Genomic DNA, 124,740 nt, shown 5'->3' with positions numbered 1-124,740 from the left:
CACTCTGGTAAGTTCCCACAAGCACCTCAAACCAAAACACTTAGTGCAAATTTTCAATCTGGCCTGGTTGAGACCATGACACAGATTGCCACATGGGCATCGACTGAACACATTCTCACTTACAGACTCACCCAGACCCTATCCAGACCTTAACCACTCCCACCTGTGACGTCACTCGGGACCCCTTGCAGACCACTCGGGACACTCCAAAACACACCCTGGTCAAGTTCCCCTAGAGACCGCCCACCACAACACTTGGAGCAATTTTTGGTGTTTTGGTCAACTCAATGGACCATGGCAAATGAGGTGTCTGCGGACTCAGGGGGACGCGCTGAGCACGGGGAACCAACTCCCATCTCGATACGACACTCCTACACTTAGGCCAAAAATGAATGGGAGTCTATGGCAGCTATAGGAAGGGGAGGGGCTAGGACCACCAAACTTGCAGGGAAGGTGGGGGGGCCCGGGGGGAGTGTACACACCAAGTTTGGTCCACTTGCCACCTATGCTTCGGAAGTTATAGAGGATGGGAAATTTTAAAAATGAATGGGAGTCAATGGCAGCTATGTCAACGGAATGAGCCACACCCACCAAACTTACAGGGTATGTGGGCACCCTCCATGGCTCTCTCTGTGCCAAGTATCGACCCCCTACCACTTTTACTTTTTCAGTTATTGACGATGGGAACGCTCATTTTCTGGCTTTCATCCCTATATCCTGACCCAGACCCTATCCAGACCTTAACCACTCCCACCTGTGACGTCATCCAGGACCTATTCCAAACGACTCAGGACACTCCAAAACGCACTCTAGTAAAGTTCCTCAAACCACCTCCAACCACCCACACTTTGTCAAAAAAATGACCCAAGTCTCACCATGTTAAATTCTTTTTGTCATGAAAGTGGGGCATGTTGGGTATCTGGCAATCCGGCTTGAGGAGAGGATTACAAAGAACCAAGTTTGAGCTGGCTGACACCTTCCCACAAGGACTTATGACCTTTTTGTCTCGTCAAATTTTGACAATTTTTGCATATCTCCAGAACCGTAAATCCTAGAAACATGGGGACACTTCCAGCGTGTCCAGAGACCCCAAAAATGGGGAGGCGGAGCTTACTTCCATCCCTCTATCTCCTTTCGTTTTTTAAGAAAATTCATTTTGTCTCGTCAGGACATGGTTGTTATCCTATAACCTAACCCTAACCCTAACCCTAACCCTAACCCTAACCCTAACCCTAACCCTAACCCTAACCCTAACCCTAACCCTGAAACGCACTCTGGTAAGGTTCCCACAAGCACCTCAAACCAAAACACTTAGTGCAAATTTTCAATCTGGCCTGGTTGAGACCATGACACAGATTGCCACATGGGCATCGACTGAACACATTCTCACTTACAGACTCACCCAGACCCTATCCAGACCTTAACCACTCCCACCTGTGACGTCACTCGGGACCCCTTGCAGACCACTCGGGACACTCCAAAACACACCCTGGTCAAGTTCCCCTAGAGACCGCCCACCACAACACTTGGAGCAATTTTTGGTGTTTTGGTCAACTCAATGGACCATGGCAAATGAGGTGTCTGCGGACTCAGGGGGACGCGCTGAGCACGGGGAACCAACTCCCATCTCGATACGACACTCCTACACTTAGGCCAAAAATGAATGGGAGTCTATGGCAGCTATAGGAAGGGGAGGGGCTAGGACCACCAAACTTGCAGGGAAGGTGGGGGGGCCCGGGGGGAGTGTACACACCAAGTTTGGTCCACTTGCCACCTATGCTTCGGAAGTTATAGAGGATGGGAAATTTTAAAAATGAATGGGAGTCAATGGCAGCTATGTCAACGGAATGAGCCACACCCACCAAACTTACAGGGTATGTGGGCACCCTCCATGGCTCTCTCTGTGCCAAGTATCGACCCCCTACCACTTTTACTTTTTCAGTTATTGACGATGGGAACGCTCATTTTCTGGCTTTCATCCCTATATCCTGACCCAGACCCTATCCAGACCTTAACCACTCCCACCTGTGACGTCATCCAGGACCTATTCCAAACGACTCAGGACACTCCAAAACGCACTCTAGTAAAGTTCCTCAAACCACCTCCAACCACCCACACTTTGTCAAAAAAATGACCCAAGTCTCACCATGTTAAATTCTTTTTGTCATGAAAGTGGGGCATGTTGGGTATCTGGCAATCCGGCTTGAGGAGAGGATTACAAAGAACCAAGTTTGAGCTGGCTGACACCTTCCCACAAGGACTTATGACCTTTTTGTCTCGTCAAATTTTGACAATTTTTGCATATCTCCAGAACCGTAAATCCTAGAAACATGGGGACACTTCCAGCGTGTCCAGAGACCCCAAAAATGGGGAGGCGGAGCTTACTTCCATCCCTCTATCTCCTTTCGTTTTTTAAGAAAATTCATTTTGTCTCGTCAGGACATGGTTGTTATCCTATAACCTAACCCTAACCCTAACCCTAACCCTAACCCTAACCCTAACCCTAACCCTAACCCTAACCCTAACCCTAACCCTGAAACGCACTCTGGTAAGGTTCCCACAAGCACCTCAAACCAAAACACTTAGTGCAAATTTTCAATCTGGCCTGGTTGAGACCATGACACAGATTGCCACATGGGCATCGACTGAACACATTCTCACTTACAGACTCACCCAGACCCTATCCAGACCTTAACCACTCCCACCTGTGACGTCACTCGGGACCCCTTGCAGACCACTCGGGACACTCCAAAACACACCCTGGTCAAGTTCCCCTAGAGACCGCCCACCACAACACTTGGAGCAATTTTTGGTGTTTTGGTCAACTCAATGGACCATGGCAAATGAGGTGTCTGCGGACTCAGGGGGACGCGCTGAGCACGGGGAACCAACTCCCATCTCGATACGACACTCCTACACTTAGGCCAAAAATGAATGGGAGTCTATGGCAGCTATAGGAAGGGGAGGGGCTAGGACCACCAAACTTGCAGGGAAGGTGGGGGGGCCCGGGGGGAGTGTACACACCAAGTTTGGTCCACTTGCCACCTATGCTTCGGAAGTTATAGAGGATGGGAAATTTTAAAAATGAATGGGAGTCAATGGCAGCTATGTCAACGGAATGAGCCACACCCACCAAACTTACAGGGTATGTGGGCACCCTCCATGGCTCTCTCTGTGCCAAGTATCGACCCCCTACCACTTTTACTTTTTCAGTTATTGACGATGGGAACGCTCATTTTCTGGCTTTCATCCCTATATCCTGACCCAGACCCTATCCAGACCTTAACCACTCCCACCTGTGACGTCATCCAGGACCTATTCCAAACGACTCAGGACACTCCAAAACGCACTCTAGTAAAGTTCCTCAAACCACCTCCAACCACCCACACTTTGTCAAAAAAATGACCCAAGTCTCACCATGTTAAATTCTTTTTGTCATGAAAGTGGGGCATGTTGGGTATCTGGCAATCCGGCTTGAGGAGAGGATTACAAAGAACCAAGTTTGAGCTGGCTGACACCTTCCCACAAGGACTTATGACCTTTTTGTCTCGTCAAATTTTGACAATTTTTGCATATCTCCAGAACCGTAAATCCTAGAAACATGGGGACACTTCCAGCGTGTCCAGAGACCCCAAAAATGGGGAGGCGGAGCTTACTTCCATCCCTCTATCTCCTTTCGTTTTTTAAGAAAATTCATTTTGTCTCGTCAGGACATGGTTGTTATCCTATAACCTAACCCTAACCCTAACCCTAACCCTAACCCTAACCCTAACCCTAACCCTAACCCTAACCCTAACCCTAACCCTGAAACGCACTCTGGTAAGGTTCCCACAAGCACCTCAAACCAAAACACTTAGTGCAAATTTTCAATCTGGCCTGGTTGAGACCATGACACAGATTGCCACATGGGCATCGACTGAACACATTCTCACTTACAGACTCACCCAGACCCTATCCAGACCTTAACCACTCCCACCTGTGACGTCACTCGGGACCCCTTGCAGACCACTCGGGACACTCCAAAACACACCCTGGTCAAGTTCCCCTAGAGACCGCCCACCACAACACTTGGAGCAATTTTTGGTGTTTTGGTCAACTCAATGGACCATGGCAAATGAGGTGTCTGCGGACTCAGGGGGACGCGCTGAGCACGGGGAACCAACTCCCATCTCGATACGACACTCCTACACTTAGGCCAAAAATGAATGGGAGTCTATGGCAGCTATAGGAAGGGGAGGGGCTAGGACCACCAAACTTGCAGGGAAGGTGGGGGGGCCCGGGGGGAGTGTACACACCAAGTTTGGTCCACTTGCCACCTATGCTTCGGAAGTTATAGAGGATGGGAAATTTTAAAAATGAATGGGAGTCAATGGCAGCTATGTCAACGGAATGAGCCACACCCACCAAACTTACAGGGTATGTGGGCACCCTCCATGGCTCTCTCTGTGCCAAGTATCGACCCCCTACCACTTTTACTTTTTCAGTTATTGACGATGGGAACGCTCATTTTCTGGCTTTCATCCCTATATCCTGACCCAGACCCTATCCAGACCTTAACCACTCCCACCTGTGACGTCATCCAGGACCTATTCCAAACGACTCAGGACACTCCAAAACGCACTCTAGTAAAGTTCCTCAAACCACCTCCAACCACCCACACTTTGTCAAAAAAATGACCCAAGTCTCACCATGTTAAATTCTTTTTGTCATGAAAGTGGGGCATGTTGGGTATCTGGCAATCCGGCTTGAGGAGAGGATTACAAAGAACCAAGTTTGAGCTGGCTGACACCTTCCCACAAGGACTTATGACCTTTTTGTCTCGTCAAATTTTGACAATTTTTGCATATCTCCAGAACCGTAAATCCTAGAAACATGGGGACACTTCCAGCGTGTCCAGAGACCCCAAAAATGGGGAGGCGGAGCTTACTTCCATCCCTCTATCTCCTTTCGTTTTTTAAGAAAATTCATTTTGTCTCGTCAGGACATGGTTGTTATCCTATAACCTAACCCTAACCCTAACCCTAACCCTAACCCTAACCCTAACCCTAACCCTAACCCTAACCCTAACCCTAACCCTGAAACGCACTCTGGTAAGGTTCCCACAAGCACCTCAAACCAAAACACTTAGTGCAAATTTTCAATCTGGCCTGGTTGAGACCATGACACAGATTGCCACATGGGCATCGACTGAACACATTCTCACTTACAGACTCACCCAGACCCTATCCAGACCTTAACCACTCCCACCTGTGACGTCACTCGGGACCCCTTGCAGACCACTCGGGACACTCCAAAACACACCCTGGTCAAGTTCCCCTAGAGACCGCCCACCACAACACTTGGAGCAATTTTTGGTGTTTTGGTCAACTCAATGGACCATGGCAAATGAGGTGTCTGCGGACTCAGGGGGACGCGCTGAGCACGGGGAACCAACTCCCATCTCGATACGACACTCCTACACTTAGGCCAAAAATGAATGGGAGTCTATGGCAGCTATAGGAAGGGGAGGGGCTAGGACCACCAAACTTGCAGGGAAGGTGGGGGGGCCCGGGGGGAGTGTACACACCAAGTTTGGTCCACTTGCCACCTATGCTTCGGAAGTTATAGAGGATGGGAAATTTTAAAAATGAATGGGAGTCAATGGCAGCTATGTCAACGGAATGAGCCACACCCACCAAACTTACAGGGTATGTGGGCACCCTCCATGGCTCTCTCTGTGCCAAGTATCGACCCCCTACCACTTTTACTTTTTCAGTTATTGACGATGGGAACGCTCATTTTCTGGCTTTCATCCCTATATCCTGACCCAGACCCTATCCAGACCTTAACCACTCCCACCTGTGACGTCATCCAGGACCTATTCCAAACGACTCAGGACACTCCAAAACGCACTCTAGTAAAGTTCCTCAAACCACCTCCAACCACCCACACTTTGTCAAAAAAATGACCCAAGTCTCACCATGTTAAATTCTTTTTGTCATGAAAGTGGGGCATGTTGGGTATCTGGCAATCCGGCTTGAGGAGAGGATTACAAAGAACCAAGTTTGAGCTGGCTGACACCTTCCCACAAGGACTTATGACCTTTTTGTCTCGTCAAATTTTGACAATTTTTGCATATCTCCAGAACCGTAAATCCTAGAAACATGGGGACACTTCCAGCGTGTCCAGAGACCCCAAAAATGGGGAGGCGGAGCTTACTTCCATCCCTCTATCTCCTTTCGTTTTTTAAGAAAATTCATTTTGTCTCGTCAGGACATGGTTGTTATCCTATAACCTAACCCTAACCCTAACCCTAACCCTAACCCTAACCCTAACCCTAACCCTAACCCTAACCCTAACCCTAACCCTAACCCTAACCCTAACCCAAGTGTCACAGATGCTCCCAAATGTCACAAATGCTCCCAAGTGTCACAAATGCTCCCAAATGTCACAGATGATCCCAAATGTCACAAATGCTCCCAAATGTCACAGATGCTCCCAAATGTCACAGATGCTCCCAAATGTCACAAATGCTCCCAAGTGTCACAGATGCTCCCAAATGTCACAAATGCTCCCAAGTGTCACAAATGCTCCCAAATGTCACAGATGATCCCAAGTGTCACACAGGCAAATGACATGTCTATGGACTCAGGAGGACACCCTGAGCATGGGGAAGCAACTCCCAGCTTGATCTGACACTTCTAGTGAGACTACAGTCTCACATTTCATGTCATCCAGGACCTAGTCCAAATGACTCAGGACACTCCAAAATACACCCTGGTAAGGTTTCCCTAGGGACCGCCCACCACAACACTTAGAGCAATTTTTGGTGTTTTGGCAAGGTCAATGAACCATGGCAAATGAGGTGTCTGTGGACTCAGGGGGACGCCCTGAGCACGGGGAACCAACTCCCATCTCGATACGACACTCCTACACTTAGGCCAAAAATGAATGGGAGTCTATGGCAGCTATAGGAAGGGGAGGGGCTAGGACCACCAAACTTGGTGAGAAGGTGGGTCATCCACAGAGGCCCCTCTGGGCCGAGTGTGGTCATCTTGCCACTTATACTTTTTGAGTTATTGAGCTTGTCCGAACTTGTCCGATGAATGGGAGTCAATGGCAGCTATGTCTTAGGAAGGAGCCACACCCACCAAACTTGGAGGGTTTGTGGGTCCCCCCAGACGGACTCTCTGGGCAAAGTATGGACCCTGTACCTCTTTTACTTTTTGAGTTATTGAGCTTGTCCGAACGACTTTTCTGGTTTTCATCCCTTATCCTAACCCAAAACCCCAACCCGAACCCGAACCCTAACCCTAACCCTAACCCTAACCCTAACCCTAACCCTAACCCTAACCTAACCCTATGCGTGCACGTGTGCTCGTGCACGTGTGCGCTCGTGCACGTGTGTGCGTGCACGTGTGTGCGTGCACGTGTGCGCTCGTGCACGTGTGCTCGTGCACGTGTGGGCGTGCACGTGTGTGCGTGCACGTGTGCACATGAATGTATAAATACACCAAAGCGACTCCATGAACCCAAATGTCCCACATGTTCCCAAATGTCACAAATGCTCCCAAATGTCACAGATGATCCCAAGTGTCACAGATGCTCCCAAATGTCACAGATGATCCCAAGTGTCACAAATGCTCCCAAATGTCACAGATGCTCCCAAGTGTCACAGATGCTCCCAAATGTCACAGATGCTCCCAAATGTCACAGATGATCCCAAGTGTCACAAATGCTCCCAAATGTCACAGATGCTCCCAAGTGTCACAGATGCTCCCAAATGTCACAAATGCTCCCAAGTGTCACAAATGCTCCCAAATGTCACAGATGATCCCAAGTGTCACAAATGCTCCCAAATGTCACAGATGCTCCCAAGTGTCACAGATGCTCCCAAATGTCACAAATGCTCCCAAATGTCACAGATGCTCCCAAATGTCACAAATGCTCCCAAGTGTCACAAATGCTCCCAAATGTCACAGATGATCCCAAGTGTCACACAGGCAAATGACATGTCTATGGACTCAGGAGGACACCCTGAGCATGGGGAAGCAACTCCCAGCTTGATCTGACACTTCTAGTGAGACTACAGTCTCACATTTCATGTCATCCAGGACCTAGTCCAAATGACTCAGGACACTCCAAAATACACCCTGGTAAGGTTTCCCTAGGGACCGCCCACCACAACACTTAGAGCAATTTTTGGTGTTTTGGCAAGGTCAATGAACCATGGCAAATGAGGTGTCTGTGGACTCAGGGGGACGCCCTGAGCACGGGGAACCAACTCCCATCTCGATACGACACTCCTACACTTAGGCCAAAAATGAATGGGAGTCTATGGCAGCTATAGGAAGGGGAGGGGCTAGGACCACCAAACTTGGTGAGAAGGTGGGTCATCCACAGAGGCCCCTCTGGGCCGAGTGTGGTCATCTTGCCACTTATACTTTTTGAGTTATTGAGCTTGTCCGAACTTGTCCGATGAATGGGAGTCAATGGCAGCTATGTCTTAGGAAGGAGCCACACCCACCAAACTTGGAGGGTTTGTGGGTCCCCCCAGACGGACTCTCTGGGCAAAGTATGGACCCTGTACCTCTTTTACTTTTTGAGTTATTGAGCTTGTCCGAACGACTTTTCTGGTTTTCATCCCTTATCCTAACCCTAACCCTAACCCTAACCCTAACCCTAACCCTAACCCTAACCCTAACCCTAACCCTAACCCTAACCCTAACCCTAACCCTAAAACACACCCTGGTCAAGTTCCCCTAGAGACCGCCCACCACAACACTTGGAGCAATTTTTGGTGTTTTGGTCAACTCAATGGACCATGGCAAATGAGGTGTCTGCGGACTCAGGGGGACGCGCTGAGCACGGGGAAACAACTCCCAGCTCCATCCGACCATCCTAGCCAAACTTCAAAAATGAATGGGAGTCTATGGCAGCTATAGGAAGGGGAGGGGCCAGGACCACCAAACTTGACGGGAAGGTGGGGGGCCCCGGGGGGAGTGTACACACCAAGTTTGGTGAGATTGGCACTTATACTTTTTGACTTATTGAGAGTGCCCGATATTGTCCAATGAATGGGAGTCAATGGCAGCTATGTCAAGGAAAGGGGCCACACCCACCAAACTTTAATAGAATGTGGGTCTCCCCCATGGGTCCCTCTGAGCCCAATATAGGTCCCATACCTCTTTTACTTTTTGACTTATTGAGAGTGCCCGATCGACTTTTCTGGTTTTCATCCCTTATCCTAACCCTAACCCTAACCCTAACCCTAACCCTAACCCTAACCCTAACCCTAACCCTAACCCTAACCCTAACCCTAACCCTAACCCTAACCCAAGACTTCCAACTGCGTTTACATAATTTTTTGTACTAAATGCAAACTACAATATATTGGAGAAACCAAAAATTCACTAGCAACTAGGATGGCACAACATAAATATAATATTAGGCATAATAAGGATGGCCATACTCCTCTAGTCAAACATTTTATTTCCCATGATTTGCAATCGTTTAAGGTTTCTGTTGTGGAGAGCAATTTTTACTGGACAGATGGAGACAGAAAAAGATGCGAGAGGAAGTGGATCAGACAACTAAACACTATAGATCCAAGGGGTTTAAACGTTAGGACGTGAGCCCTATTTTTTGCCCTTCTGACCTAATCTGGGTTTAATTTAACCCCAACACCGCTCCCTAACCCTTACCCCAACCTGATTTTAGACCTATCCCTTACCCCTATCCTAACCTTAACCTTCTCTGCCCTCAACTCATCCCTCAACCCTGACCCTTACCCTACCCCCACCCCTAAACCTAACCCCACCCCTTAATCCTGACCTAACCCCAACCCCCCACCCCCTAATCCTTACCTAACCCTGACCCCTTAATCCTGACCTAACCTTAACCCCACCCCTATTCCTGACCTAACCCCAACCCCACCCCTATTCCTGACCTAACCTTACCCAACCCATTTCCCAATCATATTTGTTTATAAAAATATAAAATTCGATTAAAATCCTTAAAACACCATCAAAATTAAAAACCTAAAAAAACACCATTAAAATCTATGAAAATTCTTAAAAACACCATTAAAATTCGTTAAAAGATTAAAAAACTACATTAAAATTTGTTTAAAACACTAAAAAACTACATTAAGATACATTAAAAGAGTAAAAAACTACATTAAAAACATTACATCACTAAAGGACATCTTAAAAATGGAATATGACATCAAAAAACTGTTTCTAAAAAAATCAACCAAAAATTAGTGGGCGGGTATAAAAGGGAGCCAGCTTGCAATGTATTTCATTCTTGCTTGGTCAGTCATACGAGACACATCTCCAGTAAGAGCTCTCATTAAAACCACAGTTTGTTTTGTTTGTGCTCCAATTGCCTGAAGAAGGTCCGGCTTGGACCGAAACGTCGCGGCGGAGCACTTTTTCTTGTTTTCTTTATTAAAATAATTAAAAAATTAAAAAAATATTAAAAAATTTAAAAACATTAAAAAATTTGAATTTACAAAAAAAACACAAAAAAAGTTATTTTGAGGAGTTTTATTTTTATTTTTTTCATTTGTTTCATTGTTATATAATAGCCAAGCCTACCCGGATAAATCAGCCACAATATGGCTTTTCGCGGTGGATCCGGCTGGACCACCGTCCATTATGGGAGGAATTCCTCCCGACAAAAATTTGGGGGACGGGAGCGTCAGCCCTATGGGAGGATGGACAGTGCCCCTCCTGTCTCCAACTGGAGACAGGCTCAGTCTCCACACCCTAACCAGCGAGTGCCTCCTTCTCATTTGAATGCTGCTCGCTCCCGTCGCCAATTCGACACTTACGCCTCCGTGGTCCGTCAGGGAAGAAATAGGGTTATTTATAATCCTCCCAGAACGGACATGCGGGACCCGGGACCCCCGAAGAGCGGCAGATCCGACATTGAGACAGTTAGTTCACAAGCTGTACTCTGTCATCAAACTGGTTCACCATTTGCGCAACGTTGCGGATAAGCAGGATCAAGATCAGCCGCGAACCATAACCCGTATGGTTGCGCAATTGACCTCACTGATTAAACCTGCTTTCCCTAATCAGACTACTGAGGATCTGCTTTACGGGAATGCTAAAAACTGGGGCTACAGCACCCTCCTGATATTGGAGGATCACTACACTGACATGCTACAGAACATTCTTGCTGATCTGACAGGCAAGCTGTCACGGGATTGGCGAACAGCCTATCAGGTCGCTACACGGTGGGCATTCAGAAACTTCACTAGAATGACACAGGATGTCATTGAACATACAGAGGCATTGATTGCGTCCTGTGAGGAAGGGGTTGATAAACATCAGCAGGGAAGGGGTATTGAGGTTGGTCAGGAAGTTGAGCAGGCACCACCACCACCACCACCACCTCCTCCTCCCCCTCCTCCACCACCTTCTTCTGTACTTCCTCCACGTGTTTTATCACGCATCCGACCCTCTACCGCAGCTCAGGCTACACCTCTCCCACAATGCCCACAATGCACTCAGCCTTCTCTGTCTTCAACGTCAGTGCCAGCCACACACCCCAACACCAATGCTGCTCCTGTGGCTACTATGACAGAGTCCAATCAGGACGGTGGTCTGTGCTACTGTGGGGGAGGGAGATCAGATACCTGCAGAATCAGATCAGGAGATCTGTAGACCTGGGAGAAGGATACGCGAAAGTAGGAACAATTGTGTTCTTGATGACAGCGCCCTGGACATTGAGGAGGAAATTGAACATTCCACCCCAGTGCCGACACGCCAGGGGATTCGGGAACAATCTTTTCCGGATCAAGTGCAACATAGTAGGTTGGACAGTCTTCCACCTACTACCCCAGATCAACGGTAGCTCCTCAATCAGGGGTTCAACCAACAACCGCGGTTACAGCTCAGGTTCACAGAGAACGTGAATCAACCAGTAGTCCCCTGGTTGAAGAAGATGGGGAGTCCATGGGGGAATCAGAATCATCCCTTTCATCCACTCCAGGATTGACCTTTAGAGCAACCAGACATATCAACACCCAACGCAAAATGCAGGACTGGGAGCTCTCGGTCACCAAAAAATGGCTGATATTGGGGGATTCAAACGTGGCCAGAATTCCTCCACATTCTGTGCCGGATCTCCAAATGGATAGTTATCCAGGCGGTAATTTCCGCCATGCCGGTGCAATAATCTCCAAAGCGGTCATTCATGCTCAGGTTGAGAAAGTGGTGTTGGCCTTTGGAATAAATTGTAGGACGCAGAGGGCCAGAGAAACGTCCATAAAACAACTCCAGTCAGCAGTTAGGGAGGCGAAAAAAACATTCCCCACTGCTGAAATCTGGATCCCTCTGATCAACTATTCCAGTTCTTTGCCACCTGAGGAGAGGAGTACGCTGCAGGTTTTGAATGCACACATCCAGCGTAATATGCCTTTCATTCCGGCACTACCTAGGGATCAGTTTCACACAGAAGCGGACATGATCCACTGGAGTCGCGATACCGCCAAGGCAATGTTGCTACATTGGAGCTCGTTTTTATTCTGGGGCTCCCAGTAGGCCAACCTTGGGCGGGGAATGAAGGCCCGAGGCCTTTAATCTTCAGAAATGTTGTGATCCTAGCAAAAAACTTCCATCTTTCACAGGCCCAAGAGAGTTTGCTGGAAAAGGGAATCACATTTGTACCTACCTTAGACATATATAAAAATCAGAAACAACAATTAAAATTGGACATTCAAAAATATCATCAAAAAATTCAATTAATTTCATATTTTAAAAATACAACAAGATGGCAACCCAAACCTTTTACAGCACCATCAGGGTGGCTTCCACCTTCCACCTCCTTACCTCCACAAGTTCATAGTTTAATGGAACAAGACATGGAGGATCTTAAAAACTCATTCCGCCCTTATAAGGAGAGACAAAATTTAACGAAGGAGGAAGTCAAAGCACTCAGGGAGTTAAAATTTAATAAAAACATTGTCATCAAGCCTGCAGACAAGGGAAGTGCTATAGTTATATTAAGCAGGGATCAATATATCACAGAAGTAAATCGACAACTGAGTGATAACGTATATTACAGAAAATTAGATGCACCAATATTTAAAAAAACAATTCCAATTGTGAAACAAATTGTGGACAAACTACACAAAGACAAGTATATTACGGCCAAACAAAAGACTTACATTATAGGACAATTCGAACCGAGACCCCGTCGATTCTATATCCTCCCGAAAATTCATAAGCCACCGGAGACTTGGACGGTTCCAAGGGAAATTCCTCCTGGAAGACCTATAGTATCAGACTGTGGGAGTGAAACATATGGTACGGCTGAATTCATTGACTTCCATTTGTACCCCTTATCAGTCAAACACCCGGCCTACATTAAGGATACTTATCATTTCATTGAAATTGTTAAAAATTTGTGCCTCCCATCCCACTTCTTTTTCTTCACTTTGGACGTAGAAAGTCTGTACACAAACATAGACATCGCAGCAGGATTAGATACGATCAGGAGAGTCTTTCAAAAGTACCCAGACCATGGTAGACCAGATGAGGAAATCCTAGAATTGCTGGAAATCAATCTAAAATGCAATGATTTTGAATTTAATGGGGAATTTTATTTACAAATCAAAGGTACTGCAATGGGGAAGCGATTCGCTCCATCGTATGCTAATTTATTTATGGCAGATTGGGAGGAGCAAGCCTTAACCAAATGTCCTATTCAACCCTTGTATTATTTTCGTTACCTGGACGACATTTGGGGGATATGGGTGGGCACAACAGAAGAATTTGACACATTTATACAAATTTTAAACTCCCATGATCCATCCATAAAACTCAAACACACAATCACAGATACTAGTATTGATTTTTTAGACACAACTATTTACAAAAGCACTAATTTCATTCACACAAAGGAACTAAACATTAAAGTTTTTTTCAAACAGACAGACACACACGCACTACTTTACAAAAACAGTTTTCATCCAAAACATACTTACACCGGCCTAATTAAATCCCAATTAATTCGTTTTAAAAGAATTTGCACCACAGAACATGATTTTATGGAGAGCAGAAAAGTTCTTTTTAAAGCCCTCAGGGAAAGGGGATACTCCCGTACTTTTTTGAGGAAATGCGAGAAAACTGTTGCAGGAACCCAAACCCCAGGACCAAAGGGAGATGATCCCTTTGATATCGACCTTTTCCACCACTAATTTGCGTCTACATAAAAAAATTAAAACCAATTATGAATTATTAATAGAGAGAGAAGGAACGATTACCAACCACAAGGTCATTTCGGCCTTTAGGCGGAACAAAAATCTTAGAGAGTACCTAATTACGGCACGATTAGAACCTCTTCAAGCCCCAAAACCTACCAGATCAAAAATTCCATTTTGTAAATTAGCCTACGTTCAAAACAGAACAACGAAAAGGATTTTTAAGATCTCGGATAATTTCAGCCCCAAGACTTCCAACTGCGTTTACATAATTTTTTGTACTAAATGCAAACTACAATATATTGGAGAAACCAAAAATTCACTAGCAACTAGGATGGCACAACATAAATATAATATTAGGCATAATAAGGATGGCCATACTCCTCTAGTCAAACATTTTATTTCCCATGATTTGCAATCGTTTAAGGTTTCTGTTGTGGAGAGCAATTTTTACTGGACAGATGGAGACAGAAAAAGATGCGAGAGGAAGTGGATCAGACAACTAAACACTATAGATCCAAGGGGTTTAAACGTTAGGACGTGAGCCCTATTTTTTGCCCTTCTGACCTAATCTGGGTTTAATTTAACCCCAACACCGCTCCCTAACCCTTACCCCAACCTGATTTTAGACCTATCCCTTACCCCTATCCTAACCTTAACCTTCTCTGCCCTCAACTCATCCCTCAACCCTGACCCTTACCCTACCCCCACCCCTAAACCTAACCCCACCCCTTAATCCTGACCTAACCCCAACCCCCCACCCCCTAATCCTTACCTAACCCTGACCCCTTAATCCTGACCTAACCTTAACCCCACCCCTATTCCTGACCTAACCCCAACCCCACCCCTATTCCTGACCTAACCTTACCCAACCCATTTCCCAATCATATTTGTTTATAAAAATATAAAAATTCGATTAAAATCCTTAAAACACCATCAAAATTAAAAACCTAAAAAAACACCATTAAAATCTATGAAAATTCTTAAAAACACCATTAAAATTCGTTAAAAGATTAAAAAACTACATTAAAATTTGTTAAAACACTAAAAAACTACATTAAGATACATTAAAAGAGTAAAAAACTACATTAAAAACATTACATCACTAAAGGACATCTTAAAAATGGAATATGACATCAAAAAACTGTTTCTAAAAAAATCAACCAAAAATTAGTGGGCGGGTATAAAAGGGAGCCAGCTTGCAATGTATTTCATTCTTGCTTGGTCAGTCATACGAGACACATCTCCAGTAAGAGCTCTCATTAAAACCACAGTTTGTTTTGTTTGTGCTCCAATTGCCTGAAGAAGGTCCGGCTTGGACCGAAACGTCGCGGCGGAGCACTTTTTCTTGTTTTCTTTATTAAAATAATTAAAAAATTAAAAAAATATTAAAAAATTTAAAAACATTAAAAAATTTGAATTTACAAAAAAAACACAAAAAAAGTTATTTTGAGGAGTTTTATTTTTATTTTTTTCATTTGTTTCATTGTTATATAATAGCCAAGCCTACCCGGATAAATCAGCCACAATATGGCTTTTCGCGGTGGATCCGGCTGGACCACCGTCCATTATGGGAGGAATTCCTCCCGACAAAAATTTGGGGGACGGGAGCGTCAGCCCTATGGGAGGATGGACAGTGCCCCTCCTGTCTCCAACTGGAGACAGGCTCAGTCTCCACACCCTAACCAGCGAGTGCCTCCTTCTCATTTGAATGCTGCTCGCTCCCGTCGCCAATTCGACACTTACGCCTCCGTGGTCCGTCAGGGAAGAAATAGGGTTATTTATAATCCTCCCAGAACGGACATGCGGGACCCGGGACCCCGAAGAGCGGCAGATCCGACATTGAGACAGTTAGTTCACAAGCTGTACTCTGTCATCAAACTGGTTCACCATTTGCGCAACGTTGCGGATAAGCAGGATCAAGATCAGCCGCGAACCATAACCCGTATGGTTGCGCAATTGACCTCACTGATTAAACCTGCTTTCCCTAATCAGACTACTGAGGATCTGCTTTACGGGAATGCTAAAAACTGGGGCTACAGCACCCTCCTGATATTGGAGGATCACTACACTGACATGCTACAGAACATTCTTGCTGATCTGACAGGCAAGCTGTCACGGGATTGGCGAACAGCCTATCAGGTCGCTACACGGTGGGCATTCAGAAACTTCACTAGAATGACACAGGATGTCATTGAACATACAGAGGCATTGATTGCGTCCTGTGAGGAAGGGGTTGATAAACATCAGCAGGGAAGGGGTATTGAGGTTGGTCAGGAAGTTGAGCAGGCACCACCACCACCACCACCACCTCCTCCTCCCCCTCCTCCACCACCTTCTTCTGTACTTCCTCCACGTGTTTTATCACGCATCCGACCCTCTACCGCAGCTCAGGCTACACCTCTCCCACAATGCCCACAATGCACTCAGCCTTCTCTGTCTTCAACGTCAGTGCCAGCCACACACCCCAACACCAATGCTGCTCCTGTGGCTACTATGACAGAGTCCAATCAGGACGGTGTCTGTGCTACTGTGGGGGAGGGAGATCAGATACCTGCAGAATCAGATCAGGAGATCTGTAGACCTGGGAGAAGGATACGCGAAAGTAGGAACAATTGTGTTCTTGATGACAGCGCCCTGGACATTGAGGAGGAAATTGAACATTCCACCCCAGTGCCGACACGCCAGGGGATTCGGGAACAATCTTTTCCGGATCAAGTGCAACATAGTAGGTTGGACAGTCTTCCACCTACTACCCCCAGATCAACGGTAGCTCCTCAATCAGGGGTTCAACCAACAACCGCGGTTACAGCTCAGGTTCACAGAGAACGTGAATCAACCAGTAGTCCCCTGGTTGAAGAAGATGGGGAGTCCATGGGGGAATCAGAATCATCCCTTTCATCCACTCCAGGATTGACCTTTAGAGCAACCAGACATATCAACACCCAACGCAAAATGCAGGACTGGGAGCTCTCGGTCACCAAAAAATGGCTGATATTGGGGGATTCAAACGTGGCCAGAATTCCTCCACATTCTGTGCCGGATCTCCAAATGGATAGTTATCCAGGCGGTAATTTCCGCCATGCCGGTGCAATAATCTCCAAAGCGGTCATTCATGCTCAGGTTGAGAAAGTGGTGTTGGCCTTTGGAATAAATTGTAGGACGCAGAGGGCCAGAGAAACGTCCATAAAACAACTCCAGTCAGCAGTTAGGGAGGCGAAAAAAACATTCCCCACTGCTGAAATCTGGATCCCTCTGATCAACTATTCCAGTTCTTTGCCACCTGAGGAGAGGAGTACGCTGCAGGTTTTGAATGCACACATCCAGCGTAATATGCCTTTCATTCCGGCACTACCTAGGGATCAGTTTCACACAGAAGCGGACATGATCCACTGGAGTCGCGATACCGCCAAGGCAATGTTGCTACATTGGAGCTCGTTTTTATTCTGGGGCTCCCAGTAGGCCAACCTTGGGCGGGGAATGAAGGCCCGAGGCCTTTAATCTTCAGAAATGTTGTGATCCTAGCAAAAAACTTCCATCTTTCACAGGCCCAAGAGAGTTTGCTGGAAAAGGGAATCACATTTGTACCTACCTTAGACATATATAAAAATCAGAAACAACAATTAAAATTGGACATTCAAAAATATCATCAAAAAATTCAATTAATTTCATATTTTAAAAATACAACAAGATGGCAACCCAAACCTTTTACAGCACCATCAGGGTGGCTTCCACCTTCCACCTCCTTACCTCCACAAGTTCATAGTTTAATGGAACAAGACATGGAGGATCTTAAAAACTCATTCCGCCCTTATAAGGAGAGACAAAATTTAACGAAGGAGGAAGTCAAAGCACTCAGGGAGTTAAAATTTAATAAAAACATTGTCATCAAGCCTGCAGACAAGGGAAGTGCTATAGTTATATTAAGCAGGGATCAATATATCACAGAAGTAAATCGACAACTGAGTGATAACGTATATTACAGAAAATTAGATGCACCAATATTTAAAAAAACAATTCCAATTGTGAAACAAATTGTGGACAAACTACACAAAGACAAGTATATTACGGCCAAACAAAAGACTTACATTATAGGACAATTCGAACCGAGACCCCGTCGATTCTATATCCTCCCGAAAATTCATAAGCCACCGGAGACTTGGACGGTTCCAAGGGAAATTCCTCCTGGAAGACCTATAGTATCAGACTGTGGGAGTGAAACATATGGTACGGCTGAATTCATTGACTTCCATTTGTACCCCTTATCAGTCAAACACCCGGCCTACATTAAGGATACTTATCATTTCATTGAAATTGTTAAAAATTTGTGCCTCCCATCCCACTTCTTTTTCTTCACTTTGGACGTAGAAAGTCTGTACACAAACATAGACATCGCAGCAGGATTAGATACGATCAGGAGAGTCTTTCAAAAGTACCCAGACCATGGTAGACCAGATGAGGAAATCCTAGAATTGCTGGAAATCAATCTAAAATGCAATGATTTTGAATTTAATGGGGAATTTTATTTACAAATCAAAGGTACTGCAATGGGGAAGCGATTCGCTCCATCGTATGCTAATTTATTTATGGCAGATTGGGAGGAGCAAGCCTTAACCAAATGTCCTATTCAACCCTTGTATTATTTTCGTTACCTGGACGACATTTGGGGGATATGGGTGGGCACAACAGAAGAATTTGACACATTTATACAAATTTTAAACTCCCATGATCCATCCATAAAACTCAAACACACAATCACAGATACTAGTATTGATTTTTTAGACACAACTATTTACAAAAGCACTAATTTCATTCACACAAAGGAACTAAACATTAAAGTTTTTTTCAAACAGACAGACACACACGCACTACTTTACAAAAACAGTTTTCATCCAAAACATACTTACACCGGCCTAATTAAATCCCAATTAATTCGTTTTAAAAGAATTTGCACCACAGAACATGATTTTATGGAGAGCAGAAAAGTTCTTTTTAAAGCCCTCAGGGAAAGGGGATACTCCCGTACTTTTTTGAGGAAATGCGAGAAACTGTTGCAGGAACCCAAACCCCAGGACCAAAGGGAGATGATCCCTTTGATATCGACCTTTTCCACCACTAATTTGCGTCTACATAAAAAAATTAAAACCAATTATGAATTATTAATAGAGAGAGAAGGAACGATTACCAACCACAAGGTCATTTCGGCCTTTAGGCGGAACAAAAATCTTAGAGAGTACCTAATTACGGCACGATTAGAACCTCTTCAAGCCCCAAAACCTACCAGATCAAAAATTCCATTTTGTAAATTAGCCTACGTTCAAAACAGAACAACGAAAAGGATTTTTAAGATCTCGGATAATTTCAGCCCCAAGACTTCCAACTGCGTTTACATAATTTTTTGTACTAAATGCAAACTACAATATATTGGAGAAACCAAAAATTCACTAGCAACTAGGATGGCACAACATAAATATAATATTAGGCATAATAAGGATGGCCATACTCCTCTAGTCAAACATTTTATTTCCCATGATTTGCAATCGTTTAAGGTTTCTGTTGTGGAGAGCAATTTTTACTGGACAGATGGAGACAGAAAAAGATGCGAGAGGAAGTGGATCAGACAACTAAACACTATAGATCCAAGGGGTTTAAACGTTAGGACGTGAGCCCTATTTTTTGCCCTTCTGACCTAATCTGGGTTTAATTTAACCCCAACACCGCTCCCTAACCCTTACCCCAACCTGATTTTAGACCTATCCCTTACCCCTATCCTAACCTTAACCTTCTCTGCCCTCAACTCATCCCTCAACCCTGACCCTTACCCTACCCCCACCCCTAAACCTAACCCCACCCCTTAATCCTGACCTAACCCCAACCCCCCACCCCCTAATCCTTACCTAACCCTGACCCCTTAATCCTGACCTAACCTTAACCCCACCCCTATTCCTGACCTAACCCCAACCCCACCCCTATTCCTGACCTAACCTTACCCAACCCATTTCCCAATCATATTTGTTTATAAAAATATAAAAATTCGATTAAAATCCTTAAAACACCATCAAAATTAAAAACCTAAAAAAACACCATTAAAATCTATGAAAATTCTTAAAAACACCATTAAAATTCGTTAAAAGATTAAAAAACTACATTAAAATTTGTTAAAACACTAAAAAACTACATTAAGATACATTAAAAGAGTAAAAAACTACATTAAAAACATTACATCACTAAAGGACATCTTAAAAATGGAATATGACATCAAAAAACTGTTTCTAAAAAAATCAACCAAAAATTAGTGGGCGGGTATAAAAGGGAGCCAGCTTGCAATGTATTTCATTCTTGCTTGGTCAGTCATACGAGACACATCTCCAGTAAGAGCTCTCATTAAAACCACAGTTTGTTTTGTTTGTGCTCCAATTGCCTGAAGAAGGTCCGGCTTGGACCGAAACGTCGCGGCGGAGCACTTTTTCTTGTTTTCTTTATTAAAATAATTAAAAAATTAAAAAAATATTAAAAAATTTAAAAACATTAAAAAATTTGAATTTACAAAAAAAACACAAAAAAAGTTATTTTGAGGAGTTTTATTTTTATTTTTTTCATTTGTTTCATTGTTATATAATAGCCAAGCCTACCCGGATAAATCAGCCACAATATGGCTTTTCGCGGTGGATCCGGCTGGACCACCGTCCATTATGGGAGGAATTCCTCCCGACAAAAATTTGGGGGACGGGAGCGTCAGCCCTATGGGAGGATGGACAGTGCCCCTCCTGTCTCCAACTGGAGACAGGCTCAGTCTCCACACCCTAACCCTAACCCTAACCCTAATCCTAATCCTAACCCCTCCCCTTGACGATGCCTAATCCTAACCCCAGCCCCCCACCCTCCTCCCCCCTCCCATCCCTAACCCTAAGATGGAGTATAAAAATAAAAGAAAAACTATAAACCTAAAATAAGGAAAGATAAACCTAAAATAAGGAAAGACGGACGGAGGGAAACATATAAAAGGGAGCTAACCTAAAAGAAGGACAGTCAGAAACCTAAGAGAAGGACAGAGGGAAACACATACAAGGAAGAACAGAAAAGAATAGGGGGTGCCTAAACTAAATTAAGACGCCAAAAAGGGAAGGACCTGAAGAAGGCTAAAAAACGCCGAAACGTCGTCAAAGAAAAAGAAAAAAACCAGAGGGAAACAAAAGAAACGAACTCTGATGCCTAGATGGAAACGAAACGAAACGAATCTAGAGGTACGGGCGCAACAAAAACAAAAACAAAGAGGGGAAACGGAAACCTAAGAAAAGGAAAAAACAATACTAATTAAAAGGAAAGTAAGGGACGCAGAAAGTAAATGAAAAACATTTTATTACTTATATAACAAAGGCGAACCCGACTATATAAGAGCCTAGGCCCTCTGATGAACGGCAGGATGGACCGTGCACTCAGTCTCCCCTAGTGGGAGGCTGCTCATATACATACCCTAACCCTAACCCTTTCACTACCATCTCCACATAACCAAGCTAAGGAACTGACTGGCCTGCAGCACCTTCGATGTCTAATAGATATGTAGAGGGTTAATTTGTTGATCTTGTAAATGTTCATTGTAAAAATAGACATACAGTGGTCACCTGCGAACCGATATCAAGCAAGCACTGACAAGTGTGACCAGCGACAGCAACTTCAGCGGTGCATCTTCACCCCATCAGGCCCTTTGGGAGATGGACTGTAGCCTCCCTTTGGGACTGCTGGAGGTTTTCACACTCAACACGATTCAACTTTGAGGGACAGGATGAGTCCAGCGCAGTTCCTGTTTGTCCCTCAACACGAACTGAGTCTAGTTTAACTGTCCGGGTGCTGGTTGATTTCGCTTCTGCCACTTTTGTTTCCTTTCACTGAATTGTTTTTTTGTTGGCTCTGACAAGTTCTGGATTCGGGCGATTGTCACATTGTGGCTTGATGTGTCCATCTTCTCCACAGAGGAAACAGAAACCTGGCTTTGGACTTGCAGAGGGGTTACTCACAGCAGCTGCCATGGTCTGTTTTCCACGCGACTTGGGAACTGGATTGGGTCTCGGAATGTAAGTCTGTCGTCCCTGAGACTGGTTTACAGTTAAGATAGCTAATTGACGCTGTATTGCAGCCATCTGTTCAGTGAGTTGTTTGGTTATAGTGGTCAGTGTCTCACATATTCTTTTTTTCGTCTTCTCCATATGCAATTTGGCCTTGTGATGTTACTTTCGGTCTGGCTCCGCCTCCTCCCAGATGAAGTTTCATTCTTTGTGTCTTTGCAGCCTCTCGGTCCTCTTCAGTTCTTAACAGCAGTAGTAGTTCAGCAAAAGAAGGTGGTTTTTCTTTTTTCTGTTTGAGCTGGAGTTCTGATATCAGGACATTGTCCCAGCATCCTCTGCAGAACTGATTTAGAAGATGTCTATTAACTTCAGCTTTTGATGCACCTCCCCTCTTTACTGCAAGATTTAAAACAACTTGTAATCTCTGCAGGTAAGCTGAAGGTTTTTCACCAGCATCTTGAAGTGTATCCATAAATTTTGCATACAGCTCCTCACCATCCTGCACCGTCCCATAGGCGGAGTCAAGCTGTTGGATATAGACGTTAGCAGACATATCAGGACTTAGATGTTTCACTGTCAGCGGCTGGTGGCAGGAGACTGTCGAGGATCTGTCACAATCGTTGGATTTCAGATATGGCAGGATCATTAAGAACCAGATCCACACTGGACCTCCATGTATCATAGTCCACTTCACGTTGTGGTCGTGGCACCTTTCCAGAAAACACACGTAGTCTGTAGGAAGAGCGCAGATGCACAGCAGTGTCCTCCGACTTGACAATGTGTTCTACCACATACCATTTGTTGTGATATTACCGCCAGGGTCATCAAAATGGTTGACTGAATCAGATTGAATTCTGATGACACAGCCACAGAGGAGAGAGAGGCAGCGGGGACAGCCCCTCCTTCTCTCACCAGGGGGTCCCCTGCTGGTGATAAAACTTTCCTCCCACAGACAAAGACCACTTCTGCAGACCTTTTCAGCAGCTGCACAGATCACCTCTCCAGGACAAGGGAGGAGGCCTGAACCATGGGGCCATATGGCCTCATCTGCTGGAACATCTAAAAGATTGCCTGGACCAGCCACGCTTGATCCAAGGTCTGCTAGATTCGACTGCCTGCTTCAGCAGAGGACCTGACTCAATCCGGACAAACAACATGTCTGCGCAAACACAGAGCTAAGTTTGCTGTCTTAACATCATCACCGGTAGCAGGAGCAAAGATCCTGCATGCGAAACAGCTCTGTGTATTTCTTCTCAGCCTGTACAGGGGAGCGAGCCCAGATGGAGCGGAAAGCTGTGGAATTCTGAGGAAATCTGCTCAAATCGGACTGCAACCGGTTCAGAGAACGTGCTCAGACCAGGCCTCCATTCCCTCCCCACGCTGTGATTAGCCACATCATGCTGCAGGGCTAAACGCTAGCCTGCCAAGAAGAAACCAACAACTTCCTCCTTCAACGCTCCTTCCGTGAATGGCCAGACTGAACAGAACTGACACGAGAAAAGGACAGGTTTGGGCAGCGAGATGAGGGTGAAGTTAAAAGGTTTATTGGGAAACGATTTGTAAACCTTTGTGACCCATGGTGTTTAGAACAAAGGGCTAACCGGTAGCTCGCGCTAGCTGAGCTGCTATTAGCTTTGCTAATATCCGGTTTGGGACATTTCAAAAGGAGTTCGCTTTAAAGCATAAAGCGTAACTGTTCTGCTCCGCCATCCTCCGATGGTGTTATCTGCCTTACTCCCGCATCAATATGGTATATTAATGCTGGTTTTCAAGACAAATTTGATAACTATAGACCAGGTTATTTAACCAGGTTAGCGACGATCGTTATAGCGCCCCCTAGCGGGCTGAGGTAGAATCGCATAAACAAAGGCAAGCGATTCTGAATTAAATTATTTTACAGGACAAACCGGTCCTCAGAATATTATTTTAACAAATAATGTTTTGTTCAACTTGGGCTTTGCATTGTGAATGGATTGAATTACATGGCAAATGTTTTAACTCCATTCCATGTTTTTGTTAATCAGATCTGCAGTGAACCAGGATTCACTGAATTATTCTGATTATGATCAACCACTTTTGTTTTGTCTTTTGTTTGTTTTTGCTTGTAAATAGTTCCTTAGCTTAGCTTCTTTTTTATCTTCATTTTGCTTGGTAGTTTAGTTAAGTTTCACTAGCCTAGTAGAGAGGATTTATTAATCGAAATATTGTGCTTATTCAGGTAAACAACATTACATAGTGATGTTCTCTGGATGCTCATTTTATTTCTGTTATTAAATTCTTGAACTTGAAAAAAAGTTGTCACTCCTTTTATTCTATGTGTGTGCAGGTTTTGCTGTTAAAAGATCGCTAGTGCTCGAATTTATCCCTTTCAACCGTTGTCCTGATATCAGCGTAAGAGCTGATTATCACCAGGCAATACTTAACAGAGAGTTATTTATGAAACATAAAATAACTTTAAACAGTGTATAATTGCACAACACTTTGTAACTCAGGAGGGTTGAGGTCTGAAGCAGTGAGATTGATGGTAACACGTCGCTCCTCTAGTTGAGCTATGGAAGCAGTGGCAAACAGTGAAGATGGGACAGCCTTTTTATGTAATGGCTGATTGGTTGTATTCACTGAAGGCTGTTCTACCTTAACATCAGCTTCAACATCAGGATGCAGCTCTGAGATTGATTTGCTGATCTGGGCCATCATCTCATTCAGCACTACAGCATAGTTTTGTCCAGGCAGTTTAGCAACCTTTTTTAAGTCAGCTAAATATGTCTAAGTCTTAGAACTCCCTACATTTGTTGCATATATTTGAGATAAATTCTTAATATGATAAACGATACTGCTCTCGGAAGTTTGTGCATATGGTAAAAGTGGGTTGAATAGAGTTAAAGGTAAGCCAGACTTGAACTCAACAACGAGCATATTGTGAAACTCGGATTCAGGTGAATCAACTTTTCGCTTCATCAGCTACCTCGGACTCTGTCACCAATACGGCATTTGGTATTTTAACATCGAGTGTTTAAAAAATATTCATCTTCAAGGTATTGGTGAGACTGAATGTTCAAACAAAACAATATGTGCATTAATTACCTTTTTCAAGACCTTCTCTCTAGCTTGCCACTTTTATGAGTAAATAATGACACAAAGGCAGATGCTTATATTTGGTGTTGGTACCATATATTATGTGAAACAAGAAACAAAAAACAACAAACAATACCCAAAATATTTACAATCTGCAGACAAGTTGGTTTTGACAGTGCACTTAAGGGGATTCAGTTCCATAGACTCAGTAGTTCACAGAATTTAACAACAAAAATAAAGCAACTAATTCAGGCGCCCGTTCTTCGTACGTTGCTTAAAACATCCGAGATCAAATGAAACATCCAAGATGATTTCATCCGGCTAATCATGATCCGGCTAATTGGGTTCTTCGAACACACCTGTTGTTTATGATTAGTATGGCTGGATTGAGTTATCTGAGATAACTGCGCGTTCATGCGTTTGTTTAAAAGGGGAAATGTATCGATAGTAGAAACATTGATCAGCAGCGCTGCTATTGGCTGTTCAGCATGGCCAAAGAACGCCCACAGTTTTTCTCCCAAGCAGAACAAGAGCTTTTAATGGAAGGTTATGATGAATTTGAGTCATTAATTAAAACACCTCAAAATCTGTTAAAGCCAGGAGAGAGGGCTGGCAAAAAGCAGCAGACACATTAATGCGTAAATACTGTCCATGGTAGATGTTTCTATCACTTTCTGAATTTTTGCATTTTAATAATTTCATATTAACTTTGTTCTTTTATGTCAGAGCCTCCACGGGACGCACTAGAACATGGGGACAAGTAAAAGTGAAATACAAGAATATTCTACAAAATGGTAGCCTTTAATTATACTTTATTTATAAAGGCACTTGTTATGTCAAGAGACCCAAATTTCGGTGTCATTCCTTAGAGACGGGAAGTAAAGGACGCGTGCAAACTGGGAATTTTAACAAAAAAATTCTTTATCTAGAAAAAAATGAAGTTTTTCCTTTTCCAAGTCATCCACAGTTTACACGGTAAAACTGTATTGCTCCGTCTCTAGATAATCCATCCATAGTTTTTTCTAATACAATATACGGCTCGACAGGAAGCAAGCCTTTCACAGTAAAACTAAACTTCACAATAAAATGGCCTGAACAAATCTTCTTACTGAATATGATGAAAATAAATCATCATACAAATAACTTAAATATTTTCTATTTATGGCTCTAACACCACTTTTTCCTCTTTAAAAGCCACTGTTAAATGATGTTTGTCTGTTTATAACAGCCACCAAGAAAAAACTCTACAATTACACTGTCGCGCTGCGCTAAAGGAGCCTGTCTATTGCGCAATACATGATTAATTTGAAAAGCTCTGAAATAATTCTTGCACCTTCCGCAACAGGTTGCTGTCGTAAAAAATGGACATGGCTACGGCAGACTTCCCTATTTCCTCCGCTTATAAAGCTGCGATCTAATCCTGTTTACATGAAATAAGCCTGTTAGCGAGCAGGTTTAAGCTGGCGCACATGTTGCTATGACAACAAGTCCAGGATGAGTTTCGAAGAACCAAATGATCCAAGATCATGCCAAATCGTCAACAATCAAATCCAGCTAACTGAGTTAGCGACGTACGAAGAACGGTCCCCAGGAGTGCTCTAAAATAAAAGATGAACATTGCATCCACATAAAGAGAATGACTTGTGGGATGCAAATAGTCCACTATCCAAGTCTTAGTAAGTGGACAGGTGTGTAAAGGAGAGTGTAGGGGTTGAGCAAAGCTGCAGCAGCCTCCTACCAGACCCACAGGATGAGGATGTATAGAGGCAGGTTCTGTTCCAGGTAGTAGCTCATCAATTGACCCACAGCTGGGCTCACCTGGCCTGTATTAAATAACCAGGACCCATGGGTGGAGAGGAAAAACTGTGTAAAATTGACTAAACCAAAGACGAACAGGAGTCGATTGTATAATTCAGATGAACTTTAGTGAACTAAGCATAGAGTTGAAGCCGAGGAAAAAAAAAAGAAACTCTTCCCCCAAAGCAACACTTAGAGCCGCACCTTTTTTCTCAGAACTTCTTCTGCTTCTTAAGCATTATGAGATATATAGTCCCTTCTACTTAAAGCGTCCTCATAGTCCACTTCGAACCAGACATCAACAACATCTATATGAAATTACAACTCAAAATAGCAGCCCATATTAAATTAATATCCCATATAATCATAAACCCAAAACAAATCTTTAACATGTCTGCCTCATGGACTAAAACTGGGAGCTGGTTCCACAGGAAAGGAGCTTGGTAATAAAACTTCTGCCTCCCATTCTACTTTTAAATACTTTAGGAACCAGCAGGACACCTGCAGTCTAAGAACGAATTTCATTTCAGCTCTATAAGTTAAAGAATTTAGTTTTTATGTCGCACATCAGGGTCCATGAAAAAGTAGTTAATCATCACAGATTCACTGACCTACTTGTAACATTGGGTTAAACTTCTCAAATGACAATTTGGGCTGAAGCAGTGTTATGTAACATAATTTGAAATATTTAATTATATCCAGCATGCTCTGAAATGCTTCAATGCTTGAACTCAAAACGCTATTAAATAATTTAAGTTGATGTTCCACATAAACCAGGGAATCTGTTTGATTAGTTGATTTTTAAAGCACCCAGATACATTACACAGGAATAGAAATGAAATAGAACTGAAATTACATTAGTAAAACATAGTATTCAAAGCAATGAAATTCAGTTTCAAAACCTAAAATACAGTTTTGTTAAATAACTTATCAAACCATAGAATTTCATTTCAAATTATGTAAATCCAGAAACCGTTTTAGCAAGTCAAATTCAATTTCTGATGTCTCTGCCCACAAACGGTATAAAATATAGATTTAATGTGATGAACTACATCTTATAGAAACTTCTTTGGAGTCATAAACTTGAAGCTCCATTAAAAATTAGACTAGATACTAGTGATGGGTCCAATGCGTCGGCACATGTGTCAAGCTCATAGAGAAAAACCCGTTTCGATGCGCGTATCGATACGGGACCGATACAGGAACTGTTTCGAACTGACGCGGCAAACTGTTTCTGTTCCCTCTAAACTGCACGCGTGTGCATTCGCGCACAGCAGCGCGCACAGCAAAACTATGCTGCGCAGTAAATATAATCTAAGCTGAACTGTAAACAAAATGACGGTTAATAATGGTTAATTTTTAACCATTTTGCAACTCTGGTGTGATGATGTACCACAGTCTCGCTCTGTGAGCAGCAGGTGCTGATCGGAGTGCACCACTGATGGATAGGTTGGGCGACGCCTTTACGGTTGGGCGGGTTGCGCTGTGCGTCTTTGTTCTGAGTGTCGTTTCAGAAAAAACGGCTGATCTACCCTTAGTAGAAAGCTGCTACTCTGAGTAGTTCTTCCTCCCTTTGTCATACTCAGCATGTCCGATTTCAGAACAGATGATATCAGTCAGGTAACTAAACACAGCGCCCGATCAACCATTGAACGTGAGTATGAAAAAAATCCCGATCACTGGAACGCAAATAATGTGATTCACCATGGCAATGACAGGAAATAAGCTTGGAAGTACGCATGTCCTACGAGTAGAATTAGAAATCTTTTACGAAGGCATATGGACAATATTAAACGGTAAGAAATAACACCGTTGCTGCTAAAAACCGCAAGAGAATTGTTGAAAAAGTCAATGCATGTGCGATATAATAGTGATGTGATGGAGAATTAAAGGTATACTATGGTTGATTTTCCAGCGAGGCTCCCCCCAGAGGGCGAAAGTAAAAGTGCACTGTCGTAAAGATGCTCAGCTGTTCTGGTTTCTCCATCAAGCCAGGCGCGGTTGTTTTGAGCTTAGCAGACAGGCAAACGCAACGAAAAGTGGAAAAAACGGCAGTACAAGCAATGACTAACAGTGAAAGTATGAATATCAGGGTTTCCCGCAGCGCTATCTTGGCGAGGCAGCCGCCTCGCCAAACTCACGCTACCGCCTCGCCAACATTAAAAAAAAATATATATATATATATATATATAATAATAATAATAAAAAAAAAACTTGATATGCTTGCATGTTTATTTGACGTTAACACGCGTTTCTTTGTTGTTGCTTTTGCGCGTGATTACCAGATCCACACAGCAAAAGCCTGAAGGGACGGAGCGAGTCTGTGAAATGCTGGCCAAGGGTTCCGTACCGCGACATACAGCTGCCTTATAAACACGCAGGCCAGTACAGAGAGAGAGCACGAAAGCCATGAAACCACTGGACGGCTACAATTATTTTATATCGGGAAAAAGGCTCCAGCAAACGCCCGCGACGCCATGAGGGATTAAGCGGTCAGAAAATGGATGGATGGATGTTCAGACATGTTTGTGTAACAGCACAAAGCGGCGTCAGACACAGACCGCGTCTCAACAGAGAGGAAGACCCGCCCGGTAGGTTAAAAAAAAAACTTCACTACGGATTATTTTGGTGTTTTTGTCTTGTTAAAATGGGTGGGGGTGTCGGCGACATTGCAGCGTAAACACAGAAGTACTAGCGCCCGTGAACGGGGGCGTAATGGAGCAGCCTGCTGCTGCTGCTGCTGCTACTTCTCCGGCCCGTGTATCGATCGCCACCTCCCCTCCGCCGCTATTTAAGTAGGACAATGACTAGAGCAGAATTAAGTTGTATTTACCGGAGATGAAGTGTAGACTGCAAATTCTGTCGTAGTATGATGGCTCCCCCAGTATATTGGGATTGTCTGCCTGCGCTCTTTTCATTGAAATTATCCATTTCTTTCTTCGTCCTTCCTCCTTCGGTAAACGACAGAAACGTACATCCAACGATTTGGAATGCCTCTCTGTGCAACCGGGAGCACAACAAGTCATAGGCATTGATTAGATTCCAAAAATAAACGAAGTAAAAGTACGCTCTAAATCACCCATTTTGTAATGATAGTAGACGGGAACAGTTCTGCTTTTGCCTACCCGCGGGACCCGGATGTAGCGCTGGCGTCACGCGTGAACTACCCTATAGTGAATGGCAGGGCAAAAACACATGGAGTTCTCGCCGTAAAGCAAGACCGACTCTCGCGGTCTTGCACGAGACTTCTGTGAGTGCGGGCCGAGGGCTCCTGCAATTGCAAGTGCGGTATTTCCCCCACAGACCACCAGGGCGGCCGAGAAAACCTTTGTTCAACCTGAAATGACTCATTTAATCATCCAAAACGGTATGGAACACATTAATTAACTGAAAAATGTTGCATAGAACGCCTTTAAAGCTGTTTTCACCACACTTCACTGTTCAACACAAAAGGGGGAGTGTGTGGGGGGGGGGGGCATTGAAAGGACATGGCAGCAAAGAATTTGTTAAAAAAATAATAAAAATAAAAAAGCCAGTCCACAAGCATCCTCGTTCACATTATTTATTGACTGTATCTAAAAAAAAATAATATATGTTTAATTCAAATGAAAATATAAAATAATACAATGCAACATACAATGATTTAAATTGTATTGTGTATACTTGGTCATCAAATCAGTGTCAGTTAACTCTGTCAACCAGGTTGCCTGTAGGGACTTTTAAGGTCCAGCAGGTGTCAGTATTGAGTGACACAGTATCAACACAGTTTGGCAAAGTGTAGAAACGCTTCGTCCCATCACTACTAGATACCCTTTGAAAAACTTAGAATTTTTGCATTTTGAGTTATTTTTGGGTCTATCTCACCACTTTTTGTGACTAAATTTAAGACCTGCAACTGTAACTATTAAGAAATACTTTATGAAAGCTTATTTTAACATACTGTTTTTGTGTCTTTGTTCTATTTTCTTTCTTCTGCAGGGCAGATCCTCGCAGTCCAAAGTGAAAACCCAATGGACAGCAATTTGACTTCTCCAGCAGAACTTGTCTCTTTGATGCCATGTACATTTAGAACCTGATTTGTCTGAGGGTTATCTTCAACCAAGTCCAGACTCAGTGACTTATTACTCCTGTCCAGTGAGGGGCAAGTGACTACTTTTCATGTTTTTGTTCAACCATTACCAGTGATATGCTACATTGTCAAGGTTTATAGTGATTTGTGATCGTGCAGACAATATAATCTGTACTGTCTTCTTTACCAGATGCTATTTACAATTGTCTCACTGGTTTTAAGTGATAATCAGCACCTTGATTAAATTTGTGCATCTTTAAGTTGCCAATGTAAAATTTACACCAAAAAAACGTATCTTCCACATGTATTGTACTATATTTTTAGCGGTAAAATACCGGCAGCTGTGGTTGCCAGGAATTTACCATGAAATTTAACTGGTCGAAATAAAATATTTTACAATTTACCGTGTTTTTTATTGACACAGCCTGTAAAAAGGTTTACCACATTTCAGTTGTTTTAAAAGTTTTTTACCATAATAATGTTTATCCCACATTGTAAAATAAACAAGAAAATACTGTAAAAAGAACTGTAATGTACCTGTTGTGTTACAGCAGATACATGTAAAAATCTGTGGAAAGGGCTATTTTTTTCACAGGACATTACAGTTCGATGGTTTAAAGTATTTTTTCTACAATGATTCGCAATGAAAAAACATTTTTTCAACTGTAAGATTTAACATTACCAATACAATGGACTGTTTTGTCTTATACAGATGCCTCTTTTTTTAACGGTACATTCCTGGCAACCACAGCTGCCGGTATTTTACCATAATTTTTACTGTTTTGTATTAAAAAGAAAATACAGAATAAATCTACAGACAACAGACATATTTTGACTATATTTAGTTAAATGGGCAAATCAAACCTTTTCAAAGTAGAAAAAAAAAACAATTCAACATTCAGAGCCGGTGATGCTTTAATAAACATTGGAAAAAAATATATATAAATGCGTCTTTTCTCTTTACACCAGACAAATCGTGCCCTGATGCTCAAGTCAAGCATCAAAAAATAGGAGCATGGGTGCGCTGGTAACGCAGCAGGTAGCGCGACCCATGTATGGAGGCTTTAGTCCTCGACGCGGTCGACCCGGGTTTGAGTCCGACCCGCGGTCCTTTGCCGCATGTCTCTCCCCCTCTTCCACCCCCTTCCTGTCAGCCTACTGTAATAAAAAGCGAGCCACTAGAGCCGTGAAAAATCACCAAAAAAAATAAAAAAAAAATAGGAGCATGTGTATTGCATAGGACCAATGGCATCAGATCAATAGTGTCCCTACCAAAGTTGAAATCAAACCTTCGCCTTTGATTCAATAAACTGATTCCACAGTAGAGGATGTTTCATTCTGGGTTCAGCCATGAGGAGACTTTAGTCATGGCACAGCAAGGTCTGCAGGCTGCTTTAGTTAAAAACTTTCCTGGACAGACTGTCTCACACATTGCGGATAGTCATGGGCGCTGGAGAGTCTGATCATTATTGTTGATAATGTGAAATCTATTTTATTAAACATTTCTGGCTGTAAAAGCAGGTATGAAAATAAAAGGCTTCTGGATGAGATCACATTAACTGCTGTGAGCTTCATACCTGCAGATCCATGATCAGCAGCTGGTGCCATATAAGGATGGAGCCTCCGCCTGCATGCCGTCACATTGTTGTTTGACCCCAGTGGTAACACTTTCAGGCCACTTTTCTAGTTTGACCAAGTCAAGTTCAACATTGCTATCCTGCTTGTTTTCTCCCTTGTCGAGTTCCTCTGCCTGCCTGAACCTGCTTCCTCGCCTATTTCCTTGGATTCCCCAGCTTCAACCTCCTGCTTGTCTGACACCTGATTTGAAGGTTTGCCCTTACCTCTGACTGGCTACACGGATCTGACCCCCGCCTGCCTGACCAAGAGAACTACTAAATAAACTCCACCTAACCTTGCCAACTGCTCAGTCTCTGCGTCTATCCTGCCTGAAGAGTGACATTTAGATTTCTTAAAAACTGCACATTCAGCTTAAAATATAATGGGGGTCCAAGATGATTTTTTTTTTATAAACATCCCTCAAGATATTTGTCAAGCCATCCTAATACTACTATTTTTTGATAAGTTTTGCAACAAACTCAATTTAACTGATGCTTGGAGACATCTCAACCCAGAAGTAACTAAGTTTTCCTGGTTTGGTCCAAACTATTGTTTAAAATCTAGAAGAAAAGAGGGTTCCATTATAGTAGATCTTTATCGGATAATGCTGTATCAAAACTTAAAGAGTCTGTCCCCTTTTTAATATCCTCCATATTGCAGAAATGCCCTGTAGATGGCAGCAATGTTGTTTCTTCCAATTCACAAATAGATGTCTTTGTAAACGGTATGACTTTGTCATTGCGTTCTGCATTAGACAATGTAGCTCCCTTGAAAAAGAAGGTGATTATTCACAGGAAGCTGGCTCCTTGGTTTAATTCAGAGCTGCGTTCCTTGAAGCACAATGTTAGGAAATTGGAGAGAAAATGGCGCTCTACACACCAAGAGGAATCCTACCTAATCTGGAAGAACAGTCTATTGTTGTATAACAAGACCCTTCGCAGAGTTAGAGCAGCATATTCTTCATCATTAATTCAGGAGAATAAAAATAATCCTAGATTTCTCTTTAGTACAGTTGCCAAACTTACCCAGAGCCACAGCTCGGTTGATCCATCCATTCCCTTAGCTCTTAGCAGTAATGATTTTATGGGATTCTTCATAAATAAAATTGATGCCATTAAAAATAAAATAATTGGCATCCTCCCAAACATGATTACCTCGCCCTCAGTAAGTGAGGCAGCATTGGAGGAATCTTTAGAACCTGCGCAGTGTTTGAACTGTTTAGAAGCAGTAGAGCTTTCTGAGCTATCTAAAATTTTAGCTTCATCTAAACCTTCTACCTGTATGTTAGACCCAATCCCAACCAAGTTGTTTAAGGACATATTCCCTTTGATCAGTGGCACTATTTTAGACATGATTAATCTATCCTTGGTAAATGGATATGTACCACAGGCTTTTAAAGTAGCTGTTATTAAACCTTTACTTAAGAAACCATCTCTTGATCAAGATGAGTTAGTAAACTACAGACCTATATCTAATCTTCTTTTCTTATCTGAAATTCTTGAGAAAGTAGTTGCTAATCAACTTTGTGAACATTTACAAAGTAATGACCTACTTGAGGAGTTTCAGTCAGGCTTCAGAGCTCATCATAGCACTGAAACAGCTCTGGTGAAGGTCACTAATGATATTCTCATGGCCTCAGATAATGGACTTGTGTCTATACTTGTCCTGTTAGATCTCAGTGGTGCGTTTGATACAGTTGATCACAATATTCTCCTACAAAGACTTGAACATACTGTAGGGATTAAGGGAAAAGCATTAGGCTGGTTTAAATCTTATCTGTCAGACAGATTCCAGTTTGTTCATGTTAATAATAAATCTTCCTCAAACTCTAGGGTCACCTGTGGAGTACCACAGGGTTCAGTCCTTGGACCAATTCTATTTACTATATATATGCTTCCGATTGGCAAAATTATCAGACAGCATGGGATTAATTTCCACTGTTATGCTGATGACACTCAGCTATATTTATCCATAAATCCTGATGAATCCAATCAGTTACTTCGACTGCAGTCATGTCTTGATGACATCAAAAGCTGGATGACTTTAAATTTCCTGCATTTAAATTCTGACAAGACAGAAGTTGTAATCTTTGGGCCAGAGTCTTCAAAAAATAAAGTTCTTAATCAATCACTTAATCTGGATGGCATTAACTTGGCCTCTGGTAATAAAGTTAAAAATCTTGGTGTTGTTTTTGACCAAGACATGTCATTTAAATCCCATATTAAACAGGTTTCCAGAGTTTCCTTTTTTCACCTCAGGAATATCGCCAAAATTAGAAACATTCTGTCCAGGAGTGATGCTGAAAAACTAGTCCATGCATTTGTTACTTCAAGGCTGGACTATTGTAATTCTTTACTATCAGGAAGTCCACAAAATGCAGTTCAAAGCCTTCAGCTGATCCAAAATGCTGCAGCAAGAGTTCTGATGAAAATCAACAAGAGGGATCATATTTCTCCTATTTTAGCTTCCCTTCATTGGCTTCCTGTTAAATCAAGAATAGAATTTAAAATTCTTCTTCTAACGTATAAAGCCCTTAATAATCAAAAAAAATTAAAAAAAAATTTTCCAAGCAAGCAAGCCAGACAAGTGGGGTTTCAAGTTGTTTGCCAGGGCATCTGAGGATGGCTTCATACATGACATTGTGCTATACCAGGGCAAGACTACCCTGGAGGCCCATGATGTTCCCCTAAAACCTGAACAAGAAGGCTTAGGTGCAACCAGCCAGATTGTATCTGTCCTTGCCAGTACCATGACCTTTCCCACCACCACAGCCATCTATGCTGATAACTTTTTCACCAGCCTGGAGCTAGTGCGTTACCTCCGAGACCACAACTGTAGGTACACAGGGACCGCCAGAGACAACAGAATTGGAAAGCCTCCACTCAGGACAATCAAGGATATGGAGAAAAAGGCTGTCACTCGTGGTACCTGTGACTACGTCACCAGTGATGATGGGATACTGGCTGTCAGGTGGAAGGACAACAAAACGGTCACTCTTCTGTCGACCGACATGGGGGTGGGGCCGATGTCCACAGTCATCAGGTACTGCCGTGAGAGTAAGAAGAGGGAGCCTGTGAACTGTCCAGCTGTCATCAGGAGTTATAATGCCAACATGGGGGGCATTGATAAGAGTGACATGCTGGTACACCTCTACCGCACCCCCATGAAGTCAAAGAGGTGGTACATGCGACTGTTTGCGTACGTCATTGATATCAGCCTCACAAATGCCTGGGTGGTGTACAAGCGGGACTGCAAGGCCCTTGGTGTGAAATCCCAGCCTCTGAAAGATTTCAGACTCCAGGTGTTCAGGGATGCCAGCAACCAGAGGCCAGCCACGCCTAGCTCCAGAAGAAGCTCATCTTCCTCAGTTGAAAGCCTGACCATCAGTGCTGGTGTCCCTAAGCCTGTCCGGGGACACCGCAGCCACACCCCACATGTGGCTGTGCGGTTTGATATGTCCCTCTTCCATGCCCCTATACATGGCGAACGCCAGACCTGCAAGCACTGCAGCAGGAAAGGCAATATTATCCGGTCAAATGTGGTCTGCAGGGTCTGCAAGGTGCACCTCTGCATGAACAGAGTGCGGAACTGCTTTGTTGAGTACCATGGAAAAGTGGCCTAATTTCCCATGTTTGGATGGACAGACAGAAGCAGCTACAGAGACAAACACAGACACTTGTATTCCTCAGAGGGTTTGTTGAGCAATTCTGTTATCATCACGTTTTTCTGTTAGCACTTTTATGTTCTGAAAGTGATGTTAAAATGTTCAAATACATTTTATGTGTTTTTCCTGTATTTTATCTATGTATACGTATTGTAATTTGTTTTCCCATTTAGAGGCAATAAACCAAATTTGATCACTTCATTGGCCTTGATTTTTTTACCACTTAAGGGCAAGTTACCAAATATGGTAACTTCATTGACCTCGATTTTTGACATGAAAATAAAAAAAATTGAAAAATGTAACAAATGTAATGAAGTCTTATTATGTTGTCCAATAACACTCTAAGTTTGAATTTTTGAATTTTAAAGTATTTCATTGAGTGCCCTATAAAGGGTTAATAATGTTCTGTGATTAATAATGTCCTATGACTAATAATTATTGCCCCTGCACAGTTGTTTAATTTTCATGCTCTACATTTTATTTATTTTTGTTGTGGAAAATGTCTTGGAAACGTTTATCTTTGTAATTAACACTGAGACATTGTTATAAAGCTTAAATAAAAAAGAAGCTGTAACTCAGAGCGCTTCTTCCGGGATACGCTGCCCGTTTCCATGGTGATTGCGCTCTTCCGTCAAATGACTGAAACGAAACTTAGAGCAGTTCCGGTGAAGCCGTGATTTTAAAGCCGAACAGGAGACAGCAGCTGCGGCGGAGGTCCGCTCTGGATCCGTTCTGGTTCAGGTGAGTCCAGTTTAAGCCATTAAGGTGTTGGTTCTGGGAGGAGCGGCTCGGGTTCTGGCTCCCGTCTGGATCAGGTGTCTGCGCGTAACTTGTGGCTGGCGCAGCTGGAGGAGAAGCGTTCCTGCTTCGGAAGCCTTTATGGGACGGTGGATGGCGCTTTACTCTACAGGTCACAGCCTTGTTGTCATTATGGGCCGCTCCTGTTGGAGGTTCGGCTTGGGTCGGCTCGGTTCTTTCCCCTGGACCTGAGAGGTTCTGGATCTCCTGGGTGAGTTCCCTGGTGTCTCCTCGCCTCTGAGGACAGAGCTTTGGATTCTAGATGTTCTGCTCGGACCCGGTTCTGTTACTAGATGCCTGTAGTTCTTCCTGCTCACCTGCTTAGGCAGTGAACGTTCTGAGTCAGAGCGGTTCTGAGTCAGTCCAGTTTGACAGCGTTCCGTCTGTCAGCAGGATTGTTATCTCGGCTTCAGTTCACTATCAGCCGTTTATCAGGGCGGGTTCTGAGTCGGTGACGTCATCCTGACGTAGCTGACGTCAGAACTCCGCTGCAGGGCATCGGCACACCTGCTCTCCATGAGCCAGTCTGAGGACCGGACAGTCCTGGAGGTTCTGCCCACGCTCAGAGTTTCAGTCCCCAGCGTGGGCAGAGCGCAGTCAGCTGGAAGAACCAATCCAGTCACCTCCGCCTCATTTCCAACCAATCAGGCGTGGAAATGAAGATGTTTTACTTTTCTTAACGGAATCTAGGAATGCTGTCGTTACATTACCGTTGAGTTACTGGGTTAAAACTGAAAATGTAACATTTAGTGCTACTGTAGGGGATTGTCTGTTAAAACTCGATTGATCCCTCAGTGCAACACGTTCTGAGAAAGTAAACGGCTCTGTGCTCATTTCCACCAAAATATCAGCTTTATGTTATTAGATTGTCTCATTAGTCTGCTTGTCAACCTGGTGGAGCGGCCATGGAAGCGGGACCCAGAACAGCAGTCCAAAAAACAAAACAATGTCTCAACTGTGGAAGCTGCTTCTTCTTCTTCTTTTATTATTATTATTATTATTATTATTATTATTATTATTATTATTTGTAGCCAGCAGTGTAACCAACCATACCACGAACACCCAACCAACACTGAATAACTGACAAACAGCTTAAATTCAGATTCACCTAAATTGGGAGAAACCATTGTTAGGGATATATTAAATGCAAGATATAAAATATAACACTATTTACATTAGACAATAGGACAAAAACAATACGTTTGCAAACTAATACAAACTGAAAATACATTAAACCAATTCCAATCATTACATGAAAATCTATAACAACACAAAAATCTACTCTGGCCAGTGTCACCCCTCTTAATGTGCCTCTTAGTTTGAGCCATACCGCAGTCTGCACACCTGAGTGTGATACACCTGGGGTCCGTTCTTCGTACGTTGCTTAAAACATCCAAGATCAAATGAGACATCCAAGATGATTTCATCCGGCTAATCCTGATCCGGCTAATTGGGTTCTTCCAACACACCTGTTGTTTATGATTAGTATGGCTGGATTGAGTTATCTGAGATAACTGCGCGTTCATGCGTTTGTTTAAAAGGGGAAATGTATCGATAGTAGAAACATTGATCAGCAGCGCTGCTATTGGCTGTTCAGCATGGCCAAAGAACACCCACAGTTTTTTTCCCAAGCAGAACACGAGCTTTAATGGAAGGTTATGCCGAATTTGAGTCATTAATTAAAACACCTAAAAATCTGTTAAAGCCAGGAGAGAGGGCTGGCAAAAAGCAGCAGACAAATTAATGTGTAAATACTGTCCATGGTAGATGTTTCTATCACTTTCTACAGTATTAATTTTTGCATTTTAATAATCTCATATTAACTTTGTTCTTTTATGTCAGAGCCTCCACGGGACCCACTAGAACATGGGGACAAGTGAAAGTGAAATACAAGAATATTCTACAAAATGGTAGCCTTTAATTATTACGCTTTATTTTAAAAAGGCACTTGTTATGTCAAGAGATCCAAATTTCAGTGTCATTCCTTAGAGACGGGAAGTAAAGGACACGTGCAAACTGGGAATTTTAACAAAAAAATCTTTATCCATAAAAAATGAAGTTCCTCCTTTTCCAAGTCATCCACAGTTTACACGGTAAAACTGTATTGCTCCGTGTCTAGATAATCCATCCATAGTTTTTTCTAATACAATATACGGCTCGACAGGAAGCAAGCCTTTCAAAGTAAAACTAAACTTCACAATAAAATGGCCCGAACAAATCTTCTTACTGAATAGGATAAATTAAAAAGCAAACCACCATACAAATAACTTAAAATTTTAGATTTATGGCTCCAACACCACTTTTTCCTCTTTAAAAGCCACTGTTAAATTATGTGCTTGTCTGTTTATTACAGCCACCAAGAAAAATCTCTACACTGTCGCGCTGCTCTAAAAGATCCTGTCTATTGCGCAATACGCGATTAATTCGAAAAACTCTGCAAATTATTCTTGCACCTTCCGCAACAGGTTGCAGTCATAAAAATGGACATAGCTACGGCAGACTTCCCATCTCCTCCGCTTATACAGCCGTGATCTAATCTTGTTTACATGAAATAAGCCTGCTCTCGAGCAGGTTTAAGCTGGCGCACTTGTTGCTATGACAACAAGTGCATGAAGTCTTTCGAAGAACCAAACGATCCAAGATCATGCCAAATCGTCAACAATGAAATCCTGCTAACTGAGTTAGCGACGTACGAAGAACGGACCCCAGGACGAGGTCCCTCCACTGCAGGTGAAACCACGCCCAGAAAAACAAACAGATTCAATCCAAACAAAAACAAACAAATAGGAAAAATAGTTGGTGTGCTGTTTAACTGTGTACCACTACTTCATTTCTAAAACAATATTAAAATGAACATGTAACGTTGGCTCATCGTTACACTGCTGAAGCCTAAAATCACCTTCCTGAATCCATCACAGCTAGGTTAGGGTTTTGCTAGATAGACCCACTGAGCTATATAACACACTGGAGTGCTAATCACCGTCTGTTAGAACGAGTCACTGTGAAGCCACCAGCCGCCATATTGGTACTCCCTATTTCCCCCCAGTAACTAGGGAATATGTGCGCTACAGCATCGAATAACGAGGATTTTCTCATGTTCAGGGGGGGCTTAAGACTTTTAAAATGTCAAATGCCATATACTTTTATGTTATGTTGTAAAAATATCAAGTACTGAGAAAGTTATGTGCTGAAATATTTTGCATTTTATTCATTTAAATATATATGTTTAACATTTATAAATATATAAATAACAATATACAAAAACATATATTTACATATGTGTATACATATATATACATATATACATATACTTATATAAGCATATATATTTAATATGAATAACGTAAAATATTTCAGCATATAATGTCCTAGTAGTTGATAGTGTTAGTACATCCACTAACTGTAAAATTACCTGTGAAACGTTTTCACTCAGCCAGAAAACTGCTTGTTGTTGCAACCAAATCCTGTGGGATTCTGGGAGAGTAGGGAGTAGCAAGATGGCGGCCAGTGACTTCAGTTTTTCGGCAAAATCAGCACTCCAGTGTATTATATAGCTCAGTGGATAGACCTCCATTAATGGATCATATAAAACGGATTTCAAGTGTGATTAAATTAATAAAGTTACAGCCCAAATTATCAGATCTGATGAGATTTTAATTAAACGAAGAAACATTTTAAGAAAGCGAGATAGGTCACTTTTAAAAATAGAATAATATATAAGGAGTTAAAAAAATCAATTTTCATTGTATTAGAACAGGATGTTTAAAAATATTTAGAGTTCACACTACTGGAGGTTAAAAGTTTTACTGATTTCAAACACCTCAGCCATGACCAGACAGGTTTTCCTCTCTAAGGAAACCCAGCAGGTTGCATCAAGTCTCTCCAAGCAGCATTCACTCCTCCTGAAAGAGCGTAGAGCCACAGTGGACAGTCGTCTGCATTGTTGATGGCTTTGCAGCAATTCCTCATACTGAGCATGCATGAAGCGACAGTGGAGAGGAAAACTCCCCTTTAACAGGGAGGAGAACCTCCAGCAGAACCAGAACCAGGCTCAGCAATACCACATACTAAGCATGCATAAAGCCACAGTGGTTTCATATTTAAATTTACGCTGCTATCCTCAGATTACGATTAGTGATCTTTGTATTTTTTACTGTGTTTTTGTGGAACCAGTAGCTCATTTTTTCAAAGTATGCTGACAGGAAAGGGGGTTTAAGAGAAGGAGGAAAACATGCGGTAGATGACTAAGGCCTCTTTATATGAATCGTACGTATAGTTCTCTACCCCTGCACCATCAGAGCTCGCCCCGGTCTTTGTATTTTTAAGTATTACTGTCCTCATCTTGCACAAAGTGAGGCAAGAAATGTTATGATCATTTTATAATAACAAACAACTGCAGAAAATGTGAAGCTGTTAGCTCTGTAAATGTAAAACTTACAGGAAGATCATCGGGGGCAGCCTGACAGAATCCCGTGTTTACTGATCAAACTTTTGGAAATTCAGCGATGTTTATTTTGATGTAGTATAACAGCATAGGTGGCATCAAGACTTCCTCAGTGTGCCAAAAATCTATCAGCTGTCTACAGAGAACTGAGAGGTTAAATCTATCTGTGTTGTTCTAATTGTATCTCTGCTGAAAATGTTCAAACTTTTAACAAATGTGCTCTTTATTTATTCATATAAACTATATAGAGAATGGTCAGAACCACCCAACGTGTTATTTCTAAATACAACAAACTAAGGCCTTCTCTGGTGATAGGTTGTGTGTACACACCTGGTGAAACCACCAAAGACAAACGTCACACTGTATCTGGAAAAAACAACCTACATGTAGCACACTTTATATATGCTGGAAAAATACCTTAAAACAACACAACTACATATCACACTTTACCAAAAATGTAACAAGTTTATGTTTGAAGATGACATATTTATATTTTTACCCAGTTCCAATCGGTTTCCAGTTCCTCTTCTCCACAGTAACAGCAAATGTCTGAAAGCTAAGCTGTTTATTGGGAAAAGTAAAGAATGCAGAGTTATTCTATAGATCTGTGGTATCATATAACATAGCTGTTGTTGATTGGTAATATTTAGACCACCGGCATAATAGATTTTTTCTTTTGAACACGTAACATGGTTGTATACATGCAATGCTGACTGTTGTGTTTCTACTGGCTTCAGATTTATTGGTTTTCTTTGTCCATAAGGTTTTATGATTGCTCGATACTTTCTAGGTGTACACAGAATAGCTTCATGTTGTTCTCCGGCACTTTATTAACATGCAACCAGAAGTTATTAAAGAATTCATAAATCTTATGAACTCTGGTGTTTTACAAAATCCTGTAATATATCTGAAAGCTATTGAATAACACAGTTGTCAAACATGAATATATCATGCTAGTATCACACATATATTTGTAGTATATAAATTACCCATCTTTGGGAAAAGTTTAACAGCAATTTCCCTTTGATGTTCAATGATGGCCGTGGGCGTTGTTTGGAAATCCATTACTTCTTTTATTAGCAGTTTTTCTGCAAACTGATATTCCAAGATAACAGTTACAAAGTTTTAAATTTTCAATACATAGAATTTCAAAATAGCCAATGTAAATCATGATGATTAGGGGGCAAAGCATGTACTTTCAATACAAGCACACCGCATGAAGTACTGTCTGCCTGTATGGGATGCTGAACACTATCACAGGTCCATCCTGAGAATTTGTTTCTTTTGTTTCTCATGAATGGGTTAGACGAAAAAACACAAAAAGACAAAAAAACATTCATCCATCCGTCTTTAGATGGATGGATGGATGGATGGATAGATGATGGATGTGTGCATGAGTGTGGGGTAGTTTTCCTTACCTTGTTGTTTCCAAACATTATTTTATGTCTCGTTTTGACTCCCCCAGGGGATCCCGGAGTAGGGATCTCTTTTCATGGAGATAAATTACCATAAAATGCAAACATTAAATAAAATAAACAACACTACTTTAGGTATCTGTGTTGTTGTTTGTGTCTAAAATGGCATTTACTGCTGATTTCCATGTGTATTGTTAATCATAATCCCGACAAAACTTCATTCTCCATGAGTTTTATCTGTAATCAATTTTAATTCAATTCAATTTTATTATATAGCGCCAAATCATGAAACATGTCATCTCAAGGCACTTTACAAAGTCAAATCAATCATATTATACAGATTGGTCAAAAATGTCCTATATAAGGAAACCAGTTGATTGCATCAAAGTCCCGACAAGCAGCATTCACTCCTGGAGAAGCGTAGAGCTACAGGGAGAGTCATCTGCATTGTCCATGGCTTTGCAGCAATCCCTCATACTGAGTCAGCGGTCTTATAACAACCGTAATTGTGTATATCTCTTTAAAATACTACAGTCTCACTAGTGACGTCATATGTCTGCGCCACTGTTTTTCTCTGTAGAGAGCGCGGGAGATAGATATGCAAAACGGAGGCGGTCATGTTAGCACCCTATTTTATTTGGTGACATTTTAGGTTGTTGGAACTCTGCTCATGTCATGTTTGATAAAATAGCAGCTGTTCAACCGGGCTTTGTAAGGTTCGTGAAGAGAATTCATTAAAGGACAGCATTGTGGAATTTCCAGTACCAATGTGGTCGTGAGTTTCTGAACGTCTCAACGAGCCTGTGCCTCCTCTCCACCATTCCACACAACCCACACCGTTACAGGCAGGCAGGAAAAGGAGCTTGGACGCTTCCTCCCGCGGCTAGTTTAGACTCGGATCCCCACGACGCCCCTTATCGGCACTAAGAAGCCTTAAGATCTCCCACAATCCTTTGCATGATGTCCAGAGTGCAGAGAGTGGCTATTTGTAGTTCATGTTCAGAAGGCTGTAGGCCCGGATCTGACTGTTAATAACCGAGTCAATGCAACTACGGTTCATTTTAAACATGTTTGTTTTCGTTTTGCTCCCCCATCATTCAATAGTGTTATTACTGCATTAATATGAAACTGTAATGAATTGTATAAGGAGAACCCAAATGTTAGCCGGACACAGAGCTGAAGCTTAAAAAAGGGGTTTATTAACAAAAAGGTCCAGGAGACAAAAGAACTGGCTTCAGGCAACACAACAAGGCAAACTCCAAAAGCAGACGTGCCGAAAGTTAAACAGGCAAACGGACAGGCAGGCTAAACAAAAACAGTCAAGGGAAAGCACTCTTACCGGGGAACTTGGACATGAGGATAACACGAGACGTCCTGGCAACAAACCAAAAACTAAAGCGGGCTTAAATAGATGAACGGAACAGAAGAGCAGGGCGGGACTAATTAACCAACACAGGTGGAAATAATAAACGGAGCACACAGACTAATAAACCTAAGGTAAAAAGCAAGACAAAGACTGAACAAACACTAGCTGAAATAAAGACTAATACCGGCTAAGGATAAATCCAATACAAAACAAGAAAGCAGAAATAAAACCTAAGACCGAAAAGTGGCTAAACTGAAAGAAAATAACTTGAACCACACAGAACGTTACAGAAACATTAATGTCAATTTAATGGTGTTTAGTGTAACTTTACATCAAGTTAATGACCGACCACTACAGCGCCCTCTAGCATCCTGGAGAAATAATAAAATCAAGTTTCCTAAAGGTTATTCATTTTTACTGAGGAAATCATTCTTTACAATGTTATTTTATCAAATAATATTTTAACTCAGAATTTGCATTGTGAATGGGTTGGAACATATACCAAATATTCTAAACTACTTAGGCTAATTTAACCTTTTTCCACGTTCTTTAAGAGATGCAGATCTAAGAGATGCAAGAGATGCAGATCTAAGTTAAAGAACTTTGGTTCTTTAACTTAGATCTGCAGTCAACCAGGATTCACTGCAGATCTAGTGTTAATTCATATAAACAGCATCCTATAGTGATGTTTTCTGAACGTTCATTTAATTTCTGTTAATAAATTCTTGAACTTGAAGAGAAGTTGTCACTCATTCTATGTGTGTGCAGAGTTTGCTGTTAAAAGATCGCCAGTGCTCGAATCTTTCCTGTTAACTATTGTCCTGATATCAGCTGTTTGAGCTGATATTCACCAGACAATACCTAACAGACCAAGAGTTATTTATTAAACATTAAATTATCCATCATCCATTCATCCATCCTCCACCACCCGATGGGGGTGGGGCTCTGGTGCCTATGTCCAGCAGTCATTGGACGACTGTGGGAGCTGCAGGAAGCTGCAGTACCCAGAAAGAACCCATTCATTCTCAGGAGAACATGCCGGAAGATTCAAACTTAGGACCTTCTTGCTGCAAGGCAGCAGTGATAATCCTTTGTGTCTCTGTGACCTGTCCAGGTTGGATCCTTATATGCTTGTGGTTTCTTAACTTCTTTTATTTGTAGTATATTGGTGAAATTGGGAAAAGGTTTTAACATTAGAAAATGGGCTGTGAATACTTTCTGGATCCACTTAAAGATTCCAGGTCTGTTTACTGTTAAGATGAGAAATGCCTTAACAGTAAACAGGGTGGCTGTCTTACAATGAGGGAAAACACCGGCAGTTACACACAGTCATTAAAAAAACATCTAATCTTAATTTAGTTCTAAAGCAGCAGAGAAGGAACTTTATCAGAATAAAAATTCTGCCATAAATAAGTAAAAATAAATACCCGAGTAAATATTGGACCATTATTGATAATATGGCAGAGTCAGGTATAAAAGATGAAACATTTAAGTCAGAGCAACAGGACGATAGTCACTGAGGGGGGTGATGGATGGTTTCTTGGGGACAGGCATGATAACGGAGGGTTTCAGACAGGCAGGAACCGTGGAGAGCTGCAGGGAGAGGCTGATCCGTAAACTTTGTGGTTTAAGCTCAAGTTCAAGCCGCTCTCCCATACTGGATTTTAGCTTGAAGTGGTGATAAGATGAACAAAAACACAAGAACAAACATAACTAGAAAAATTTGCATTTCCTGCGAAAATGCACTGTGAATGCAGTAAGCCGAATGATTGAGCAAAAGATGCAGAAGTTCTTTGAAGAAGAGAAAAAAAAGCTCAAAAGCATTGAAGAAGTTGAAAAAGCTGAAGAAGTTGAAAAAGTTGAAGAATTTGAACATGAAAGAACAATAGCTGATTGATTAGAAGAAGAAAAAACTGAGGAAATGGCACCAAACATCTCCTAACTCATTCTAAACACTGAATCGTTTAACAAAGCAGAAGTAGAATTTCAAACTTAAATATACTGTAGCCATATGTGGGCATGCATTTCTGGGAACATAAGGGCCATTTCTCAATTCACGAGAACGCGAGTACGGACTCGCGTTCTCGTCAAGTCCGGTCTTGGCGAGAACACAGGAAGATCGGACTTGACAAGAACACGAGCACGCAGCACGTATGGTGTATTGAAACAGAAGCGTGCTTGTGACGTCATGAGACGCACAGTTCTTTAGCATTTTTTTAACATTCAAAACTATATATATACTACACCACATTAAAAAAAACAACATTTTTAATTTCTAAAAAGCCTAAAAATTATCTAGCCACGGTGCATTGAGGGAAAGCGGTCAGTCCGAAGAACGCACAAGTCTGCTCTGATGCATGCTCGATAAAGAGGGCGGGCGAGAACAACATCCGGGGATTCGTCGCATTCTCGCTCTGGTGTTCTCGGCAATGGGAACAGTGCTCGGGCTGAGGCTGATGACGTGTCACGAGCACACGAGACCGCTCAAGAACACATATTGAGAAACGGCCAAGGGCTTTGGTCCCCCATTGAAAAGCATTGGATGTTTGACACCTCATAGCTTGGCGATGCTTTATGCGATGTAGCCCAAATTTCTTGTGGAGCTTTCTGTCTAGAGGAGGTACAGCCTCTGTCAAGCATAAGTTTTTACAAGCTTCCTTGAGCTACTTCCGGTTAGCAACATGTTAACAGTTAGCCGCTAACATGGTTGTGTTCAGTATCACCGGCTGATTGTATTCTGTCAGTTTGGTCCAAACCCTGTACTGGGAAGTGCCTCAAAAAGGGGTGTCAATACTTAATGTCACCAAACGTGACCAAAGTTCATGCGTCAGATTGGCCTCCTTTAGCAACTCAGCCTCACCACATCTGGGCCCAGAACTCAACATTTGATCAAAATGGTGTGTAGCACCATTTCCCACAGGTGGGTGGTGCTGTATTGGCCAATTGGGTCGTGTCTGGGCATCATGCCAGGTCCTGTTGGAAGCAAAGCCCCAATAGGAAAGCATGTGAAATCCAAAATGGGACAGAAAAGTGGCACATGTCATGAAAATTTTAAAATGTTAAGAGGAAGTGACTGTGCGAATTTCAGATTCCTACATTAATCACAGCCACTGCAGTGGGTGTCGAAAGTTGCCATTCTATCCCAATGGAGCCTGTCCCTCTGGTCAGCAGAGTTCCGTCGTCATGGAAACTTGCTCACACCTGCAGCGGGCCAGTCTACAGAAGTGCAGACACTTTGCTCAGAATATGTCCAATAGGATTATAATGGAGAACTTTGCCTCGCACAACGCTCCATATCTCCTGATCCGTAAATGGTAGAGACGTAATTTTTTCTGCGTTTATTTCTTAACGGATAGGGGAAGAAGACTTGCTATCGGTTTTTGCTGGAAATATTTTAATAAAGGCGTAAAAATGTATGATATAAAGGGGATTTTTAAGGAATTTCAAAAATCCTCTAAAAACGGTCCCGAACAAATCGCTCTAGCTGAAAAAGTATAAGAGATATCAAAATAATTCTTTCACTGTGAGTATCAGCAGGCTTTTGAGGACTATGTTGCTCATTTTTATGTTTGTACAAAAATCGGTGTAGGCACAGCGACGATGTAAAAAGTGCATAATTTAGGGGCATGGAGTTTTGAACCTGTTTCAGCTGCGATTTACCCGGCAAGCAGCACTTGGTTTCTCCAGAACAATAAAGGTTAGAGACGTAATTTCTTCGGCGTTTATTCCTAAACAGATAGGGGAACCGGACAAGCTATCGGTTTTTGCTGGAAGTATTTTAATTTAGGCACAAAAAATCCTAGAAAAAGGGTCATTTTGAGGAAAATGCGAAAATCCCCAAAACATAGTCCCTAACAAATTGCTCTAGCTGAAAAAGTATAAGAGATATCAAAATAATTCTTTCACCGTGAGTATCAACAGGGTTTTGAGGACTATGATGCTCATTTTTATGTTTGTACAAAAATCGGTGTAGGCATGGTGACAATGTAAAAAAGTGGATCATGTGGAAAAATGCAGCTCTAAAGCATTTTCAGGATTTTTCACATTCGCTACTCCCGAACAAATTGTTCTCGCAGCAAAACCGTAACAGTTATCCAAAAAAATTCCTTTTTTGTGAGTGCCAGAAGGGTTGGGACATTCATGTGTGAAAGTCTCATGACTGTACATCAAACGGTTTAGGAGTAGCGACGATGTGAAAACGTGTGATGTCTTGGATTTTTAGATGTCATTTTTCAAAACCGCTCCATAGGAAATGAATGGGGGAGGTTTCGGGTTTGTGTCGCTCTGAGGTGATTTGCGAAAAATCTATAAATGCTACACCAATGAGCGTTACATTTCCTGAATCCTGACAAAAATTCCTATGTTTTGATGTATAATTTATGTGGATAGGTTGAAAATTGAGCGAGTGAGAAGAAGTTGTTCAGAGAAGAAGAATTAGTTGAATTTCTAGAGTGCGCACTCTATAACTGCCTCCTTGATGACCATAGCAACGCATGTTATTTGCTGAATTTCTTGAAAAGCCAAAATTATTTTAAGGAGGTACTATATGAAAATGGTAAAAGATATGAAAAAGCTGAAATATACCATAATAGCTGAAAGATATCACTACATTTTAAAAGTTGATTGGCGTTTCTAGCTGAAAATAGGCTGAAGCAGTAAGCTGTCAAAAAGCAGCTGAAATGAGCGGAATTTTAGTGAATTACATTCATTTCCTATGGGAGAAAAAAAGCTGAAAATTTGCAGAAAAAGCTGAATATTTTAAAAAGTTGAATGGTTGAAATCGGACAAAAACTGTAGGAGGAGAAGCGAATCAAACTTTAAACAGTAAAAATGCGAAAGAGGATCTCAATAACTGTGAATGCCTACTGCATTCACAGTAATGAGTCCGAGGCCTTGGCTAGGTCCAGGCTTCTGCGCCGCCATTTTGGAATGCTGCAGGGAAGCCACTCAGCAGTAGTAGATTCCTTGGGGTGCAGATCTCACCTTGACCTGCTCCCCCCACACCTCTGAGAAGAGCACAGCATCTTCACCACTGACCAGCTGCATCACTGTCTGCTTTGAGCCTCAGACTGGAGATGTAGACAGAAGTGAGGGACAGGGACAACCATAAGGACAGCTTTACCCTCCATGACGCTGCTCCAGACGCTGCCTGACCAGGGCTCAGACAACCATAGACCCCTCCCACCGCCACCTTGGAGCCCTGCTGCCCTCTGCAGGTTCAGCAGCTTCAAACGAGCTTCTTTGCTCACCTCATCAGACTGCTACACTCCCAACAGTCACACGCTGTGTCAGCACTTTTCTGTACATATCAAAATGTCTTCTGGTTTGCTGCTACATTCCTTTCAAATGCCGATATTTATAACGTTGCTCTTCTGCCTTGTGTTTCTAACCGGAGCCTTGCAACGAGATTTTGCTGAGAATGTGCAGCTGAGTAACTTTTGATGGGATATTCTGTTCAGTACGCTGACATGTCTTCTGCTTCCTTTTCCAGAATCGCTCCTGGTTCTCTGAAGGCGTCAGCATGGCGTCTCTGCTGTCTGAGCTGCTGTTGACTCATGAGCTGAGCCTGGCCTGTGATCGCTGCTGCATCCAGGACAACCAAATCACTTTCAGACTGAGACCCGTTCAGCACCAGTGTGCGCAGCAGGTTCTGCTCTGCAGAGCCAAAGAGGGCCGCAGCTGGAGGCCTGTCTCCAAACGACCAACATTCCCAAACCCAAAGCAGTATGAAGCCTGCTGGCACTTTAAGGAGGGCCTTGGTTGCACCGTGCACAAGAACCGCTGCACCTTTGCAAAAAGTCAGGAGGAAGCTGCTGTGTGGACGTTTGAAAAGAAACATGGAGTGGACCATCAGGTTCTCTGTGCCATGGTGCTTCAGTCCCAGAGCAAAGCTGACTGCAGTGCAGGACCTGAGTGTAGGCTCTCTGCTGCTCTAGACCTGAAGGCTGCGTGTGATTTATGCTCCAACAAGGTGAATGAAGTCACCTACAGCATTCAGCCAGTTATACACAAATGTAGTAGGAGTCACCTCCTGGCTAAAGGGAAGGCCTCCAACCAGTGGAAGGTTGTCTCTGAGCGGCCCACTGGGGGAAACATTGGTTCTAGAGTCCTGTATAAAGTATGTGATTACTTTGTTGAGGGTTCTGGATGCAGCAAGCATACCTCAGGTGATGGGTGCACCTATGCCAGAAGCTCTGAAGAGGCTACAGTGTGGAACCATCTCAGAGAGAAAAATATCAGTAGAACAGAGTTAATCAGAGAAGTAAGCGAGGCCGAGTCAGCCCCAGAAACACCAGAACATGCAGCTCAGAGCATTCTCCAGAGGTTTTCTGGAAAGTTCTTAGAGCTCTGCAGGAATTGTTTTCTGGAACGGCCCACCAAACTGTCTCCAAAACGATGGAATGACACGTGCTGTGCTGACACCGCTCACACCTGGGAGCCAATCTTAGTCCATCACCTGTCAGACAAAAGCTCAAAGCAGGTCTACAGCCAGGTCCGCCCTCTGCCCACAAACTGCCGGTTCAACTTCTGCAGCCACGTCAGGCAGGGAAAGCCCTGCTGGCACCAGGCCGGCCACTGCCAGGCCGCCCAGAGCGAGGTGGAGATGGCCGTGTGGAAAGCCGAGCACAGCGGCCTCTCGGTGCGTCCTCCCCTCCTTCAGCTTAGTCAGCAGAACCAGGTGCAATCCAAGCAGGTGTCCATATTCTGTAAGGTGTGCCTCCTGGCGCTGTCCTCCCCAGAGAGCTTCTACAAGCACTGCTCCACACTAGAACATGCCCAGCTCCTGTCCCAGGACACCACCACCAAGTGGAGGAAACGCCAGCCCCCCCACCACCGGCGGACGGAGCTCTGGCTCTGTGACAGGTAACCAGCTCTCCGTTGTTTAGTTCTCATGGCTGTACAGACGCAGAACCACCACTGGATCTCTGGTACATGGCCCGTCGTCCAGAAGGAGGACCACTGTCTGATTTCCTCAGATGCCTCAGCTCTGTCTAAAGTCAAGGCCAGCACATCAGCCGCTTTATTAGTTTAGAACCGGCTTCACAGGGGAGTGGTGGTCTAGTGGTCAGAGCAGCCGCTTCCACTCTGAGAAGGATGCAAGTCCCCGGTTCAATCCCCACTGTCTGCACTCTGGGTCCCTTAACCCGATTGCTCCCCGGGCGCCGCACATGGCAGCCCACTTCTCCCCAAGGGGATGGGTTAAGATGCAGAGAACACATTTCATTATAATGTATGTTTCAATGTATGTTTCAATGACAATAAAGACGATATTACTATTATTATTACTATAACACATCAGCCTGCTTTATTAGTTTAGAACAGGCTTCACATCAGCCTGCTTTAGCTGCCTCTGCCGGCTCCAGGCACAGAAAAGAAAACAACTTGGTGAGTTTTCTAGCTGCAGGAGCATCTTTTCATCAGTTCATCAGCTGCCTTCAAGCTCCACAGGACTCAGTGGCAGAGCCGCAGATATGGAGGCTAAAAACCTTTTGTTTCAACATTCAGGGTCAGAGGTTAACAGATTCAAGTCTGCCTCCTCTGTTCACTGATTGGATTCCAGCGACAACAGGAAAAAAACAATATATATATTAAAAAAAACTACATATATATATATATACATACACACGGTGTGCATAAATGTTAGGCAAGCTGTACTTTTGACCATATCATCAGTTATATGCATATTTTCCAACTCCAAGCTGTAAACACTTAAATGCTTATTGGATTTAAGCAAATCAGCTGATGTGTATTTGTGTAATGGGGGGGGGGGGGTTAGGGGGTCAACACCTATATCAAGGTGTGCATAATTATCAGGCAGCTTCTTTTCCTCAGGCAAGAAAAGAGATTTAAGGGACTCTGAAAAGTCCAAAATCGTAAAAATACTTTAGAGGGATGGAGCACTCTTGAAATTGCCGAGATATGGTGCCGTGATCTCAGACCCACAAACGTTTTGCTGCAAATAGTCAACAGGGTCGCAAGAAACCTGCTGAGAAGAAAAGACACAAATGATCTGGCAACGATTTGAGAAGAACCAAAGGTGGGGCTACCAGGAAGCCGTAGAGGCCCAGAAGTAGCAGGTGTTCAGTGCTCAGAGACACGGCCAAGGTAAGGGAGGCTGGAACCCGACCGCCACTGAAGACACATAAGCTGAAACGTCAAGACGAGCCAAGAAATATCTGAAGACCATCTCTCAGAGGTTTTATGGACTGATGAGAGGAGAGGGACTCTTGACGGACCAGATGGATGGCTGGATGGGCTCAGACGGCAGCGAGGTGGAGGCGGGGTCCTGGTACGGGCTGCTATTATTAAAGATGAGCTAGTTGGACCTTTTCAGGTTGAAGATGGACTCAAACTCAGTTTTTAGAAGAGACTTTCTCCAAGCAGTGGTCCAGGAAAGAGTCTGCATTCTTCAAGAAGACCAAGATTGTGATGCTGGATCCAGGTTCTGTGTTTAACCCATCCCTTAGGGAAAAGCCTGCCACTTTTACAGGGAGCCAGAGTGACAGGCTGAGATTCAAACCGGCAACCTTTGGGGCTTCTCCATGATGCCCTCCCATTTGACTTTCATTCAGAACAAACCAGATTCATGCAGCAGCCAATCTTACAAGAGTGAATAATTAATGCAGCTTACATCACATGAACGTTTATTGGAATGTAACTTAAAGTTTTCACATTGTAGACCAGAAACCTGTGAATATGGCTCAAAGTGTCCTAAAGCTCATTCTGAGGAGGAGCTGCAGGAGTGGATGATGAGATCTGCAGAGGAGCAGGAGATCCGGCGCAGCATTGAGACTCAGGGCCTGATGTGCTACAACCAGCGGCTGCTGGACGAGTACAGGAACAGCAGCAGTGAAGCCTATGTGGTGAGTGACAAGTCTGTTGTTCACAGGTTGAATCAGCCTCATTTGCACCACAGCTACAGTTAAATATGCTCAGATGAGCCTGCTTTCTGTTCAAACTGACAAATACACACAAACATGATTAAAATGTTTAATACTGGACATCAGACTTCAGCCACAGAAAACTAAACTGAACCACCACGGTGTGAGGCTTGGTCTCTGTTAACGTCCCTGATTCTCTCTTCCCTACAGTTGTCCGAACAAGTTGATGATGTCAGCGTCTCCTGTGACGAAGATTTGACCGTGCAGAGTGGAGACATCAGCGCAACGCTAAAGTGGAACTTCCTGGTTGACACAGAGGTAAATGCCTGGGAAGGTTCTCAGGTTTCTGGGTCACCAGCAAACGGCTTCTGCTCTGCTCTTCTGAAAATGTTTAGACACCTAGCCAGAAGTCTTTGCCCGTTCTGGCACATCCAGCATAGGTGGAGTTATGAATCTGGATAGAGAGGAATTCAGATCCAGCCCTGGATCATGTTGTCACTTCTCTTTCCAGCCAGTCAGTGTGAAGCAGGCGGCCCTCAGGTGAGCAGCCAACCAGCAGAGGAACGTCCATTCAAACTGTCCTGCTGCCACCGTAATCCAGCCGCAGCTCTCTGATCTGTCCTGGTTATAGGCCCAGGTAGCCGCCACGGTTTGAGCATTCAACAGAGTAGTTAAACATAATGAATGTTGTGTGGGGAGATGCACACAGGCGCCATCTTACTGATTAGTTATCAAACGGGGCCTTCTCATGTGGGACCAGATTTCACCCGAGTGACAGATGACTGGATTCTCACTAGAGCTAAACCAGATTTATGATTTGAACCAGGAAGGCATAAAAATCCAAAAACACAAGATAGTAACACCAAGAGCGAGAATATGGAACGAAAGCAGGAACCAAGGTTGCCAGCCGGCCCTTGGGAAGGCTACACTATCATCATCATCGTTGATTTTGTCTGATGACAACCTTCCAGAGACCAATGAGGAATTAGTACATCATAGAATCCATCCATCAAAGCAATAAAGCCAAACCCAAACAACAATAAAACCCATCAAATAATAATAATACATCACTGAGGCCGTTCCAGGTTCCTCCATGCCTCGCTCAGACCATTAAATTATCCTAAATATATTAAATTTGCCACAGCGTCCAGTGATCCTTTCACTGGAACCATCAGGCCCAGCAGAAGTCCAGCAGAGAGGCTGATTGGCCTGTTGGTTCCTTACAGGTTAATCTGGAGGCCACAGGTGATCTCTGTAGATATGTACCTGAGCACTGAGCCAGGCCGGCATTTTACCAACGCCTCAGGACTCTGTTGTCCTCAGTCTCTAATCCCACTATCAACTGATGGGGATATTCAGTAGAGGGGAACTCAGAGCTCAGATCCTACTGTGGTACCTTCAGCTGGAGCTCCTGAGAGGGAGCCATTGCTGGACTTTATACACCTGAAGCTCAAAGAAGGGTTACTACATAGAAACAGAAATATCATTTGATCCAATAGGGACAGATGAGGAACTGATCTGAACCTCTATCTGCTGTCCCCCGTACCATCAGATGAGAACAAGCCCATCAAGATCTGAACCCCACAAACCAGGTGGGAGATAAACTCCTCCACCCTGGTTCCTGACCAGGTGGGAGATAAACTCCTCCACCCTGGTTCCTGACCAGGTCATTTTCTCTGGCCTTTGAGCCACAACCACGGCTAGACCTTTAAAAAATGCCCCTAACTGCAATGTGGCTGCAGTCATCAAAAGCTCAAAGGTAATGTAGGAGCAGCGCTATTAATGAAGACAAAGGTCTGACAAATTTAGATTTAAACTTCATAGCAGGCATACAGTTGCTATTAATCTTACCTTAAATGTGGGAAAAATCATTGAGATCAGCGGTAATTGCTCAACACGCTGGAAAAAGGTGTAATCTCCTCCCCTCTGCATTTGTTAGTTAATTTTAAACAGAAAATAAAATAGTGAATGTATGTATTTGTATTTTCTATTGTATTTATGTATTACAGGGACAGTATATATTAATAAGAATTGTATCAATATGCCAGGGTTAGCCAGAGGCTATGTTTCACCTGCAGTCACAAACAGACGTTAAAGTCGTGCTAAATATGTGGATCGAGGAATGCTGTCCACGTACTGGAAGATGCCTTCTTTGTGAACAGTTAAACCAGACTTTTGCTTTCATGAAACAAAGTCCAGAAGTGAAACAAAGTCCAGAAGCTGCAGAAGGAAACACACCAAGCAAAGGAGTGAAGGTGCTGGTGAGGCGGCTATTGTAGAGAGAAACTAGGTCATCAGGGTCTGAAGGGAAAGCTGCTTGTAAAGTCTGGATGCCACCTGCTGCTTTCCTGAGAGATGAAACTTAGTGACCAACCTGTCTGGATGATGTGTTGTGGCACTATAGAAATAAAACTGAACTGAGAAATGATCAGAAATACGGGATAAAAGAACATTCTGAGGTTCCTAATATTACAAAGAGTGTGTGGAGGTTTAGAGGAAGTGGAGTTAAACATTAACAGAGAGCAGTGGAAGTCCAGTAAAAGAAAGTTCATCAGAAGTGCAGATAACAGCAGTGAGTCCAGAGCAGCATAATAAATAATAATAATAAGCATAATAAATCCAGGGTGTGTGCTTTGATGCAAGTATTTCCTTTGGTCAATTTCGTTTCTCATGTCCTCCATCAAATCAGTTAATGGCATCATTATTGATAGGTTCTCAAAGCAGACTAGACCTTAATATCGTGCATGTCAAGAGATTGTTTGTCTAGCCAGGCAGTAAAGAGTTGTTTATTAATTTTGAGAACTGAGAAAGAAGAGAAGCAGGTCTGTAATAAGCTCCTCCTTTTGTACGGCGATATGACTGTAGCTATCTCAGTTTGTCTGGAAACGAACTGCTTTGAAATGACAGATAAATGTGAGTGGTTTGGAAATCTCATCAAGGAGGAACCAGAACCTCTGAAAATCTCTTGTTTCTGTTTGTTACATCAGAGATCAGAGTCCTGGTCTCATGATATGTGTCTGCAATTGCTTCTTCCTCCAGCCCTAAAGACACATCAAACTCAGACTGTGCTTGTATGGAGGATCTTTGCTGGACACTGTACTGCATGTTTAAACATCTAAAATTTTAGCTTCATCTAAACCTTCTACCTGTATGTTAGACCCAATCCCAACCAAGTTGTTTAAGGACATATTCCCTTTGATCAGTGGTCCTATTTTAGACATGATTAATCTATCCTTGGTAAATGGATATGTACCACAGGTTTTTAAAGTAGCTGTTATTAAACCTTTACTTAAGAAACCATCTCTTGATCAAGATGAGTTAGTAAACTACAGACCTATATCTAATCTTCTTTTCTTATCTAAAATTCTTGAGAAAGTAGTTGCTAATCAACTTTGTGAACATTTACAAAGTAATGACCTACTTGAGGAGTTTCAGTCAGGCTTCAGAGCTCATCATAGCACTGAAACAGCTCTGGTGAAGGTCACTAATGATATTCTCATGGCCTCAGATAATGGACTTGTGTCTATACTTGTCCTGTTAGATCTCAGTGCTGCATTTGATACAGTTGATCACAATATTCTCCTAAAAAGACTTGAACATACTGTAGGGATTAAGGGGAAAGCATTAGGCTGGTTTAAATCTTATCTGTCAGACAAATTCCAATTTGTTCATGTTAATAATAAATCTTCCTCAAACTCTAGGGTCACCTGTGGAGTACCACAGGGTTCAGTCCTTGGACCAATTCTATTTACTGTATATATGCTTCAGATAGGCAAAATTATCAGACAGCATGGGATTAATTTCCACTGTTATGCTGATTAGAGGCTGACCAACCTGCAGGATCTGATGGAACCTGACTTTGGAAAGATTAAATGCAGAAATGCAAATCCTGAATTAAATTCAATTCAGTTCAATTAAATTTTATTTATATAGCGCCAATTCATGAAACATGTCATCTCGAGGCACTTTACAAAGTCAAATCAATCATATTATACAGATTGGTCAAATATTTCCTATATAAGGGAACCAGTTGATTGCTTCAAAGTCCCGACAAGCAGCATTCACTCCTGGAGAAGCGTAGAGCCACAGGGAGAGTCATCTGCATTGTCCATGGCTTTGCAGCAATCCCTCATACTGAGCATGCATTAGGTGACAGTGGAGAGGAAAACTCCCCTTTAACAGGGAGGAGAACCTCCAGCAGAACCAGAACCAGGCTCAGTGTGAACGCTCATCTGCCTCCACCCACTGGGGCTTAGAGAAGACAGAGCAGAGACACAGAAAGCTTAGAAGCTCACATTGACCCAGGAGTACTTTCTATGTTAGAGAAGACAGAGCAGAGACACGGAAAGCTCAGAAGCTCACATTGACCCAGGAGTACTTTCTATGTTAGATGGTAATAGAGGATGATCTGTCTCCCCTGATGATGTCACAGCTAACAGAACGCCAGACCAGGTGTACCTTCTATGAAGAAAAAAGAGAGAGAGCAAAAAGTTAAAAGCTGAAATACCAACAAACGATGCAGATTGGAGAGCAGTAGGAGAACTCAGCAGAGAGAGAGAGATAGACCTTGATGTCCTCCAGCAGCCTAAGCCTATAGCAGCATAACTATAGAGGTAGCTCAGGGTAACATGATCCACTCTGACTAGAAGCTTTGTCACAAAGGAAAGTTTTAAGATTAGTCTTAAAAGTAGACGGGGTGTCTGCCTCACGGACCAAAACTGGGAGTTGGTTCCACAGGAGAGGAGCCTGATAGCTAAAGGATCTGCCTCCCATTCTACTTTTAGAGACTCTAGGAACCACCAGCAGACCTGCAGTCTGAGAGCGAAGTGCTCTGTTAGGAACATACGGGGTAATCAGAGCTCTGATATATGATGGAGCTTGATTGAATTAAATTGAATATCTAATCTGTATCATATTTCACACTCAGGATTAAAAGTGTCCAAAGTTTTTTTTTTAACAGAATCTTGAAAATACCAGAAAGGTTCAAAGTCTGCTGCTGTGTTTTCACAGAGACAGCTGCTACATGTGGCTCTGCTGAAGCAGGAACCAGGAGCTTCCTTCAGCCTCGCTGATGGCGCCTCTGAACCCTGCATCTACTCCGCAGGTGAAAGTTTCCTCTGTGACAACATGACCTATGCCATCACCGTGTCTTTTACATCTACACACCCAGGCCTGTACGAACAGTGGTTGGTGCTAGATTTTGATATGAGGCCTGTCCTCTTGAAGAAACTCAGGGTAAGAGTTGGCCAGCCATCTCTGGATGACACCAAGGAGCCCGTCTTAAATCATGGGGTCATTCTGCAGAGTGTAGAGCGCTGGAATCGAGGGAACAGGCTAATAATACCGTGTTCATCCAGGACAGAAAAGCAGGAGGAGTTGTTGAAGGAGTACAAGTCTCCACAGATAAAGCTTTTCCACAAGTCCTCCTGTAGCAGCCAAACAGCACTGACAGCTGACAACTACAAGGCAAAGATGCACGAGTTCCTGTACAACGAGGAGCGGGCTGAGGACAAAATAGTTTCCAGGTAAAGTCTTCGTGCTTAACAAGTTTGTCTAACGAGTTTCAAAATGGCTTCTGCTTTTAAAACAGTCTCTGATTTTCCTTCCCTTAGACTGAATGTTTGTGGAAAGGTTACAACAGCAGATAAACTGGAAAGTCCAAAGTTTGGGATGGAGATTGCTCCTCATGGAGAGCTTTTCTGTTCTGTGTCCATTCCTTATAAGCTCACCATGGACAGTCCTGAAGGACTGGTGCTGAAACGAAGTGTCCATTCAGCCCTGATAGCTCCTTTAGATTCCCTCCATCCAAACTCCAAGGTGTATGAAGCCAGGGTTCTGCAGCTCAGAACCAGTGAGAACCAAATACATCTGCAAATGTCTAAGCAATGCTGCTCTGATCTTGCTCTTGAGCACAACCAATCTTATCAAATGGAGGTGCAGTTCCAGATGGATCGCTACAGCTTATGTTCCATGCACAAAGCTGTGGATCTACTTCCTGATACCACCAGAGTCCTACCGGACCTCAAGAGCTGTGCTGTTCCTGTCAGTGATGTCCCCTACGAGAACATGAACTCCAAACAGCGGTCTGCACTCAGCTTCATTACAGGAAACCATGATGAAAGAAAGGCCACCGCTCCTCTGCTCATCTATGGACCTTTTGGAACGGGGAAGACCTTCACCATGGCAACAGCAGCCATCCAACTCTGCAAGCATCCTCAGAACAAAGTCCTGATTTGCACCCATACCAACAGGTACTGATAACTAAGAAAATATCAATTGATGTGACAAAATTACCAATAGTAGTTTATTTATCACTTTTTAAACAACAATGTTTGACCAACATCCAGTCAGCAAACTACAAGCTATACACCCAAGAAAGAAGAATACTAACTTGGTTTGGACCAGTACAAGCTGTGAAACATAAAGTTAGACTCATTAAAAGATCTGACTGTGTTAAATCCCACAAGACACTGATGGAGGCTGCCTGGTCTGGCTTTGCAGCACACATTTAAATGCTAACTGGTGCAAAGTGGTGCAGCAGTTCTGATAGAGACGCCAAGAGACGTAAAACCGTTACATGGATTATAAAGGGACTGATGATGATAGAGTTCCATTGTCCCATAGGGATAATCTGTCTCACATGTACATATTCCAAGGTATGAATTACTGAGACGTGAGAGTGTAGCATCACGAAGATCCAGAACAAACATAAGCAGCTTTTTCCCACGTTTCCACATACATAGCTTCATAGACATAACATATATGGCCCACATCCCTCCCTCTGCTCACAAACCAACCAAGACATGGATGATTATCACAGCAGTTTCTTTACTACAATAATAACTGAGAACTAACCCCTAACCCTATAGATAGATAGATAGATAGATAGATAGATAGATAGATAGATAGATAGATAGATAATATACCGAATAGCACCTTACAAGAACAAAGGTCAACAAAGTGAAACTGAAAATAACTGTAAAATTAAAATAGACAAATTAAACACAGAAAAACTAAAAAGGATAGTTGAAAACAATAAAAATAGTTAAAATTGTAATAATTAAAAGTAATAAAAATGTTAAATTGAGAGTCACCTCAGGATGTGCCAAAGGCTTAAACAAACAGGTGTGTTTTAAGAAGTCTTAAACTCTGAATTATGCATTATGCACAACCTGCAGCAGCCTGATGAATGCCTAACTAACTAAGATAGAGCGAGTTACTGTACTCTAGCCTAGATGTAACAAATGCATAAATCACTGTTTGAAAAAGCTGCCTCGATAGAAAAGGCTCTACTTTGGCCTTACTCTGCATCCATCTTAATACCCAGATTTGTATTAATCGGCCTGACATTGTGCCAGAAAACCAAGATCTATGCTGGAGATGTCAGATGCGGTACTGCAGGTTGCTGGTTCCAACCCCTGCTCGTCTCAGCCGTTGTGTCCTTGGGCAAGACACTTCACTAGCATAGCTCACCATCGCCAGGGTGAGAATGACTGTAGAGTATCAGCAGGTATGTGTGATTCAGATAAACCCCTTAGCTGTATTTAGACAACAATAGTTGTTGTAATTCATGTTACTCACCCAAAAGCATTAAAGGTCAATTAATCAGAGCCTTCCCTGCTGATAGAGAAGTTCTCCCCAAGTCGGACTTATTAACTGCACAAAAGCTAATCTGTCAGCAAACTGCTACAGCACAATGCTCCCTTAACATTATTATTATTATTATTATTATTATTATTATTATTATTATTATTATTATTATTATTGTAATAATGCTGCCCTCCTGGTATATTACAGCTGGAACTGCCAGAAGATATTCTCTGTGAGAAAATACATAGCTATCCTTTAAAACTCTGAAGTTTTAACTTGTCCATTTTGTACCTTTCAGTTCTGCAGATCTGTATGTCGGAGATCACTTCCATCTGTCCATCAGTAAAAACAACGGACTGAGGCCAATTCGGATAAAAGCAAACAGTCAAAATGCTCTGTGGGCCACAGACGAGATCACCTTAAAATATTGTTTTCTCTCAGAAGACAGAAGGTCCTTCCTGACTCCTACGAAGGCTGTCCTGGAAAAGCACAATGTAGTTGTGACTACAACAACAATGGCAGGACAGTTTCATGACCTGAAGCTAGCAGAGGGGTTTTTCACCCACATCCTGATCGATGAAGCCTCTCAGATGCTGGAATGTGAAGCTCTGCTGGCCCTCAGTCTTGCTGGGCCAAACACCAGAGTGATTCTTGCAGGAGACCACATGCAGATGGGACCCCAGCTCTTCTCTGTGGATGAACACCGCCGTTCAGACTGCACACTCCTCACTCGTTTGTTCCACTACTATCAAGGACAAGAGTGTGATACCGCCCAGAGAAGCAGAATTATATTTACTCAGAACTACCGCTCAACCAAAGAGATTGTGGAGTTTGTTTCCACCAATTTTTATGTTGGTAAGAATGACGTCATTGAAGCTTCAGGAAACGTTCCCGCCCCACCAAATGGTCACGCGCTCCGCTTCCATCATGTCCGGGGAGAATGCAGCCTGGATACCATATCTATGTCCTGGTATAACAAGCAGGAGTCTTTTGAAGTTGCTGAAGTAGTGAAGGACATTCTGAAGAACTGGCCATCAAACTGGGGACCCAAGAACCTAAGATCCATTTGTGTTCTGTCAGAAGGTCCTCAGGTAAAAGTCTTCTGATCATTCTTTTCTGTAAACAATTTTCTGGTAGCACTAGTAGCCTTTCTTTGCCGTACTCAGACAGAAAACAAGAAGAGAGAAGGAGGGAAAACATGCAGCAAAGGTCCAGAGGTCAGGAATCAAACCCCAGATGGCACCCCATGTTGGGGTGCCGGATCTACCTCTATAACACGCCCATCCCTCCTCTAATTGTTCATAAAATTCAAAATCTAATGCATTTTTTAAGATTCAAGAGCTAAAGTAACCTTGAACCAAGTCCAGAAAAACGCCAAACTGACCTGTGGATTTGCAAAGCTCAGTTTCTGACGTCTCTTTTTTCTCCTGCTGTTGTTTCTCTATCACACCCCATAAATGCAAACAGAATATGCAAACACAGATGGTCAAAGTTAATCATTTATATTGTCATTTCTCCACAGGTTCGACAAATTAGAACCATACTGTCAAGAAAAGGCTTCTCTGAAGTCAACGTTGAAACTCTTGCTAATGTACAAGGTAACTGTTGTTCTGGGCTGAATCTTAAAGGATTTCCTGCATGATGTTAAAGATAAAGAACTGCTGTGGTCTAGCAGCACAGCTGTCTAATTTAGCCATGCTTGGGTTTACTTTCTGTTTGTGTTTGAACAGGCAAGCAGTTCAGGGCAGTCATTATGTCAGCTGTACAAACCCGGGACAGCCTCAAAGAATCCAACCCGTCTGGTCTGCCTCTCTTCAATGATGCCCGCGTCTTAAACACTGCAATGACCAGGGCTCAGTCTCAGGTGACTGTAGTTGGAGATGCTGCTGCCCTCTGCTGCTTTGGGAAATGCTCTAAGTTCTGGCAAAGCTTCATAATCCACTGCATCAGCAGCAACAGTGTAGAACCACCTCATTACACCAAAGCTTTCTTTGACCAAGACGTGGTAGAAACTGGCAAGTTTCAGAGAGTGCAGGGTGTGGATGAGGGCAACGCCATCTCTGATTCAATTCTGCAAGAGTTGAGAGATGAATATGAACAAGTGAGAACTGAGTTTAGTTCAGATGAAGAAGGTTTGGATTCTAAAGACTTGACCCACCAGAGGTTTGGAAAATCATCCAAAGTTTTCAATGACCGACAAGATCTGATGGACTTATGTGAAAAACAGCCAAAGTTGTTCAAGAAAGCAAAGCTTGTCAAGGAGTCTCATAACAGAGGTTACGTTGTACCGTTCCATAAACCCACCGAACGTGTACACATTCAGGGAAGATCTAACATAGGGAAGGCCTTCACCGGAGATGAAGTTGTCATACAAGCAGCCACTAAGGAGCAATCAGCTAGGGTGGTCGGTGTTATCAAGGAAAATCAATCTGCTCGTGAACTTGTATGCTTCCTTGAGGAACAAGATCACAGCAGACCACCAGCTACCTCTGGACCATTTGTAAAAAGGATGATGATACCCATCAATAAAAGTGCCACTAAAATAGCCATTCTGATCAAGAAAGACAGACGTAACTTCTTGCCCATATGGGAGCAAAACGACGAACAATGGACAATCGCAAGATGTCAGCACTTTAATGAAATCCGAGACAAGGTTTTTCTAGTGCAGGTGATTGGTTGGAAAGACGGTTGCTTTTATCCTTTGGGGAACGTCACAGATGTTCTCTCAAGCAGAGGACCTTTTAATGACCGACTTTGGCTGCTGAAAGAGGAATTTGGTGTTAAAGAGACTACGCTGGACACATATGTAGATCTCCCAGACAAAGATGAAAACAGTGAAAAGAGACAGAATAAAACCAATGAAATCACGTTCACCGTTGACCCAGAGCGATCAAAAGATCTGGATGATGCCATCAGCATTGGAGATGCTGGAACCCATTATGAGCTGGGAATCCACATTGCAGATGTGGCAAGTTATGTGCGTCCAGGAGATAAACTAGATAGGGATGCAGAAGAGCAGGGTTCTACTCAATACACAGGAGAAGAACCCATTCATATGTTCCCTAAAAGCCTGAGCACAGGACATTTCAGTCTTCTGCCTCATCAAGATCGCAGGGCAGTCTCCTTGATGATCCAAGTGGAAAAAGAAACACACAGGATCCTTGAAGCTCCAACATTTCAGTTCTCAGTGATCCGGTCCAAAAGGCAGTTTACATATGAAGAGGCAGAAGACATCATCAACCAAAGATACAGAGACCCCCCCGCATACAGCACCGTGGAGGACTGTGTCACTGTGGCCTATCACTTTGCCAAGGCTCAAAGAAAGCTAAGACTGGCCAGTGACTGGCCTTATTACCAGAGTGATGATGACAGGTTGCCTGGGAAGCGTAAAGCCCACCAGATGATTGAGGAAATCAGTCTGTTTTTTAACAGCCATGCTGCAAAGTATCTGTGTGAGTCCACCAAAGCCAGATACTACACCCCGCTTCGCTGTCAGAGTGGACCAGAGCCTGAGAGGGTGGACAAGTTCAAGGACAAATGTGGACCATTACTACAACTGTCCTTTGGTGTGCGACAAAGACTCTACTGTGAGCTAACCGAGCCTGACCCTGAACCAAGCACTGAGCATTTCCCCATCCTGGAGGCTGTGTGGAACGATATCCAGTCAGCTCTGAGAGACAATGATGAGGACAAACTGGTGGACCTGGTGGCTGCAGATGATATTCACCCCCTGCTCCAACCAGTCATGTATGAGTTGCAACGCTGCCACAGTAAAGCTTACTACATCCGCTCAAACTCAACTGTAGAGGCAAAGCATGGACATTATTCTCTGAGATTAAACCCTTACTCACAGGCCTCCTCCCCAATAAGGCGGTACATGGATCTCGTCCTGCAGAGACTACTGCACTCTTTCATATGTGACAGTGCTGTACCGTACACTCGCACTGACATTACAGACCTGTGTCATAAGTTTGAACCCAACGCAAAGAAAGACAAGCAGTTTGAGCAAAAGGCTCAGCAGATCTCCTACGCAGTGAGCACAAAGAAACAGAGTGCACCAAAGCTAGCCTTCGCTGTGTCCGTAGAGCCAGAGGACGAGAGCTTAAAGGTGACTTTTCCTTTCAACAGGAACATATTCCATTCGCCTTTATCCATCTTGTTAAGGGAATTACAGTTAGAAGACCAGCCAATCTATAAGGCAGAGGGAAATACCATGACTCTCACATGGAAAAGGCGGATATACGCAGCCGACGACAAGCTGATCCACCAAGAGTTGAGCAGGATGTCAGATCGTGGTCCAAGCGTTAGGATCCCACTGACGGTGTGGACCGCTGTTATTAAAGCAGTCCAGACAGAAAGCTTAGACCAGGCCAAGTTCCTTCTGATGAATGCCAAGCCACAGAAAGCAGAAGTTTTATCAAGAGCTTCATCACCGCCTCCTTTCCAACACTATGCTGACATTGTTCTTCAGCTGCAGCCAGGTGACACCATTCAGGTGCAAATGACATCAGAAGAGAAAAGAGGTTCTGATATGCCCATTGTTCAGTTGCTTCACATTAAACCAAAATTTGAGATTTGTGTCCAGCATGTCCACAACCCCATCTTATGCTATACCCGGTCTGCAGACCAGCCAACAAAGGCTCAATATAGAGATGAAATGCAATATATAGAGATCTGGGAACCCATGTGTAAGATGGAATCTGCTGCAAATGCAGTGGAGGAAAGCGACAGCATCATCATTGAGAACCTGGAAGTAAACTTCACTCAGCAGTACGAAGGAGTACTGACAGGGAAGTTCTTCTTACATGAGAAATGGATCAAAGATTGGGTTATTGAATGCCACCTTGCTCAGTGCTTCCTTTGCATTCGGAAAAGGGGTCTGAAATTACTTATACCTCAGGAACATTCTGCACCGGTGGACCCAAAAGAGTTTACGTGGGTGGCCCATGGTGTCACAACCAAAGCAGAGCTTAGAAAAACCGGCTGTGAAGTGAAATTTTCTGTCTGTCACCTGCCAATGGAAAGTATTCCTGAATATGTTTTCCTGAAAAACGCAGTTTTCACTGCAGAGATCATCCCAAAGCTCCTGCCTGACATGTGAGTTTGACTTCACCTTAGTTTCCTCTTGAACATACTGGTTGGTGACATCATTTATTCAGGTTTCAAGATATTTCCTTTTGTCCTCAGCCCAAATTGAATGTTTCTTTGTTTTGCTGCAGCCGAAAAGAACAAGCTGTTGTCAGCCTGGGACAAACATGCAACCTAGTCAAGAGGATTGCACTTGGACACAAGATCCCCAAAAAAAGTAAGAGCAGTATGGAGGAGTTCCCTGCAGCCCAAATAGGTGGGATAGGGTCAGTCCACTGTTGGGATAAACAACCTGAAAACTGATCTGAACTTTACTAACTGCAGAATTCATAGAACTCAATCCTCAGGTTTACAAAACACATCACAGATTTCCTGCGTCCATTATTTATTAGGCAAAGATGAAGCCAAAAGGAAGAGCTGTGAGTGGTAAAGTAAGTAGAGCCCCAGCAGCTTGGTCTACCAATCTCTCTCACATCCATGTGGTGTAGCTTTAGCTCCTTCTGCTTTCCAAGAATATTTCAGTTCCCACTGTGCTCCCACCACACTGTTTCAGCCAGCTCAGCCTCTAGACTTTGACTAGGCCATTGCAGCACCTTGATGATTATCTTTATCAGTCATTCTGACCTAATGCTGTTCTTGGGATAATTAATTACCTTGTTACGTCCTAGCTTCAGAGAAGATGGTGGTACCCAGATAATAATAATATTAATAATAATAATAATAATAATAATTGAACTTTATTGATCTCACAATGGAGAAATTCACGTCTGCATCTTAACCCATCCCCTTGGGGAGCAGTGGGCTGCCATGTGCGGCGCCTGGGGAACAATCTGGGGTTAAGGGTCTTGCTCAGGGACCCAGAGTGCAGGTGCTGGGGATTGAACCGGGGACTTGCATCCTTCTCAGAGCACAAGCACGCTGCTCTGACCACTAGGCCACCACTCCCCCAAGATCTTGCAGCTGCCAAACAAGCACAAACCATCAGCCCTCCACCACTGTGCTTGATAGTTCGAGGTGTTTGGGCTGATCTGTTGCGTTTGGTTTCTCCATCATGATTCTGTCCATCACGGTTCTATCCATCATGGTCCAACATCTTCTGTTGTCCCAGAAGTCTGGTCCATCATCCAGATGCAGCTCTGCTGACCTCAGTGTGCTGCCATCTTGGTTCTAGAGAGAAGAGGCTTAGATTCAATCCGAATACCCTTAAAAACAGCTCCTACCTCCTACCTCCTATCTCCTAGCTCCTACCTCCTACCTCCTGCTCCCTGACCTTTCCTGGGTCAGCAGACCTCCATCAGGGAGGAAAGGAGCTTCAGCAGCTGAGATGATTCCAGACTTTAACTCTGACGTCATTAGTGACGGAAACATGGAGGATGGAGTCAGAAACATGGAGGATGGAGTCAGGAGTCGGTAGTTCTGAAGGTCTACAGCTTTCTGGACATCAACTACAGAGAGACGCTCTCTGTTCTACGCACGTTTTAGTTGATTTCCTTTCTCTTTCAACCCTTTCAAGCAGTCAGACTGGTTTAGGGTCTGTAGAGTCTAGGCTGGAGCTCCTGGGTTTCTGGTCAGTTCTCTGAACCTCACGCTCTGACGTTAGGCTGAATCTGCTAGTATGATGACTTTTTCCTACTTAGTCTGTTTCTACCTGTGATGGACTGGTGACCCATCGAGGGTGAACCTCACTCCAGTGACTGATAAAGATAAGCTCCAGCACCCTAACCCACCTCCTGCCACCCTGCATGGACAGGAGGCTATAGACAATAGATGGATGTTTCTATCCTGCACAACTGGATACATTAACTACATATTAAGTTTTAATAAAGAATATTAGGCTTCGTGGTTGCTGGTCATGGAGTGGGTGGAATAAAAGCCTGGAGCTTTCTCATTTTACATGACGTCTGCTGCAGACGTCATGTAAAATGGTGTCTGTAAAGACAGACAGATAGCTACCCTATCCTACCCTGACAGGGTTAGGGTAGACATAGATGTGAGACATTGTAAACAATAAATTAATGTTTAATTGAGACATTTCTACATGAATTAACATAATTGCTCTTTAGACTGATCATGAAGAACAATTTTAGAATATTTTCCTTCATTGTAGGCTTGTAACAGCCTGAATGAAGTCACCAGTCATCAATATATGTAATGATTGATTTAACAGAACCCGATATTCAACCAGACACGGAGCATATGCTTAATAGGTTTATTTACAAAAGATCCAGTGGAACAAGAAAAACACCGTGGTTTAAATAACTGAAAAAAGGCAGACAGAACTTCCAGCAGCTGACCACTGCAGAACCGGGAGAATGTTGTCCATCAAAACAAGAATGTTTCCCTGAGGCCGTCCAAAACAACAAGAAGCACCAGGCAAACTTCAGGCAGGCAACAAGAACAGAGGGAAGGCTCAAAAAACAGAAGGGCAGAGATCTGGTCAGGAACAAACAAGCAGAATAGCAAAAATAAGCAGAGGCAGGAAGGCTCTTACCGACAGCATGTGAGTGGAGAGGAGTAGAGACGTTCTCGCAGAGTGCAGGGAACTGAGACAGGTATAAATAGGCTTGCTGACAGGTGAAGAGGGAGGGACTAATTAACCAAAACCAGGTGGGAGTAATCAAGAAGGGAAAAGACTAGAAGGCTGAAAGGACAGAAACTAAGATGAACAACTACAGAGCAAAAATAACCATAAAGAGAAAACCCAAGATAGAAAACAAGACTAAGACTGAACAGAACACAAGCTTTAATCAAATCTAATAAAGAAGACCAGATAACTGAAACAGTTAAAGCTAAACATGAATCCAATACTGGAAACATAAATAAACCCTAAGGCAGGAAAGTAAACTTAACCAAAACAACATGAACCAGAACAGAACATTACAGAGCCCCTCCCTCAAGGACGGATTCCAGACGTCCTCAAACCTCTATGGGAGACCAAAACAGAACGAAAGTCAGACCGGGTGGGAGGAGGGGGCTCCAGGATGGAGGGCCAGTGTCTGAAAAAAGAAAGCTGTTCATAACAACCAAAACAAAAGTCTAAACAGAAATCAACCCTTTAAGGGACGAATCCAAACCATAAAATGTCTCAAGGAAAAAGGCCCCAAACAGTCAAAGTGGCTGGATCTCTGGCAAGTCAAGATGTCCGGCAGTCGTCCCGGCGTGACAGGTTCTCCGGCGGGCGGCCCCGGCGTGACAGGTTCTCCGGCGGGCGGCCCCGGCGTGACAGGTTCTCCGGCGGGCGGCCCCGGCGTGACAGGTTCTCCGGCGGGCGGCCCCGGCGTGACAGGTTCTCCGGCGGGCGGCCCCGGCGTGACAGGTTCTCCGGCGGGCGGCCCCGGCGTGACAGGTTGTCCGGCGGGCGGCCCCGGTGAGTCAGGATGTCCGGCGGGCGTCCAGGAGACCGTCGGCGGAGCAGGAACCTCGGAGACCGTTGGCGGGGCCTGGAGAGAAAGAAAGCAGACCCTGGCGCCGGACTACAGGCTAAGGAAGGCGCCAGACTACAGGCTAAGGGAAGCGCCTGGCTACAGGAATCTAAAGAGAGAGCCTGGCTGCAGGCGACTAAGAAGAGAGCCTGGCTGCAGGCGACTAAGGAGAGAGCCTGGCTGCAGGCGACTAAGGAGAGAGCCTGGCTGCAGGCGACTAAGGAGAGAGCCTGGCTGCAGGCGACTAAGGAGGGAGCCTGGCTGCAGGCGACTAACGGGAGAGCCTGGCTACAGGCGACTGACGGGAGAGCCTGGCTACAGGCGACTGACGGGAGAGCCTGGCTACAGGCTTCAGGAGGCCCCGGGCTACCGGCTTCCGGAGGCCCCGGGCTACCGGCTTCAGGAGGCCCCGGGCTACCGGCTTCAGGGAATAGAGCTTTAAAGCTGCGAGGAGCTGGCACTAGAGACTGAGTCTTTAAGCTGCGGGGAGCAGGCACTGGATGCTCTTCTTTACAGTTGCGGGGAGTCGGCACTGGAGCTGAACTCGAGGGCGGGTCCTCCAAGACCCCTTCTTGGGGCTTGGGCAGAAGCAGTTCCTCCTGGACCCCCACGTCGCCCGCTGGCGGCGGACCCCCCTGGGTCTCCACGTCGCCCGCTGGCGGCGAACCCCCCTGGGTCTCCACGTCGCCCGCTGGCGGCAGAGCCCCCTGGGTCTCCACGTCGCCCGCTGGCGGCAGAGCCCCCCGGTTCTCCTCGGCGCCCGCTGGCGGCAGAGCCCCCTGGGTCTCCACGTCGCCCGCTGGCGGCGGACCCCCCCGGTTCTCCTCGGCGCCCGGTGGCGGCGAACCCTCCTGGGTCTCCACGTGAGACTTGGGCAGAGGTGGACCCTCCAGGGCCCCCTCTGGAGACTTGGGCAGAGGCAGACCCTCCAGGGCCCCCTCTGGAGACTTGGGCAGAGGCAGACCCTCCAGGGCCCCCTCTGGAGACTTGGGCAGAGGCAGACCCTCCAGGGCCCCCTCTGGAGACTTGGGCAGAGGCAGACCCTCCAGGGCCCCCTCTGGGAGCTTAAGAGGCGGGTCGTCCTGGACCCCCTCTCGGAACTCGGGTGGAGCCGGACCCTGCAGAGCCACCTCCTCATCGCCCGTTGGCGGCGGACCCTCCTGGGTCTCCTCGTCGCCCACTGGCGGTGGACCCCCTGGGTCTCCTCGTCGCCCACTGGCGGCGGACCCCCCTGGGTCTCCTCGTCGCCCACTGGCGGCGGACCCTCGGGGACAGGTGCTTGTGGTGGGCTATAGAAAGCCTGGAGGGCCGACTTGTAGTGCCCCTCCACCTCCTTTAATTTTGCCTCCAACTCGGCCGAATAACGGCAGTGAAGAACCTCCCTGAGGCGTTTAATTATGGGGGCAAAAGTTCTAATTTTGTCCTCCAATGACTTGTAGTTGGCGTCTGGGGCACCACTAGGAGGAGCTGTCGACAACTCAGGAGTGGGAAGTGGAGGACTCTGGTCTGCTGGGCAGGAAGTGGCTGGAAGAACAATGGAGGCTGCTGGCTCATCTGATCGACGCTCGGAACAGCTGGAGGTGTAGCTGACCAGCTGTCGCCTTCTCCTCCTGCGACGAGAGGGCAGATCTTGCAGGGGGGCTGATCTCTCCTGAGGAAAAGGATCTGCCAAGTCTCGTGGCGATCCTTGTGCCTCCGTGTCAGAAGAGAGAAACCGTGGCGGCTCAGGAAAGAGATCTGGACGGAGCTCACGCACCACCTCCGCGTCAATCTCCAGGAAAAGGTCCGGATCTGGACGGAACTGCGGTGAGTGATTGACGTGACAGGGATCCGGCAACAGAACTGGGCAGAACAAAACAGATCAGGTTACAGACAGGATCAATGTGCTGGGAGCTCTTACCAAACTGAGGCAGCAGACACATGGGTGACAAGTGTGACGAACCGACGGGGAGCAGAGAACTAAGGCAGGTTTAAATAGGCGGATAGAACAGGTGAGCGGAGGGAAACTAATCAAGGACAGGTGGGAGTGATTAAGGGAGCAGACAGGACACTAGAAAATAACCCTAAGACAAAACCAAGCAAACCAAGCACAGAACTAAAAGCAGAGCTAAAACAGGGACCAGATAACTAACACAATAAAGGGGCTAAACTAGAATCCAAAAACGGAAATAAATCTAAGGGCAAAAAGAGCTACTTTAACCAAATAATAAACATAAACCAGAACAGAACGTGACAGAGCCCCTCCCTCAAGGACGGATTCCAGACGTCCTTCGAACCAAAAATAAAACAGATTAGACCGGGTGGGTGGAGGGGGTTACAGGACGGAGGGACACAGTCCATACAAAAACAACCCGACACGGTGAACAGATACAAAATCCAAAAATTACCAATCAAATCCTGAACCAAAAACAACCCAGACAGGGTGAACTAACTAAGCGAAAAGTCTCAAGAAAAAGTGTTTTAGAAACAAAAGTCTGGTGGGCGGCCCGGAGGATGACCCCCAAGATTCAGAAGCTCTGGCGGTCGTCTCGGAGGACGGCCGCGGCGTCTCTGGAAGTCAGGCGGACGTCTTGGGGGACGGCCGCGGCGTCTCTGGAAGTCAGGCGGACGTCCCAGAGGGCGACCCCGGCGAATCAGAGTCCGAGACGAGCGTTGCGGTGGGAGACGGCAGGCTGAGTAGAGAGGAGTAGAGACGTTCTCGCAGAGTGCAGGGAACTGAGACAGGTATAAATAGGCTTGCTGACAGGTGAAGAGGGAGGGACTAATTAACCAAAACCAGGTGGGAGTAATCAAGAAGGGAAAAGACTAGAAGGCTGAAAGGACAGAAACTAAGATGAACAACTACAGAGCAAAAATAACCATAAAGAGAAAACCCAAGATAGAAAACAAGACTAAGACTGAACAGAACACAAGCTTTAATCAAATCTAATAAAGAAGACCAGATAACTGAAACAGTTAAAGCTAAACATGAATCCAATACTGGAAACATAAATAAACCCTAAGGCAGGAAAGTTAACTTAACCAAAACAACATGAACCAGAACAGAACATTACAATATATTGATCATACATTCAAAAAAGAGCACAGCTTGATTCTTTAAGAAGGCGTGTCATAAAGCTGCTTTTATTCCAGCTCTGTCAGGAACATCCGATCAGAGAAGCCGATATTCAAGCCAAACACAGAGTTGCACTTCAAAGGTTTATTTAAATAAATAAAACACGCTGGATGGCTACTCACACAAGGCTTTCTGAGGATCTGGCAAACAGTGACTATGGAGGAAGGTATAAATAGGCAGTCCCAGGTGAACCATATGCTGGATAATGAGCACAGCGCAGGTGGAATGAACAAGGTTAATTGGTTGGAGCTATGGTAGAGGGAGACAGAAATAAACATGAATGGAGCTGGATAGAAACACAAGGACATGATCTGACTGAAGACATTGACACAAGACTCCTAGTAAAAAATTAATGCAAGATTAACTAGAAGGCAACAAGTAAAGAAATGCAGAAACCAGGAAAAACATTTAACAAATCTAGAACGTGAAGAAGTGAACCTTATGGCAAAACCCAAACAGCAAAACTAATGACTGAATATGGCAAGACCTATAATACCTAAATGGCAATAAAAACATGAATCTAAATTAAAACCATAACCTGACACATCCAAACCACGATAACATCTTAACACTACAGGTTTATTTCTTTCCTCTCTTCAAAACCCTCAGGTACATCGGCCACACACACACCACATAATTGTCAGATGACTCCAAAGAACCAGAATATTAAAGGCATACTATGCAACATTTTTCAGTTAATTAATGTGTTCCATACCGTTTTGGATGATTAAATGAGTCATTTCAGGTTGAACAAAGGTTTTCTCGGCCGCCCTGGGGGTCTGTGGGAGAAATACAGCAATTGCAAGAGCTCACGGCCCGCACACACAGAAGTCTTGCTTTACGGCGAGAACTCCATGTGTTTTTGCCCTGCCATTCACTATATGCACACGCGAAAGCAACAACAAAGAACCGCGTGTTAACGTCAAATAAACATGCAAGCATATCGAGTTTTATTATTATTATTATTTTTATTTATTTTTATTTTTTTATGTTGGCGAGACGTTACCGCGGCGGCCGTCTCGCCAACATAAAAAAAAATAATAATAATAAAACTGCCGAGGCGGCGGCGGCGGCGGCAACTTGGCGCGGCGGCACTGCGTGAAACCCTGATGTTCATACTTTCACTGTTCATTGTTTGTACTGCCGTTTTTTCCACTTTTCGTTGTGTTCGCCTGTCTGCTAAGCTCAAAACAACCGCACCTGGCTTGATGGAGAAACCAGAACAGCTGAGCATCTTTACGACAGTGCACTTTTACTTTCTCCCTCTGGGGGGAGCCTCGCTGGAAAATCAACCCCGGTTGCATAGCATACCTTTAACTATTCTGACTGCCATAACACATGTCCAGTGTCTTATTTTTCCAAGTATTGCAGTTACCGTATTAATATTAAGTTAGTATCCTTCAATGAGCAGTTATTGAAATCCCACAGAAACAATTTAGGGGCATCAGGAGAGGCAGACACAAGTTTTGTGATAGATGAAATATTATTTATTATGAGTATTTGGGTGAATAAACACCCCTGTAAATAATACTTGTAAGATAAAACAAAGATAAACATGGAGCAGCTTACTCCTATGTGCACAGATGCTTCTGCAGAACCACAGATCCACTCTAGTCCAACCCTGCCAGACTCTCCTGTAATGCTGCGATGGAGGTCCATTCTAGAGGTTCCCAAACCTTTCAGCCTGCGACACCAGAATAACAGTATCAGAGACTTGTGACCCCATTTTGTCAAGTGGTATTTATTTATTTATTTTTGGAAATTATGAGATTAGAGTTGTAACTATTAAAACAATAAAGTCATATTTTCCTAAGAACAAAAAAGTCAAGCCCTTCCCCTGCGTGGAGAATCTCGTAGAGTGATACTTTGATATCGGTTTCACAATTAAGAAATGCTAAATCTTTTTATCACATAAGCATCAAATCAACTCACGACCCCCAATTTGGTGACCCCTGCTCTAGAGAGTGAAGCCAGCTCCACCTAGATGAATGGAGAGCTGCTGTCCTGCTACATGGGAGTGATCACCAGTAAACAGGTGATCCAATATTCAGGAAGATTTTCATCTGCCTTCCCCTTCAGGGACAGGGAAGTTATTAACAAATGGGAGACAGAGGCAGCTGTGGTTTCACCTTCCTCAGTCTGTCTAATCTCTGCTCTCGTTCCTAGTGCCAGTTTAAGTTTCTTGTGAGGACATATCTCCTACACCACTCTGTGCTAGATTAGGATTGCTCTTTGGAGGAACTTCTGTACATCTTTCACTCACTGCTGCTGCTTCAGAGTAACACCAAACCAACAGAACAACTAGGACCTACAAGTTCTGGATGGCTAGAGAACCACCTGGGTCCAGGTGAAGGGTCCAGGCTGCACTGTAGATGTTAGACGGATGGGATCTGAGGCCATCTTCTCTGTGTACTGTCCCTTTTTAACTCCTGTCTCCAACCACCTTTCCTCTCAGTCTAAAAGGTGCACATTCCTCTCTTCAGAACAGTGACTTCTGTCCTTTAGAACCACTGAACTGAACCTTTTCTGTCTTGGGCCACCTTTTTGTGTAGCTACTCTCCAATGTAGAGGTCCAAATGTTCTGCACATAATGAATTGGTAGAGAACAGATGGAGAAATCAGTAGAGAGAGAGAAATAGACCCTGATGTCCTCCAGCAGCCTAAGCCTATAGCAGCATAACTATAGAGGTAGCTCAGGGTAACATGAGCCACTCTGACTAGAAGCTTTGTCACAAAGGAAAGTTTTAAGATTAGTCTTAAAAGTAGACGGGGTGTCTGCCTCACGGACCAAAACTGGGAGTTGGTTCCACAGGAGAGGAGCCTGATAGCTAAAGGATCTGCCTCCCATTCTACTTTTAGAGACTCTAGGAACCACCAGCAGACCTGCAGTCTGAGAGCGAAGTGCTCTGTTAGGAACATACGGGGTAATCAGAGCTCTGATATATGATGGAGCTTGATTATTAAGGGCTTTATACATTAGAAGAAGAATTTTAAATTCTATTCTTGATTTAACAGGAAGCCAATGAAGGGAAGCTAAAACAGGAGAAATATGATCCCTCTTGTTGATTTTCATCAGAACTCTTGCTGCAGCATTTTGGATCAGCTGAAGACTTTGAACTGCATTTTGTGGACTTCCTGATAGTAAAGAATTACAATAGTCCAGCCTTGAAGTAACAAATGCATGGACCAGTTTTTCAGCATCACTCCTGGACAGAATGTTTCTAATTTTGGCGATATTCCGGAGGTGAAAAAAGCAAACTCTGGAAACCTGTTTAATATGGGATTTAAATGACATGTCTTGGTCAAAAACAACACCAAGATTTTTTACTTTATTACCAGAGGCCAAGTTAATGCCATCCAGATTAAGTGATTGATTAAGAAGTTTATTTTTTGAGGACTCTGGCCCAAAGATTAAAACTTCGGTCTTGTCAGAATTTAAATGCAGGAAATTTAAAGTCATCCAGCTTTTGATGTCATCAAGACATGACTGCAGTCGAAGTAACTGATTGGATTCATCAGGATTTATGGATAAATATAGCTGAGTGTCATCAGCATAACAGTGGAAATTAATCCCATGCTGTCTGATAATTTTGCCAATAGGAAGCATATATATAGTAAAGAGAATTGGTCCAAGGACTGAACCCTGTGGTACTCCACAGGTGACCCTAGAGTTTGAGGAAGATTTATTATTAACATGAACAAACTGGAATCTGTCCGACAGATCAGATTTAAACCAGCTGCCCCTTTGATTGAAGAGACAGTAAACTAAAGCTATGCTGTGTGTTGTTTTATCATTCTAGTATTGCAAAGCAGTGTGCTAAAACACCAGGTTGCCAAAGCAAAGTTACCAGCAGGACTGCCAGAACTTAATGACAGTCAGCTTCGTGCTGTTGCAGCTGCTCTGAACGGCACTTTCACCCTGATACAGGGACCACCAGGTAGGAGCAAAAACATGTTTATCATTACTGACTGCCTGCGGAATTTAAGCTTCACTTTTTTTATTAAACTGACAGGTACTGGGAAGACTGTAGTGGGCGTGAATATTGTGTGGTGGTTTTTGAAGCAGAACTCTAAGACACCCAGGAAATATGAAGACCCAAAAGACAAAATGAAAAAAGAAGTCATTCTCTACTGTGGTCCGTCCAACAAGTCTGTGGACGTTGTTGCAGGTAAGTTTACTTTTCAAAAATTCCTGGCTCTGGTTAATATTTGAGTTTTCACTGAATTTCATGCACATTTTTGGGACTATGTGTGTCTTATTGTTCTATAGAGTACTTGATGAAGTTTGAGGGGGCCCTTCGGATCCTTAGAGTCTATGGCCTGCAAGTAGAGATGGTTGACTATCCTTATCCAAACAGTGACCTGCAATTTTCCCTAAGGTCACTTCGCCCGGATGGCTCCAAGCCAGAACTCAGGTACTGATCTGTAACAAGACATTAAGTCGAGACACACCAACCCATCCAATCCGTCTGGTCCAACATGTTTGTTTGAAAGATGTTTGTATCTGTACAAACATCTTTCTGACCTACTGGCTCCGTAGAGGCTTCCTCTGAACCACCACACTTAGGAGATTGAGTATTCATGCGAGAGTTTGTACCATGAACTCCCAAAGTTTTGCCAGCATTAACAAGCCGGGAGTCAACATAAAGGTGCAGTTGCTGCTCGAACAAGCTGGAAGAAAATCACTGTTTAATTATCTTATCTGTTTCCTGTACATCTAACCTCCTACCATCAGGGGCGGTATTCATCCATCCATCCATCCATCTTCTTCCTCTTATCCGGGGTCGGGTCGCGGGGGTAGTAGCTTCAGTAGGGAGGCCCAGACGTCCCTCTCTCCAGCCACTTGGGCCAGCTCCTCAGGAGGAACCCCAAGGCGTTCCCAGCAGAGAGACATAGTCCCTCCAGCGTGTCCTGGGTCTCCCTCTGGGCCTCCTCCCAATCCGCCTGTCCATCTCCCGCTCCATCTTCCCCTCATTCGTGAACAAGACCCCAAGATACTTGAACTCCTCCACTAGGGGCAGCACATCCTCCCCAACCCGGAGAAGGCACTCTACCCTATTCCGATTCAAGACCATGGTCTCGGATTTGGAGGCACTGATTTTCATCCCGGCCGCTTCGCACTCGGCTGCGAACCGCTCCAGTGAGAGCTGTAGATCACGCCCTGATGAAGCCAATAGGACCACGTCATCCGCGAATAGCAGAGACGCAATCCTAAGGCCACCAAAACGGATCCCCTCAACACCTTGGCTGCGCCTAGAAATTCTGTCCATAAAAGTTATGAACAGAATCGGTGACAAAGGGCAACCTTGGCGGAGTCCAACTCTCACCGGAAACGAGTCCGACTTACTGCCGGCAACGCGGACCAGACTCTGACACCGGTCGTACAGAGACCTGACAGCCCTTATTAAAGGGTCCGGTACTCCATACTCCCGGAGTACCCCCCCCCCCACAGGATCCCTCGGGGGACACGGTCGAATGCCTTCTCCAGATCCACAAAGCACATGTAGACTGGTTGGGCAAACTCCCATGCCCCCTCCAGAATCCTGCTGAGGGTATAGAGCTAATAGATAGATATCAAAAATATATTGTATGTTGCCACCCCTGAAAAGTTCTTGCCCCTCTCTTGTCACCTGAAAACAAATTTTCTAGATCCGCTCCTGCCTACCATGGGTAGGTAAACTGTTAATGGAAATGTTTTGGCTGTGTTTTCAGGGATGGACCTATATAGGGACAAACATGGCTGGAAATTGCAGCAGTTTGAAGATTTTATTTTGTATTTTACCCAAAATGGAAAGGTTTTACTTTGCCAAAGTGTCTCTCTTCCTGTCTGAGTCATGGATTTCTTATCTAATTGCTGTGTTGCTCCAACCAAGACAGAGTGGGGGTCCACCTTGGTTGGAGCTACACAGACTCAGTTGCACAGAACCACAAGCTGGTCTGCCCAGCCCCAACAACTTCAACCAGACCTAATTGCTATGACACGATTTTCCGTCGGATCGGAGGGTTTTGGTGTGTCTTGGCTTTATTAGAGATGCTAACAAAGGCAGCAATAGAGATCCCCTCGTGGCAACTTTGTTAATGCTTAGATGTGTTGCACTGATTTTAGGAGCATCACTATGCATCATCGCATGCGTGAGCCGGCCAACCCTTCTGCAGCTAAAATTAAAGAGTTTGATGAACGAATTCGTAGTGAGAAGGTCTTGACTGCTGAAGAAGAGAAAGAGTAAGTAACCTTGCAGCATGAATTCACAGTTAAATCCAAACATTAATGTTGTTTTCACAACATTCCATGAAATAACTAGAAAAAACATCAACTCTTCTCTGTGTTTGTTTTTCACCCCCAGATACAAAGACCTTCTCAAAAAGGCTCGGATCCATGAGCTGAAACAACACGACATTATTCTGTGCACATGCACACAGTCGTCCACCCCCATCCTCCAGTCCACAGTCAGCGCACGCCAGATCCTGATTGATGAAAGTGCAATGGCCACCGAGCCCCAGGCTCTGATTCCTTTAGTCTTCAACAAACCAGAGCAGGTTCTGTTTCCTTTTAGTGTGCTCCTTAATGTGTTGGATCATGTTCATCAACCCTACTCTAAAGGGTCTGGGCCAGAAGCCACCAGACTTTTACTTCACAGTTAATTATACCATGCTCTCTAACAAGGTTCCCATGGCCTTTAGAAAAGAACCAGGGAACTGAAGTTTTGTCCAGCCTGGTTGTTCTCAGTGACTGTTGCTTTAAATGGTGAAATTATTGCTCTGATAGGTGATATGAGCAAGTTGAGTCAGGAGCTGTTTTCTTGCAGCCCTTCCCTGACTTGTGGAGATCTGCCCACATCCACAGATCTCAGTTAAATGTCCATTTAATCCAATCCAGCATTATATATAAAGCACTTAAGATTACCAAGAGGACTAAAGGGATGTAGAGTATACCGTATTTTCCGGACTATAAGTCGCTCCCGAGTACAAGTCGCACCAGCCATAAAATGCATAATAAAGAAGGAAAAAACATATATAAGTCGCACTGGAGTATAAGTCGCATTTTTGGGGGAAATTTATTTGATAATATACAACATCAAGAACAGACATGTCATCTTGAAAGGCAATTTTAAATAAAAATAGAAGGGAGGCAACAACAGGCTGAATAATTGTACGGTTAGCTTACGCTACATGACACAACTGAGAACGTGCCTGGTATGTTAACATAACATATTAAAAGCTATTAAGATAACTATAGCATAAATAACATAGGAAGAAGTTAACCAAAGCGTCCGTGTCACTCCAAATAACTAAAATCCAGTGAAATCTTCATCCTCTGTGTCACTTTCAAATAACTCCGTTAACTCTGGGGGTAGAAGCTGCGGCACTTCCGCTTCTACGTCGCTTACGTCTGATTCAACACAGGCCTAGAGCGCCCTCTGGCGGTTTGGTGTGAAAATAACAGGTGTAATGATATACCGGTAAAAATGTGTAATAATTTCACACATAAGTCGCTCCAGAGTATAAGTCGCACCCCTGGCCAAACTATGAAAAAAACTGCGACTTATAGTTCGGAAAATACGGTACATAAAAAACATTAAAATGACAAGCGTTCTTTCACAGACAGAAAAACCTAAAATACAAACTACATTAGCACATAAACACTCATACAGCCAAACTAAAGTATAATAAGCACAAAATAATAACATCTCTGGTGAGTTTTAAGATGTTGCAAGTCAAAGTCTTTCCACACACAGCAAATTGTGTGAGTGAATGTTTTTAATTTTAGCGATATTCCTGAGGTGAAAAAAGGAAACTCTGGAAACCTGTTTAATATGGGATTTAAATGACATGTCTTGGTCAAAACACCAAGATTTTTTACTTTAATTTAATGCCATCCATTTAAGTCATGTAGGTCATTACATCCTCCCAACCAATCACAACACAGAGCCAGGAAACAAGCTCTGCCCCCTTCAAAGAATCCCTCAGCAGGCATCCTGAACAAATCGAGTTACTGCTGACTCCTTTTGCTGTTCTAGCTATGCTATTTTTAAAGATTTTAAATTAGTTTTTTAGTCATTTTTTGTAGTTTGTAACTACTTGGTTTCATTTGTTTGTCTAAAACTTGAAATGTTTGAATCAGCTTGTTGATTTTTCGTCTTGTTGTTAGTTCGGTAGGATGGTCTGAAGATGTTTATCTCCATCCCAAAGTTTCTTAGGTTTCCTAAAACATCATTTTGACCACAGGCAAAAAGGTTGTTTTCTGAAGCAGAAATCATTTGGGTCTTTAGAAAGGACAGATTTTCTCATCCAACCAACCAACCTCTTCTGAACTTTGCCAGGTCGTGCTGATCGGGGACCACAAACAGCTCCAGCCAATCGTGAAGAATCAGATTGTGAAGAAGCTGGGGATGTCTAGGTCTCTTTTTGAGCGCTACTACACCATTCTCCATGGAAACACAGCCGTGATGCTGGATACCCAGTACAGAATGGTGAGAAGATCGAACGTGTAAGGATGACCGGCTGAAGAAGAGCATCATAACCCAGATCTGTTGCTGTTTGTTGTTTCAACAGCATAAGGACATCTGTGAATTCCCCTCAGAGGAATTTTATGACGGCAAGCTGAAAACAGGCGTGCCGCAGCCAAGCAGCGTCCTGCTTGTTAACGGCAGGACGATGCCGCTGGTGTTTGGACACATTGAAGGAGAAACCGTCCGTCTGGTAGTGAAGACTGCAAAGGGCAACAACAACTCCAAAGCCAACCACAGGGAGCGAGACCAAGTAGTACGTACTGTTTTCTGTTGTCCTCCAACATCTACAGCGGGTCATGTTACCAGGCCTTCTAAGAAATGAGAAAAGGCTTGTACGCTTCGTTAACGTGCTTCATTTAAGACTGAGCACCATTACACAGTGACTGGCTGTCATCTCTCACACTTTCTCTTTCACCCCCCCCCCCCCCAGCACACGGTGCATTGAAATTAAGGAAACAGACTAATTCAGGTGAATGAAGCTGTATGCATGAATCCAAGCACATCTCTGCCCTCCTAATCAGCGTGGAGCTGACTTTATTCCTTACTCGACTCTGACCTTCCTCTACTTATGTAAATAAGCCTGCGGTTAGAATTCTCCTCAATGCAGGAGGAGAAACTTCCTAGAACAGGAGCTGGAGACATTTCCAAATTAAATAAAGACAAATAAAAACACAGTGGACCATCCATGGTTCATCCTGAACGGTCTTCATTGTGAATGGAACGATTGCAGTCCCACATTGGGGACACGTGTCTCTCCCTTTAACCAGTCCCCCAGGGAGCAGTCTGGGGTCTAGGGTCCAGCTCAGGGACCCAGACTTCAAACTGCTGACCTTTGGAACGTCTTTACGATGCAGACGGCCGGCTCCCTCACAGCCAGACTCCACTCCTAATGTAGAAGTACGTAGACGGGGACAAAGTCGAAGAACTTTAACTTTAATCGTTTACTCTGTGAACACAGAGGCCCTTAGACCTAGAAACCCTTCTGATTCCTGAACCGGTCTGGGGTTATTAGTCTGTTAAAATAATGAAGGTATTTTCTTTACCATCTAAAATGTGATTGTAACTGCATAAAGATGAATGTATTAATGGTTCATCATGTTTCTGGTCTGAACAACATGTCCTTCAGGAGTCTTCTTTGAGCCAGTAGCTGTAAAACCTGTGATGGACAGGGGGGGGGGGGTCCACCCTGTACAGGTTAGGCTGGTGGAGACGATGGTGCTGAAGGAAGGACGTTACCTGCTGCGCTTTGTGTTGCAGACACGCATTGCTGGAATGCTGGTGGAGAAAGCCCGTGTGGATCAGGAGAACATTGTTGTTCTGTCTCCTTATAACGCCCAAGTGTCAGAGATCAAAGAGGAGCTGAGGAAGAAGAAGCTGGACAACATCACAGTCACCACCATCACAAAGAGCCAAGGTAAGCAGGTCTGAGGTGGGATTTATAGATTTAACAGACTGGTAGTCCACAGACATGTTAAAACATGAGAAACGTAGAAATAATGTGGTTCCTCCACCCAGCTGGGTTTGTCTGGCAGAACCTACCTAAACCAACTTCTGTTCTCTTCCAGGGAGTGAGTGGCGCTACGTGATTTTATCCACAGTCTGCTCCGTTCCCAGAACCGAGATTGTGACGGAACCGGACGGCGCCTGGATGTCCAAACATGTGGGCTTTGTGGGAGACCCCCACCAGATAAACGTAGCCATCACCAGAGCCAAGGAGGGACTGTGCATCATCGGTGAGGATCACACTCTGTCACCAGAGCCCAGAACCTGCAGAACCAAGCCCCCCAGAATCTGGGAGGTTGACCACCTCTCGCTGATCCGGTCCGACCCAGACCAAGTCTCCACTGGACCACAAATAACACTTTTGTTTTTTCTTCCTTCTTCTGGAAAAGGCAACCAGGCGCTGCTAAGACTCAGCACGACATGGCGCCACCTGCTGGAGCACTACACTCGGAACAACGCTGTGACAGATGCAGACAAGATCTCAGTCCTCAGCAGCTGATCCCTGTCCTTCAGACACATGGAGGACGCTTTCATTTTCTGCTCAGGGCTGGACGATAATTCAGTAACAATATTTATCAGTCGATAGACGTGTGGTGCACTAGGAAAAACATGGGGTCAATACGAAGTTCAAAAGAAGAACAGTTTTCCTTCCTTTAGCTTTCTAGCCAATCATCTAGGTTAATATTAATTACATCCTCCCAGCCAATCACAGCGCAGACCTTCACCAAAGCTTCGAAGACTTCAGAGAGATTTACAGTTTTGGTAAAAAGTTGGTTGAATAAAGGGTTATGTTTGAATTCAGTCTTCTTAATTTAAAATAGGTTGTTAAGCAACAGCATCAAATGGGCAGGGCTGCACTTAAAATATATATTTTTTATTTTTTTTAATTATTATCGACATCGATCAATATGGTTTCCATTTTATGGCTATGTTTTTTGTTCTAAATGGTCCAGCCCTACATCCGGACGCTGTTTGGTGGTCTTCTGAGGGATTGCTGCAGCAAACGGACCTCAGCGAAGCAAACAGTCCATATTCCTCTGAACGGAGGAAGTTTGTTCACGTTTGGACGATCTCAGGGTTTTTCTAGATGAAGTGAACTTTCTTTGGTCAAGCTGGACCTTCAGGACCTGATGTCACAGGATTTTATTACATTTGAGTTTGAAATGTTTTTATCATCACTGAGAATTAATAATTGTTTCTTTTGATCTCAATAAACTAATTTAAACAGCAGAGTTCAGATGTTTCAGTTTTAGTCAAAGGTTCAGAACAGACCCAGGTTCTAAACATCCTTTTGGTACCGACTCTTCTGACGGTTCAGTTCTTCAATAGTTCCTACCTGTCAACCAGGGTCCGTGTTCCCAGAGTTCCTCAGAGCTCAGCCTAGAACTTCAGGTAAGAAGATGAAACCCTGTTGAGGAGTTTCAGCTCCAGAGAGATTCAGATGCTGCTGAGAGCGACTCTGAGGAGGAAGACGACAGGAATGTTTATCATAGTGAGGCGTTGTTGACCCTGTTGCTAGGTGAGGTTGACCCCGTTGCTAGGCGTGGTTGACCCTGTTGCCAGGTGAGGTTGACCCCGTTGCTAGGTGTGGTTGACCCCGTTGCTAGGCGAGGGTGAACCTGTTGCTAGGCGAGGGTGACCCTGTTGCCAGGTGAGGTTGACCCCGTTGCTAGGTGTGGTTGACCCCGTTGCTAGGCGAGGGTGACCAGGTCTTTTAAGAGCTGTGATTGGTTGATAGTACTAAAAAAAACACACGCTTCTAGTGTGAAAGCAGAGAAATTAACCAATCAGACTAGATTCAGGAATGTGTGACAATGATGAAACTGAGCTAAATTAAATAATTTTCACTCAGCATCAAAACGTTAGAACACTTTATTTCCATCCTCATCATTATTTTGATTTGCTGTTTCCTCCATTCTGGTCATTTTACTGCTTCATTCACCTGATATCAATGCGCTCTCACCTGTCAGCGTTTTGCTGGCATCACAGAAAAAGGAGAAAAAGGTGGAGAAGCTGAGAGCAGCAGCTCCTCTGTCCTCTAAGCACCTCCTTCCTCTCAGCTCTGGGAGGAGAACAGAGGAGACCTGAAGGTGAATTGGTTCCTGGATCACCAGGACCAGACGTGACGTTGAGGCTCATTGCTGTAGATCAACGAGTCTGAGCCAGAGAGGAGACGGCATCACACCAGCAACCTTCTGGACAGCCATTTAGGCTGGTGGTTCCCAACCCTGGTCCTCCAGAGCTGCTGTCCTGCATGTGACAGCAGAGGTTCAAATGGTTGCCTGATGACCTCTCTGCAGCCATCTTAAATCCTCATCCACTGATTTAAGGCAGGTGTGTGGCAGCAAGGAGACGGCTAAAACCTGCAGGACAGGAGTCCCTGTGGTCCCGGGCTGGAACCACTGCTTTAGGCTACTCTACATCCTCCTGTACAATACAGAGAGTAGTTTTCTTCCCTCTATGTGTATGGAGTGGAAGTTATTGTACTTTATCCATTCTACATGTGTACATTTATGTAAATATTGTTCTGTGACTTTTTTCATCCCTTCTAAAATGTTTATTATTAGGAGCATTTCTGTGACTAATATAGATATTTCTCTGTTCTATATTCTGTGTACATTTCTTCAACGTTTTACTTGATATTTACTATTTTCCTTATTAATCATTCATCTTCAATAATATTACATTACCTTTAACCCATCGGGCTGCTGAAACTAACTAATTTCCCTCTACAGGGACGATAAAGTTTATTTAATTTACATATTAATTGTCTGATTGTTAAAGAAGTTTATTTTCTTATTTCCTCCGCAGTTCAGGAGGTGGATCAGCTAATCAGCTCTCTCTGTTCAGATGGATCGGCCAATCAGCTCTCTCTGTTCAGATGGATCGGCCAATCAGCTCTCTCTGTTCAGGTGGATCGGCCAATCAGCTCTCTCTGTCCAGATGGATCGGCCAATCAGCTCTCTCTGTCCAGATGGATCGGCCAATCAGCTCTCTCTGTTCAGGTGGATCAGCTAATCAGCTCTCTCTGTTCAGATGGATCGGCCAATCAGCTCTCTCTGTTCAGGTGGATTGGCCAATCAGCTCTCTCTGTCCAGATGGATCGGCCAATCAGCTCTCTCTGTCCAGATGGATCGGCCAATCAGCTCTCTCTGTTCAGGTGGAGGATCGGCCAATCAGCTCTCTCTGTCCAGATGGATCAGCTAATCAGCTCTCTCTGTTCAGGTGGATCAGCCAATCAGCTCTCTCTGTTCAGATGGATCGGCCAATCAGCTCTCTCTGTCCAGCTGGATCAGCTAATCAGCTCTCTCTGTTCAGGTGGATCAGCCAATCAGCACTCTCTGTTCAGATGGATCGGCCAATCAGCTCTCTCTGTTCAGATGGATCGGCCAATCAGCTCTCTCTGTTCAGATGGATCGGCCAATCAGCTCTCTCTGTCCAGCTGGATCAGCTAATCAGCTCTCTCTGTTCAGATGGATCGGCCAATCAGCTCTCTCTGTTCAGATGGATCAGCTAATCAGCTCTCTCTGTTCAGGTGGAGGATCGGCCAATCAGCTCTCTCTGTTCAGATGTTCTAGAATGACGTCACTAAGGCTACGTTCTCACTGCAGCCTAAAGTGACCCGATTCCCATGTTTTTTGCCCATATGTGACCTGAATCTGATCTTTTTATGACAGTCTGAAAAACACAGATCTGATCTTTTCTAATGCGACCTGTGTCTGTACGGCCGGGTCGCGTTAATCCGACCTGTACGTCACCGATACTCAACAAACGTCACTATTCTGCGTCCTGCTATGCAGAAGCAGGAAGAAAGACGACACCCATAGCGGACTGCAATGAGGAGAGCAGTCAATGGAGAGAAAGCTCCGGTTAGAAAATAAATTAATGACCGAAAAATGTGCGGCAGCATTATAATCCATGTTTACTTCCACAAACAATGAGCACGATTGCTACGTGTGACGTCATCGTGTCCTCTACTGCGCATACGGGAAACTTAGGTTGTATGAATTCAGTTCACACAGGAGATAACATACAAGTCGCATATATTTGGAAATGTGAACGACCACGCAAAAAAATCCGATTTCACAAAAAAATCGGAATTGAGCATTAAGTTTCCGACACCAAGGAAACGGTTCTGGCCCGGCTTGGTCATCCTACCTGTGGGTGTCTGTGGTGAGAATGGAAAACAGCGACTCAGCTGTAACATGCAATTACCTTCCACTGCACTTTAATTTAAATAGCTTCTGTCCAAACTTTATTTATGTGTTTTATAGTAATAGCTACCTGTATATCATGCTCACAATTCTGCCTATAGTAATAGCTACCTGTACATATATTCATAGTACATATTCACCTGTAAACTCTGTTATAATAACAATCATCTGTATATTATGCTATTGTACATATCTGTAAAACTCTATTTATAGTAATATCCACCTGTATATTATATTAGGTACATATCCAGCTGTAAATTTAGTTCAGAATACTAGTTATCTATACATTATATTCATAGGACAAATCTATCAGTAAAATTCTGTTTATAATAGTATTCATCTCTATATTTATTCAGTAATAACCCATGTCCTGTACTTATGGAACCATTGTTTATTCTGCACTTGTATGAAGGCAGATTTGTGTCTTTATAATTCAATCAAAAAAAAGGTTGCTTCAATCAAAAAATATATTTTCAATTAAAAAAAAATTCACTTCAATTAAAAAAAAACTTTTCAATCATAGAAAAAAAGTATTTGAATCCAAAAATATATTTGAGACTCAAAAAAATACATTTGAACACTGATTTTCTTTGATTGAAAATGTTTTCTTTGATAGAAGTCCGTTTTTTTTTGTTTGAAGCAATGTTTTTAATTGAAGTAGCATTGTTTTTTGATTGGACCATATAATGGGTAGGACATTTGTGTCTTTATCATTCAATCAAAAAATAAGTTGCTTCAAACAAACAAACAAGGGAATCAATAAAAAAAGTCACTTCAATCAAAAGATAAACGTTTTCAATCATAGAAAATAGTTTTGAATGCAAATAAAATATTTGAGACTCCAAAAATTGCATTTGAACACTTTTTTTTTAATTGAAAATGTTTTCTTTGATTGAAGTAATCTTTTTTTGCGTTTGGGGTATACATGGGTAGGACATTTGTGTCTTAATCATTCAATTCCAAAAAAGTTTTTTCAATCAAAAAAAATATTTTCAATTAAAAAAATAAATAAATTAAATGCAAAAAAAAAATTACCCGTCAATAAAAAGGTATTGAAGAAAATGTGTTTTTTCGTTGTTGTTTTTTTTTTTTTTGAAGAAAAAAAAAATTTGAAGTTCAACATTTTTTGATTAAATAACTTTTTTTTTGAAGAGAAAAAAGGTTTAAAGTTTAATTTTTTTTGATTGAATCTTTTTTTTTTAAGTGAAAAAAGTTTTGAAGTTCAGATTTTTTCGTTTGAATCACTTTTTTTTTTGAAGCTCAAAAAGTTTTGAAGTTTAAATTTTTTCGATTGAATCATTTTGGAACAAACGTACCGTGGTGGGCGGGTGCTTCTCTATTGGTCAGACATGTTTGATTGACAAGTGTCTACACCAACGACGTCTTTCTGACAAAGAAGTCTTGTTCGGCACTCCCCAGGCCAGACAGCTTTTTACCAGCAAGAGGGAACAGCGGTGAAGTTGTCGGTAAGTAGATAAAACAGGTTGAAAATAATTGGTGTCATGTTGTTAGCCTATTCTGTTGATATTTACAATAAATTGTACGCTTACTAACTTTGTTCACGTTGAGGAATGTTTGTAATGGTGTGAGGTTAGATGTCTAAATATTTTCAGACAGGCAAGCAAAGTGGGCGAACCTATGGCCCCCACACAGCAGCTTGCTATGTGCTAGCTAGAGCTACTGTGTTGAGTAAAGTGGCCACAGCGCCACTTTACTCAACACAGTAGCCCCCACACAGCGCCTGTTTAGTAGATGCTTTTATCTTGAGAGCGGGATATAGGCTGCTTAAGCTGCTGTTAGTCGAGGTGCATGCGTCTCTCCCCCCCATACAGTTATCGCTGGGTCCCGTGTCGGCCAAGTGCTATGTACTGCGCTGGTATGGCAGGCCGTTTTAACATTTATTAGCTTGACTGAATATGTATACCAGACATCTCAAATACATTCCTTCCTAGTCAAAATTTACATTTCAGACATCTACAATAACATTTGTCCTATCTAAAATGAATATTTCAGATATCTTGAATATAATTCAAAGTAGTACAAATTACGTCACTTTCCCCATTCATGTGCATAGGGCTTTTATTTACAGACATCTACAATAACATTCTTCCAATCTAAAATAAACATTCCGGATGTCTAAAACTGAATTCCGACTAGGATGAAATCTAATTTCAGATCTCCATAATCCAGTCAATACTAGTCATCATCATTTCAGATATAAAAAATAAATAAAACATTCTAGATATCCAGATATATAATTCTTGACATCAAAAATATATTTCTACTAGTAGAAATGACATTACATATATCCACTACTGATTATATGAAGAATTAAATTGGAATTTCAGATATCTAAAATTTCAATATGCCTATACAAGGTTGTGTTGTGAATTGGCACTATATAAATAACATTTAAATAAATTGAATTGAACTTCTGGTCACAAAAAACCAAAACTTTTAAAATGAGATTATAGAATTGTTACATTACAGTTAATCTTTCTCCTCTTCCCATCTCTCAGAGTTACCCTAAAAGCCATTTTGTCTTAGCTGATCAGTGGAGTGGACATGAGTATTTCTCCAGCCAGCCATCAAATAAACGTCACATAGTGCTAGGGTATTTTGTATGTCAGGGTTCGTTTTTAATCATGCCTTCCTCATTCTAGTGAATTCAGTCTATTTTAAGCAGAGGAATTTAGTCTTGGGTAGTCATTTAACTAACCATCCTTTTATGTTTCTTCTGCAGCATTGGAAGCAAAGTTGTACTACTTTGTAGCAAAAATTATTACAGTCTGTGTTGTCCGTGGAGGAGTTGCCCACCATTTTTTCTCAGAAGGGCTGTTTCAGCAATTTGCGGGCTTCCAAAGGCCCCTTTCAGACCAGAAGTTCTGCATGATCACAAACTCCGGGAGCAGCTAATCAAGGTATGAGTATAAACTGTCATTTGTCACCTTCAATACTTTTTAAAATGCTTAGTCCTGGATAATGTGGGCCTACCACAGATGAGGCTTAAAAGCCTCTGTGTGAAGTTTGCATGTTCTCCCTGTGTATATGTGGCCCCCTTTAGGCACACCGGTTTCCTTCCATTGTCCAAAGACATGCACTTAGCATGAGTTTATTGGTGGGACTCATGTGTCCGTCCATCCATTTTCAGACCCGCCTAATCCCTGATGGGGTGGCGGGGGTTGCTGGTGCCTATCTCCAGCGGTCACTGGGGGAGAGGCGGGGTGGACTCATGTGTATTCATCTTTATTCAGACAAAAGAAGGTGAAACCACCAATGAGGCTAATTTTGCTGTTGAAGAAGCAGCAGACAGCATTAGCATCAAGGGTTGCCTTAGGCATGTCCCAAACTGGAGAAATAAGGACTCCCTAGTTCGCTCCGCTGTCAAGTTTATTGTCAACGGACGTATGAGAGTTGCCCACGACCAGTAAAATATTCACACCCTTTGATCTTAACAAAGGCGTTGATGTTGTCATAAGATCTGAGGGGAAAAAATGGGTTCCTCCATGTTTCTGTTAGCATACTTGTGTTGTGGTGCCTTTATCAGTAAGATTGATGGACAGGGATATTAATCTATACTTCTAAAAAACCACCAACCAGGCCAGAAATCTGGATTTAGTGACAGATTCAGACCTACATTTTAAAAAACAAGTTAAGGCAATTACAAAATCAGCCTTAAGAATATCAGATGAAATGTGTGATTACTTTGCAGGACCTGGAGAAACTAGTCCTTCATTCATCTGCAGTCAGCCTAATTATTGTAACAGCATGTTTACAGATCTACCATTTAAATATACAGGGGTTGGACAATCAAACTGAAACACCTGGTTTTAGACCACAATCATTTATTAGTATGGTGTAGGGCCTCCTATTGTGGCCAATACAGCGTCAATTCGTCTTGGGAATGACATCTACAAGTCCTGCACAGTGGTCAGAGGGATTTTAAGCCATTCTTCTTGCAGGATAGTGGCCAGGTCACGACGTGATGCTGGTGGAGGAAAATGTTTCCTGACTCGCTCCTCCAAAACACCCCAAAGTGGCTCAATAATATTTAGATCTGGTGACTGCAGGCCATGGGAGATGTTTAACTTCACTTTCATGTTCATCAAACCAATCTTTCACCAGTCTTGCTGTGTGTATTGGTGCATTGTCATCCTGATACACGGCACCTCCTTCAGGATACAATGTTTGAACTAGTGATGGGTCGATGAGGCGTCATGAAGCGTTTCAACACATTGCCAAACTGTATTGATACTGTGTCAATGAATACTGCCACCTGCTGGACCTTAAAAATCCCTACAGCCAACCTGGCTGACAGAGTTAACTGACACTGATTTGATGACCAAGTATACACAATACAATTTAAATCATTGTATGTTGCATTGCATTATTTTATATTTTCATTTGAATTAAACATATATTTGATTTTTTTTTTTAGATAAAGTCAATAAATAATGTGAACGAGGATGCTTGTGGACTGGCTTTTATATTTATTTATTTATTTATTAAAAATTTTTTGCTGCCATGTCCTTTCAATGCTCATGCTCACGTTCAATGATTGATCGAACTACTCAGAGTAGCAGCTTTCTACTAAGGGTAGATCAGCTGTTTTTTCTGAAACGACGCTCAGAACAAAGACGCACAGCGCAACCCGCCCAACCATAAAGGCGTCTGCCCAACCCATCCATCAGTGGTGCGCTCTGATCAGCACCTGGCGCTCACAGAGCGAGACTGTGGTACAACACCATCACACCAGAGTTGCAAAATAGTTAAAAATGAACCATTATTAACCGTTACTTTGTTTACAGTTCAGCATGGATTTTATTTACTGCGCAGCATATCTTTGCTGTGCGCGAATGCACACGCGTGCAGCTTAGAGGGAACAGAAACGTTTGGCCCGTCAGTCAGTTCGAAACAGTTCCTGTATCGGTCACGTGACTTTTCCGTAGCAATACACACATCGACACGGGTTTTGCTCTATGAGCTCGACACATGCGCCGACGCATCGGTGTTGCCGGACCCATCAGTAGTTTGAACCATTGGATGCACATGGTCCTCCATTCTGGAGGACCATGTGCATCCAATTTGTCCTCTTTTGAACTCTGGTATGTCACCCATAATGTTGTGTGCAGTGCAATATTTTGAGCAAAACTGTGCTCTTACCCTGCTAATTGGACCTTTACACTCTGCTCTTATTGGTTCAATGTGCAATTAATGAAGATTGGCCACCAGGCTGGTCCAATATGACCATGAAAGCTACCACACTAAAATAAGAGGTGTTTCAGTTTCATTGTCCAACCCCTGTAATAGAGATCTGCAGCTCATTCAGCCCTAGCTAAAAACAAACCCTTGGACCACATCAGTCTGGTTCTGAGGTCTTTCCATTGGCTCCCTCACTGTCAGAAGACAGACTTTTGAGTTATGCTGCTGGTCTATAAAGCTCTGAATGTTTTAGGACCAGGATCCATCAGTGGCCTTCTGATCCAACATAAATCCATAAGACCTCTCAGGTCATCTGGATGCAATCTGGACCGGTTCCCATAGTCAGAAGCAGACCTAAAGAAGCTGCATTTAGCTTCTATGCTCCACATGTCTGGAACAAACTCCCAGACTCAGCTAAAACATTTTTATGTAAATCCAGATTAAAGACCCACCTGTTCTTAGGTCTATAGTTAATATTAGCCTGGCGGTCCACCATGCTAATAATACGCTGAGAAATGCAGAGTGGTTACCACGCCGCGGTGCAGGCAGCCTTTGAAAGCACCCATAATTGTTTTGGTCTACAGACAGTGCTAAAGCACAACCTTGTGTCAAAATAATGCTTATTGTTCCTTTAATAAATTGTTTGTTAATCATGTTTGTTTTTTATATGTACTTTTTTAATGTCCTCTGTACCTTGCTTTAAGGTTTTTGTAGAAATTGTCTTGTACATTAGATGTGCTTTAGAAATAAACTTGCCTTGCCTCTTAGGTTTGCAGAGGGCTTCAAGATTCTGGGGCTACTGAAAGAGCTGCAGAAAAACCCAGCCGTTGTTCCTGACATGTCCGTGTGTGAGGAGAAAGCCCTCACTGCCAGGGACATGAGCCACAGTGGCCTATTCTGCTCAGGGCAGCAATCAGCGCGTTCTGGAGAACCAATTGGTCTGCTTTAGGAGTGACTGGCTGATTGACATTAAAGGTCTGTTTTTGCATTTTAGTCAATTTCCATAAATTTAAAATTACTTTGTACAATACATCAGGGGTATTTTTTCCATGTCTAACAGTCGTATTCTTCTATTGTTTTGTCTTATAGAAGAGGAGGATGGTCCACCCTCTCTCTCGATGTTCACCTCTGGAGCCTCTGCCATCCCTCCACTTGGCTTTTCCTGCCAGCCTGAAATCCAGTTTCTGCATGACACCAAGACAATTTACCCAGAAGCCAATACTAGTGTTGTTGTCCTGTTGTATCTGTCGCTGCACTCCTCCTACAAGGCTGTTAGAATATACATGATGGAGGGAATTTTGCAAGCTCCGACCTTTGGAGTTTCTTAAATGATCACGAATGTGACTATGAAAGGTTACGCTGTAAGGTGATGACGGGTTTGCATGTTTGTCCAGCTGTTGTTAATGTTTTACTTAATTTTAAGATAAAACGTGGTTTTACAAGTCTGAAAAGTGTACCAGTGTTTAAAAAATACTGTTCATATGTTTTTTACTAAAAGCCTTTAGCTGGTCCTGAGGATAAAATATCAGAAGACTGTGCCAGATGATTCAGGTTCTGTCATTAAACTTCTGAAATGGTTTTTACAACTTTCAGGAAGTTGACAAATTGTTATCCAAGACCATCATATGTTCTCTTCTAGGTTTGTCTTTATGGCAATAAAGAAAATACTCAAAATTAAAGTTTGATACATAAAAAAATATTAAACTGAACTTATCATGGCCACTAATGGCCATGGAACTTCTCCCTCCTTTTTTGCCAAAAGGAGGGAGAAGTTTAACACAAGAAGAGGGCCAAAATAAAAATGTGTTTTTTAAAAGAAAGAATGAATAAATTTCATCCCACTTAATGATTGTGTCCCACTTGTTGATTCTTCACGAAAACATGCAGTTTTATATCTTTATGTTTGAAGTCTGAAATTTGGCCAAAGGTTGAAAAGTTCAAGGGGGCTAAATACTTTCAGAAGGTTCTATATGTGAGATCATGTTGGTCCAGACAACTCCTGTAAGACAGCAGCTCCAGATGTAACGGAGAGGTTGAAACATAAGATATGCAAACTATATAGAATTTCCCATTAGAGTCAATAAAGAAGCTGTTTTATATTACCTAGTCTATCTGATGTGTTTGTGCATAATGTGTACAGTCCTTTGGAGTTCTTATAGAAGAGATGTTGTGAGCGTCTGTCGTCTTGACTTAGTTGGGCATCTAAATTTGCAAAACGGAATCTTTCGCTCAGAGCACAATTAAAATGTGGTAGAAACGCAAACATCCGAAGGTTAGGTTAGGGATACAGTGACGGTATTCATGCTTCTTCCTTTTTCCTTAACCAAAGTTTACAAGTTCCTCACAGCGGCCTGACTGCAAGGTTTCATCGAACCGCACCCAACAGTTATTTCAGAATCAGAAATACTTTAATAATCTCAGTGGGAAATTATTTTCGTTACACGCTGCAGATATAAAAACAACATAATTATATAAATACAACATTCCCCACAAAAGAAATTATATATATATATATATATATATATATATATATATTTACAGATCTAAAATAAAGTGATAATGGCAATGTGCAAAAGAATGATTAAATGTCAATAATTGTCAATAAATGTATAATTCTGCATCAGAATTACAGACGAGCTGCTGTGTGATTACTTTCTGTGGGCAAACCATGGTGGTACCAAGCCTGTCTGAACTGTTCCAGCCTCCTTTGAATCTCAGGTGGATATACAATATGTAAAGAAAGTCTGTGGATATCATTATCTGGGTTAAGATTCTCTGCATCCTCCAGACAGTAGAATGTATGGTAGAAATGCTGCAGCACATGCAAACATACATCCTGCCAAAGGCAAGGCAAGGCAAGGCAAGGCAAGGCAAATTTATTTATATAGCACAATTCAGTACAAAGACAATGCAAAGTGCTTTACATGATTAAAACATAGCAAAATAAAACAGAATAAGAGCAAGTAGGAATAAAATATAGATAGAAAATATAACAAAAAAGTGGTGATTCAGTTAACTAGGACAGTTGAAGGCAATTTTAAACAAATGTGTTTTTAATCTTGATTTAAAAGAACTCAGGCTTTCCGCACTTTTACAGTTTTCTGGAAGTTTGTTCCAGATAATTGGAGCATAGGAACTAAAAGCTGCTTCTCCATGTTTGGTTCTGGTTCTAGGTATGCAGAGCAGGCTGGAGTCAGAAGACCTGAGTGGTCTGGATGGTTTATACGCTGATAACAAGTCTGTGATGTATTTAGGAGCTAAGCCATTTAAGGATTTATAGACTAACAGAAGTATTTTAAAGTCTATTCTCTGAGATACAGGGAGCCAGTGTAAGGACTTTAGAACTGGGGTGATGTGCTCTACTTTCTTAGTCTTAGTGAGGACGCGTGCAGCAGCGTTCTGGATCAGCTGCAGCTGTCTGATCCACTTTTTAGGCAGACCTGTGAAAACACCGTTGCAGTAATCAGTTCTACTAAATATAAACGCATGGATTAGTTTTTCTAGATCCTTCTGAGTCATTAGTCCTTTAATCCTAGAAATGTTCTTCAGGTGGTAGAAAGCCGACCTTGTAACTGTCTTTAGATGCTTTTGAAGGTTCAGGTCTGAGTCCATCACTACACCCAGGTTTCGGGCCTGATTTGTGGTTTTTAGCTGAAGCGACTGAAGCTGTGTGCTAACTTTTGACCTTTCCTCTATTGGTCCAAATATTATTACTTCAGTTTTGTTTTTATTCAATTGGAGAAAATTTTGGCACATCCACGTATTGATTTCTTCTAGGCATTTACTCAGTGCCTGAACTGGTCCATAGTCACCTGGTGACATAGTGATGTAGAGCTGTGTGTCGTCTGCATAGTTATGGTAGCTGATGTTATGGTAGCTGATGTTGTTATTTTTTATTATCTGGGCTAGAGGGAGCATGTAGATATTGAAGAGGAGGGGACCCAGAATGGACCCTTGGGGAACCCAAGGGTCCATTCTGGCGCTGATTATGAACTGATTCTCCTGTTATGAAGCCTCTGTGTTCCAGCCCTTGAACTAGATGCATGCATAAAGCAAGCAGCATGTTTTCATCCCCATGGTCTGATCTGACTCTTGATGGTAGTCCATAGTAAGATGTTGCTTTCAAAAACTGACAGAGTACTGTTGTTGCCCTATTGTTTATGCTGCAGCTGAGGTAATCCCACACGGGTATCCTTCGATGGCACCAAGTATCACAAAGCCCCATCTAGAAAGTTGAAACAACACAAAATAAAATTAGTACTTAAAATAAGGATACAACCCCCTACCTGGAGACAATATACGATAATGATCAGAAAACCCGTATTACAAATAAATCAATGGTTTCAACATTTTTTGCTGAAATTATGAATAATTGAATTAGTATATCAGCAAATATTTGAAACACGTTATCACCTAGTGCTAAAAATCAACATTATCAATCTTCAAAAAGACAAAGTTATATATTCATTGCTGGAAAAACACTCAAGGTCACTATATTGTTTCATTTGATAATTTTCTGTAAAAAGCAATTCAGAGCACAATAACTCAACAATAGAATTTAAAGAGCTACTGATATCAACCTGGAGGGTATCCCAGATAGGAGGCTTAACAAATATGGAAAAGCCTGGTGTCTAGGTTGCTAAATTCTGTTAAAGTGTAACTCTTCCCCAAATCAGCTGTTTGTTGTCAATAAACTCTTAACATGGTTGTTTTATAGTACTATCTACATATCCTGGTCATTATTTTTGAAAAATTATAATGCATATTTGTTGAAATCCGGCTTTTGTGTCCAAAACTCAGTATGGCGCCTTCCTAGGGTCAAACTTCTTGCATTGAATTTCAAATTAACATTAGTTTCTGCACGTGCAACGTAATTCTGAGTGTGTGACATTGGTCCCCTGGCTGCTCAGGACTATAAAAGCCAGCTCAGTCTTAAAAAACAAAACAAAAAAATAGAGCATCTTCTTGTGCCTCCATAGAGAGCACTATTGCACTTTTCAAACTCTCTAGCGACCTTTTTTATCTTCAAAAAACAAATTTACCAACTTTTTATGTGTTGTTGGGGAGTGTATGTGAAAGCAATCAATTGTTCTGCAGTTAGTGTCTTGAGGCGGCCGGCAAGGGGCTGCTGAGAGACTGTGATGTTGATTCTAGGTTGGACATAGGACATGGGCGATCTGCGGTATCTGCCTGCTGTTTGAGACGATACAGAGAGGGTGATCTGGGGCTGACGTGTCCACATTACAAATTAATCATGATGCACAAAGCTGCCGGTGATCCCGCCTGGGTTACAAAGCAGAAAATATATGTTGATTCTGATATATGATAATATATAACAGGACCAATTCTGTCCACCATTTGACTCTGCAGTGCCAGGTTGTGGCTTCACTGAGTCAGGGCCTTGAGCCAGCAGGTCAAATTGATCAGAGTCTGGCCTGCTTGGCTCCACAAAAACCTTCCTACACCGCCGGGGATGAGGAGGGTGAAAAATCCTCCAACTCAAAAGACCTCAGTCAAACTGCTTTACTGTTCATTGTAGGTTTCTGTAGACAATAAATGTTCAATTCTGTGAAGGTTTCTTACACAACTTTCTATTGAACGTCGCTCTCTGTCGCTACACATTCCCTGGCTAAGGGCTCGCTCAGTTTCATGCCCTTTTCTTGCAATTCTGTCAATTACTACCAACACAAATTGACGGACAGAAAGCGGAATTTACAAAGTTGGATGTCTTACATATTGGTTTCAAAACTTTTGATCATTGATTTTTGATATCTGAAATAAAAACTATGACCGGTAAAAAATGGATTATGGAGATCCAGGATTAGTTTTCAGACATCCAGAAAGTTTATTTTAGATAGGAAGAAAGTTATTTTAGATATCCGAAAGTAAAATCCCACTACACATAAATGGGAAAAGTGATGTAATTTCTACTATAAATAATTATATTTAAGATATCTAAAGTTTCCACTTTAGATAGCAAGAATTCTGTTGGAGATATCTGAAATACACATTAAGTCAAGACTTTAGCACTGCAAAAAGGGAACTAAAAGTGAGTAAAACTTTCTTGAAATCAGTGTATTCTTCCTTGATTTGAGCAGCTAAATAAGACTATTTGCCAATGGAATGAGTATTCTTACCCCTAAAAGAAGGTTATTAGCTATTCTGCACTTGAAATAAGATGATGTAGATGAACTATTATTTTAAGTGCAAAAATCTTATTCGGTATTTGAGATGTCTGAAATTCATATTCAGTCAAGCTAATAAATGTTAAAACGGCCTGCCATACCCTGCACAGTACATGGCACATGGCCGACACCGGACCCAGCGGTAAATGTATGGGGGGAGGGGGGAGAGGGACGCATGCACCTCGACTAACAGCAGCTTAAGCAACCTATCCCGCTCTCAAGATAAAAGCATCTACTAAACAGGCAGCGCTGTGGCTACTCAACACAGTAGCTCTAGCTAGCACATAGCAAGCTGCTGCGTGGGGGCCATAGGTTCGCCCACTTTGCTTGCCTGTCTGAAAATATTTAGACATCTAACCTCACACCATTACAAACATTCCTCAACGTGAACAAAGTTAGTAAGCGTACAATTTATTGTAAATATCAACAGAATAGGCTAACAACATGACACCAATTATTTTCAACCTGTTTTATCTACTTACCGACAACTTCACCGCTGTTCCCTCTTGCTGGTAAAAAGCTGTCTGGCCTGGGGAGTGCCGAACAAGACTTCTTTGTCAGAAAGACGTCGTTGGTGTAGACACTTGTCAATCAAACATGTCTGACCAATAGAGAAGCACCCGCCCACCACGGTACGTTTGTTCCAAAATGATTCAATCGAAAAAATTTAAACTTCAAAACTTTTTGAGCTTCAAAAAAAAAAGTGATTCAAACGAAAAAATCTGAACTTCAAAACTTTTTTCACTTTAAAAAAAAAAAGATTCAATCAAAAAAAAATTGAACTTTAAAACTTTTTTCTCTTCAAAAAAAAAGTTATTTAATCAAAAAATGTTGAACTTCAAATTTTTTTTCTTCAAAAAAAAAAAAAACAACAACGAAAAAACACATTTTCTTCAATACCTTTTTATTGATGGGTAATTTTTTTTTGCATTTAATTTATGTATTTTTTTAATTGAAAATATTTTTTTTGATTGAAAAAACTTTTTTGGAATTGAATGATTAAGACACAAATGTCCTACCCATGTATACCCCAAACGCAAAAAAAGATTACTTCAATCAAAGAAAACATTTTCAATTAAAAAAAAGTGTTCAAATGCAATTTTTGGAGTCTCAAATATTTTATTTGCATTCAAAACTATTTTCTATGATTGAAAACGTTTATCTTTTGATTGAAGTGACTTTTTTTATTGATTCCCTTGTTTGTTTGTTTGAAGCAACTTATTTTTTGATTGAATGATAAAGACACAAATGTCCTACCCATTATATGGTCCAATCAAAAAACAATGCTACTTCAATTAAAAACATTGCTTCAAACAAAAAAAAAACGGACTTCTATCAAAGAAAACATTTTCAATCAAAGAAAATCAGTGTTCAAATGTATTTTTTTGAGTCTCAAATATATTTTTGGATTCAAATACTTTTTTTCTTTGATTGAAAAGTTTTTTTTTAATTGAAGTGAATTTTTTTTTAATTGAAAATATATTTTTTGATTGAAGCAACCTTTTTTTTGATTGAATAATAAAGACACAAATCTGCCTTCATACACTTGCTGCTATTGCACTTCTGGTTAGACCTAAACTGCATTTCGTTGCCTTGTACCTGTACCTGTGTAATGACAATAAAGTTTAATCTAATCTAATCTAAATTATCAGACAGCATGGGATTAATTTCCACTGTTATGCTGATGACACTCAGCTATATTTATCCATAAATCCTGATGAATCCAATCAATTACTTCGACTGCAGTCATGTCTTGATGACATCAAAAGCTGGATGACTTTAAATTTCCTGCATCTAAATTCTGACAAGACAGAAGTTGTAATCTTTGGACCAGAGTCCTCAAAAAATAAACTTCTTAATCAATCACTTAATCTGGATGGCATTAACTTGGCCTCTGGTAATAAAGTTAAAAATCTTGGTGTTGTTTTAAATCCCATATTAAACAGGTTTCCAGAGTGACTCATTAGAACCTTAGACCCAAAGAGAACCCTGACTCAGCAGAAATTTGGCCAACTGAATCCTGACTCAGCAAAAACAAACAAACACGCCTCTGATGTTGTTTGTGACCCAGAGTTCACGGGTTCAGGACAGTTTGTTCTCTGATCTTAATCTCTCTCCAGCAGAGGATAAATATTTGGCTTTCTGGCTGCCCAGAGCCCAGTTTGCTCTTCGTCAGCCTTTTGGACCCAAAGAACCAGAACCATGAAGGTGTGTCTGCTGCTGCTTCTGCTGCTGCCGCTCTGCTCCGGTAAGAAAACCTCTGCACCCACATCAGAACCACCGTTATTTGACTAGAACTGTGCACAACCAGCGCTGTCAGCATCATCAGAACCAACACAGAACTACGGGTTCCAGGAAGTGTTCAGACCCAAACCGTGGTTAGTTCTGGACCCTGGATGTTCTGCTGAAACTGTAACTGAATCTTTGCAGAGTTACATGCTTCCTTCCTGAAGTCTGTTAGAAAACAGGAAAGTAAGTTCTGAGGCCCGGTTCTGTAAATGGACCGTCATGTGATCTGCTTTAATGAAGGTCCAGTTCTGGTTACTCCGGCTGGCAGGAACCTGCAGGAGCTTCAGCAGATGCTGCTTCGCTTGTTAGGAAATTATGTTAGCGGGACGCTAACATAATTGTTAGCTATAATTGTTAGCTATAATTGTTAGCTAACGCTATCAGTTGCTTATTTGGCTCCGCTTACGGTAGCGCCACCACCAAGCTGTTCACGGAGGAGGAGTACAAAGGTTCTGATCCAAGGCTGAAAGTATTCACACCCCTACAGAGTCCCACAGAGACGCGTCTGCAAAGAGAACCTGAGTAAAAACAGAAAGCAGGTTAAAATGTTGGTTTAATTCACTGAAGGGAGAAAGATCCAAACCCCCCCCCCTTACCCTAATAATTCGTAGTTCCACCCTCTGCAGAACCGCTGCTATGAAATGTGTGATAACTGGAGATGATTGTGTTCCTGAAATGCTGTTCTGGACCAGAACGGGTCCCACTGCTCCCCCTAAGGACCCATTTAGTCTCATCAGTCCTCAGGAAGTCTCAAGATCATCAGAAGATGTTAGATATCTGCGAGGCGGGCCTCTGTGTTCTTTTGGGTCAGCAGTGGTTCTGGCTCCGCGGTTCCTGCAGAGCTGCAGGTGGTCTAGGGCCAGTTTCTCCACTGTTCTCTCCATGTGTGGATCACGGTTCTCCCTCTGGTTCTCCTGGAGCCCTGAGGCCTCAGGAGGCCGGAGTAAACCTTTCCAGCAGACAGAGTTAAGCTCAGAGATTTGTTGTTCTACTATTTCTGATGCTGTGTTGCTTTTTCAGCTCTTTGAGCCGTCAGAGGTTCTGTTTACCTCCTTATCTCTGGAGGCCTAGGCTTCTTAAATTAGCCTCAGCTCTATAAACAAATGTCATTTAATCATAATTCACCTTTTCCCTGGAGGTTCATGTGGAGCTTTCTCCCCTAATTAATGAAATCTGAGTTCTCTTTATCTGCTGTTAACATGTTTAGTGTTTGATGATCTGAAACATTCAATAGACAGAAAAGCTAAAATGTTGTCGACGCATCAGTTTACCTGTTTGCAGGAACACCTGGGGTCCGTTCTTCGTACGTTGCTTAAAACATCCAAGATCAAATGAGACATCCAAGATGATTTCATCCGGCTAATCATGATCTGGCTAATTGGGTTCTTCCAACACACCTGTTGTTTATGATTAGTATGGCTGGATTGAGTTATCTGAGATAACTGCGCGTTCATGCGTTTGTTTAAAAGGGGAAATGTATCGATAGTAGAAACATTGATCAGCAGCGCTGCTATTGGCTGCTCAGCAAAGAACGCCCACAGTTTTTCTCCCAGCAGAACACGAGCTTAAAGGTTATGCCGAATTTAAGTTATTAATTAAAACACCTAAAAATCTGTTAAAGCCAGGAGAGAGGGCTGGCAAAAAGCAGCAGACAAATTAATGCGTAAATACTGTCCATGGTAGATGTTTCTATCACATTCTACAGTATGAATTTTTGCATTTTAATAATTTCATATTAACTTTGTTCTTTTATGTCAGAGCCTCCACGGGACCCACCAGAACATGGGGACAAGTGAAAGTGAAATACAAGAATATTCTACAAAATGGTAGCCTTTAATTATTACGCTTTATTTTAAAAAGGCACTTGTTATGTCAAGAGATCCAAATTTCAGTGTAATTCTTTAGACACGGGAAGTAAAGAACACGTGCAAACTGGGAATTTTAACAAAAAAAATCTTTATCCATAAAAAATGAAAATCTTCCTTTTCCAAGTCATCCACAGTTTACACGGTAAAACTATATTGCTCCGTGTCTAGATAATCCAACCATAGTTTTTTCTAATACAATATACGGCTCGACAGGAAGCAAGCCTTTCAAAGTAAAACTAAACTTCACAATAAAATGGCCTGAACAAATCTTCTTACTGAATATGATAAAAATAAAAAGCAAACCATCATACAAATAACTTAAATATTTTCTATTTATGGCTCTAACACCACTTTTTCCTCTTTAAAAGCCACTGTTATATGATGTGTTTGTCTGTTTATGACAGCCACCAAGAAAAATCTCTCTACAATTACACTGTCGTGCTGCGCTAAAGGATCCTCTCTATTGCGCAATACGCGATTAATTCGAAAAAACTCTGCAAATTATTCTTGCACCTTCCGCAACAGGTTGCTGTCGTAAAAATGGACACGGCTACGGCAGACTTCCCATCTCCTCCGCTTATAAACCTGCCATCTAATCCTGTTTACATGAAATAAGCCTGCTCTGGAGCAGGCTTAAGCTGGCGCACATGTTGCTATGACAACAAGTGCAGGAAGTCTTTCGAAGGACCAAACGATCCAAGATCATGCCAAATCGTCAACAATCAAATCCTGCTAACTGAGTTAGCGACGTACGAAGAACGGACCCCTGGTGCTTCTGTAACGAGCAGGTGTGCTGCAGCTCATTCTGATTGGCTGTTGGTTAACAGGTGACCTCAGGGACTCGGGGGGGGTCAGGGGCCCTCAGGTGATAAAGTCAGCTGTTAGGGTTGGGTGAACATGAACAGCAGCTGGGGGGGGGGGGTCTTCCATGTTCCATAAGGCCTGTAGTGGTGAAACACAGACACTAGCTGTAAAGTCCAAACTCCCTCAGCGGTTCCGGGTCCAGCTGTGTCCTCAGCAGCTCTTAGGTTTCTTCTAAACTGTCTGTTTTTTCTGCAGCTCAAACATTTCACATCAGCTGCTATGGGAAAGATTTCCTGCTGGTAGACGACCTGCTGCAGTGTACGGGGAAGGTCCAGCAGGCCTGTTACACCAGAGGTGAGTCCTCCACACACCTGGACCTGCAGAGGTCCTCCTGCCTGGAGCTTCGTACCCAGACCTCTGTCTGCCTTCCTTCAAGCATCTTCTCCTTTGGTCCTAAAGCTGCAGGAAAGCTCAGGGAGTCCCAGATCACCCAGAGCAGCTCACAAATGTCCTTTATTGTCCCTCACAGGGAAGTTCAGATGCTGGGCAGCAGGTGAGAGGCAGATATGGGGTAAAAATATCTAAAAACAGAAAATAAGAACGAGAGACCACAGAAAGAGCAAATCTACAGCAATAGAAAATGCAGGAGGCGGTCCTGGCTCTACAGTCTAGCAGCAGAGCAGTCTGCCACTGTGCAGAGTGGGGGGGGGTTAGGGTTAGGGTCCCCCTGCAGGCCAGGAGACCTCAGCCTCCTCAGCAGGTAGATTCTGCTCTGACCCGTCGGTGGATAAACTCATGAGGAGGTCCGGTTCAGTCCTGGGAGCTGCTGCAGAGCTCCTTCAGGGACAGACGGCTGCATCCCAGATGCTCTGAGCAGCTTCCACAGCTCCTTCCTCCCGCTGCTGCTGGACTTCAGAACCTCTGCTGCTCCACTGAATCCATCATGATGATGGTTGATGGTTCTGATCCCATCAGGAACGCTTGACACCGTCTCAGGCGCTGATGTTCACTTCCACACGCCTGAGTGGCTGCTGTACCATCAGCATGTTGCTGATTGGCTCATATTGTAACGGCTGCTGTTTAATATTTCATCGTCTCACCTGACTGCCACATTACCAGTAACTGTGCAATACTTACTCTGGTACTTATTTCTACTTTTATCTGGCCTTTCTGATAAAGTTCCTTCTCTGTGGCTTTAGATCTAACTTTACACTGCTTTGGTTTGTCATTACTTTAAATTGTTGGTAACTCTGTTCAGGCCCAGAACGGCTAATTGGCCGGTCTGATATTTGGGCCACAGGGCCGTTGTTCTCTCTTTATTGGGTTCTGTTCAGTGTGACACCAGATTGGGTCACGTTGCTGCGCTGCTACCACCTCCAGCTTTAATTTCACACCCTGACGTGATGTCAGAGCTCTCGTTGGCGGAGAAAGCTGGAATTAAAGAGAAATGTCTCCGAACAGACGCTGCTAAATATGCAAACATGGCAGCTTTTTCTACATGAGCAGTTTGAAAGGTGAGGATGAAGCGGGTAAGAAAGGCGTTGACCTCTGCCTGGGATTATTAGCCATGTAGCCCTCAGAGTCAGAAGACACAGAACCAGGAAGGTCACACGTCCTGAGAGTATTTACAGCTTTACTGTGTGGCTCTCTGTCAGTTAAAGCCCCATAAACACCAACACTGTCCCTAAAAATATTCTAAATTTAACATTTTTCTTCATGAACCCAGACAGAGCACACACAGAGCTCATTTTTTTAGAGTTCATTGCAAGGAATGAGTTGTGGATGGTGAAACCAGAGTCAGTTACCGGACTGGAGTTGATGAGTGCAGGAGCAGGCTGACCGGAGGAAACTGGAGAACGCCGGATAGGAATCCGAGCAGAACCACGAGGAGAGTTCTAGAAGGTGCCGGGACTGCTGAGGAGCCGGAGGTGCAGCAGAGAAGGTTCTTTGGACGTGGGGCTGCAGAACGACCAGGACAGCAGCGGAGAGAGAGTCCATAGAACGAAGGGGCTGCAGTAGATCCAACAGTGAAACAGAGAGAGTTCTAGAAGGTGCCGGGGTCTGAGCACTGGGTTAGCAGGACATCCAGCAGTGCAGCAACGAGAGTACCGGACATGACAGGCGTGGTGGAAGTGAGGACTGAAGAGAAGACTGAGGGAGGCTTTTGTAGAGAGGCTGGCAGGTGGAGTGAGTTCTGACTGATTGCTGAGGGAGTGGAGAATCAGAATCAGAATCAAGTTTAATCGGCAAGTAGGTTTGCACTTACAAGGAATTTGACGTGGTATTGATGGTGCAGACAAAAAATACAATAAAATAAAAACGGTTCTGGCCCGGCTTGGTATACAGAAGCTCTATACACTCAGTAAACTGTGCGTTAATGTAACGCAGAAGCTTGTAAGTCCTGAATCGGGGAGAGAGGCAGGGTCAAAGGTCACAGGCGGCTCTTGGTCTTGTTCATAAGGCTGGTAGCAGATGGAAAAACTGTTGTTGTGGCGTGAGGTTCTGGTTCTGATGGAGCGCAGCCTGTTCTGGTTCTGGTCCTGATGGAGCGCAGCCTGTTCTGGTTCTGGTTCTGATGGAGCGCAGCCTGTTCTGGTTCTGGTCCTGATGGACTGCAGCCTGTTCTGGTCCTGATGGAGCGCAGCCTGTTCTGGTTCTGGTTCTGATGGAGCACAGCCTGTTCTGGTTCTGGTCCTGATGGAGCGCAGCCTGTTCTGGTTCTGATGGAGCGCAGCCTGTTCTGGTTCTGGTTCTGATGGAGCGCAGCCTGTTCTGGTTCTGATGGAGCACAGCCTGTTCTGGTTCTGGTTCTGATGGAGCGCAGCCTGTTCTGGTTCTGATGGAGCACAGCCTGTTGTGGTTCTGGTTCTGATGGAGCACAGCCTGTTCTGGTCCTGATGGAGCGCAGCCTGTTCTGGTTCTGGTTCTGATGGAGCGCAGCCTGTTCTGGTTCTGATGGAGCGCAGCCTGTTCTGGTTCTGGTTCTGATGGAGCGCAGCCTGTTCTGGTTCTGGTCCTGGTTCTGATGGAGCGCAGCCTGTTCTGGTTCTGATGGAGCGCAGCCTGTTCTGGTCCTGATGGAGCGCAGCCTGTTCTGGTTCTGGTCCTGATGGAGCGCAGCCTGTTCTGGTCCTGATGGAGCGCAGCCTGTTCTGGTTCTGGTCCTGATGGAGCGCAGCCTGTTCTGGTTCTGGTTCTGGAGACAGCTGATCAGTCGCAGTGCTTCAGGGTGGATGGAGAGACAGAGTCTGGTTTCAGCAGCTTTAGGGGGGTTCTGTCTTCTGAAGAGTTTGTTAACATCATTAAGAGTTTGTTCTGAAGGTGCTGGAAACAGCCAGACCAAACCACACCATGACAATATTAAAGGAGAAGTCCGGTCAAAATCAAAATTCAAACTGCTGAAAGTACTTTAAATATAAAATTATTACATACTGTTCAATAAATAATAAGCTTTTTTAATTAAGAGTCATTTTCATTTGAAGGCCCTTTTATGGGGGCGGCCATCTTGGTCAGGAACAGTTCTGCCTCCTCCCTGTTTGTGACGTCACTGTGCGGGATCAGCTGTAGAGCAAGTCCCAATGCCCTATCTGTCCCCTTAATAAATAAATATCCGTTTTCATGCTGAAATATTTTTTTAAACCCCTTAAAGATAGACATGGTATTAAGCAATTAAATTTAAAGTAATACTAATTTTACATTTTAGGGACATAAAAAGACAACAAATAAGCATTAAAATACGGTTTATAGGTTCGGTTCTGCAATGTTATAAGATGAATATAAAACTCATCTTTAGAACCAATCTCTGCTCTAAATGGTGATCTGCACCGCCTGATCTACTTTCAGCAGTTATCATCAGTTATTGCAGCATAAACTGAAGAAAATACAGGCAGAGCGGCTCCTTCTGAGTTTACTCTGCTGCTGTCAGGATGAGCTGCTGTCAGGATGAGCTGCTGTCAGGGTGAGCTGCTGTCAGGGTGAGCTGCTGTCAGGATGAGCTGCTGTCAGGATGAGCTGCTGTCAGGATGAGCTGCTGTCAGGATGAGCTGCAGCGTTATGAGGCGGAGGGATATTTCAGCGTCACTTAGTTTAGAGCCCAAACAATCGACTTCACTTTCAGAAACAAGCCCCAAAAAAACTGCAACCCACAGCTCATGAAGTTTACAAGTGACTTTAGAAAAAATAAGACCGTCGTATAAAATAAGTGAGCTTCGCAGCTAGTGTTGCACCGACGCCATTTTTTGGCCCCGATACCTGGCTGTGCAGTATTGGGCGATACCGATACCATCTGTTTGAAATTGATGTGTGTATATATGAAGAACTGCAGGCTACTTGGATGTAAAATAACTGCTATCATGGCTTTGTCAAGCTGCTACCTTTGTAAAGCAGGAAAACGACGAATACAAAGTGAATCCAGTAGAACTAGTGAGTGTCGGGAGAGAGAAGGCTGCGTTCAAGTGACATACAAACATCAGAATGGTATCGGTGCCTATTTATTGGTACTCACCGATACCGATACCACCATTTTAGTGCTGGATCAGAACCCCGCCCCATACTGGTATCAGTATCAGTGCAACACTATTCACAGCAGTGAGCATTCTTTCTAAGTGTATCGTATCCCTCCACCCCTCTGGTCAGGTAATCAAATTTACAGCAAATTCTACATTATAAAAAAGAAAAACCTACCAAGAAGTCTCGCTCTCATGTCATGTTCAAAACATTCTTCTTTGAAATGTTGGCTACAGACGACGTTAGAATGTCTGTAGAAGTTAGAGGGCAAATCCTCTCTCTTCAGGTAGGTATTCCAACAAAAGAACCCGGTGGATCATGAATGGGAAAAGTGGAAAAAACTAATGTTTTTTCCACTTTTACCCGATGTATTGTTACATCCAGCTGCCATGCACGTGATCATTGTTGCTTCAGCAATAGCTCTCTGAATTTCAGTGGTGAAGTCCTCTGGAAATCCGAAATAATTGTTGTTAATCGCAGCTGTGTAGAACGGCTCCTATTGATTTAGCTGGTAAAGCGTCACAGGATGTGATGTCAGGCGGCAATTGCTGCCCATATTTGGGCAGTAATGGCCGCCCCCATACACAGTGATCCAGATGACAATTTATGCTTTTATTTTCTTATTAACGCTAAATTCATTAAATAACCACAAACGTATTTGTTGTAGTTATAGCTAATGAGCCACTGATTTTTCCTTGTTGACTGAACTTCCCCTTTAAAGCTAAATTCCAAATAGGTTTCATCAGGACTCTGGTTACATGAAGAAGTCTGATTTATTTATTGGCAAACTGCACACAGTAACTGCACTTAATTATATTTTTGAATTTATTGATATTTATTGATGCTCTCAATGAACCAACAGTGGAGAAAATACAAAAAAATGACAATCCAGACATTACTGGATGTTTTAGGGTTTTCAGAAACCATTAGTTGGATTTTATCCAAATTTAAACCCAAATTATTATCACAATAAGGACATTTTCAAGTTAAAAATGAAACGATACGATAAAGGCCCAGCCTTATTTCTAAATGTGATTTATTGTCACATTGAGCCTGGTTCTGGTTCTGCTGGAGGTTCTCCTTCCTGTTAAAGGGGAGTTTTCCTCTCCACTGTCACTTCATGCATGCTCAGTATGAGGGATTGCTGCAAAGCCATCAACAATGTAGACGACTGTCCACTGTGGCTCTACGCTCTTTCAGGAGGAGTGAATGCTGCTTGGAGAGAATTTGAAGCATTCAACTGGTTCCCTTTTTGACCAATCTGTATAATCTGATTGAATTTGACTTTGTAAAGTGCCTTGAGATGACATGTTTCATGAACCAGCGCTATATAAATAAAACTGAATTGAATTGAATTGAAGCCGGCAGTGATGAAGGAAATGCTCCTGTTAGTCTGGAGGAAACAGCTGAGCATGAAAAACAAGTTTTTTTCTATTAGAACCGCTTTCTACACCACCACTATATTCAATTCAATTCAATTCAATTTTATTTATATAGCGCCAAATCATGAAACATGTCATCTCAAGGCACTTTACAAAGTCAAGTTCAATCATATTATACAGATTGGGTCAGATTATACAGATTGGTCAAAAATGTCCTATATAAGGAAACCAGTTGATTGCATCAAAGTCCCGACAAGCAGCATTCACTCCTGGGGAAGCGTAGAGCTACAGGAAGAGTCATCTGCATTGTGCATGGCTTTGCTGCAATCCCTCATACTGAGCAAGCATGAAGCGACAGTGGGAAGAAAAACCACCCATTAACGGGAAGGAAAGACCTCCGGCAGAACCGGGCTCAGTATGAACGGTCATCTGCCTCGACCGACTGGGGGTTACAGAAGACAGAACAGAGACACAACAAGAGAGACAAAAAAGCACAGAAGCACACATTGATCTAGTAATCTGTTCTACATTAGATGGAAGTAGCGGGTGAGCTGTCTTCTCTGGATGATGTCACAGTTAACAGAACGCCAGATCAGGTGTACCTACTATGAAGAAAAAGAGAGAGAGCAAAAGTTAAAAGCTGAAATGACGACAGTCATTTCAATGTAATACAATGCAAAACTGGAGAACAGTAGAAATCAGTAGAGTGAGAAAATTAGACCCTGATGTCCTCCAGCAGCCTAAGCCTATCACAGCACAACTATAGAGATAGCTCAGGGTATGAGCCACTCTAACTATAAGCTTTGTCAAAAAGGAAAGTTTTAACATTAGTCTTAAAAATAGATAGGGTGTCTGACTCACGGACCAAAACTGGGAGTTGGTTCCACAGGAGAGGAGCCTGATAGCTAAAGGATCTGCCTCCCATTCTACTTTTAGAGACTCTAGGAACCACCAGCAGACCTGCGGTCTGAGAGCGAAGTGCTCTGTTAGGAACATACGGGGTAATCAGAGCTCTGATATATGATGGAGCTTGATTATTAAGGGTTTTATACGTTAGAAGGAGAATTTTAAATTCTATTCTTGATTTAACAGGAAGCCAATGAAGGGAAGCTAAAACAGGAGAAATATGATCCCTCTTGTTGATTTTCATCAGAACTCTTGCCGCAGCATTTTGAATCAGCTGAAGACTTCGAACTGCATTTTGTGGACTTCCTGATAGTAAAGAATTACAATAGTCCAGCTTTGAAGTAACAAATGCATGGACCAGTTTTTCAGCATCACTCCTGGACAGAATGTTTCTAATTTTGGCGATATTCTTGAGGTGAAAAAGGAAACTCTGGAAACCTGTTTAATATGAGATTTAAATGACATGTCTTGGTCGAAAACAACACCAAGATTTTTAACTTTATTACCAGAGGCCAAGTTAATGCCATCCAGATTAAGGGATTGATTAAGAACTTTATTTTTTGAAGACTCTGGCCCAAAGATTACAACTTCTGTCTTGTCAGAATTTAAATGCAGGAAATTTAAAGTCATCCAGCTTTTGATGTCATCAAGACTTGACTGCAGTCGAAGTAACTGATTGGATTCATCAGGATTTATGGATAAATATAGCTGAGTGTCATCAGCATAACAGTGGAAATTAATCCCATGCTGTCTGATAATTTTGCCAATGGGAAGCATATATATAGTAAAGAGAATTGGTCCAAGGACTGAACCCTGTGGTACTCCACAGGTGACCCTAGAGTTTGAGGAAGATTTATTATTAACATGAACAAACTGGAATCTGTCCGACAGATAAGATTTAAACCAACCTAATGCTTTCCCTTAATCCCTACAGTATGCTCAAGTCTTTGTAGGAGAATATTGTGATCAACTGTATCAAATGCAGCACTGAGATCTAACAGGACAAGTATAGACACAAGTCCATTATCTGAGGCCATGAGAATATCATTAGTGACCTTCACCAGAGCTGTTTCAGTGCTATGATGAGCTCTGAAGCCTGACTGAAACTCCTCAAGTAGGTCATTACTTTGTAAATGTTCACATAGTTGATTAGCAACTACTTTCTCAAGAATTTCAGATAAGAAAAGAAGATTAGATATAGGTCTGTAATTTACTAACTCATCTTGATCAAGAGATGGTTTCTTAAGTAAAGGTTTAATAACAGCTACTTTAAAAGTCTGTGGTACATATCCATTTACCAAGGATAGATTAATCATGTCTAAAATAGGACCACTGATCAGAGGGAATACCTCCTTAAACAACTTGGTTGGGATTGGGTCTAACATACAGGTAGAAGGTTTAGATGAAGCTAAAATTTTAGATAGCTCAGAAAGCTCTACTGCTTTTAAACAGTTCAGACACTGCGCAGGTTCTAAGGATTCCTCCAATGCTGCCTCACTTACTGAGGATGAGGTAATCATGTTTGGGAGGATGCCAATTATTTTATTTTTAATGGAATCAATTTTATTTATGAAGAATCCCATAAAATCATTACTGCTAAGAGCTAAGGGAATGGATGGATCAACAGAGCTGTGGCTCTGGGTAAGTTTGGCAACTGTACTGAAGAGAAATCTAGGATTATTCTTATTCTCCTCAATTAATGATGAAAAATATGCTGCTCTAACTCTGCGAAGGGTCTTGTTATACAACAATAGACTGTTCTTCCAGATTAAGTAGGATTCCTCTTGGTGTGTAGAGCGCCATTTTCTCTCCAATTTCCTAACATTGTGCTTCAAGGAACGCAGCTCTGAATTAAACCAAGGAGCCAGCTTCCTGTGAATAATCCCCTTCTTTTTCAAGGGAGCTACATTGTCTAATGCAGAACGCAATGACGAAGTCATACCGTTTACAAAGACATCTATTTGTGAATTGGAAGAAACAACATTGCTGCCATCTACAGGGCATTTCTGCAATACGGAGGATATTAAAAAGGGGACAGACTCTTTAAGTTTTGATACAGCATTATCCGATAAAGATCTACTATAATGGAACCCTCTTTTGGGGGTGGAGAACTCAGTTAGATTAAACTCAAATGTTATTAAAAAATGATCAGATAGGACAGGGTTGTGAGGAAATACTGTTAATTCTTCACAATCAATGCCATATGTCAGCACAAGGTCTAAAGTATGGAGCCAAGAGTGCGTCGGTTTATGCACATTTTGAGCAAAACCAATTGAATCTAGGATAGTTTTAAAGGCTACACTAAGGTTATCACATTCTGTGTCAACATGGATGTTAAAATCACCCACTATAATAGCCTTATCAGTATTTAACACCAAATCAGATAAGAAATCTGACAACTCATCCAAAAACTGAGTGTAAGGGCCTGGTGGACGATACAAAACAACAAACAGAAGAGGTTTTATTGCTTTGCAGTTTGGATGAGGGAAACTGAGGGTTAAATGTTCAAAAGAACTGTAGTTATTAATTGGCCTGGGACTAATTAATAAATCAGACTGAAAGATGGTTGCCACTCCTCCTCCTCTTCCCACAGATCTGGGAATGTGGAAATTTGAATAATTGGAGGGAGTTGACTCATTTATACTAACGTAGTCCTCTTGTAGCCAGGTTTCTGTGAGACAAAACAAATCAATCTGTTTATCAGAAATCAATTCGTTAACTAACAAAGTCTTTGGAGGGAGAGACCTTATATTTAATAGACCACATTTAATTGTTTTATTTTTAGGTTCAAGGTGAACCGTATTGATTTTTATTAGGTTTTTATGATTTGTTCCTTTTAGATAAGTTTTTGATCTGTTAAGTTTTGGCCGTGGGAAAGACACCGTCTCAATAGGATAATGGATGGGTAACAGTACAGAAGCTGCAGAGAGGTGTGTTAAACTACGGCTCTGCTTCCTGGTCTGGACCCTGGATTCCTGGTCTGGCAGGAATCCAGGGTCCAGACCAGGAATCCAGGGTACACAAACTATATTAGTGACCCGTTCTTTATCTTTAAGCGTTAGACAGTAAATACACAAAGCCCACATGTGAAAGGGACAGGATGAAATATTATCTAAATCTGCTTTTCTTTTAATAATAATAATAATAATAATTAATAATAATAGGTTTGTCTTTCATATTTGTATTCATTGTACAAATTATTGGAACTTTATTGTATCTGGTAGAAGACGATGCACTTCTGTACTGGCTGTATCTACAATCAATTTTATTAGTCAACTGCAATTTGCATTACAATCGAAAATTCAGTTCCAGTACAACCGTCCATCACATACACTTAAACATTTTGGGGGAACGATTGACTGAGGCCTTGCGTTGCCAGGAACACAGCCAGTCGGCTGCTGCTAAAAAGCGCAGCCGTGAGGTGTGTTCCCCAAACTGCCCCAGACCCCGCTTTACACAGGGTCCCCAGGCGCTGCCCTTGAACTGTCGAAGGAAGAGCAACAACATGGGGGAAAGAGGGGAGGGAGAAAAAAAAGAGAGATGTTTGCCTATTTATGCTCTCACCTATAAAGAGACAAACAACCGACACAAAAAAACCTTCATAGCACAAAAGCACAAATAAACACAAGACAACATGTATGCAGAAGATAGACCTGTCACGTGTGCGTAATTCATCAGTTTTATGAGTATCAGTTATGCGTGTGTGTATGGGCGAAAGTGTTTTTCTCCGTGAACACTCTCCAGAGGCCATTGTCCTTGATGTTATCAGCCGGCCCACAGTTCAGAGAAGCATCCTCAGGTGTCAGCGGGGGAGGAGGGAGCGGGGGAGAGTTCTGAGCTCTACGCTATAACAATCCAGGAGTTGATAGGGAGGGAATCCAGATATGTTATTTGTTAAGAGACAAGCTGCACTGCCTTTTCTGTCAGCTTTAAGTCTTTTGTTGGCTCCACATAAATCCAATTTTCCAAATTATTGGGCTTTTTTGTGCTTCACTTCCAGATTTTATCCCATCTCCCCTTGAGTTCAACCACCAAAGTCAGTCTGCGTTCCAACACAGGCAGCTTTTCGGCTTCGCTCCATTCACCTGCCAGGTTTATCCGTTCACAGCCATAGTGAGCGCGTCATGCAGCCGGCAGCCTGATCAAGGCCAAATGGCTCCGACATCCGCTGTATTTGCCGATACTTCAAAAATCCACAAAAACCAATAAGTAGAGATCCCAGTATCCTTAATCCAATGTGAAAATTTCAAACGTCCAGGAATGACAAGGTCGAAAGACACACCGTTTTCCTCCAGGAATTTAGGGTGTATCCCACAAAATGAGTCAAATCAGGACCGGACGGGTCCCCCTTCTGTTGCCTACCCGTCGAAAAAAATGTATCAATAGTATTGAGAGAGCAGCTTACCAGATCCATGTTTTTCAGAGTTCGGTTGATATGAAGAAAGTGCTCAGAAGACAAGACATAGCAAAGCAAAGCAGGAGAGGGGGGGGGGGGGGGGGACAAGCTGCAGAGAGAGAAAAGACACGACCGACCTCGGAGAGAGACAGAGAAAGACCTGAATCTTATTCAGGATTATTATTTTTTGACATTTCATTGAAAATTCAAATCTAAAAAAAGTTGTTCAAAAACTAAAAGAGCATTAGTTAGTTATGAATCATAGTTTTAACTCGTGTGATTTGGGGACTTACTTAACTTAAAAAGGGCCCTAAAACAGACATTCCTCTGAGGCACCTCCAGACCCAAATAGAAGCGTCTCAAATCATTCAGCCCAAAATGTGATTTAGCAGAACCAGGTCCAAATGCAGGGATCAGCTTGGCCGTAGGGTTAGGGTCTGGTTCTGATGGTTCTGATGGCTTTTCTCTTTGCAGATAATGGAGAAAAAGGTTGCACACGGCTGGAGAACTGTTCTCGACGCGGTTGGACCTGCTGCTATACGGACCGATGCAACAGCTGAAACCTGGACGTTCAGCCAGAGTCCTGATGAGCATCTCAGAACCGTTTCATGTGTCTGGCACTAATAAACGATGGATGGACCAAAGAGCAGCGCGTGGTTTCTTTACAGCCACATTCACAACTGCTTTACCACAGAGACTTTATGCTTCCTTTTTCACATCTGTCTGAAGGGACTATTATTTTTTACCATTAAGGGGCGAGACCTGAAGCAAGGCAGCAGCTGCCAATCAGAATATGACCTTAATCTGTCCCGCACCAATACAGAAAGGTGGAATAATGAATTGTGTGTTGGTTCCTTGATGCCAGTGGAGGATTAAAGACGATCATCGTCATGCTTACATCAAATTATGCCACAGGATATTTTGAAACAGCTGGAATTATGATGCATCTTCTGAGATAAAGAGAGGCCAAAAATAAAAAAATAAAAGCTTCATAGAAAATCAAACGGTGGTTCCTGAAGGAAAATCTTCCAAACATTCAAGTCTAAATAAGATGAGAACTGTGACCCGCATGCCTAACGGATTACATGCGAGGAAGAGGGCAGTCCACCCTGACGTCCTACTGTTACGACCCGTCTAGGGTTGGCCAGATCGTAACAAATTAAAGGGTTGGTCCATCCTCTTCCCATCCCAAGCAGCTCACACATACGAAGCTGTACCTGTTAGGAAGTGATTTGTGTACAAAAGGAAAATAGTTCTAAAGTTATAACACAAGCGGAGCAAACGACTCCAGAGAGAGCTATGCGCCAAAAATAACAAACAAAAGGCAACTGTTTAAAAAATGAACCAACTTATCTACTGCAACGTAGACTGCAACAAATGACACTCACCTTACCTCCCTAAGTAAGAAAACAGGAGAAAACTTAAGTAACAGAAACGGCAGCTCACTCCTAAAAGCTCCAGAGTATACAGAGTGCTGACAGTGTGGCCGGTTGGGAAGAGCGGTCTTTAGATAAGAAGATTAGATATAGGTCTGTAGTTTACTAACTCATCTTGATCAAGAGCTGGTTTCTTAAGTAAAGGTTTAATAACAGCTACTTTAAAAGCCTGTGGTACATATCAATTTACCAAGGATAGATTAATCATGTCTAAAATAGGACCACTGATCAGAGGGAATACCTCCTTAAACAACTTGGTTGGGATTGGGTCTAACATACAGGTAGAAGGTTTAGATGAAGCTAAAATTTTAGATAGCTCAGAAAGCTCTACTGCTTCTAAACAGTTCAAATACTGCACACGTTCTAAAGATAATAATAATAATAATAATAATAATAATAATAATAATAATAATAGTAATAATATGAATAATAATACATTGTATTTGTAATGCACTTTACATTTAAGAAAAATCTCAAAGTGCTACATGTAAAATCATCATAGAAGGGTAAAATCAAAATGTAAAACTAAGCATCGCTTTAAAACACTTATGAATAAAATCAATAGCATAATTGTAAAATATTAAAAGTCATACGTCCTTCTAAAAAGAAATGTTTATAATCCTTTTTTAAAAGTCTGAATAGTCTGTGGTTCCCTCAGATGATCAGGGAGGGCATTCCATGTCCGAGGAGCAGATGAGACACGGTCGCCCATGGTGCTTAACTTAGTCTTGGGGAGGAGGAGGTGGTTTGAGTGTTTTGAGCGGCGGGATGGTGTTGTAGTGAGAGGGGTGAGCAGTTCCTTCAGGTATGGGGGGGGGGCATTTCCATAGATGCGCTGGTGGGTGAGAATTGAGATCTTGTATTCAACCCTTGTAGAAACAGGAAGCCAGTGAAGGGAGTGGAGAATGTGTGTGATGTGGTCGTAATTTCGGACTCTCATTAGGATCCTGAGATGAGGTCTCTTCTGTTCTCTCTCTCTTTGGAGACGGTCGTTTTTTCTCTCTGCTCCAGCTCTGCCCCCCCCTGCTCCTGCTATGTCTTGTATTTCTGAGCACTGTTTTCATATCACCCAAACTCTGAAAACTATGGATCTGGTCAGCTGGTCTCTCGATGCTATTGATTAAATTTTTTCGACGGGTAGGCAGAAAACAGGGGACACGTCCGGTCCTGATGGGACACATTTCGTGGGATACACCCTAGATTCCTGGAGGAAATGGAATACGGTGTGTTTTTTTATCTTTTCAGTTGAGGACGTGGAAGACGTATACATGTTTGGATTCATGATACTTGGATTTCTGCTAATTGGATTCCGTGGATTTTGATGTATGGGCAAATTCAGCGGATGTTGGTAGCAATTATGTCCTTGGTCAGGCAGCCGGCTGCATATGGCGTTATCACTAAGGCTGTGAACGAGCAGACCCATAAGTTGGAGGAGCAGAGCCACAAGCTGGATGTGCTGGTACGCAGACTGGCTTCGGTGGTTGAACTCAATGGGGAGATGGGATAAAATCTGGATGTGAAACGTGGAAAAAAGCCAAACAAATTTGGGATGTTGGATTCGCCACGTGGAGCCAGCGACAAAGGACTCAAAGCTGACGGAAAAGTTGGTGCAGCTTGTTTTGATAACAAATTGTGTATATGGATTATGCCTCCCCTATAAATAAAACTCCCCTGGATGTTATGGCGAGAGAGCTCAGAACTACCCCCTCCAGCTCCCTCCTCCCCTGTGGACATCTGTGGATGCTTTCTGAACTGTGGGCTGGTTGATAACATCAAGGACAATATCCTCTGGAGAGCGTTCATGGAAATAAAACAACTTTCACCCAAACAGACACACATAGCTGATGCCCACAACAACATATGAACTTCATGTGACTAGTCTCCAATGTAAACCCCCTGCATAAATGTTGTAACGTCATATGTGCTTTTCTCGTGCAGAGGTTTTTTGATATCTCAAACTGTATCCTGGAATTAGGATAAAGTGTGAAATCGTTTTTTTCCTCTCCCTCCCCAAATGTGGCTTCTATCTTTCCACAGAGTTAAAGGCAGCGCCCTGTGGTAATCGCGTCAGGCGGGTCCTCGGCAGCAAGGCCTCAGTCAATTGTTCCCCTGAAATGTTTGTGATGGATGTGATGGATGGTTGTACTGGAACTGTCATTTCCCTCTGGGATTATTAAAATATTTCTGATTCTGATTTAAATTTTATTTATGAAGAATCCTATAAAATCATTACTACTAAGAGCTAAGGGAATGGATGGATCAACAGAGCTGTGACTCTGGGTAAGTTTGGCAGCTGTACTGAAGAGAAATCTATTTTTGTTCTCCTCAATTAATGATGAAAAATATGCTGCTCTAACTCTGTGAAGGGTCTTTTTGTACAACAGTAGACTGTCCCTCCAGAATAGATCAAGATGATAGTAACAGTGCTAGAGCGAGTGAACACTTTCCTAGCCCTTCTTATAAGGCGGGCCGCAGCTTTGGATCATTAAATTAATTTTGTTGTTTGTTTTTAAAGAGAATTATTACGTTTTCTGCTCAAAGCGGTTAAAATAACCGAGACTGAGAGACTTTTAAATCTGAAGAAGATAAAGAGAAGTTTTACCGGAAGATGACCGATATTTTTTTCAGCAAGAGCGCCGCATGGACTTCATTTATAAGTAGAGGTAATACAGCGATAATTATTCATGTTTTGTTTTTGTAATGAAATGTGCGTAATGTGTATTATATTTTTTGAATGTATTGCAAATGCTGAAATCCGTCATAACTCATAAACTGTTACCAATCAAATGACAAATAATTTAGTTTATTTTTTTCATCAAAGAATCAATATTTTTTCCATGTCTCTTGGTGAATTTATGTGGCTCAATCAGTCTCCTTCAGCACTTTGCAATGAGTCTACTCTGTAAAGTGTATATATTTGTAAATCTGACTGATGACGTCAGTGCCTCACCAGCTATGAACCCTACCGCACGTCACTGATATATATATATATATATATATATATATATATATATATATATATATATATATATATATATATATATATATGAGTTATAAAATATGTGTTGGCAAAACTAAACGGAGAGCAGAGAATATTATTAGTATCATATTCATCTGCATGAGGCCAGTGGGATATATTCATGAGACTAACTACAGGCCTGAGATCTGATGACATGTCTGCTATATTAAAATTTTCTGTCCAGGTCATATTTTTATACACAGAAACAGAAAAATAGAAAATACGACTTAGCCTACGTGCCTCACATTTAATGAACTTTATTGAAGAAATTATTAAAGGTATACTATGCAACTGGGGTTGATTTTCCAGCGAGGCTCCCCCCAGAGGGAGAAAGTAAAAGTGCACTGTCGTAAAGATGCTCAGCTGTTCTGGTTTCTCCGTCAAGCCAGGCGCGGTTGTTTTGAGCTTAGCAGACAGGCGAACGCAACGAAAAGTGGAAAAAACGGCAGTACAAACAATGACTAACACAGTGAAAGTATGAACATGCAGAGAGAGAGAGAGAAACCCTACAATGTTACTTACAATAGCATCAGCAGAAACGCGAGGTCCGCGTCAGCCTTGCAGCCTTCTTTTTCTTTTAGTTCTTGCCATTCGGAAAAAGCTTGCCCGATGTTCACCCATTTACGACTCCTCTCTCTGTCCAGAGCCCTTTTCCTCTTTCTCACCTGCTCCAACATGAGCTTTCTGTTTTCTCGCTGGTTCCGCCATGATAACTGCACAAATATCACCACTGCGCTACCAACGAGCACACCTTTCACTGGGGGTGTGTAGCAGTTCTCGCCGTAAAGCAAGACCGACTCTCGCGATGCACACGAGACTACTGAGCCTGTGAGTGCGGGCCGACTGCTCCTGCAATAGGGGGTTTTCAGCTGACGTCACGCTCACGTGACTACTCAGCGCGTCCGCCATATTGGGTGGCAGTCGTTTCGCACCGTTGACCTGCATTGTATGACGCCTTAGGCAGTATTGGAAGTGAACAATGGGGAAAACGTGTTTAATGGTTGGTTGCACGGCCCGTGGAGGTGGAGATCAACGCTCTTTCTATCGCCTACCAGCCGTAATAGTGAATCAGTGTGAAAAAACAAAACAGCTCTCTGAACAACGCCGTCACCTATGGCTGACACGGATATCCAGGTCCGATTTGGACGGTGTTAAGCTGGAATACGCCAGAGTCTGCGGTGCTCACTTTGTCACAGGTAATTAACTGTTAAGTATTTAAAACATATAAGAAGAATATATTAATAATAGGGCTTGGGCGTTATGACTTATTACTTTCCGCGGCTGCCATGTTGACTGCCTCCGCCGCCTCTACTGCCTATTACTACCGCGTACTGTACTCCCTCTCTCAGCCGTGTTTTAATTTGATTAATTTCACCTTAACTTGATTTCAACCATGGTAAACCGTTGCTGTATTGTGGGCTGTAACAGCGCAACACATGATCGCCATGGGAAAAACATAGAAACAGATTAATTTTCCACCGCTTTCCTGCCTGGAGGCGCAACCACGGAGAACAACTGTTAGCGATAACAAAGAGTCGTCGGCTCGCTTGGATCGCGGCTGTAAGTCGACCGAACATAACTTTCCACAGTATCCCGATGTCAATGAGAGTGTGTTCTAAACGTTTGAAACACATAGCAGCAAGTTAAAAGTACATTACATGCGCGAGTGGTTGTTAGCGCTAACGGTTAGCATGAGCCAGAGCCCGGCTCAGCGCAGCTTACCTTTGAACGAGTTACAGAGATAACAAAGAGATCGTCGGCTCGCTTGGATCGCGGCTGTAAGTCGACCGAACATAACTTTCCACAGTATCCCGATGTCAATGAGAGTGTGTTCTAAACGTTTGAAACACATAGCAGCAAGTTAAAAGTACATTACATGCGCGAGTGGTTGTTAGCGCTAACGGTTAGCATGAGCCAGAGCCCGTCTGAGCACAGCTTACCTTTGAACGAGTTACAGAGATAAAGAGATCGCCGGCTCGCTTGGATCGCGGCTGTAAGACCGAACATAACTTTCCACAGTATCCCGATGTCAATGAGAGTGTGTTCTAAACGTTTGAAACACATAGCAGCAAGTTAAAAGTACATTACATGCGTGAGTGGTTGTTAGCGCTAACGGTTAGCATGTGCTAACCCGTCTGAGCGCAGCTTACCTTTGAATGAGTTACTGTGTTCCCACTGTTTGCTGGCTTTATGATCTGCAGCTACTACCGGCGCCAATACGGTAAATACAACTTAATTTTGCACTGGTCATTGTTCTGCTTAAATAATTAAAGCCGCGAGCGGCGTCGATCGGCCTTGCAGCCAAGCGCCTTCGCGCACACACATTTGCAACACATTTGCGTCGGATTGTTTACATTTTTACCATCTTATTAAAACTCACCCGTCCACGTATGATGGCGATTTCCTTGATGTACATAACCAGATGTGAACTGGACCTCTAGATCCTTGTAAGCTCTCATTTCCTCAAGAGTGTGCAGAGGGTTTTCACCGAACACCAGGTAATGCACTATGTCGCCGTGCTCTACATTTGGCCAATCATCTGGATTACGGCTAAACAAGGCACCGTGGAGGGCATACGGGTCCATATGGTCGATCACGGAACATTTCCTCAGATATACGTCCTTATCTGGTCGCTCTAGCGTGCTGGCGTACTTATCCATTCGCGATACGATAATACGTGTAAGACAACTAGAGATAAGGAAGTGTGCCACCCAATATGGCGGACCGGAAGTTGGCCAGTGACGTCAGTGAAAACACCCTATTGCAAGTGCTGTATTTCCCCCACAGACCACCAGGACGGCCGAGAAAACCTTTGTTGGACCTGAAATGACTCATTTAATCATCCAAAACGGTATGGAACACATTAATTAACTGAAAAATGTTGCATAGTATGCCTTTAATAGTCAACACCAGCTCATTTGGCTTAAAATGTATTTAAATAAAATGTTTAACAGACAGTGACTAGAAGTCATGGGGGCCATTATAGCAAATATAACTTCATCTATGTGATACATTTAAATCAAACTATTTTTCTACATTTTAAATGTTCTGGGGGCTCCTGGTGGCCATAGCAGACGTAGCAGGAAGGCAACGTCAGCCAGCTTAGAAACATTTGAAGCAAGTGAAGTTTAAACTCTTCATCTGAGGTTTAGTTTGTCACCTGGAAGGTTAGACACGCCTCCACCTGGGTGTACGCCGCACGTCTGGACTCCTGTCTGGACGTCTGGACACCGGTCTGGACGTCTGGACACCAATCTGGACGTCTGGACTCCTGTCTGGACGTCTGGACACCGGTCTGGACGTCTGGACACCAATCTGGACGTCTGGACACTGGTCTGGACGTCTGGACTCCAATCTGGACATCTGGACACCTGTCTGGACGTCTGGACACCGATCTGGACGTCTGGACACCAATCTGGACGCCTGGACACCAATCTGGACGTCTGGACTCCTGTCTGGACGTCTGGACACCGGTCTGGACTCCTGTCTGGATGTCTGGACACCGGTCCTCTGCGCGTCCACTTTGAGAGGAGCGCGGCAAGTTCTTATCAGGGCAAATTTACAGAAGATGTCGTGAACTGATAAAATAAGGTTTTAAATCCAGAAAGGTTACTTCAGCACATGCTGTACACTTTAAAAGATAAAATGAAGACAAATTTGTTTCACGAAGGCACAGAAGAAAAAGGGCAGATGCTCCCAGCCCACCTAGGTTCTATCTTTGCACGTTATGTTTTATTATGTTATGTGTTATCAATTCTGAGATGTATTGTAGCCTATTTGCTAAGCAGTAGTGATGCAAGTTTGGCAGATCTAGTCTCCCCTTCTATCTTTTTTAAAAGAGGGATGTGGTTAAGTTTCGGTAACTCTGCCAATTTAGACGACACAGTAATACTGAAATATTTAAAACTCCCTGATTGCAGTTGTAAATCTAGGGCGTTCTGTAAAGAGCTGTTAATTGACAGTACTGTCAATTCAGACCAATTTATTGAGTAAACAGACTTTTGAGAACGACTCTAGTAATCAAATTACTTGACAGAGAGGCGTTTGAGTGCTGGAGAGTAATGCATCATCTGCATAAAGACTGAATTTATGCTCTATAGTTTGCTGAAAGAGGCTCATCTTTCTCTGCAGTTGGCATTATTCACCAACCCTAGAACCAGAACAAGTTACTAAACATAATCTAAATTTTGCTCCACAAGATCCTGCCTGTTGGTTGGATTAAAGGGTTGAGCCTGCTTCATCATTGGATGAATGGATCATCAGGGTTCAAGAGGAAACAAAGAGGTGTAGAGTCCAGAAGCACCACTAGGTGGAGCTGTGGAGCTGCAGACTGATTCTGGAACTGGAAAAAATTAGATGGATCTTTGACCCAAATCATGCAGAACCCTTAAAACTCAGGTACTTAACCAGATGAGCTTAAGTAGTACCACCCAAGAAGAGCCAAAACCCAAACTCAAACATCGGATCAAGACCTTTTTGATCAAACGGTATCAGAACACCTCCGTTTATGGTTTCCCCATCAAGGATTCTGGAGAACTTCTCATTTCTACAAATCCTTTAATATCACAAAAGGATATTTACTTCATTTTAATACAGTTTGCTCAATGACATCATTCCAGCTTCACTGATCACCTCAGACAAAGAAAGCCGATTGGCTGTCACCATGGCAACGTTTATTTGCTTTCACTTTTGAAATCTTCAGTACAGTCTGTCCTCTGACAGGAATGCATGAGAGAGGATGATTGGCTCAAAACAGTCACATAAAAATCATCGAGGATCCCCCCATGGCCCCGCCCCAACCTGAACATCCAGGTGAGTCCCTGAACTCCACAGAAGCCCTTTAGGGGCCGACATAGAAAAGATTAAAGTCAGTAATAAAAAGGCAACATTAAAGACCCCACCCCCTCCCCTGTGGACCAGTCCCCCCCTGCCCTAAAGGTCCCAACCCCTCCCCTATGAACCAGCCCCCCCCCCCCCCCTATAGGGCTCACCCCCTCCCCTGTGGACCAGTCCCCCCCTGCCCCAAAAGCCCCCCCCCCCTGCCCTAAAGGTCCCAACCCCTCCCCTATGAACCAGCCCCCCCCCCCTATAGGGCTCACCCCCTCCCCTGTGGACCAGTCCCCCCCTGCCCCAAAAGCCCCCCCCCCCCCTGCCCTAAAGGTCCCAACCCCTCCCCTATGAACCAGCCCCCCCTATAGGGCCCACCCCCACCCTATAGGGCTCACCCCCTCCCCTGTGGACCAGCCCCCCCCCCCAAAAGGCCCCGCCCCAAATTGACATCATCAACACATTCAACAAAAGCCTGAAGTGAAATGGTCCAGAACAGACAAAAACATCACCAGCAGTGAGTCACTGAGTAACCAATCAGAGCAGAGAGCCGTCCCTTTCCTGTCACCTGATTGGATAAGAGATGTGAGCTGAATGTGACTGAGGTGCTGCCATCTAGTGTTGAACAGAAATATACAGAGAAATCTGCAGTACATACAAACAACACAGATGCTTTGTTAACAGGAGGCCTCACTATGATCCCATTCCCCCAACATGAACAGTGAGAGGCTTCACTCTGATTGATTCTCTGTATCAACATGTCACAGTTTTTAACCTGAAGGTCATCGCGTCACACAAACACTTCCTGTTTGCAACAGTGTGAAGCTTCTGAAATCCGAACAAGTGGACCTTAAACCTAACAGTTCAGAACCAGTTTAAACAGAATTTAAACTGATGACTAATTCTGCAAATAATAAAACAAAATGTTACTTATCTTTATTCATTTAAACTTAAACCTGAAAGTTAGTCTTCTTCTGTAAAGTTTCAGAATAAAAGCCTGCAGCAGTATGCATCCTTCAGTGATGGTTTTGCAGAAAATTAGCCAAAAGTTAACACATAATCATTTTAGTTCACAGGAGAATAAAACACCAATT

General features: G+C 43.1%; 2 protein-coding genes and 1 long non-coding RNA gene across 8 annotated transcripts; all 3 read left to right on the top strand.

Annotated features, from left to right (window-relative positions):
• Positions 1–36,932: 36,932 nt before the first annotated feature.
• Positions 36,933–83,842, top strand: helz2b (helicase with zinc finger 2b). 6 transcript variants are annotated; one of them, XR_004927685.1, is made up of 20 exons: positions 36,942–37,220; positions 49,994–51,366; positions 53,183–53,366; positions 53,595–53,702; positions 58,395–58,909; positions 58,997–59,635; positions 61,273–62,065; positions 62,497–62,572; positions 62,705–66,071; positions 66,194–66,279; positions 76,400–76,537; positions 76,613–76,768; positions 76,870–77,014; positions 78,706–78,822; positions 78,944–79,136; positions 80,921–81,070; positions 81,153–81,362; positions 82,367–82,523; positions 82,724–82,842; positions 83,002–83,117. XR_004927685.1 is itself a non-coding variant. In XM_036126641.1 (20 exons), exons 2-20 carry the CDS (start codon positions 50,024–50,026, stop codon positions 83,109–83,111), a joined length of 8,655 nt encoding a protein of 2,884 aa, XP_035982534.1. In that variant the 5' UTR covers positions 36,947–37,220; positions 49,994–50,023; the 3' UTR covers positions 83,112–83,842. The 6 variants fall into 6 exon arrangements, 4 of the variants coding, with proteins under 4 accessions (XP_035982537.1, XP_035982535.1, XP_035982534.1 ...); XM_036126641.1 differs by having other exon boundaries at positions 36,947–37,220; positions 82,675–82,842; positions 83,002–83,842; XM_036126645.1 differs by lacking the exon at positions 36,942–37,220 and having other exon boundaries at positions 50,407–50,473; positions 82,675–82,842; positions 83,002–83,842.
• A 4,252-nt stretch (positions 83,843–88,094) lies between these two features.
• LOC118557167 lies at positions 88,095–93,606 on the top strand. The gene is made up of 4 exons (XR_004927668.1): positions 88,095–88,292; positions 89,570–89,747; positions 92,797–93,003; positions 93,118–93,606. It is a non-coding gene; the product is annotated as an uncharacterized LOC118557167 (long non-coding RNA).
• Positions 93,607–100,325: 6,719 nt separating this feature from the next.
• wu:fj16a03 (uncharacterized protein LOC335475 homolog) lies at positions 100,326–115,010 on the top strand. Its single transcript, XM_036126542.1, has 3 exons — positions 100,326–100,461; positions 103,430–103,528; positions 114,839–115,010. The coding sequence occupies exons 1-3, from the start codon at positions 100,416–100,418 to the stop codon at positions 114,922–114,924; spliced, it is 231 nt and encodes a 76-aa protein (XP_035982435.1). The 5' UTR covers positions 100,326–100,415; the 3' UTR covers positions 114,925–115,010.
• Positions 115,011–124,740: the final 9,730 nt, after the last annotated feature.

The sequence above is a fragment of the Fundulus heteroclitus genome, chromosome 22 (assembly GCF_011125445.2).
Source record: "Fundulus heteroclitus isolate FHET01 chromosome 22, MU-UCD_Fhet_4.1, whole genome shotgun sequence".
NCBI classification, from domain to species: domain Eukaryota; kingdom Metazoa; phylum Chordata; class Actinopteri; order Cyprinodontiformes; family Fundulidae; genus Fundulus; species Fundulus heteroclitus.
This window is presented reverse-complemented; position numbering and strand designations above follow the sequence as displayed.

Excerpts from the sequence above, each read along its gene's own strand:
- helz2b (XM_036126641.1), top strand. The coding sequence starts at position 50,024 with ATGGCGTCTCTGCTGTCTGAGCTGCTGTTGACTCATGAGCTGAGCCTG. Across the intron at positions 66,280-76,399 it reads ACACAAGATCCCCAAAAAAA|TATTGCAAAGCAGTGTGCTA; the intron begins GTAAGAGCAGTA and ends TTATCATTCTAG. Across the intron at positions 76,538-76,612 it reads CCTGATACAGGGACCACCAG|GTACTGGGAAGACTGTAGTG; the intron begins GTAGGAGCAAAA and ends TTAAACTGACAG.
- wu:fj16a03 (XM_036126542.1), top strand. The coding sequence starts at position 100,416 with ATGAAGGTGTGTCTGCTGCTGCTTCTGCTGCTGCCGCTCTGCTCCG. Across the intron at positions 100,462-103,429 it reads GCTGCTGCCGCTCTGCTCCG|CTCAAACATTTCACATCAGC; the intron begins GTAAGAAAACCT and ends TTTTTTCTGCAG. Across the intron at positions 103,529-114,838 it reads GCAGGCCTGTTACACCAGAG|ATAATGGAGAAAAAGGTTGC; the intron begins GTGAGTCCTCCA and ends TTCTCTTTGCAG.